Source organism: Chrysemys picta, chromosome 1 (assembly GCF_011386835.1).
Source record: "Chrysemys picta bellii isolate R12L10 chromosome 1, ASM1138683v2, whole genome shotgun sequence".
Taxonomy (NCBI): domain Eukaryota; kingdom Metazoa; phylum Chordata; order Testudines; family Emydidae; genus Chrysemys; species Chrysemys picta.
In genome coordinates, this window is record NC_088791.1 from 148,966,397 (window position 1) to 149,110,284 (window position 143,888).

The following is a 143,888-nucleotide window of genomic DNA, read 5'->3' on the forward strand; positions in this document are numbered from 1 at the left end:
TGCCCCCCGTCCGAGCCCTGGGCTCCTCACCACACCCCCTCCCACCCCAGCCCTGGGCTCTCCCCGACCACCCGCACTCCCCTGCTTCCCAGCCCTGGGCTCTCACCCCCCTGACCCACACCCCCTGCCGCCCCAGCCCTGGGCTCTCACCTCCCTCTCCCGCACCCCCTTGCTGCCCCAGCCCTCGGCTCTCCCACACACATACCCTGCTGCCCCAGCTCTGGGTTCCCCCTACCCCCCCCACCATTGTCCCACCCACCCACACACACACCTCCTGCTGCCCCAGCCCTGGGATCGCCCACTCCACCTGCACCCTCCTTCCGCCGCATACCTGGGTCACTGGTAACTCGTTCCCACGGCAGGTCATTCATCAGGAATTTTAGATGTGCACAGAACACAGACAGGATTGGTTCCCACATGGTTACAGAACTGCAGTAAAGTGGATCAATTTTCAGCTTGTGTGATTGGAGGATATCTGGATGCATATTATAAGACTGTCCTACATAAATGAGGAAAAGTTGAGGTGCCTTCATTATTCTTTTGTTCCACTCTTTCTTTCTATGGGGAATTTCCCAGTGCAATATCACTGTCTTCCTTTTAAACAAACAAACAAACAAACAAACAAAAGGCAATGGCTGTTGAAAATAGCAATTCCAGTCCTAATAACCACTGGGAAGCATTTCTTGCTCAATTTTATCCTACTTTTTCTACAGCAAGTTACAGTGGATCAGTATATTTGATTTGGGAGAAATGAAGTAACAGCTGCCCAAACTGAGCTTGAGCACTCCTGAATTTTGAGGTGTTCAAATCTGAAAGGCAGGTGCTGGGCGGGAGGGGGAGCCTGTGGCTCCGCAGGGGAGCACGGCAGCATGTATGCAGCAGCGTGTCTGCCGCTGCACAAAGCCGGACATGCTGGTCGGAGTGGCACGGTAAGGGGGTTGGGGGGTTGGAGAAGGGGTAGGGGGTTCCGGGGGGGCAGTAAAGGGGCAGGGAGCAGGGGGGGTTGGATGGGGCGGAGGTTGGAGGGGGCAGTCAGGGGCAGGGAGAAGGGGGGGTTAGATGGGTCAGAGGTTTGGGGGGGCAGTCAGGGGATAGGCAGAAGTTGGATAGGCATGGGAGTCCCAGGGAGTTGTCAGGGGACAGGTAGGGGGTGGGGTCCTAGAGGGGAAGTTGGGGGGGTCTCAGGAAGGGGGAAGTTGGGTACAAGGACCAGTGGGGCTTAGATAGGGGGTGGAGTCCTGCGGGGCAGTTGGGGCAGTGGTCCCTGGAGGGGATGATCAGGGGACAGGGAGCAGGGGGGGTTGGATGGGTTGGGGTTTCTGTGGGGGGCAGTCGGAGGGAGTGGATGGGGGCAGGGTGGGGCTACCCTCCCTCCCCGTGGAGTGTCCTATTTTTTGAATGTTAAAATATGGAATCCCTACTCACAGCGCAGCTCTCCATTCACAGCAGGCTACAGCATGAGGTCTCAGCTTCCTCACTCCCTCCCCTTCTTTCCTGTTGGTAGTGGCCAAGGGAATGCTGGGAAATGTAGTTCTTTCCCTGCTGCAGGGCTGGCTCTATAGGCAGGGAGCTAACCAACGAACTACAGCTCCCAGGGGCCCCTGTTGGTTCTCAGCTCCGATGCTGGATCCCTGCCGCTCCTGCAAATGGGCTGCCCCAAGCACGGGCTTCCTTTGCTGGTGCCTAGAGCCGCCCCTGCATACAGGCATGTGTCTGAGGACTGTAGGTATGGATGGAAGCATAGGCGGCAGGTTAGATGGGCTCATGGTGCCCGAGCACCAGGAATATTCAGGGCTGGGGGCTGTGCTCCACCAGTATCTGGAGCTGGGTTTATCAGTAGCATAGCTAGGGGGGTTATGGGGAAGCAGGCGCTTCCCCTCAGTACATTTTTCAAAAGCGGCGCCTGCCGGGCCGCCGCTGGGGTCCTGCAGGCAAGTGGGGGGACAGCACGGTCAGACTCCGGAGGAGCCATTGGAGGGGCCGGCTCCTCTGGCTGCGCCCGCCCCCCCCCCCCCCGAATGGCTCCTCCAGAGTCCGACCGTGCTGCCCCCCCCCCACTTGCCTGCAGGACCCCAGCGGCGGCCCGGCAGGTGCCGCTTTTGAAAAATGTACTGAGAGGAAGCGCCTGCTTCCCCTGAACCCCCCTAGCTACGCTACTGGTCAGACCCACACTGTAGACATACCCTGAGAGCAAAGTCAATGTGTTTAAGAAATTTGTTTGCTAAGCCTGTGTTCTCTGCTTTCCTGTCACATTGTCCTCAAAGGGTTTAAACTAGAAGCCCAGGTGCCAGCAGCCTAGGTGGAACTCTAGGGGAGCATGAGTAAGCAACTGGGGGATTTGGGAGGTCTGAGACACTAGTTTTGGCATGTAGGGTGGCTGGACTTCAGCATCTCACATCCCAAGGAAGGGTGTCAGACAAGAAATCTGAGCCTGAGAGTGCCCTAGAGTCCCAGAGCTAGAAACAGTGACTAGACTCTACATGGACCCAGTTGGTTTGGACACATGTGGGACCCAGCAGTTGGGTCCACTTGCAACAAGGTGGTGATCTTACACAATGGGGTAGTCGGTCAGTGGTGAATTTTCCATTCCTTGCTGGCTTCAGATAGAGATTGGATGCCTTTCTGGATGATGCTTTAGTCAAGCACAGGTTACTGGGTTCAATACAGTGATAGCTGGGCTTAAGGAGAAGTCTAGGAAAATATGAAACGTCAGTCAATAGAAATAGTCGAGATGTCCCGGCCTCCTGGTTCCCAGTGCTGTGCATGTTCCAGTTAGCCAAAAAAATTATTTTGAATATATATTTGAGGGGGACAGGATGGATGGGCAGAGAACCCACCATGTAATCCATCAGCAAGTCTTATTGTGTCCCATTTGGAGTTTGAGCTCCATGGGAAGTGCTAGTGCGAGCCACAAGGGCAGTACATGCACAATGCTATTGAATTGTAAAGATCTAGTGGCATGCTGCCAAGACTACAAGCTATACTCTGCAAGGCAGAGATGGGGAGTGGAGATCTTTGACATTGTGTAGTTCAGCCCAATCTGAACAGATTTTTATGAGACCACCCAAAGATACCCCCCTGCCAAATTTCAGTCTTGTTGCAAATCAGGAAGTCTCAGAGGTTTGGGGGTTGTTTTTTTAAACAACAAAAAGAGTCATAAGAATTTTTAATCAAAGGAATGTGTTAGGCAGTGACCGACTAGGTTGCCAACTCCCCTGTAGAAATAGAGGAGTTTGAAACTATCCCTGTCAATTGAGTTGTGTTCATACGCCACCAAAAAAGGGTCATATGGAAGGAGCGCACAACAGTCAGTACGTTCTGTCAGTAATCCACAATCCAAAGGGAATTGGTTTTAGTGCCAGTTAATCAAAATATAGGGGTTCGTGAAGCGCCCAGCACGTAGAGTTTCACTTCAGCCCAGATTCCAGAAGTAAATAGTCCAAATCTGCAGGCTGCTGCCCACCCTCACACTCCCAAAAGTGTGGCTTTCAGCTCAGGCTTCAGTCTCTCCTGATAGCCTCACAAAGAGACCTACCCACTCTCAGTCCATCCACCCACATGCTTCCCCTTCAACATCTGATCCCTTTTGTCTCTGCCCCATCCTGATTGTCTCTTGAGCAATGAAAGATAACTGTGGTCTTTCCCTAGAAAGAGGTGTTAACTGTTTCCCTGCCAGCCCAGACTTGGGTCTGTGCACCTCATCATGCTACTATAAGGGGAAAAATCATCAATGGTATATCTGACCACTGGGGCCTTAACTGTTGCACTAGGGTCACTTAAACTTGATCATTAAACATGTAAAGGAGAAGGAAGACAATCATTAGAATGAATTTGTACTATGGAAGCTACAGAAAAACAGTAAATGGAGCAAAATATCTATGAAAGAAAGATGCAGGAAATACATCAATTGATCAAAAATACAAAGGGAACATAATTTATTAGTTGAATATTCCTTGTGATCTCAGATGATTTATCACAAAATGTTGCTTTGTGATTGGTTACTATGAGTCAGCATTTCTATTGGAAAACTGGGATTAATTGCACAGGCAATATTCATTTTGGCATTACCTAACTTTTGAATGCTAGTCTTTTGCAGACTTAATGTTCTGTTAACACTGGTTTTTATCTCTGTTTTCCTAGGTTATTAAAATATGCAAATTATCTCATGCAACTGTAACAACCCACCACATGATTCATCAGCAGGTTTGAACAGGACCTTCCTCACTACAACACAGATCTCCTCTTCTTGACATGCTGTGATGAGCAATGAAATAGTTAACATTTCCACTTCAAGCATCATTACTGGCACCCACTGAAACGAATGAGGCAGGTTCCACCTCAGCTGTTGTTTCAGACTCTGCAAATTCAGGCAGAGGTCTCCACATCAGTTATACTCCCTTAACATTCTGATTTTTCCATCTTTACTCACATTAGTAGTCCTGAATGAGTTCAATGGGGATTAACAGGACCACTCATGTAGATACTACTCAACATGACTGAGGGGGGCAGGATCAGGGCCTTGGTTTGTTTTTATATGGACTAGTGGTTAAAATCAATTTAAAAAAATGAAAATTGCAAAGAGAAAAGCAGCACTTTGGGTAGATCATGTCCAATCTTCAACACACAGGCACTAATCTGTTAGCTACTCTCTTGGTTCACTCAATATCACATGCCTGCTTGTGGACAGATAACACCTTTTTCATCCTTCACTTCCCTTGACTTTTATTATCGTTACCCATCCAGAACAGTCTTTGATATATTCCACTATATGTGAATTGTTAGTTTATCTGCCTTAAGTCTGGCATGGTATTACTCAAACATCACAATTTCTTCTTTTGTTTTTCCTCCGCTCTTGCTTTTTCTTTGCCATGATCTAATCTCTCTCTCCCCGGGCTTCCTATATCACTGTTTAAACTTGTTTGAACTGACAACTGATCCATTGCCTCCTTAGCGGAGTATCTCATCCATTCAAAAAAGACTTCAATCAGTTGGCATTTTTAACAGCGAGGGAAAGGTCACTGCTGCTTTGTGGAAACCACCTGATCTTCATTCTGGCTTTGAACAATACAGCTAAAATGTTTTTAATTTTATTTACTGTTGCAATGTCTCGTTGCAGGGAATGGATGAACCAGATATATCCCTGGAGAGGAAAGCAAATGAGCCAGGTGAAGCACTGTAACATTATTCTTTAGATAAACAGTCAGTTTTTCCTGTCTTCAACATACCAGCGCATGAAAAAGGGCTGGGACCTGTAACCCCATTCTCTTCATACCATGCTCATTGCATGAGGAAAACAATCAGTGAGGACTTATATGTCTGGGTGTGGTGGGCTATATCTTAATCCCCTATTAATGAGACAAAACACAGTGAAGGAATTTAAATAATAAAATTAATGCAGTTATTTATGTGTTTGGAGGAAACATTTTTGGTTACTTTGAGGCTGTTTAGATTGCAGAACACTTACAGTGTCAGGGCCTTAATGTGCAATTTTAGGATCAGTTGTAAATAAACAGAGCATACTTCCTTTTATGATGTGAGCCTGTGAGCTTTCCACTGACTGTCTTAAGGGAACATAGTTGGTTTTGTTTACAGAAATTGACAAAATAGATCACATTTCATGAGCCCTTGAACTGATCTTTAGGGCCTGAAAATCCTGCATCCTTGACATACACTGTAGAGACCTGCAGGTGGAAAAGCTGATCTGCTCTTTCCCCGAAAAAATGTTTCAAGCCCTTTGTGGCAAAAGTTCCTACACTGCAAAAAAACAAACAAACAAAAAAACCAAACAAACACAACAGCAAGTCCCAGAGCCCAGATCTACAAACTCAGGCTCGTGCTACAGCACTAAAAATAACAATATAGTGTGACAGACCCAGACCAGTGGGGTACAGGAGTCTGGTCCTATTGGGATCCAGGATGTGGGCGGGCCACTGCTAAAGGATCCCCCCCAGCCTAAGGGGGGGTCCCCAGGGCCTGGAGACCAAAAAATTACGGGGGACAACTAATAAAAGAACAGGGACAGGAGTGAGGTCAAAGGGTCAAAAGAAGAGAACCAGACAGGGACACCGAGCAGAGAACCCCGGACAGCGCCCACGCCCACTGCTCCTCGAAGGCGTCAAGGGAGTCAGTGGACGCCGCCCAGAGGAACTCTGCCCGGATACGTGAACGAACGGAGGACCGGAAATAGGCCCCACAGTCACAGGAGACTCCTCCTCACTCTGGTTTTATAAATGGCCAGTTTTGCTAGGGCCAGGAGGAGGTTGACCAGGAGGTCCCGTGACTTTGTGGGGCGACGAATAGGGAGTGCATAAATAAAAAGGTGAGGGGAAAAGTGCAACCAAAATCGTAACAAAATATCCCTGAGGAGTCGGAACAGGGGCTGCAGCCTGGCGCACTCCAGGTAAACATGCGCCAGGGTTTCCCTCACGCCGCAGAAGGGGCAGGTGTCTGGGACAGGGGTAAACCGCGCCAAGTACACGCCCGTGCTCACAGCTCCGTGAAGGAGCTGCTAACTTATGTCCCCGGTGGGCTTCGGGATCAGAGTAGAATAAAGGCTGGCCCACCGGGGCTCCTCACCCTCCAGAGGTGGCAGGAGGTCCCGCCACTTCGTATCAGGGCGGGACGCGAGGGTGAGGACATGAAGAACATGGAGCACGAGCGTGTATAGATGTTTCCTTGGCGCGGTCCGGAACAGAACTGGCTGCAGATTGTGCAGCCGGCTCATGGCAAAGGGACGGGGTGGGGGCCGATTGGGTCTACGGGGCAGGGGCCTGATGAAAAGGTCTGGAGGGCTCAGAGTGGAGGGTGGGCGGGGCGTGCCCTCTCGCAGGACCCGGTCGAGATAGTCCAGAGCAGCGGGCAGCAAAGCGGCCCTCACCTCCTGAAGCACGCGCCGGGGAGTACGAGTCTGGAGAGCCCCATGCGCTGAGCGAGCGTCAGGGGATCCAGCCAGTCTCCCCGGTCGTAGTCCAGGAGGTCTCCGACTTTGGTGACTTCTGCCGGGACTAACCTCTGGCGCACCATGGGGGACTCCGCCACCTGCACACGGAGCTGGGGGTTGTGTAGCAGGGGCTCTGTGAGGAGATCTGCCCCCACGGTGGCCGCCACAGACCTGGTCACTGAGAACAGTTTCCAGGTCCGGAGGAGGTCCTGGTAGAAGACTGGCAGCCCAGAGAGGTCTTGCGGAAGACCTCTCGGATGGAGACAAAAGAGCTGCCGGTCATATCGGAGCCCTCGGAAGCGGCGCAGGAAGGCGTGCGCCAATACGCTCCATGCCGGACTACCTGCACCATAAAGGAGCCTCTGCAGGGCCTGGAGGCGGAAGACGTGACGTACTCCTCGCCCGAAGCTGACCGGTTCGGTCAGGGTCCAGTTGAGCCTGACCAAACACTCTGCGGAGGCGTACAGCACCTGGAGAAAACCCACAAACTGGGGCCCGAAGCCAAACGCTCGCAGAGTGCCCAGGAGATACCCGTGGTCCACCCTGTTGAACGCCTTCTCCTAATCCAGGGACAGGAGGGCGAACGACAGACCATCCCTACACCCGAGTTCCAAGAGGTCCCGGACCAGATACAAGTTGTCGAAGATGGTGCGGCCCGAGACAGTGTAGGTCTGGTCTGGGTGGATCACGTCCGCCAGCACGGACGCTAGCCGCAGCGAGATTGCCTTCACTACGACTTTATAGTCCGTGCTGAGGAGCGAGATGGGACGCCAATTCCGTAAATCGCGGAGGTCCCCCTTCTTCGGCAATAAGGCGAGCACGGCTCACCTGTACGAAAGAGGGAGGACCCCGCCTTGCAAGGACTCGGCCCAGACGGTGACAAGGTCCGGGCCGAGGATGTCCCAAAACACGCGGTAGAACTCCACGGTCAGCCCGTCCATGCCCGGAGATTTATTGGTGAGCATGTGGCGGATACAGGAGTCTGGTAGAGGGCAAATATACTGGTCACTGGATGAGTAGTTTTCTGTTCCCTGAGTGACCAGAGCAGGGGCTGCACTAGAGTAATCAGGAACCTGCTAGAACCAGTTAAGGCAGGCAGGCTAATTAGGACACCTGGAGCCAATTAAGAAGAAGCTTCTAGAATCAATTAAGGCAGGCTAATCAGGGCACCTGGGTTTTAAAAGGAGCTCACTTCAGTTTGTGGTGTGAGTGTGAGGAGCTGGGAGCAAGTGGTGCAAGGAGCTGAGAGGGTGTGCTGGAGGAGGACTGAGGAGCACAAGTGTTATCAGACACCAGGAGGAAGGTCCTGTGGTGAGACTAAGGAACGTGTTTGCAGGAGGCCATGGGGAAGTAGCCCAGGGAGTTGTAGCTGTCATGCAGCTGTTACAGGAGGCACTATAGACAGCTGCAATCCACAGGGCCCTGGGCTGGAACCTGGAGTAGAGGGTGGGCCTGGGTTCCTCCCAATTGACCTGGACTGTGCCTTCTTCCTGAGGGGAAGGTCTCTAGGCTGTTCCCCAACCCACATGGTGAATCTCTGAGGCAAGAAAATCTGCCAATAAGCGCAAGACCCACCAAGATAGAGGAGGAACTTTGTCACAATAGACATTCCCAGTCAGGCTGGAGTTTGGAGATTGAGACCCACCCCTCTTGCCAAGTTTCACAGCCCAGGCTCCAGCCTGTGTAGGCACATCTATACTTCTAGTGCTGCAGCTCAAGCCCCACAAGCCCGAGTCTGTAGACCTGAGCTTTGAAACTCATTACCATGGGAGTTTCTTTGCAGTGTAGACATACCTGTAGGCCCTTAAAATTATAACTCAATTGCTGGCATGGAAGGTTTAACATTGTGATTTTTTTGGGTAAAGCTGGAAAGTTACAGCCTCCTACAGATGTCCAGGACAGACTTTTGAAGCCCAGGAAATCCACAGTCACTGGCTGCTTGAATTTTGGGGGAACTGCAGACTAATTAGCAGGTGTGGAGAATAGAGTGATGCTACCTGGGTTACCACTAATGATGTCAATGGGCACTGGATCAGACCTCCAGGCAAATGTCCCCCTCAAAGTGATCCTGACCAAGAGAATCAGATTAAAAAAGGAAGCTATGAATTGTTTTTATTTCTTTCTTATTGAATTGCATATTTGAAGCAGACTGCATCTAAACATAGCCTTAACTCCAGACATACAAATTAATCCCCGGAGTATGTTTTTACTTTCAATATTTAATATGCCTGGATATTTGTTAATGCATACAGTTCACTGGTCATTAGTTTCAAGATTAAAAATACAGGCTTAAATGGGTCCAGTCAAGCCATTAGTTTAAATTGTGGATACCTGCCCTTTCTTTTTCCTTTTCAGCCAAGGGTCCCAGAGTGCTTTGCAAACATGAATTAAGGCATCACAAATTCCCTGTGAGGGGGTGTGTCTACCCCACACTGGCCCCACAGTGGTTAACTGTGCATTGCCAGCTGAGGAAGCCACACCCCTCTGTCCCTGCTGGGCATGCTTAACCTGGAGACAGAGTATAAAGGGAAGCAGCCTAGCTTAGTTGGGCTGAACCGCCAAGGATGGACTGTATTGTGAGCTCGGTCCACAGAGCTGCGGGAGCCCCAGGTCACTGAGGCCAGGCATGCCAAACCCCAGGTGGACACCAGATGGCCAGCAGAGACCTGGGAAGGGACTGAGTCACTGCAGACCTTGCAAGCAGATGACCCCAGAGAGCCAGAGGACCCATGGATTACTGCATTGGGAGACCAGGTAGGATCCTTTAATCTGCCCCACACTCATTCTGCACCTGCTGAGCCTGTTGTTGAAGTGCTCCTTGCTGCTGTCAAGGTTTCCAGTGTAAGGCTTCATGAGCCATGAGAATAAAGGATAGGCTGGGTCTCCCAAGGTCACTATGAGCATTTCAGTATCCCCTACTGGCATCTTTTGGTCTAGAAAGAAATTCCCTGAATGCAGTTTTCTATACAGGCCAGTGTTCCTGAAGATGCGTGCGTCATGCACCTTCCCTAACCACCCCACATTGATGTCAGTGAGACAACATCAATGATCCACCAGCACCTGCACTACCACAGGGAAGAAGCCCTTTCTGTTGATGTACTCCGTCATGATCTAGGGCCAAAATGGGGATATGCGTGCCATCTATTGCCCTGATGCAGTTAGGGAATCCCATTGCTGCAACACCATCCACTATTTCCCACATATTGACCAGAGGCACCATCCTTCTTGGCAGGAGATGACCCTGCACACTTGCATCACTGCAACCCCCACAGCAGACTTCCCAATTCCAAACTGATTTGCAACTGACCAGTAGCAGGCTGGAGTTTCCAGCTTCCACCCAGCGATTGCCACTCGCTTCTCCACTGTTAGGGCAGCTCTCATTCTGGTGTCCTTGCGCTGCAGGGCAGGGGCAAGCCGCACAGAGTACAAGGAAGGTGGCTTTGCGCATATGAAAGTTCTGCAGCAGCTGCTCATCATCCCATACCGGCATCACAATTGGATCCCACCACTCGGTGCTTGTTTCCTGAGCCCAATAGTGGAGGTCCACCACGTGCAGCTGCTCCTTGAATGGCATCATCAGTGTTGAATTGTTTTTTTCCATGGCTCACAGCAGGGCAGGCAGCACGAATTCCTATTCAGATTTGTAGCTCATGAAATACTGCAGGATCAGCCACCTTGTGTTTATAATGCTTGTCACAAGATTGGTGAGCATGCTTTCAGGCAGAGATGGCAGGCGCAAAGTTTACAGAGGCAGTTGAAAAATGGCACGAAACAGTCAGAAGCCCTTGGAATGATGGGATGGAGAAAACTGCATCATGGGGTGGTGATGCACTGCGATCCATTCCCTGTACTCCTAGCAGGAGAAGGTGGTGAGTAGCACAATGGGATAGCTACCCACCATGCACTGCTCTCTCTGCTAGAGCATGAACTGTGGACACACCCCATTGACACAAGGAGCGTTGGGTGAACATGCCCAAGTGATGTAATTACAGTGGGTTATTATCATTGATGTAACTTAAGTCGACTTAACTCTGTAGCATAGACGTGGCCTTAGTTTGTTATTTAAACTGATTCCTAATCAATTTAGGCTAAACTGAAATGTCCTCACAGGGGCTTGCACTGCTTTAACTAAACCGATTTAAAATCACACCTTTAGTTAAATTGGTGTAACTGTCTCATGTGCATAAATTTCCATGTGGAATCTGGGTGGGAGGTAATATAGCTGCTGCTGTGAAGTTGGGCAGGGGAGCAGCCAATGGCTGTGTGGCTTCCTTTGTAACCATGCTGCCAGTGGAAAGGGAAGGGAGCAGAGACAGATGCTCTGTAGTTTTGTTTCTAGCCCAAAGTCTGTAAGGAAGAGGGGTGGGAGGGGGCGCTCCAAAATCCATTGCACCCCAAAATAATCCCTTCAGCAGGCAGCATGTTTCAAGGAAAACTCAGAGGGGAATCTTAGAGTTGCCTTCCCCTCTCCTGCAGGTTTTCCATAAGAGAGGGCAATCTGGCCAAAAGAGCAAAGAGTCATTTGATCTCACCAATTATAAATATCTCTGAGAGCAGAACAAGGGCTCTGTTGTGGTAGATACAGCAGTGCTAAATTAATTATCAGTCACAATTGTCCCCTATCACTCTAGTGTATTTTGTGCAGTATAATTATACTGCTAAGCAGAGCTGATATGCAGTTTGAAAGAATGTACAGTATATTCATGTGAGTGCCAGCTTCCCTCGAGTAACTTTTCCAACTGTTACCTTGGAAGAAGAACTCAGCAGTTTGGGTGGTCTTGCCTACATTCTGCAGTACAAGCCTTGCGAGCAGCCTGGAAAAGGGTCTCTCTGACCAGACCACTGGCTCCTTTTCTCAGCCTGTGATCACAGAAGCCTCTGGAAAATGGATTGGAGGACAAGAGGCAGTCTTGGTAATGGGAAACATCTGAAGTATTTGAGCACTGGTTTGCAGTCCATAGACTAAATGCTACCTCATTTAGGAAAAAACAATAGAGCTACAATTTTCATTAATTTTGTTAAATGAATATACACAATTTTCTTTGTGGCAGCAGGGCCAGGTTTGCTGCTGTTATGGCTGGGTAGCCCCAGCCTGTGACATAAATGGGTTAAAGGTACATATGTTTTAAGTTTGTGACTTCCAGCTGTTGATAAATGGTCTAGTCACTTGCTTAACCACACTTTGCTTCATTATGAAATATATTCAAGAGACTAAATAAACAATATCAGTCAGGTTTATTGCAATAAGCCAATAATATAGTACAAGAAAAAGATTCTATATGATACCAGTCTCCAGGAAGCCATCTTGTTCAGCAATGTTACATTCACCTTACGCAGAACGTGAGCTCCCAAAATTCCCACAGTTCAGTTAGTTATAAGATATTTTACAAGTTATAAAACTCTTTACACATCACTAAAACACAAACCATCCGTGCATCCCAGGTCCTTGACCTGCTGCTCTGTTCCTTTCCTTAGCTTTGTTTTAGATACTAGCACTGCAGGTACTGTCTGTGAAGGTACCCCACTAGCTTGTACTAAGACAGAAAAAAATGTATCTTGATTTTTACAAGTTTCCTATTTGTTTATGCCAAATGCTGAGCTGTACTATTGCAGGGTATTGTGGGGTGTAGTTTAGTGTGAATGAACAGAACTCTAGGAAGAACATAGGCCAGTTCAGCTCTCAGAACTCCCAGACATTTGTATAATGTGTTAGGTTAGTATATAACACGTTTTGGGTAACAGGTCCCCAGTTGTCACTCTATTATTATATCAGGGTAACACCTTTGCTAAATTAATATGTGAAGCAGAGATACGAACATTTGTTTGGAAGTTATACTTTTAGCAAAATGTGTAGGAGGCTGTATGTAATTAGTACAATTACAACGAATATTTTTTGTAAGATAAGCAAAGCTTTAAATGCAACTTCTATCCCCGTGAGGTAAATTATTTTGAATTTTGGATTTATTCTGAGAAAGTGGATTAAGCATTATTATAGTCTGACCCATAATGCTTCCTAAATGAGGAGTAAAACAGAAATTAGTGATATTACAAGTGAGGTCTTTATATGTAAATTCTTGTAATTAGTAACTACACAGGTCTAACCATATTATAGGTTACCCTTACTGCTGGTTGTCACCATCTAGTAAGCTTCGCCAGACAGGAGCAGCTGGCTTCTGTGTCTCGTACTAGTCTGAGTCATGGTGGCCACACACTGGAGTCTGTGTTATAAGTATCACATTGGCATACATATCAATCAGAGGCGGCTCTGTTTTTTGCCACCCCAAGCATGGCAGGCAGGCGGCTTTCAGCGGCGCGCCTGCAGGCAGTCCCCTGGTAACGCAGATTCGGCAGCATGCCTGCGGGAAGTCCGCCGGTGCCGCGCCATCGGTGTCCCCGCCGCCAAATTGCTGCCAAAGCCACGGGACTAGCAGACCTCCTGTATTTGCGCTGCCAAAAGCCGCCTGCCTGCCGCCCTCACAGTGACCGGCAGGCCACCCCCACAGCTTGCTACCCCAGGCATGCGCTTGCTGCGCTGGTGCCTAGAGCCACCCCTGATATCAATATCCCTTAAGGGAACCTCAAACCATGTGTGGTATCCTTTAGGTTTGCAGTGTTGAGTGATACACCAGTAGTTGAGGTAGATCCCAACGTTCCTTGGAGATGCTGTCCATTTGGTAGCAATTAAACATTAATTAAATATTTGAAAGCATTAATTTTAATAACCAATACTTCTTTTTTTAAACATAGCACAAAGGAAAAGAGTATAAAATTAAAGCAAAATGAAATTTAAATGTAGGTTTATGCAAATACTTTGAGGGTAATAAACTTTCATGACATTTGCTTGTGCTTGTCAGTATTCTGGACAGCCTGTGTCCCCTGGCTGACAGTCCAAACCAATTACGGCTTCTCATCTCCTGGGAGTAGAGGACAATGGTGAATGCCAACAAAGTAAAACCTAGACTTGGGGCTGTTATCCAGGTAGATGGTTCATCTTGTACAGCAATATATGACCATTGATCTGGTCAACTAAAGTTAGGTATGAGCTTGTGCAAGGTGAAAGACTCAGACATCTGGGTCTCATCAGTGGGGAGGCAGTTTATGCCCAGCTGCAATTATGTCCTAATTTTTCTGGGCACTAAAGGGGCCTGTTACTACTAGCTAAAGGACCATCAGCCATTGTTGTAGCAGAAAATCATGATACAGACTGTGGAACAGTGTACTTATTGGAGGCACGTCTCCTCATGGCTGGGAATGGTGTAGTGACTCTCCTCCTGCTTTGGCACCCTCTGCTGACTGATGCTCCAGCCCCACAGTGGTCTGCCTCTTCCTGTGTCTTGGCCCTCCAGCCTGGTCACTCTGGATATAGCTATACAGCAAGTAGACGCCTGTGGCAGGTGACTCGGGCTAAGGGGCTGTTTAATTGCAGTGTAGACCTCCAGGACCCTGTGGGGTAGGAGCGTCCCAGAGTTCAGGCTTCAGCCCCAGCCCAGAAGTCTACACTGCAATGAAACAGCCCCGCAGCCGGAGCCCCGTGAGACTGAATCAGCTGCCATGGGCCAGCCCTGGGGTTTTCTTTACTGTGTAGTCAGACATATCCTTTTAGTCCAGCCTCTTCCAGGGAAACTTGAGTCCAACACACCACTGGCCTGGCAGCACTATAGCAGGATTTGGTCCAACCTCAGGCTTTTGGGCCTGCCAGCCACTGGCTTCAGGGTCTTCACACCCCAGCCCTAGCTGGGCCAGTAGGGGAACCCAGATCTGCCCTCTACACTGAGTTCCAGCCCAGGGACCCTGTATGAAGCAGAGGAGATCTGTTTGTTCAGACCCTCTGCTGGATCCTTGGGCTGCTTCCTACTGTGGCTGGCAGCTAGGCCTTCTTCACAGTCTCTTCCTCAGCTGACTCTTCTGCTAGTCCCAAAACAAAGGGGATCCGGACTAGTTATGAGAAACAACAAAGCGGCTGCACCCGGCCTACCTGTCCCAAGGAGGCTCTGCCCCTTAGGATCAGCTGGGGCAGAGCCTACCTAGAGACTCCTTTCTCCCAGGCAGCTTCAAGCAGTCTCTGGTTAGACTCTGGCCCCAGCCAGGCCTTCCTTCACAGGGCTCTCCACAAGGTCTCTCTCTCCCAGTCAGTCACCATTGACCTCTTTTATCTCCTCTCCCCAGGCTTGACACTTTACACATGCGTAGGGTTACCATATCTAATAAATAAAAAAAGAGGACCCTCCACGGGCCCTGGCCCCGCCCATTTCCCCACCCCTAGCCCCGCTCCAACTCCGCCCTTCCCGCCCTAACTCCGCCCCCTCCTCCCTCCCACTCCCAGCCACGGGGAAAGGGCTGCCCCAGCGCTACTGGCTTCGGGCAGCCCCCGTGCCTCCGGACCCTGCGCCCCCAGCCGGGCACTTCCCCTCCTGGGCTCCGGCGGCGCAGGGTCCGGAGGCATGGGGGCTGCCCGAAGCCAGTAGTGCTCGGGCAGCCCAGCTCTTAAACAGAGCCGAAGAGGAGCAGAGCCTCCAGCCGCGGTGGCTCTGCTCCTCCCCGACTCTTCGGCTCTGTTTAAGAGCCGGGCTGCCTGAGCGCTACTGGATTCGGGCAGCCCCCGTGCCTCCGGACCCTGCGCCGCCAGAGCCCGGGAGGAAAAGTGCCGGGCCGGCGGCTGGGGTCCGGAGGCAAGGGGGCTGCCTGAAGCCCATAGCGCTCGGGCAGCTCGGCTCTTAAACAGAGCCAAAGAGTCAGGGGAGGAGCAGAGCCGCCATTTTCCCGGACATGTTCGGCTTTTTGGCAATTCCCCCCGGACAGGGGTTTGACTGCCGAAAAGCCGGACATGTCCGGGGAAAAAGAGGACGTATGGTAACCCTACACATGCGTAATGGCGTGGGGTAGGGTTACCATTCGTCCGGATTCCCCCGGACATGTCTGGCTTTTTGAGCTAAAAATAGCATCCGGGGGGAATTTGTAAATGTCCGGACTCCCCCCCCCCCCCCCCCCCCCCCCCCCCCCCCCCCATGCAGAGTGTGTGCGGCTAACAGGGCAGCTGGCCACATGGTGCCACTTACATGGGGCTCCGACAGCCAGAGAGAGCCCCTCCTCCCCCCTGCAGCTGAGAGCACTCCCTCCCTGCATTCGCAGATCGCCTCCGGCAGTCTGGAGCTCCTCCCCCGCTCCCCAGCGTGCCAGGACGAACGGCTCAGGCAGTTCCTGAGCAAGCTCACAGAGACATTAGGCGAAGGCCAACAACAAGGGGGCCAGGGGGTCGGAGAAGGGGCAGGGAGGTTCTGGAGGGGGCAGTCAAGAGACGGGGGGGGGGGGTTGGGAGTTTGGGGGGGGCTTTCTGGGGGTGGGGGTGTGGATAAGGTTTTGGGCAGTCAGGGTACAGGTAGGGTGTAGGGTGCTGGGGGACATTTGGGGGGGATCTTAGGTGGGGGCAGTTAGGGGACAAGGAACAGGGAGGCTTAGGTAGGGGGTGGGGTTCTGGAGGGCAGTTAGGGGCAGGGGTCCCAGGAGGGCTAGTCAGGGGACAAGGAGCGGGGGGTTGGGAGTTCTGGGGGGGCTGTCAGGGGGCAGGGGTGGGGAGAGGGATCGGAGCAGACAGGGAGCAGAGGGGTTTAGATGGGTCGGGAGTTCTGGGGTGGGGGGGCGTCAGGGGGTGGAGAGTGGTTGAATGGGGCGTGGGAGTCCCAGGGGTCTGTCTGGGGGTGGGGGTGTGGATAAGGGTTGGGGCAGTCAGGGTACAGGTAGGGGGTAGAGTCCTAGGGGGCCAGTTAGGATGGGGGGAGGGTCTCAGGAGGGGGCAGTCAGGGGACAAGAGGCTGGGAGGCTTAGGTAGGGGGTGGAGTCCTGGGGGGCAGTTAGGGGCAGGGGTCCCAGGAGGGGGCAGTCAGGGGACAAGGAACGGGGGGAGGGTTGGGGGTTTCTGAGGGGGGAAGTGGGAGGGGCAGGGGTGGGGCTAAGGCAGGATGGGGCAGGGCTAGGACAGGGCGGGGCTAAGGGCGGGGCTCCTCCCGTCCTCTTTTTTGCTTGCTGAAACCCCCCCTAGCGTGGGGCTGACAGAATCTCATTAACCCCTTCTTGGTCAGTGTGGGGTCTGTATACCCCATCTCCAGACATTTCCGTAAAGACAGATACTCAAGTTCAATTAACCTTGTGTTCACTTTCTGTGCTATGGGGCTAGAACCTGTGGGTTCAGATGAAGTTCTACAGTTGGATCTAGAAAAGGGAGCGCTGCACTTCTACTGCAAATAGCTGCCCTACCTCAGCCTTCCAACAACTGTTAGGCCCCATCCCAATTTTACCTCTGTAACCTGTCTGCCCTCCTTTCCAGTTCTCCTCTTGGGAGGGCTCTTTCATTATTGCCTTTTACTCCTGTTTTCCTTCCTCCTCTCTTCCAATCTGTTTAGCTGTCAGAAACGTTACCTCTCATCTAGTTGTCATATGTAGCCCATTGGTGCTTCCTGGAGCATTGTGCTGACCCTGCATTGTGAGCGTCGTATTAGAACTCCCCTTCCTGCAATGCCTATTCTCTGATGGCAACTTGTCCAGTTTGGAACTGCAGCTCCTCATCTGTATTACGTCCTGTCACCAGTGTTTCCAATCCAAGATGCTGGCTGCACCATCTTCATTTTCTTCCACAGCTGGAAGCTGTGATCTTTTTTTCTTTTACAAATATTTGCTCTGCTCTTGGGTTTAAATGCTCAAAAAAATCTGTGACCATCCAGTCTGGTTGATCAGTCTGGCTGTAATAAACAAAGGCCACCATTTTCAAATGGGGGCCGTCTAAAGTTTGACTCTTCATCCATTCTTAGCCCCCTAAATAAGTGGCCTGATTTCCAGATGTGCTAAGCACCTATGGTTCCCAGTCACTTTAGTAGGAATTGAGGGGGATCAGCATCCCACAGGATGAGACCCTAAATAACCTTTCTGACAGCACCAAAGAAATTCCTTCAGGGATCTTAAGTTTGCAACTGTACCTCTCTATGGAAAAAGAGGAAGTGATATATAAACCTTTGGCTTTCACTGACCTACATGGTGTTGGAAGGAAACATTATGCTCTCCTAGAACTGCTAAGCAATGACGCATACTTGTCTCTTGGGTGAGCTGTGTTCACTCACACATTTCCCTGATTAGCAGTGGCCAGTTACTTGAACATTTTATAACTGTTAATGTGCTAATATGCACAGTCCTAGACTGAATTGGTTTAGACCAGTACTTGGCTGAACCCACTTTCATGTAGCTGAGCTCATTGTAGCCTGCAAAAGGCTTTGAGTTGCCTCAAAGCCTGATCTCCCAACAAACACCCTAAGCAGCACTGAGGGCTAGAGCACTATCTAGGTGTGTCTGAGCATGTCTCCAGCTAGTGGAGGGCCCACACAGAGGCTAAGAGCCTGCTAATGGCTTTTAGCTCATGTAGAGGAGTCCTTGGGTTTCAATGCTAATGGTTCTGGGTTCGGCTGATAATCCAGCAGATCCAATGGGAGGGCTGGGAACAGCTATCATACGTGCACAGTTTAAACAACAGGCAGTGGGGAGCCTAGAGTAACAGTTAGGGAAGCTGACTCTGACAGTACTGGTAGGTGTAACAGTAGCTGGGACTTGTTACAAATGTTTGATCTTTGTGTAGTTTCTTTTTTGGCTTGTTTTTCATCATTATACACAGTTCCCTCATGCAGTCAGTTTGAAAAAGTTTGGCCAAGGGAAGTTAACTATCACCATTAGACCGTGGCCCCGCCCCGCCCCTCTTCTCTGCCTATGCTCTGCTCCAAGGCCCCACCCCCAGCCCTCCATGCAGCCTCTTCCCCCCTAAGGCCCCGCCCACTGCTCCCTCCTTTTTGCCCCTCCCCACTTTGCCTCCCCGCTCGCTCCTCTCCACCCCCTTCTCCCCACCTGCTGCTTGCTTCTTTCTGCCTCCTGCCCCCCTGTGTGGGGGCAGAGCACAGGTGAAGTGGGGATGGGACCTCAGGGCAGAGCAGGGGGTGGGGCCATGGTCCAGGCGCCAGGGCCCACAAAAGGTTAACTGAGCCATGCCACTAGCATATGAGTCTCAACATGTCATTGAAGCAATAACCTCAGGAGGGTTTCTTTGCAGATCTGCAGCAGCAGCACTGGTTGAGCACCCCCTCCACAGAGCATTCAGGGCATGTCTATGCTGCAATGTAAGCCCAAGGTTAGTAGAATTTGAATGAGCAGACACTGGGTTTGTTCACCTAGGGCTTGAACATCTGTACTCATTTGTAACCCCAGGTTAGGAGTTGTTGACCCCTGGATCTCAACCTGGGGTTCCAGTGTCTTCATTGCATTTTGCAAACCGGAGTCAAATCAGCCATATCCCAGGCTTCCTAGCGCTCTTCCAAAATGTAGCTGCTCTAGCCCTTTTTTTGTGGGGCAGTATGGGAAAACCTGACTGTTCACCAAACCTGACTGGCCCGAGGACAAATAAAATTGGCCAATGGAATACTTCTGGCAGACTCCCAGAGCACAAGTCCAGTGGGGCTGCATCTACACTGCAAAGCAATAGGGCTTGAACCCTGAGGTCCTTGCATGACAAAGACTCAGACCCTCTATCCCCGCAGGATGCTGGGACACTAAATCCAAGTCCTGGGTTAGTGCAAATTGCATGTAGATGGGGAAAGGGATTTAGGCTTGAACCTGAGTTCAAAGCCTGGGGTTACGGTGCAACGTAGACATACCCTTAAATAGCACTTCAGCTGCATTCTATACAAGCAGAAATGTACAAGCCCACACTTCACCCAACTAGCTCTCTGACACAGCATCTCAGAGCCACAAGCACCAATAGCAGAGCCATTAGCAACAACCTTTGTCTGGTTAAGGGGGTTATTTTTCCCCTTGTAACACAACAGGAGGTCAGACTTTAGCATCCTGATGGGAGATGTCGGACTATTCTACTGACCATACCTTTCAAAGGGCAAATGTGACAGCAGCGGTTGGCAGGTGTGATACAGGACAGATATATGGAACATTTGTATTTTGTTGCAGATCACACCACAACTGACAGGTTATAATAGGTTTAAAATCGGTTTGAAAGGATGTTTTCTTGTTGTATGAATTAAATAAATCAGTTGTTTTAAAAGAACACTGGACAAACCAGAAATTTTATGATATGCAATCATAAGGACGGCTGCATGGGTTCACAGCAGGATTTGAACCCTCACCCCTATCACAGACCCCTTCTGCTTGTGCCAAAGGAGGAATTTTTACCATATATGAGAACCACAATTTGTCCATGTGTTATACAATTATTTGCTAGTCAGCAATAGAATGTTGGGAATAAGGATTTCTGGGATCTACTCCTGCCCCTGGAAGGGGAATGTAGTCTAGTGGTTAAAACAGTCTTTACATGCAGGCGAGCTAAGTACATCATTTTAGCATACTTACTGTGAGAGGCTCGGTGGGTCAAACTTGGGCCTGTCCTAATAGAATCTTGGAATCTAATCTACTAGAAATGACCTTATGCAACCTCTCAATTAAATTATTTGTAAAATGAGCAAGTGTGGGAAATGATACTGATCTTCTGCCTCAGGCAGGGGAATAAAGTCATGTTTAATAAAAAAATGCTATGAAGTACACAAAAATATAAACAGCAATGTGTGGAAGAGGTGAGCTTAAAGCTTCTCACAGCCAGCATAGAAAGCCTTTTGATAACCTATTTTGTGTGAGAAAGGGGAACAAATGAATACACACCCACCCCTGAAACGTGGAATGTTCCACAAAATCTGGAAGAGTTGAAGGGTTTGCTGCTGCCTATCTGTAGCAACCAGAGCAGGTAGATCTCATTAGTTCCAGCTGAGGCATAGAAAAGGCTGGGTGTCTTTCAGAGGTTAAAAGAATAAACTCTAAGAACAGTCAGCTCAGGAGAGACATTGGAGATAACGTGCCAGATTTTTAAAGGTATTTAGGTGCCTAAAGATGCAGCAAGGTGCCTAGTGGGAGTTTTGAAAGTAGCAGTGAGTCAATCAAATGTATTAACCACTAATGAATGAATTTTACATGGACCACATTACTTGTAGTGCCAGACTGGTAATAAAAGGGCAGACAATACCCCCAATAAAACCTATTAAAATGAAGACATCTGCTGTGCACAGAAAAACAATCACACAATCTTGTTGAAAAGAATAGATTGTGCATGCACTGAAATACAGCATTAGGACACCATGATCAGTACAACTGATATAGCTGGGGCAGGAGAAGGGTCTGGAGAAGACACAGTGAGGGGGAAATTAAAAGATGCTGGACATGAAGCAAAAAATTAAATTGGAAAGGAGAAAAAAATAAATTATATTTAACTAAGGAAAGCAGAGAACCACATCTTGAAAGATGACCTAACTTCAGGAAAGTGATATCAGTTACAGAAAGAAATACACTATAGAAGGGGATGTAAATAGTCTAGACTCCATGGTATGTCTTCATTGCAGAGTTAACCCAGACTCTGATCTGCTTTTACCCCTAAGTCCCCTACCATCCACACAAAAACCTCTGCCCTGGGTTTGGAAATGCTTTAAACCCAGAGTTGCTGGGGACATACATTAACACCCAGATTCCACTTAAACTCTAACACCCCCTTTGCAGAGTGGATGCAGGCTATTTAACTCAGGGGCCCTATTTTCATGCCCTTCATTTTCCTGCTGTTGCCAAAATGAGAGTTGCATTAATGCCAACACCTAGAAGAGGCCATTGTCCTGAGCTGGATCCATGCCTTAGCATCAGTTGGAACGGAGCCTGCAGACAGAACTCTAGAGTGGGAAGCCGGAAGTGCTGTACTTTACTGAGTTGGCAGGCTAGGAACACTTCCACCCTGCTGCCTAGGAAGGACAGTCAAGTTCTCTCCCAGTACACTGTGAAACAATCCCTAGAGGAGCACAGCTTAGTGCAATGTTAAGACCCATAGAATAATCCTTTTCAGGTCCTAGTGCCTCATCTGGGCTATTGTAGCACCAGTGTGGATGGGGCTACGCAGATATCATTCAAGTATGATGTAACAGGGTGGATGATCACACCCAGGCTATGCTAACACAGGTGCCCAGACCTGGGTACCCAATCCAGGTACACTCTGGAGTGAAGACATACTCCATGAGACACAGTGAGCCTCACTTACATGTCTCAGAGTCCCAGTCTGGTTCCTGCCCTGCTCCTGGGGAACCACAGCTATATGCTGACCCTTCCTCAGGATGGATTGTAGGATTATAATCCAGACCCTAAAAAATTCATTTGCTAATTCAGGATAACACAAATACCTCCACTTGCGCACAAAATGTGTCCCCTAACTACAACAACAAACATCAGCTATGGAAAAAACAATCCACAACGCCATATTTCCTCATCACATCATCTAAACAACACTATTGCAAATGTTATAAACCAGGGGTCAGCAACCTTTCAGAAGTGGTGTGCCGAGTCTTCATTTATTCACTCTAATGTAAGGTTTTGCGTGCCAGTAATACATTTTAACGTTTTTAGAAGGTCTCTTTCTATAAGTCTATAATATATAACTAAACTATTGTTGAATGTAAAGTAAATAAGGTTTTTAAAATGTTTAAGAAGCTTCATTTAAAATTAAATTAAAATGCAGAGCCCCTGGACCAGTGGCCAGGACCTGGGCAGTGTGAGTGCCACTGAAAATCAGCTCGTGTGCCGCCTTTGGCACATGTGCCATAGGTTGCCTACCCCTGTTATAAACAGTAATTTCTCAGCATGACAAACTCTTTCCATTTAAAAAACAAAGAATTCCTTTCATTACCAATCCTCCAACTAACCATCAGCCAAAAATGTGTCCCATACACACTAACCATCAGCTTCTGCACAACAGCACCCTAATGTTCCAGACAATTAGAAATCACCCATTTCTAACCACTCCACACAGCCGTGGTTAACGGGTGCACATTTTGAATGGAGGTGGAAGGCAGAGGCATATGCATGGTGGATCTGATTGAGATAATGTGGAGAAGGTGATATCATGGTTATAGGCTATAAGGGTTTGGGTGAGGACTTAACTAGTGATTTCCTGACTCTTTTATAGTTGTCTTGATAGCATATGCCCTGGCCTTGAGCAATACCAACTGATTTTTAACAATGTTAGTGCTTGGGGAAATATATACATAATTTGTGGTCCTTTGTGACTCAGATACTATAGATGTAAGAAGGAGTTTGGATTAATAGCAGCAGTGATTGGAAATACTGATGTATGTAATTTTATTTCTGTAGAGGCAATAGCTTTCCTCTCACTAGTGCTTCTGATCCAAACTCTTTGTTATATATACAATACATAAACCACAAGGATTTCTGACTGATTATAAAGCAACAGAGAGTCCTGTGGCACCTTTAAGACTAACAGATGTATTGGAGCATAAGCTTTTGTGGGTGAATGCCCACTTCATCAGACGCATGAAGTGGGTATTCACCCACAAAAGCTTATGTACCAATACATCTGTTAGTCTTAAAGGTGCCACAGGACTCTCTGTTGCTTTTTACAGATCTAGACTAACATGGCTACCCCTCTGATACTTGACTGATTATGTTCTTGAGTATTTAGCTGTTATGTGCCCCTCACCCATGGTCTGCATTGTTAAGTTTTGAATTTTCAGCTATAGAAGTGAAAGATATATCAGACAGCATGCTGTAGTCAGTTATTTGTCTGTTATGTGTTGGTTTTCTGTATACAGCAGTTTTAAATCTTTAAGGACTCTGCTGTCTATGGAGGCCATCAGCCATTTTGTGTTCTTTCTGTGCAGACTGTGACAGAGAGATGCACACTGTACTCTCAGTGAGTTTACTTTTGTTCTTTTTTGTTTGTTCTCTTAATCTAAAGCAAATGTCATTCGGACTGAATATATATGGCTGGTCTTTGTGTATAGAAAAACATGATAGTACCATTATTTATTCCTGAAACATTATTGAGAGCCACAGTAGAGTGTTGAGGGTCTTTGCATTTTTCATACACACCGCTACACTTCCAGACACTCAAGGCCCAAATCACAGCCACCATCTTTTCACTGTGTTGTCTCTGTTGAGCCAAAACATAAAGGAATCAGAGAGAAGGAGGCCCTAGCTGGCACTTACTGCACCCCAGGGGTGTAGGCAGAGGTGGGCCCGGGTAGTCCACATTCTCCCCCCAATTACCACCAAGGCCCACCCAAAGCTGAGCCTGTGAGCGTGCTCCACCACCGCCATCACAACTACTGATTCCTCCCTGGAGGAGTCACCACCTCCACTGGAAGAACACCCAGCTCCCATTGGTTCCTGTGGGCACACAGCATAAGGCAGAAGGGAGCTTGAGGGCAGCCAGGGGCTGATGCCGGGTTTGTGCCCCAGAGGCTCGAGGCCCCTGCACCACAGCAGCCCTGTTCCTGCTATGTATCAGAGTGGTGTGTGGGCTGAGCCATGCCAGCCACAGGGCCTCAGAGCCACCAGCACCACCACCTTCCTGGAGAGGTCCTGAGCAGCCATGCTGAGTCCAGTCCCTCCTCGACACATGCAGATGAGGCATGTGCTGCTCCCTGAGCCTGGCTGCTGCTGTCACGTGGAGACCTGCGCCCAGGGTGTGAGCAGCGCCAGCAGGTGAGTGGCAGCCTTTGCCTGGGGTGGGGCGTTGTAGCCGTTTGCAGCAGTGGAACCTGTGAAGCTGTTTTGCCACAGGTCGGAAAGGAGGCGAGCATGTGGCACTGGGCTGGGAGGTGGGAGGGCACTGCATCTTGGAGCTAGGGTTGCCCATTTTGGTTGGTCGTATTCCTGGAGGTTTCATCACATAATTCTTACTAAAATTTCTGGAGACTCCAGGATAAACCCTGGTGGGTTGGCAATCCTACTTAGAGCCCCCACTGCAAGACGTCCTGCACCTCTGGGTCTGGCCCCAGAGCCTCTTACTTGCAGGGGGTGTGACTGCCCCTCTGCCAACCAGGAAGCCAGCAGGTGCCTCCGTGCCTCTGGGGCGCCTCACGGTGGGTCCAGCTACCGAAGTTGGGGCCCACCCAAAATTCAACTCTTAAGCTATGTCACTGCTGCACCCCCTTCACCCTCTCCCTTTGTGCAGCTCCCACCCACCCAGATTGGAGCAGCCTTGCTTCAGTGCTGGGGAAGACACAAGATAGGACTCATCCCCGCCCACCCCCCATTTCTTCCCCCTTCCAGCTACTGGGCAACTCCCCTGTCCCCCAACCAGAGAGCACCTTCCTCTCCTTGTAGGGTTGCCAGTTGTGGCTGGACATATTCCTGGAGGTCTTATCACATGACATAATCTTTAATGAAAGAGTCATCTTTAATTCCTGGAGACTCCAGGCCAATCCTGGAGGGTTGGCAAGGCTGACTCCTTGGCACAGCCTGATGCCCCCCTGGAGGTGCTGGCAGGCTCGGCAGGACCTGTGCCTGCACGTGGTCGGGATGTATGGAAAGCCTCAGCCCCATGGCTCCTAGCCCCATAGCAGCGCTGGGTCCCTCCCACTAGGGAGCCGGAGCGGGAGGAGTCAGCGCCGGCTCACAAGCGCTGCTGGCCCTGGGTTAGCAGCAGCCGGGACTCACATCGGGGAGGGAGCCAGGGAGGAGCGGGTGAAGGGGGCCAGGGGAGGCTGGCGGGGAGGGGCGGAGCTGGAGGCAGATGGAGGGGGTGGGGGGAAGCGCTTCCCTCCCAGAGCCCTGATCAAATTTCCAGAAGAAGAAGAAGAAGGGAAAAGCAGCAAAGGTCCCTTCTCCGCTTCTCGCCCAGCCTGCCCCACTCGCGCTCCTTTTCCCGAGCCAGGAGCAACATGGTGAGCGGGGCTGCGGCTGGGGAGGGAGAGGCTGGTGCTAGGAGGGGTGGGGAAGGGGACCTCAGAAGAGGGGATCCCGAGGAAGTTTTCTGGGGCGCCTCCTTCTTTCCCTGCCCCCCTCTCACGCATCTTTCTTTCTCTTTCTTTCTTTTGCAGATTTGGAAAAGTCTGTCACTCTTTGCCCTTGTGGCCATCGCCCGGCTGCACGCTGAGGTATGTGAGGGGCTCCGGGCTCCCCTGGGCACTTTTTACCATGACTAGATTTCCAGCTCGCGCACATACCCGACATATTATTAAGTGTAGCTGCAAACCCAGACGAGAGCACGGGGATATTTGGGGTGGTTCGTGCTCGTCGTTCCACGAATCGCGAGCAGCTTTGATCTGCTGCAAAGTTCGAACCTGCAATCTAGGCAGCGGATGAGCATGAACGCAAATGTCTGCCTTTACCAGGGGAGACAAAGCATCCAAAGCAGGGGGATTGGGGGAAAGAATAGATGGCGGGGGTGGGTATTTGGAGGAAGTAATGGTTCTGGGGGGTTCAGAAAAGCGCCCTTGATTATTTACACTTTCCTTCGAGCATTTTAAACAATTAACAGTTTCTCCCTCCAAAGCTTTCAAACAGTTTCATTTGGTGAAAAATACACCCACCGTTGGGAAAAGTAATTTTTTTTCTTGGGGTAAAAGTTTCATCATATAAGTGTGAATGGAGATCCTTGTTATGTATTCCTTTGGGTAGCTAAAGTTACATCTGCCTGGTTTAATGTTAGTGCCTTTTTATATTTTAAAAAGCATAACAGAATTTTGTTCCCATGCACTATATTAGGTTTTGGCAGAAGATTTACAGATCTAAGTCCTGTTATGTGAATAGCCTGTGTTTATATTACTGCACTTTCATGCTTTAAAGTGAGACTGTACTTTCTCTGAACATTTCCTTTTTTACTGCATTGACCTTCTTCAGGAATTAAAAGCTATTAACTCCAAACTCATAAACCCCAAAGTCTGTTGATAGAAAATAAGCGGTGTCTGAATTCCTGGTGCTACAGCCTTTGTGAAAGTGAGGTCTGAAACAAACTATTTTATAATTAAGGCAGGAAAATGTGGAAGTGATTTAAAGAAAATGAACTCAAGCTGCACTAGGGCGAGAAACAGAATGTGCATTTATGAAGAAAAGAGATCTCTGGGGGGGGATCTTTCTTTCCACTTGCATTTTATCCCCCTTCACATTTGTTACAGATGGCTAGCCACACCCTGAAGCATCACAATTTGGCTCTGCCTAAAAATGTATAAACACATCTGATTTCCTACAAAACAACTCATTTTTCTGCCTCCCACCCATTGTCCTCACTACCATGGTTATGGCAGAGACAGGATTTAGACTAATACAAAAGATTAAAAAAAACCCAGAAACTAAAGCTCTCCAGTAAACTCCCCCAGATATCAGCATCTTGCTGAGGAGATGGAAAAATTCAGAGTACTGTGGCATGCCAGGAATGGAGGTGAGATGGAAAGGTGATGGGGTCACAGCTAACACTGCCAAACCGGCCTTAGTGCAGTGTCCATGAAACTGAGAGGGAGTGGATTTGAGCTATAGCATGTATTAACATCTCACATTTTTATGTGTATAATAATACAGTAATACTAGCCTTCTCTTAATGCCTGACATCTTACACAAGTACTCCTGTTCTTCTTCTTACACAGTCAGTATTTCCATACGTCAAGAAGCTGGAATTCAAACAGGAAACAGTTTTACCCATCTTCTTAGGCACGTCTACACTTGGAGCTGGGGGTGCAAGTCCCTGCTCATGTAGCCATACTTGCACTAGCTCTCATCAAGTTAGTGTGCTAAAAATAGTAGTGTAGCAGTGGCAGCACAGGCCGCAGCAATCAGCGGCATAGACTATTCGCCTTGAGTACAAACCTACCTGGATCCCATGGGTGCATACTCGGGGAAGCTAACGTGTGCCGCTACTGCGGCTGCCCTTGCTACTGCAGTTACGCTATTGTTTTTAATGCACTAAGTTGATGAGAGCTGGTACAAGTATGTCTACGTGAGCTGGGAATCACGCCCCCATCTCCCAGTGGAGATGTAGCCACAGGATAGGTCAACACTAAGGCTATGTCTACACTACTGCGGTAAGTCGACCTACGCTATGCAACTCCAGCTACGTTATTCACGTAGCTGGAGTCAACGTGCCTTAGGTCGAGTTACTGCAGGGTCTACACCCGTCAACTTACCTTACTCTTCTTGTCGGTTTGAGTTCAGGGTCGACTGGAGAGCGATCTGCTGTCGATTTGGTGGGTCTTTACTAGACCCTCTAAATTGACCACCGGTGATCGATCTCAGAGTGTCAATCCCAGTTGTAGTGTAGACATAGCCTTAGAGTGGCATGTGGAGTACAGATAATGCATGCCCAGATAGCATGGGTATAAATAGCAGGGTAGACGGTGAGTAGCATAGAGTGTTGTACACACATGACCCCCAGGGTATATATTCTACACGGTTCTCTAGAGTCTAAACACCCAAGCAGTGCTTCCCGAGTCTACACTGCCTTTTTTAGCAGTGTCTTGTCCCGCTGCTGGAGCCTTTACTCACTGCCTCCCCAGGCTGGAGCCTTCCACATGTAGGTACACACCACAGTGAGTGTGGAGTCAGCCTGCCTCTGTCAATAGCTACATGAATCCTACACACCGCCACAAGGGTAAACAAGTTTGGACAAGGCCTCAGTAATAGTAAACAAACTGTAATTAATTCTGGTCAATGTATAAGACAAAATCTCTTTGTAAGAAGGTGTGCATTGGTACAATTGCAATATAAATGTTAAATAATAACCATGATAGTGGTCTGCGCACAAGAGTAGGAGCCAGTGGATTTAGATCAGGGATGAATTTGGACCCTGATGCCAGCTGTGCTACTAGTATTCTGGGTAGCCCAGGGGTTCTCAAACTGGGGGTCAGGGCCCCTCAGGGGGTCGCAAGGTTATTATGTGGGGGGTCGTGAGCTGTCAGCCTCCACTCCAAAGCCCATTTTGCCTCCAACATTTGTAATGGTGTTAAATATATTTAAAAAGTGTTTTTAATTTATAAGGAGGGTCACACTCAGAGGCTGCCATGTGAAAGGATTTGTAGGTGCCTTAATTTTTTTGATGCCCAAATTTAGGCACAATAATATCTCTGTGCCTTAATCTTCCCATCTATAAAATTGGGATAATAAAAACTTAACGGCCAAAATTTTCAAAACCAGGTTTAAAGTTAGGCTGTTCAGTGTGGATTTAGGTATCTGAATAGATGGTTTGATTTTCAAAAGTGCCAAGCACCTTGCATTTCCATTTCAGTCTGTGGAAGCTGGTGAGTGCTCAACTCTTTTGAAAGTCAAACCTTTTAGATACCTAAATATGACCGGCACATGCTATGGGAAATTCTGGCCTACCTGTCTTATGAAGCTGGTTTCGAAGACTAACTAGTTAGTGTTTAGAAAACACTATGAAGTTTAAACCCCTTATCTAAGTGCTATGTATTATTGCTATATGTCAGTGACATGCAATAATATTGTATAAATATAAGTATGTTTTGTTCTGCAGTTAAGTACACATCATAGAAACATATTGTGTGCCTCTTTTAGATTTCAGAGATGATAACCTGTCTAGTTGTTGTCTGCTTTTGGTGGATTCGGTGTTCAGTGCCATTCAGTGTATTCAGAAAATTAACACTGGGCATTAAACCTGTAGTCCCTATGTAGGGAAAATTGCTACTAAGGTCTGCTGGAGTATCTCTCTCTCTACCTGTCTAGGTTTTTATCCTGCACTCACCCCAGTGCTATTGTTAGGCCCATTAGTAATCTTTCTTGAGAAGAAATTGCTTCAAAAAAGGTTCCTGCAGTTCTTTTGTGAAGACTGGAAAATTGTAGACTTGCCAAACCGTGGGAGCTTTTCTTGGCCAAGCTCAGTAACAATCACAAGAGCAATAGACCCTGAGCCCTACCACCCAGATGGAATCCAGCCATCACGCTCATGGAGTTCTATTTATCTTTCTCTTCTGGGGTCAGCATCTGGAATCCCCCTCCTGCCCCCTGGTCGTGTTGGATGACTCAGTTGGAGGGATCAGGATCTCAGTGCAAGATTTGTATGCTAGTGTCACAGGGGCTGCCATGAAGACGGGACTGCTTGTGTTCATAGCTGGCCTTTCTCTGGGTACAGGGGTTGATTCTTGGAAGCAGAGTTTATAGTGAGGTGATTGGATGGCATAGAAGGGAGGAAAGCAAGACTCAAAATGTCTTTTACCTTCTCCATATCCTCTCCCATGGGAAAGAAAATGAGTGTATTAAAAGTTAATCCTTAAGCCTCTAAGTCTCCTATATGGTGCATATCTCATCCCTGGGTACTGAAGGAATAGTATGTAAATACCCAGTTAACAAGAAACGAATCCAGACACTCTGTTCAGTTGTTTTTATGGGGTCAGAGGACTTGTATATATGGGAAACTTTTACCAGTTTTTAACACATAAAACCCTATTGTAGACAGGACACTTTGTATTTGAACATGTGTTAGCTGGCAGGGGTCAACCCTAGTCAGTTTACCTTGACCAGCTAAGGCGTGTCAAAACTACAGCATGCCTTTGTCTACTGGTATAGACATGGCTTCAAGCTAATGGGAATGTTGCCATTGACTTCACTGGAAGCAATATCAGACTCAACATTTCTTTGAATTTTGTCCTGTCTGATATTTGTGCTCTGACACCATCCACCGCCTTGGAATCCTGCCTTTGCGTCTCCGCTTGGCAGGTGGTTGGACCTGCATGTCCATGGTGATGGGCACGTTATAAATGCATTAGAGAAGTGACTTAGCTAGTGCCACACAGCAAGTGCTCAGGTCTGCAGGGTGTTGAATCCTTTGGCCCAATCCAGCAAAACACTTAAGCATGTGCTTAACTTTAAGTGCTGTGCTGAGCACTTGCAGGACTGAGGGCTAACTCAGTAGGTGAATCAGCACTAGAACCTCGGAGCTCTGTCCCAAGAACCCAGTGCCATGCTCTAACCCCTACACCACACTGCCTATACATAGGGATGTTACCAAGGATGAATTCAGCAGCCTGGGCTGATTGGGTGGATATTGCCAGCTTCAGAATATGACAAATGTAGGGTGTGTAATGCATGAGTGTATGTGACTTTGTGGCATCCCTCTGCAAACAAAGCTGCTGTTTACTGACAAGTCTGGGCTGTGCAAATTCACCAGCATTCAGCGAGGGCCTTCATCTGCCAGAGCACAAATTCTTTGCCTGTAATTAACAGGGAGCTGCTGGTGAGAGGCAGCGTAGTGTGCAGATCCCCTCCCCACACAAGAAGAGGGGAATGATTGAAACTCATAGTGTTGCCTACTGCATGGGCTCCAGCTGCTGTTATTGGAGCAGCTGCTTCCTCGTCAGGAGGGACTGGGGGCACCTTTGATCTTTCTTGTGTGGTGTTACATGTCGAGGAACATTTTTCTTTGTACAGATGAAAGTTTGTGACAAAACTCTGCCAGATGCATCCTTCCAAAGTAATGAGACTCCTGTTAACCAGACTTTGTTTTCACATCCCATCCCAGGAGCCAGATGAGATTCCCAGAAGTGCCTTGTTCAGCCAGATTGTGTCTGTCTCCACGGGGGCCTCTGTTATAGACGTTTCTGCTATATTCCAGAGTCTGAGCTGATCTAAGAACAAAGTGAACGTTCTTTGTAAAGGTTTATCCCTCAGGCTGGTGTCTTTGGTGTTATCAAAAGAAAAGACTAAAACTGTTAATACTCTGGTTTATTTTAGAGACGGGTCTGAACAGCAGAGTTGGACTTAGATCTAAATTTTTGCAGAGTTTGTGGGTGCTCTAAGCTGTGGGTATGGGTTCTAATGTATTCTGTGTCATCCTGTGAGTCTATCAGTTATGAGCTCTCTGGAGCTGGAACTGTCCTCTTTGTACATATCTGTACATAGCCCAGCACAATGAGACCCTGATCCTTGATTGAAGTTCCTAGGCCAGTGGTGGGCAAACTACAGCCCACGGGCCGGATCCGACCCCTCAGGGCTTTGGATCCGGCCCGTGGGATTGCCACCCAGGTGGCGCCGCGGGCCCTGCGCCGCTCCCAGAAGTGGCCGGCACCATGTCCCTGCGGCCCCTGGGGGCAGGGGCGGGGCAGAGGGCTCCGCGCACTGCCCTTGTCTGTGGGTACCTCCCCAGAAGCTCTCATTGGCAGGGAACGGGGAACCGCGTCCAATGGGAGCTTCGGAGGAGGTACCCACAGGCAAGGGCAGCGCGAGCCCTGTGCTCCCCCTCCCCCAGGGGCTGCAGGGACGTGGTCCTGGCTGCTTCTGGAAGCGGCACGGGGCCCGCGGCGCCACCTGGGTGGCAATCCCACGGGCCGGATCCAAAGCAGGCAGGGAGCCTGCCCTGGCCCCGCTGCATGCCACTGCCATCCTGGAGCCACTCCAGGTAAGCGATGCCGGGACGGAGCCCGCACCCCGAACCCTTCCTGCACCCCGCACCCCAACCCCCTGCCCTGAGCCCCCTGCTGCACCCTGTACCCCGCACCCCTCCTGCAACCAACCCCCTTCCCTGAGCCCCCTCGTACACCCTGCACCCCTCCTCTGCCCCAATCCCTTGCCCTGAGTCCCTTCCTGCACACCGCAGCCCCTCCCACACCCCGCACTCCCTCCTGCACCACAACCCTCTGCCCCAGCCCTACATTCATGGCCCTGCATTCAATTTCCCCACCCACATATGACCCTTGGGCCAAAAAGTTTTCCCACCCCTGTCCTAGGCACTACTACCATAGTATAAATAATAACTAGTAATTGAAAGCCCAGGCTGTCACAGGGGTGTAAATCATAAAGTCATGTGTAAAAAATCCCAAAATGGTTGAGAACTTAAAAATTGGATGATAACGGACCACAAATCCCAGTGATAATTGAACCTGGTGATATTCTGAACAGAGAGAGTGCTCAGCCGTGCGTGTGGCTGTTTCCATCACTTCACACTGATTCAGCAGACATAACAGTGACACACAGAGTGACAATCCTGGAATCTTTTTATGTAGATAATAAGGTGCTGGATTACCAGGCCTAGAGGCTTATGTCCTGTGTTTAAGCAAGCTTTTCCTGTCACTCCATCAATGTGTCGCAACCCTGACCTTCTTTAGTGGTCAGACGGGAGTTCCAGCCCGTGACCCATTCAATCCTTGATCTCTCTGTTGGAGCTACCAGTTCAGATACCAAGGTGCTCTGAACGCATGGTGATGGGCACCATATAAGACTGCTGATAATCATTGTCATTTATGCTGGCACTGTTGGCAACGTGAGCTCCTAACAATTCTGAAATGGGCTGAGACCAGTGATTCATCTCACCTAGGCTACTGAGCAGACATCAGATAGTAATAATTGATTATTATTTGCTTGGTCTGCAACTCAAACCACCTACTTAGAGGTCAATGTCTGTAGAGCCTATTCCCAATCCCCTGAGCCCTGTGAAGTCTGATTTCCTATTCCACTCCCTAGTTCCCTAATTCCTGCAGTAAATACTTGGAGGCCCAGATGTTGTTGCTGATTCCTGTTAGTTACTGTACAGTTAAATTAAAGAATAGCCTTTGTGACCAGTCAGTCACAGCAAAGATATTGGGACCCACTGGGCTGGGACTCAGGCTGTAGGCTCCTTTGTGATGAGCTGGCTAGGAAGGGGTAGGGGGTCAGGTGGATTTGCAGGGAAGGGGATCTCGTGTCTCCTTAGCTCAGCTGTATCTGGATCCCTCAATCCCACATTCAAGCAGCTGAGCAAATGTGGTGGTGAAGCAGACTAAAGGCTGATTTGAAAGCAGGAGCTGGCTCAATGGCTTTTATATCATTGGGGGGTGAACTACTCCTCCCTTGCTCTCTGAAACACACCCAGAAAGCAACCAGACAGCCAAGAGATAGGAGCTACAGATGGAAAAGATCTGTTAGGTCCCATCCAGTCCATCTCCTGCTGAGTAGCACAGGGTGGTTCCCCATAGTGCTCCGGGGCTGTACCCAGTCCACTTTTGTCCCAAATGGTATGATGCCCACCATTTCCTTGAAACACTATTATACTGTCTAATGTTCTCATGGGTAGCAAGCTTTTCCTGATGGTCAGCCTAAATTTTCCTTTGCTTATTTCATCCCATTATTCCGAGTAATACCACCCTAAAACTGTAAACTCTCTGGCGTGGAGATTATCTTTTGATTATGCGTGTGTACAGTGCCTAACCCAGTGAGGCCTTGATCCCTGACCTGGATCTCTAGGTAGGTGCTGCTGCAATCCTAACAGATAGAGGAATCAGTGCAGACAGAGGATTTGAAAGACTAGGTAACATGACAAGAGAAAGGGGCAGGTTTCAGAGTAGGAATGCAGGGTGACTGTGCATGCCTCATGCTCCACCGCAGCTCTCCCAAGCTAGGCTAGGGCAGGGTTTGGAGCAGGCCAGAGGAGGGGCTGAGGTGTGGCCAGGGAGTCCGTGGTCTTTAAAGCATGGGCACCTAATCTTCATCCATTGACAGGAGATCATCAGCCACCATCACCAGTGCAGTGTCTGCACAGCTCCTGGACCAGAATCCCAACTGAACAGGTCAGAGACATTTGGACTCTAACTCGGGGTGGGCAAACCTACGGCCCATGGGCCGCATCCAGCCTGACAGCCATTTTAAACTGGCCCTCGAGCTCCTGCTGGGGAGCAGGGTCTGGGGCTTGCCCCGCTCCGGCACTCCAGCCGGTGTGCAGGGTTGGGGGCTGCTCCACGTGCCTCCCATTGGAGCGACATGGCCCCCCTCCGGCTCCTACGCGCTCCAATGGCCCCCTCTGGCACTCCAATGGGAGCTGCAGGGGCAATGCCTGTGGATGGGGCAGCATGCAGAGCCCCCTGGCTGTGCCTCTATGTAGGAGCCGGAGAAGGGATATGCCGCAGTTTCCGGGAGCCGCTTGAGGTAAGCGCAGCCCGGAGCCTGCACCCCTGAGCCTCTCCCCATGCCCCAGCCCTGATCCCCCTCCCGCTCTCCGAACCCTTCCGATCCAGCCCGGAGCACCCTCCTGCATCCCAAACTCCTCATCCCCAGCCTCACCCCAGAGCCCACACCCCCAGCTGGAGCCTGCACGCCTTCCCGCACCCCAACCCCTTGCCCTGATCCCCCCCTCCCACACCCTGAACTCCTCATTTCTGGCCCCACCCCAGAGCCCTCACCCCCAACCAGAGCCCTCACCCCCTCCCATACCCCAACCCCCATTTTGTAATCATTCATGGCCCGCCATACAATTTCTAGTCCCAGATGTGGCCCTTGGGCCAAAAAGTTTGCCCACCCCTGCTCTAGATACTGCTGGAGTTATCTTGTTCTTGATGATTTCCCCCAGAAATTGGCATTTCAACATATGCTGATAGCTGGAAAGATTATCTGCAGCCAAAGGTGGTTTCTTTGTAATTTTACACTCTGGGTCACACAGAATCTTTGACAGAGCTAAGACTAGAAGCCAAAATCTTGATGATCTAGCCAGTAGGTGGGGCTTGCTCCCACCTCACTCCCTGCAGATTGCCTGTAAATTTGTGAGAATATTTCTTTAACTGGCCTTCACTGGTAAATATTGGTAAGAACTCAAAACCATAAGCCTTCATCACAAAGCTCCATTCACTGTTGATTTCATAGTTAAGTCTTCTCAGGTGCCTGTTCTGCCAAGCAGGAAAGTCAGTGGAGATTCAGAATGTCAGTTGGAGTGGGAGGTAGAGTAGCTTGATGCGTGACTGAAGCCCAGAGAGAAATGTGCCGATCTAAGAAATCTGTCCATACTTAGGACACAGTATGGGACAATAAATCTCCATCTATAGCGGTGGCCCAACCAACTGCAACCTCAGGGCCAAATCTGGCTCTCAGGATCCTGTAATACAGCCCTTGGCTAGTCCCTCCTTGTAACTTCTGCACAAGGATAAAGCTGATCAGCTCCTAAGACTTCAGGTGAAAAACGAGGCGTTCCTATGCGTCCATCAGGACAGATACAAATGAGGCAGAACCCACAAGTTGCTGGCACATTGCCAGCACGGCCCTTGGTGGTATACAGTCTGGGTGTTGCTCCAGGTGTACAGTCTGGGGCTGTTTACTTGATGACTAATCAGTCTGGAATGCAATTCCTAGAGGCCTTTCTGTGCCACTGGGACCCCTGCCATTAGAGCACGGGTAATTGTAGCCCGAAACCAACTGCTTTCCTGCTGCATGCTGTAACTCTTCGCAGATGTGCCAAGCTACCTCTGGGCTTTTGTCTTCAGCCTTGTCTTTGGCTGCTCTTTTCCTTTATGGTTGAGGAAAGGGCACTGTATATGAGGAACTGGTTTCCAGCCCTCAAAGCTCAGGGGTCATGTTAGTCACATGTGGATTGTTGTCTGTGCTTGGGAGAAGTAAAATTCTCCAGGGACAGTGGGAATGGATGATTTGAAAGGATTGTAATCCAGTTTCAAAAAAGGTAGATTCATGTTGGAGAACAGTTCATTGAATCCAGGAGTATGGACAGCTCAGGTAGTGAAACTGGACCATTCATCTTTAGGTCACTGGTCTGAATTTGGCCTGCATCAGCAGAAACTGTAGTATCTTACTGACAGGCAGACCAGTGTCAAGATGAACCTTTTATTATGAACAGGGACTATGTATAGCAATGAGGTAACAAATTTCCTACTGCCCTGTGTACTGTAGCTTGTGACTGCCCTGCCCTGGGCTGCTTTGTTTCTGACCCAGCAGGGAGTATGTCCCAGGAAACCCAAAGACTGCATGAAGAGTGTACAGGAACGCTTGTAAGTGCATTACTATACTTCCTGGAGGACGTAGGCCTTGTCTACATTGCGGGGACTCCAGTTGTATAGCTGGCTCGTGTAGCAATGCTGGCATAACTCTGTAGACATAGCCTACAGTGATGGAAGGGGTTTTTCCATCACTGTACGAACATCACTTCCTGGAGCGACAGTAGGTAGGTTGACAGAAGCATTCTTCCTTCACTCTGGCTGTATCTACATCAGGGGTCAGGTTGGCTTAACTACGGCACTCAGGGAGTGGATTTGTCACATGCTAGTGCTGTAGCCTCGCTGACCTAAGTTTTACATGTAGACCAGGCCTGACTCTATAGGAGAGAAACTGCAAGTCTGATGGCTGTTTGGTTGGTGGCTCCATGTGATGTGAGCTGGTGAGCTCATTCCTGTCCCTAGAGGTGGGGGTGCTGGTAGGAGGAATATTAAAATAACCTTCCATATAGGGTACTCATGGGGGCCGTCTCAGCAGAGAGGCCCAGGATTGAATTGCCACAGAGACTCCATTTCTCCTTTGCCCCTGCAGGTGAGGCTCCAGCTGGGGCTAAGTCACGTCAATGGGGGTGGCGTGAAGGAAGCTTGCTCTGCCACTGCCCAGGCTGCACCTATTCTGTGGCCAAAGAAAGGACTTCAGTGTTCAGGGTTGTTAGCTACAGTACGATATCCACCCAGATAAAAGCAGCTTCGCCTGGCAAGAGATCTGATTATTGTTACCTTGTGAAAACAACACTGTGGTCCACTATCACTGAGTGTCCCAGCTCACCAGGTGTGAGTGTGTGTGTGGAGGGGGGCGTCTTGCAGCCCCTTGCTAGTCTAGTAACAGTTAATAGACATTCATCCCAAAATAGCCACCTGGACTTTTAATTCCACGTAGCAGAGTGTGGCAGGGCCCCCTTGGCTTCTGCCTCTGCTAGGTTCACAAAGTCACTCAGAGACCCTGGGTTTAGTAACCACTGGTTCACTCTATTCTCAGGCTTGTTCCCACCACCGTTTCACTATGTATAAGTAACCCTTCACCATCTGCAGGGAGGGGAGAGCTACCTCCCTGCTTCCATTCCCCACCTTTTCCCTTTCATCCTGCTCTCCCTGGCTTCCTTCCCCTAAGGCTTTTAAGCAGCCCCAGGCTAATTAGGTAGCAGCTGTCTCTGCCTCCCCAGTTAGGGCCAGGTTACCTCCAGCCCCCACTAATTTGTTCCCCTAACGAGGAGTGAATGACACAGAGGGCTGAATCTGCAACCCTTTGCCCAGCACCCTGTCACACTCCACAACAGAGAAAGTTTGTCACACTTTGTAATTGAAGGAGCAGTCAGATTGTCAGGCCATGACCTGGGGCTGGGTGTTCTGGGTTAGATCCAGTGAACTTCTCTCCTGCCCCAACACCACCCAGCACCTCCTCTTAGGAGAAGCAGGCAAACCTTTTTATGTCACCTAAGGAGTCCAGATTGCTAATGCCTGATGGAAGTGCTTGGAGACCTAGGTTCACTGCCTGTCCTTCCCAGGTGACACTGTTCTTTGGGCCGGTGTGTCAGGGCGGGGGCACCTCCAGCAGGGGGCAGAGAAGAAGTATAGTATGCCTCGTCACACTGTTACACGTTCCCGACTAACTTGCGCTGTCTGTATTGTGCTTTTGAAAGAATCCCTGTGCAGGTCTCTGTGTTCACTATGCTGAAGAGTCAGAACTCAAATGTTACAAAATAAGGGTGTGTAGATGGCTGGATTTGTTGTGTTTTATCAGTCCTATTACCTACAGAGCAGCCAAGTTAACTATAGGGCAGCCTGACAATCTGGTAGTGCAGGGCTGGCTCTCATTGGCTGAGAGGCCTGTTTGGAGTATAATAAACATGGCCTCATGGTTTAGAGGCATGATGGCCTAATGCGTTCGGTCACTCAAGAAGTGTGTGTAGACGGGATAAGCACACTCCCTGTCATGCAGAATTGTTCCCTACAATGCACTTATTAAGCCAGGGTTTTCAAATGTGGCTACTGCCCAACCTGAGACACTTTAAAGGGGCCTGAGATTCAGAATGGCCAAGCACCCATCTGCTGAAAAACTGACCCTTTTACAGTCTTTCAAGTTGGTGCCAAGAATCAGTAGCCACTTTTGCAAATCCTGGTCATTAGTGTCTTAGCCAGTCTAGCTTTCTATGTCTCATATTATGCTGCCTCCTTCCTATTCTTTGCAGAGACAATGTCTACACTATGAGTTTAGGTCAAATTTAGCAGCGTTAAACCGAATTAACCCTGCACCTGCACACAACGAAGCCATTTACTTCGACATAAAGGGTTCTTAAAATCGATTTCTGTACTCCTCTCCGACAAGGGGAGTAGCGCCAAAATCGGTATTGCCATTTCAAATTAGGGTTAGTGTGGCCGCAATTTGACGGTATTGGCCTCCGAGAGCTATCCCACAGTGCACCATTGTGACCGCTGTGGACAGCAATCTGAACACGGATGCACTGGCCAGGTAGACAGGAAAAGCCCCGCCAACTTTTGAATTTCATTTCCTGTTTGCCCAGCGTGGAGAGCACAGGTGACCACACAGAGCTCATCAGCACAGGTAACCATGCAGTCGGAGAATCGAAAAAGAGCACCAGCATGGACCGTACAGGAGGTACTGGATTTGATGGCTATATAGGGAGAGGATTCAGTGCTAGCAGAAGTCTGTTCCAAAAGACAAAATGCCAAAACATTTGAAAAAATCTCCAAGGGCATGATGGAGAGAGGCCACAATAGGGACTCATATCAGTGCCATGTGAAAGTTAAGGAGCTCAGACAAGCCTACCAGAAAACCAAAGAAGCAAATGGAAGGTCCGGGTCAGAGCCGCAGACATGCCACTTCTATGCTGAGCTGCATGCAATTCTAGGGGGGGCCGCCACCACTACCCCACCTCTGACCGTGGATTCCGAGGCGGGGGTAATCTCAGCCATGCCTGAGGATTCTGCGGACGGGGAAGATGAGGAGGAGGAAGATGAGCTTGCAGAGAGCACACAGCACTCCGTTCTCCCCAACAGCCAGGATCTTTTTCTCAGCCTGACTGAAGTACCCTCCCAACCATCCCAAGGCGTTATCCCAGTCCATGAAGCCATGGAAGGGACCTCTGGTGAGTGTACTTTTGTAAATATAAAACATGGTTTAAAAGCAAGCGTTTTTTAATGATTAATTTGCCCTGAGGACTTGGGATGCATTCGCGGCCAGTACAGCTACTGGAAAAGTCTGTTAATGTGTCTGGGGATGGAGCGGAAATCCTCCAGGGACATCTCCATGAAGCTCTCCTGGAGGTACTCCAAAAGCCTTTTCAGAAGGTTTCTGGGCAGTGCAGCCTTATTCCGTCCTCCATGGTAGGACACTTGACCACACCATGCTAGTAGCAAGTAATCTGGTATCATTGCATGACAAAGCCTGGCCGCGTATGGTTCTGGTGTTTGCTGGCATTCAAGCAACATCCGTTCTTTATCTCGCTGTGTTATCCTCAGGAGAGTGATATTGTTCATGGTAACCTGGTTGAAATATGAGAATTTAATTAAGAGGACAGGGGTGGCTATTCTTACTGGGCTGTTTGCCTGTGGCTGAAAAGAAATCCTTCCCTGCAGTTAGCCAAGCGGGGTGGGGGTGGGAGTGGATCATTGGCGCTGAGCTTTTCGCGTTTGGCTAGCAGGGATCTTCCCTGAGACCAGCCGCACGGTGGGGGAAGGGATAAAGCGATCATCCCAGAGAATTGGATGGGGGGAGGGGGTTAGTTTGGTTTCTACTGCTGCACATTAACAGGAAACCGCAGTACTCAACGGGCTTTGCTTGGTATGTGGGAAAGGAGGGTGCTGCTTTTAGGAAGGTTGCAGAAACCAAAAGACAATGGCTTACCATGGCCGCATGCAGGGCCGCCCAGAGGATTCAGGGGACCTGGAAATTTTGGGGGCTCCTTCCATTAAAAAAAAGTTGCAATATTATAGAATACTATATTCTTGTGGGGGCCCCTGCAGGGCCCGGGGTAAATTGCCCCACTTGCCCCCTCCCCCCCTCCCCAGGTTGCCCTGGCTGCATGCAAGCCGAATTCTGTTGCCCGGACCTGCGTCTGTGATCTCTAACACCAAAGCCGCAGGCACTCAAGATGCAAAATGCGACCTTGTGCCAAAATCACATGTGCTATGTAATGTGAATAGTGTTTTTCACCGTGAAAGAGTATAAGCATCGTTCTGTAAAATGTATCTTTTTAAATACTTCTCTCCCTTTTTTCCCTCCCGTAGCTGCAAATTTTTCAAGCCTCCCTCCTCCGTCCCAAAGGCTATCTCAGTTAAGGCGGCGAAAAAACCGCACGCGAGATGAAATGTTCTCTGAAATCATGCAATCGACCCGCGATGAAAGAGCTCATCTGAATGAGTGGAAGGACACCCTATCCCAGTACAGGAAAGCTGCCAGTGAACGTGAGGCCATGAGGGACGAACGTGAGGAGAGGAGAGATGCTCGAGATGAGAGGTGGCGAATGCAATGCTGGGGCTGCTGCGTGATCAAACTGACATGCTCCAGCATCTGGTGGAGCTTCAGGAACGGCAGCAGGATCACAGAGTGCCACTGCAGCCCCTGTATAACCACCCTCCCCCCTCACCATGTTCCATAGCCTCTTCACCCAGACCATGTAAGAATGCGCGGGGGGTGAAGACTCCGTGCACCTTCCCACTGCACCCCAGTGGACAGCCCAAGCAAAAGGCTGTCATTATTTGGAACTTTTGAAGTGGCCTTTTCCTTCCCTCCTATCCTCCTCCCAAACCCCACCCGGGCTACCTTGTCAGTTCTCTCCCTCTTTTTCTAATCGATTAATAAAGAATACATGATTTTTAAACTATAGTGATTTTATTTCCTTTGAAAGCAAGCTGTGATCGAAGGGGGAGGGTGGGTTGCTTACAGGGAATGAGTCAATCAAGGGGGCGCGTTTTCATCAAGGAGAAACAAACAGAACTTTCACACTGTAGCCTGGCCAGTCATTAAACTGGCTTTCAAAGCTTCTCCGATGTGCAGCGCTTCCTGGTGTGCTCTTCTAATTGCCCTGGTGTCTGGCTGTGTATAATCAGCGGCCAGGCGATTTGCCTCCCACCCCGCCATAAAGGTCTCCCCCTTACTCTCACAGAGATTGTGGAGCACACAGCAAGCAGCAATAACAATGGGAATATTGGTTTGGCTGAGGTCTGAGCGAGTCAGTAACGTGCGCCAGCGACCCTTTAAACATCCAAATGCACATTCTACCACCATTCTGCACTTGCTCAGGCTGTAGTTGAACAGCTCCTGACTACTGTCCAGGCTGCCTGTGTATGGCTTCATGAGCCATGGCATTAAGGGGTAGGCTGGGTCCCCAAGGATAACTATAGGCATTTCAACATCCCCAATGGTTATTTTCTGGTCTGGGAAGTAAATCCCTTGCTGCAGCCGTTTAAACAGATTAGTGTTCCTGAAGATGCGAGCGTCATGAACCCTTCCCGCCATCCCACGTTGATGTTGGTGAAACATCCCTTGTGATCCACCAGTGCTTGCAGCACCATTGAAAAGTACCCCTCGTGGTTTATGTACTGGCTGCCCTGGTGCTCCGGTGCCAAGATAGGGATATGGGTTCCATCTGTCACCCCACCACAGTTAGGGAATCCCATGGCAACAAAGCCATCCACTATGACCTGCACATTTCCCAGAGTCACTACCTTTGGTAGCAGCAGCTCAGCAATTGCTTTGGCTACTTGCATCACAGCAGCCCCCACAGTAGATTTGCCCACTCCAAATTGATTCCCAACTGACCGGTAGCTGTCTGGCATTGCAAGCTTCCACAGGGCTATCACCACTCGCTTCTCAACTGTGAGGGCTGCTCTCATCTTGGTATTCTGGCGCTTTAGGGAAGGGGAAAGCAAGTCACAAAGTTCCATGAAAGTGCCCTTACGCATAACAAAGTTTCGCAGCCACTGGGAATCGTCCCACACCTGCAACACTATGCGGTTCCACCAGTCTGTGCTTGTTTCCCGGGCCCAAAATCGGTGTTTCACGGCTATAACCTGTCCCATTAACAGCATGATCTCCAAAGCACCGGGGCCCGCGGTTTGAGAGAATTCTGTGTCCGTGTCCATATCCTCATCACTCTTGTCGCCATGTTGCAGTCGCAGCCTCCTCCTCGCCTGGTTTTTGAGGTTCTGGTTCAGCATAAACTGCACGATAATGCGCGAGGTGTTTACAATGTTCATGACTGCTGTCTTAAGCTGAGTGGGCTCCATGCTTGCCGTGGTATAGCATCTGCACAGTTCACCCAGGAAAAAAGGCACGAAACGGTTATCTGCCATTGCTTTCACGGAGGGAGGGGTGAGGCTGTACCCAGAACCACCAGCGACAATGTTTTTTGCCCCATCAGGCATTGGGATCTCAACCCAGAATTCCAATGGGCGGGGGAGACTGCGGGAACTATGGGATAGCTACCCACAGTGCAACGCTCCTGAAGTCGACGCTAGCCTCGGTACATGGACGTACACCACCGAATTAATGTGCTTAGTGTGGCCGCATGTACTCGACTTTATACAGTCGGTTGCCCAAAATCGAATCCTGTAAATTCGGAGTAATCCCGCAGTGTAGACATACCCAAAGCCACAACCTAATATCTCTCCAAGTCAGCCAGTTTTTCTTTATATTCTTCTCAAATAAATAAGGCAAATACATATTCCCTTTCCTTATTTCATCCCATTAGTCTTAATTATAGCCCTATGTTCATGAATACATAATTCCCCTCCTTCCTTCTTATCTCCACCCTTCGACCTATGTTGCCTCCACTGCTCCATGTTTAGCTCTTTAATGTCCTCATAGCACAATCCCTGCCAAAGAATGGTCACTCTTTCAAGTGTCTCCAATTTGGCCATATCTTTTTGGTAACATGGTGCTCAGAACTGAACATTTAATGGCCTCTCCAAACACTGTGGAGGAAAGTGATTGGCGGTGCATTTAGTCATGGGGTAATGGGGGATGACATGTCAATCAGATGCCTGCATGGCAATGAAGTAAAGTGGGTTGCTACCACCTAACTCTGTTATCTAATGTTTTGCCATTGACTGAAAGATCTCAGATGCTCTTAACAGCCTAAGAGTGTATGAGACACCAGCACAGAGTCCTTGGAGAGGTGAATTAGTTGGGGTCATCATGATTTTATCAGGACAATTTTACATCCTGTGCATGATATTACATTGTATGGGGCCCCTCTGCTGAAGCCTATGGCCAGGACTTGCCCAGAGTTACAAATGCATTACTATTAGTGAAGCTCTTTGAGACCCTTGGATGGAAGGTGCTGTAGACATGCAAAGAACTATTATTGTTTTATATTATCTGTTGATATATTAATAACATTTTTCCAGCCACACTGGGCTAAATTATTGAAAAATGAACAGATGCACATGGGGAGTAGCAATGAAATTGAGTTCTAAAATGGGGACCCCCCTCATTTGGGATGGGGTACACTTGAATGCTGTCAACTGACCCAGAGATAGAGACAGACATCCATGGAGGCAGAGCTGAGGTAGTGCATAGAGGGGGGGGTTGCGTTTTTAAAGCTCGCTTCCTCTCTGAGGGGAGCAGGAAGCAGCTTTCATGGCTTATCACTTATTCATGGCTTTTGTTTGTAGCACAGAGATAACAAATGGAGACATGCTGTAGGGATGGCACTTGACATTATGATAATATAGATTCTCCATTAATTTAATGTTGTCGTTAGGCAGCAGCTCTATGCACAGGGCAGAATTGCTCACTATCCCTGACAGGTCTATCTAAGGTTGACAAGGAGAAGATGGGTTAGCGATTCCCATTAGTTGCTATGGCAACCAACGGAAATTACTTTCCTTCCTCCACTTTTTTCCTCCCCCTCTCCCCAGCAGTGAAGATGTTGTTAAAACAACAAGATAATTTTTTAAAAAATATTTCAGCTGCTGTCTTCTGATTTTAAAAAGTATGTTATTCATATTTTTATAGCAAAGTCTTTGTGAATAGAAAAGTAGCGGCTATAGACTAGTGATTAGGCAGGGGTAGGCAACCTATGGCTCCTCAGAGGGACTTAGGCATTGCAATGCTGAGCATCATGGTGCCTAACTTTTAGGCACCTAGAAAATCACAGGAACCCTGTGATCCATAAAGCATGAGTTAGACACCTAGGCTCCTATACAATGCATGGGGAGAGACAGGCGCCTTAGCTTACAATGCAATCTACAAAAACCAGCACACTAGGGAGGGAGACACCTAAACTACCCAATGAGAGATGCTGATGACAGAGGTGTGTCCTTAGCCCTGCCCTTTTCATGGAGTTCAGCCCCTATGTTCAGGCTGCAGGGAGGTACCTAGCTCTGCTAGGGATCCACAATCAGGACCCCCTCTCCTGAAGCCAGGTGACTTAGGTGTCCAAGTTGTTTCTTGTGAGAATGAGTGAGTCACCTGCCTCGCTCCACACAAAACAGCTGGAGAAGAAGGAGGTGGTCATGCTGGTAACTTTCAGCCCACTGGTTAGAGCGCTACCTGGGATCTGGGTTCAATTCACCTCTCTGCCTAAGGGAGAAAGAAGATTTGAACAGGGAGGTCTCCCCGCTGTCAGTCATTGGACTGAGAATGACTTTCCAATCCAATGGTTAGGGCACCCATGTGGGAGGTTTGAGACCCAGAGTTCAGTTCCCCTTCTCCAATGACTATTTAAGTATTTATCCACAGAGGAACAGCTTCAACAGGACAGCCTGAGGGAATCCCCCCTTAGATGAGCCCATGGCTCACTGGGTAGAGCACACTCCATGTCGGGGAGACTCCCTTGTTCAAATCCTTTCTCTCCTCAGGCAGAGGGGAGAATTGAACCTGGGTCTCCCACATCCCAGGTGAGTGTTCTAACCACTGGGATAAAACTTATTCGGTGAGTGGCAGCACCACCAGCACCTCCTCTGGCCAGATTTTGAATGTTTCCCAGTCTGCTGGTAGGTGGCCTCTGAGCACACCTACCAGGTAGGGGCCCTACTCGTGAGTTAGGCAGATGAACACTTATCTTCCGCTGGTTTGTGGATCACTCTGGGACTTATCCAGCAGGTAGGCCCCCTGATGCCTAGTAGGGCAGAAATATACATGCACCTAGGGAACTTTTACTGCAAAAACTTAGGCAGCAAGTGAGTTTGGGTGCCTACAGGGTTCGGCAGCAGCCAAGTGGGAGTTTTGTGAATTGCAGTGGAGCCTAAAACAGGGACTTAGGTGCCTAAGTCCTTTTGTGGACCTGGGCGGGGTCTGAAGTGCTATGTTACTGTGACAGCCATTTCCAAACCGTGAGACCAAAGATTCTTCTCTGACTTGTGTCCGAAACAGAACTAGGACCCAGCACCAAGAACGCTGATTCAAGCTCTGTCACTGACTGTCTGTATGACCCTGGGCAGATCACTTAACTGCTCTGTGCCTTGGTTTCTGCTTCTGTACAATGAGGATAGTATCACTTTACTACTTCACGGGGCGGTTGCAGGGCTAAATTACCTAATGCTTGTACGGTGCTTTGAGATCCGTGGAGGGAAGGTGCTTTCTCTCTGTCAGATCCAATGAATTGCGGTCTCTATCAGCCGCTCTTTTCCTTCAGAATAGAGTTTGTGTGTTGTCTGTACTGTTGTTCGTCTAATAAATGGTGCTTATAAGAAAATAAGAGCCCCAGTTCTTGTCACAGTGAACAGTCTGACCTCACAGTCTGACCCTCCCTCCTTGTCCTCTGGCAGCTGAAGCCCAGCATACAGGAAACTGTTTTAGAAATGCGTCCATTTACCTATAGAAATGACCTATTTGTGGGCGTTGAACATAGATTTAGATTGTTTTGCTGGCCCCTGCTACTCCTCCACCCTCTGTGTGTCCCAACCCTCCCCAGACTCCTTGGGGTGAGGTTAGTTAAAGTCTAGACAGTTTCTGCTGAGCCCTGCATTCCTTCCATGCAAACAGCTCAGTCCAGCCATCTGAACGCCCTTCTGTTTCCCCCATACAGTGAAACTGCAGCATAGGCATGGTTCTCCCAGAGAAGCTAGGATTGATCTTGGGTTTGCCTGTGATACTGAGGGGGGTTAGTAGTAGCTCTGCTACTGGTAAAATAAGAGAATAATCTTCCCACACACACCCGGGTAAGAATAGAGCGAGCTTGGCCTCCATTGAGTTTACAGCAACCTCTGAGGCAAGCTGACAGGCCTCATTTTCTCAGCAGGGGAAGGCTGAGGTACTAATTGAAAAACCTGGAGATTGCAGGGGGCACATTGAACCTACTGGCTTAGCCCAGCTCAAAGAGATGTAATAATCCAATGATCGATGCTCAGCCCTCTCTGTAAGGAATGACATGTAGCTGTGCCGCCTTAGGGAAAGCCCTGAGAGTTGTCACCTCCAAGACGCAGAAAAACCAGCCACCCCTCCTGACCAACAAAAAGGGTCCTTGTGCCGACTCTAGCTAATTATTCATAAAAGGTTTTAGAGAATCATTTGACACAAAAAATAACACAACCTGTGTATTTTTATGTTGGTCTATCATTTTTCTTCCCTTATCCTAACATGGCACTGCAGTCTGGACTATAGGGATGTGTACTATGGAGACCTCTGATGTGTCCCAGTGAAAAAAAAAGCCAGCATGTTAAATCTGTTCACTGGCAAGGCAGTACAGCAACCAGGCAGGCCAGTTAAAAATCAGCCAGTTGGCAACCCTAGGAGTCCTGGGATTGAGCCTCAGTTGTGACTCAGGGAGTTGCTGCCCCACAGCACATCACTAGCCTATGCTCCTCATTTCCTGATGAGGTCACAGGGCAGCAATGGTTTGCATCACCTTGGGATTTGCCGTCATGCTGTTTGTCACTGGCTTGCACTCCCCATCCCTCCCCCCCCCCCCCCCCCAGGCTGTGGAGGGTGCAGCTGCCCTGGCTACACAAGGGGCAGGGCTACAACAATCCAGAATCCTTGAATTCTCACTCAGCTGCCTGAACTAGTGAGAGTGCGACCAGGTGGGCTTTTCCCAGCCCCTTTCCAACAGTGCTCATCCTGACCCCTGGCCCATCAACACAGGACGTCACCAGAACGACACCACCAGGCTCTTGGGAAAGGGCTACAAGGGTTTCAGCAGCTTTAGCTGCCCTGCGAGCGTCCTCCCTCCCTAAGCCCGGCAAGCAGATGCTGAGTTTAATTAGGGGACATGAGAAGCATATCCAGAATAGTCTCAGGCTTTGCAGCAGCACGTCCTGGCGTTGATCCAAAGAACATTCACTCACCCACGGAGCAATTCGATCAGCACAGTGCAACATTCTGAGAACCCCCTAGAGCAGGGCTTGGGAGGGGCCATGAGAAGGTCCTTATGATGCTTTCTGAAGAATGAAACAGCAAGGAAGCCAGGGATTTCCTTCCTTCCTTCCTTCCTTCCCCTTTCACCTCTTTCTGTTTCATTCCTCTTACCATGATGTGCAAAGAATCCAGACGCATAAATAACCCTAGAGGTGGGGCCAGTCCCTCTGCACTGCACTGCCTGCAGCAAATTTATTCATCCCACACACAAACTCCACATTGTGTATTTCCCAGTCTAGGTGATCTATTCCATATTCAGGAAAACCACAAACAAAGAAAGAACAAACATAAAGGGCCTGATTCTCCAGTGCTTTGCACTTTGTCTCATCAGTTATACCTGTGCAAAATGAGTGTACGATGTTATCAGTGATGCACATGTGAGAGGAAGGATGGTCCAGTGGTTTGGGCTGTAGCCTGGGACTTGCAAGGCCTACGATTTATTCCCTGATCCATTACAGACTTCCTGTGTGACAAGTCACTTAACCTCTTTGTGCCTCAGTTCTCTATCTGTAAAATGGGATAATAGCACTTCCCTATCCTACAGGGGTGTTGTGAGGATAAGTACATTACAGCTTGTGTGTACAGCTTGTGTGGTGCACAGATATTATGGTAGTGGGGACCATATAAGTATCTAAAATCAAATTCTGATTGGGTAATACTTCATTCAAGTGTAAATGAAAAGGCATAAAACAAAAGAGTCAGGCCTTATGTCTCTAGCTGCCATGCTCCTGTTCCATATATGGACTGGTTACGCACATGGGCAGCAGGTATAATAGGCTAGAGGAGGCTAAGTCTCCCCTGGCGCAGCCGCTGCTGACCCTGCCACCGGATGCCTGTCCTGTGGTGGCCCCGCCTCTTCCCCTCCCTGCTGGGAAGGGGCTTCTGCCAGAAGTTTTTGCTTATTTATTATGTGCCATGCAGGTTCCCAGGCGGCTGAGGAGGTGGTATCTGCTACTCAGCTTCCTGGGTCCCTTGGACCCCCCCAGGGAGATTACTGATGAACCCGGGAAGGTGAGTAGCAGATACCGCCTGCGCAGCTGCCGGGAAACCTGCATGCCGCATAGAAAAGCTCAGCGTTCTCCGCCCGCTGCTGCCCAGCTGCTCCTCTCCAGCACTCGGCCCCCTGCTCCAGAGGTCCCTGGCTGCTCACCAGTTACTCCTCTCTTCCCCGCTCAGCCCCCTCCCCGCTTAGTCCTCTCACCGTGTGTGTCCCTCCTCTCCTTGCCCCTCGTCCTCACTCGCCCCCCCGCCACTCACTGCATGCGCCCCTCCTCTCCTTCCCCCTCCCCACTCAGCCGCCCAGCTGCCACTCGAGCAGGGAAGCGGGAGGAGGAGAGGAAGGACAAATGCAGTGAGTGGTGGCGGGGGGACCAAGCAGGGGAGGAGAGGAGGGATGCACGCAGCAAGCGTGGAGGGGCGGGGGAGGAGAGGAGGGACACACGGTAAGCGGCGGCGGGGGGGGGGCAGAGTGAGGAGGAAGGAGAGGAGGAGTGCACCCGGCGAGTGGGGAGGGGGCCAAGCGAGGCCTGGGGTGGAGTGTGGGCGGGGCTGCAGACAGAAGAGGCGGGATTGGGAGCTAGCCTTCCCGAGGGGAAGCTTCACCCACCGCCCATGGTTACACAGAGCTTGTTTATAGCACCAGATGTATTCATCAAGATCCTTTAATGCTCTGCCAGATATGGCTGAGGTTCCTTTAAATAAGGTATTTTACACACGGTGTTACCTAGTGGCCAAACAGTATAATACAGTTTAGCGTTCCATTACATCTCTCCCTTTAAGTTCTACATTCCTACCATTTACAATATTTACACTGTCATGCTGTTTTTGATGTTCAGTACATATCAATCTGTTAAGTGTCGCTGAATTGTACTGGTTTTCTAATTATGTAACCCGAACACATAACACTTGGTAAGCTGGCTGTCCTTTAGTTGTAACGACTGGCGGTGGTTCATCTGGAATCTTTTTTGTCTGATTTAGCTACTCTCTTCACATCTGGCCACAATGGAAATAGGTTCTTTTCCGTAGTTGGAGCAGTAGTTCTGAGTTGTCTTCCCATCAGGAGTTGTGTTGGACTATATCCAATAGCCACTATTGTTGTTGATCTGTAACTCAGAAGAGCAAGGAATGGATGTAGGATTTTCTTGCTGTCTGTACATCTCTCTCAGCCTCTCCATTCACTTGTTGGTATTGTGAGTTGCTAATAATATGACCAAAATCATATTTTTTGGGGAATGATTTAAATTCTGCTGCAATGAATTGTGGTCCGTTGTCCGTCACTAGTTGTTCTGGAATACTGAAGTGATCAAAAGTTCACTTCAGTTTCTCGATAACCTGCGATATGTTATGTCCTTCAAGTTCATTATTTCTATATACCTGTAAAAATAGTCCACTATGACCAGGTAATGATGTATTCTGAATTCACATAAATCTGCAGCTAGTCTATTCCAAGGTCTTTCTGGTAGGGGTGTTTGTACATTGTATGGTTCAGCATTGTCTCTTAAGTTGATTTGTACTGGATCTCATTTCAAAAGTCCAATGTCATCAAATTCTCCATCAAGTTCTTCCACCTTTCTCATTAAGCCCATCATGGCTGCAACATTGCGGCAGGGAACACTGTTGGGCTGTGATCCTTTGATCACATACACTCTGAATGCATAGCTTTTGTCTTTGTAAGTTATTTCTGTGATGAACTGGCCCATGCAGTTCAGAATACCTCCAGGGCTAGTCAGAGCTGTGTCAGGTGACTTCAGCTCAGGTACGGGTTTCAAGGTGATTGCAAGTCTCTTCTGAGATGACTGTGATGTCAGCTCCTGGGTCAGTTTTAAAGTCAGTAGTCTTGCCATGAATATTCAATTTCACTCTCCAGGCAGACTCTGTCTTGGTAAGTGATAGAGCCCAAAAACAATGGCTCTTGATTGTAATATGAGCCAACTCCGTGACTGCTTTGGTGCAGAAAACAGCTGCAAAATGTCCACATTTTATGCATGGATTACACTGTGTGCCTCTGGCTGGACATGCATCATCTCTTGGGATATTACTTTTTCCACACCTTGGGCATGCAGGCTGGAATTTGTCTCTCTTAGGGCTTGTCTACACTTACAGGGCTGTGCTGCTGTAACACTTAGTGAAGACACTACTTATGCCGATGGGAGAGCTTCTCCTGTTGGTGTAGGTACTCCACCTACCTGAAAGCCTTAGCTCTATTGATGGGAGAAGACCTCCCATCGCCATAGCGCTGTCTACGGCGGAAGTTAGGTCCGTATAAATGCATCGCTCAGAGGTGTGGATTTCCCACACCTAGGAGTTCTCTCTCCTTTCCTCAGGGGTTTTATGATGGTGACTTTTAACACTCATGTGTCTGTCTGTTTCTAGCTTCTAAGCTGGTTTCAGGTTTTTCAATTGCTCCTGCCTTTTGTTTTGTTGTTTGATTAATTCTGTTTCGCTATCTGTACAGCTGTGGTGAGGTTAAATCTTTCTTCAATCGTAGCTGTTATGAAAGGTTTTTATATTTTATCAATAACCAGCCCCGTCTCTGATGTTTTCATATTTTGTATTTCCAAAAATCACAGTTTTCAGCAAATATAGGCAGGGCTCTTATAAAACATTCAGCATTTTCCACTGGTTCTTGAATTCTCTGGTGAAAACATGTTCTTTCATAATCCACCTTTCTTTGAGGTATAATGTGTGCATCAAACATAGCCAGAATCCTTTCATAGTCATCTTTGTGACTGTCTTCAATAAAGTCAAATGAGTTAAAGATATGCTCTGCCTGTTTCCCCATAGCATACATTAAAAACGATACCTGTATATCTCCAGTTTCTTTGTGCAGCTTGGTAGCAATATGAAATCTTGCAAAATATTGTGTTCAATCTGCCCATTCTGAATATTGAAGTTCTCCGGGGCATTGAAGAGCGGCATGTTGATGAGACCCTGCCATGTTTGTTGCTGTTCCTTCTGTCTGCAACCTGTGCTTTGTTCCTTCTATTTCTGTTCTTGTTTACTCCTAACACCGTGTCATATACCAGAAATGGACTGGTTACACAGAGCTTGATTTACACATCAGCTGTCTTCATTGTAAGATCCTTTAATGCTCACTCAGGCATAATGTGCCTGAGGGTCATTTAAAAAAGGTGTTTTTCACACTGTGCCACCTAGTGGCTGAACTGTATAGTGCAGTTTAACATTCCATTACACCAGGGGTTCTCAAACTTCATTGCACCGCAACCCCCTTCTGACAACAAAAATTACTACATGACCCCAAAAAGGGGGACTGAAGCCTGAGCCTGCCCAAGCCCCACTGCCCCAGGTAGGGGGGCCAAATCCTGAGCCCCACCGCTCTGGGCAGAGGGGGGCCAAAGCTGAAGCTCAAGGGCTTCGGCTTTGGCCCTGGGCAGTGGGGCTCGGGCTTCAGCCCTGGGCCCCAGCAATTCTAAGCCAGCCCTGGTGACCCCATTCAAAGTGGGTCGCAACCCATTTGGGGTCCCGAACCACAGTTTGAGAATCGCTGCATTACAGTATCCCAGAGAGAGCGAGCACACTGTGATTGTCTCTGTGCTATTCTGCACTGGAACTGCAACACAAAATGACATCACAGCTGCTACGGCAGCAGACAGTGACACTTCTCTACATTTAAAGGAGCAGTACACAGAAAATAGAAAGACATTTCCTTTCAGTTACATAGCTACAGTGTAACTATACCTCCTCCTTAATTTTGTTTTATTGGTGGGTTTTCCTTGTATTTCACTTGGAGGGTTTCATACCTCTATCTTTTAGATGAAATATAAAACCAAGATCTTCAGACATTTTGTGCAATGCTAATACAGTCTTGATCACAGTACAGCTCAGTTAATTCCATGCAGTCTCCCTACATTCCTCGTCACTTCCTGTCCTAAACTTTTGTATAGTTTTGGGCAGGATGGGAGAACTTTCCAGATGGCTGCATATCAATGGTGGGTGAAATGATCCTTGGGTATTTGGTTTGTTGAGAACTTTGGAATTTCTGGAGGAGAGGGACTCTCCATATGCCAGTCATTATTATTCATGGTGTTGAGCAATAGATTGTCAGGCACCCCACATGCTGCTGGCTGCCTTCCCAGTGTTAGTGTCGCCTGATCCCTCTGCACTGTAGTGTTTCAAGAAAATGACAATGACTTGGCTCAAGTGGGGGTAGAAGACTAGGAAAAAGGCCGAGAAATATAGTACCGTAAATTCCAGCACTGAAGTGTGTAGGAGATTAGTGTCTGTTTCTTGGAGTGTTGCTTAGTACATTTGCTGGGGGATTAGGAGAGCAGAGAGGGGTTCAACTAACTGCTTATTCTGCTGTGCATTGAAAGAGCCTGCATTCTGTGGCAGAACTGCACTGATACTTTGGTTTGTCAGAGCATGTTAGGCATTTAAAGCTTGGTGGATTTTTGCTCAGGCTGGGCACTCATCTTATCCTGCAAACACTTACTGCTGAGAGTAGCCTTTACTCATGCAGCAGTCCCATAGCATCAAAGGGGCTACTTGCATGAATAAGAAATGTTTGCATGACAAGGATTTGGTGGATTGTTTACTAAATTAATATCATAGCCAACATACCAAATCGAAAGTTTTCAGCATATCCAAACAGATTCTCTGTGCTTTTCTACTGTGAAAGATATAGGACAGGGGTGGGCAACCTTTGGCACACGGCTCGCCAGGGTAAGCACCCTGGCGGGCCGGGCCAATTTATTTACCTGCCAGTTTATTTACCTAGCCCCCACTGGCCGCGGTTTGCCGTCCCAGGCCAATAGAGGCGGCGGGAAGCGGCGCGGGCGAGGGATGTGCTGGCCGTAGCTTTCCGATGCCCCCATTGGCCCGGACAGCGAACCGCGGCCAGTGGGGGCTGCAATCGGCCGAACCTGCCGCGTCAGCAGGTAAATAAACTGGCCCGGCCCGCCAGGGTATTTACCCTGGTGAACCGCATGCCAAACGTTGTCAACCCCTGATATAGGATCTGCAGTAAGGAGCTTCTTTTCTCTCTCTTTTTTTTTTTTTTTTAAGAAATAGCACAAATTATTTTAAATCACCCAGAGTTAAGGATGACTGGGCTCAAGAGGCCAAAATTAAGATAAGCTGGATTCTGGAGACTCTGATCTGAGTGAGCTGGACTTGAGAAGCCTGCTCAAGGGTAGCTAGGTTTGGAAGGTTTGAAATCAAATCACCCCAAAATGATAAAACTTACATTCTGTGTAAGTGACTGTCTTTGTTTTCTTGTGGAAAACAAGCAAACAAGGATATCGCTAGCAAAGAAGTCTATGTTACTGCCCATTCGAAAGTCAGGCAATGTCAAAAGCTACAGCTGTCCACACAACCTCAGCTCTGCCCCATTATGATTCCCTCTGTAATTACTGTAATTATACTATTTCTCAAATCACATTAAGTGTAACAGCTATATTTCCCTACAAACTTACATACACGTGTAGCAATTTGTATTACTCTGCACAACCGTGTGTATGTAACACAGAGTATGAAAATGTTTGCTGTGAAGAATGTACTTAAGCAGTGTCAAATCCTCAGTATTCAAAGGGTTACTACCGAATATCCTAGCTCTGTTGGTTCACAGCCAGCTCCAGAAACATATTTTAATAGATGCTTTGTGTGTGTGAGTTTCCGTGGGTTGTTTTTTTTTTAATTTTGGGGCGGCGGGGGGGGGACCTATTGTACCTCCTGAGTTTCCTGGCTCAGGTTCTTTAAAACTGCCTGAGCACACTAAAAACTCTCCCTCGCCCAAGAAAGCTTGACATGATGGAGTAGAGGATGTACTGAGCTAGATTTTAAAAAACACTGTTTATCTGTTCAGTTGATCAAAGAGTGTCTAAAGCCAAGTGCCAGAAATGAGAGGGCACTTTTGAAAATACAGGCCTTGTGGCCAAATTCTCCCCTTGGGTTTGTGCACTTGCACTGGAGTCCATGGAAGAAGCTCATTCACAACCAAGGGCAAAATTCGGGCCCTCAGTTTATAATTAGAACTTATAGTTACAAAGTGCTTTTCATACTAAGATCCCAAAGTGCTTTACAAACAGGGGACCCTTGTCACAGTTACTGGGCTAACAGCCTCTGGCCCTTCCTGGTCTCTTCAGGTGCATCCCCTCAGGCATTGAGCTGTCACCTCTCTTAGGGTGAAATCATGCAGTTCTCCCACTCTCAGCCCAGGCCGTAGGTTCTACTCCTTTGTTCAACTGTGATTACCTGAGCGGTTCATTTCCCTCAGGGACAATGACAGTGATACCCAGTGACCAAACAGCCTTCTTAAAGCAAAGTATTATTTATTTAGAACAAAAGCATTCAACAGAAAACAGATCTTACCACAATAAACAGACTGCGTGCACGTCTAGCTTACCAGGTGTCTGTCCATCTTCCACAGGGCATTCCTGGTAGGTCTAAGCTTGCTATAGACCTCCCAAGACAGCGAGGGTCTGGGTGATATAATCTGTTCCCTTAACTCATAAACCAGTTCTCTTGCCAGTGTTGAGAGAATGTCTTTTCAAAGCTGCTTAGTCCTTTTGATCAGCCCCAGTGTATTTCAGGTGTATGCCAAGATGTTCTTATCTGGGGAGCCATTGTGTGACCACCCTACTTGTTCTGCCAACAGCCCTCATTGAATTAAAGCGGTAAAAGTCTGTAATAAATGTCCCCCCCCCCCCATATAAGTTATACAGTCTATCTCAGTAACTACGGTACATATCAGTATGCTTAGATTATTACATAGCAGATCCATGCCTGTCAGAGTCCAATTCTCCTATTGAACACTATGGCAAAACTCCCATTGGCTTCAGTGGATGCAAGATCGGACCTTATCTTCTCACAGGAGTTCCTTCACCTGCCACTGAAATGCATCTACTTCTGTGACCGAACACAGCAGCTTTTAACAGTGTGAGGTAACACTGCACACAGTTTAGGACAGGAAGTAGAGTATCCTGATTTAGCTGAAACTGCAGAAGAGATTTAGGAAGGTAGATGTAATTATCAGAGGTGGAATGTGACCAGCTCATGCTAGCACCGCACAAAAAAGCCAGGTATTTTGTTAATGACCACAAGTGGTCAGGGCCTTAGTTATAGGTCTCATCCCACAGTACAGTAGAAGGTATGCCATAGGCATACTGCAGCCATGTGTCACTCACAGCATTGCTGCCATATTGAAAAAATAGAGTGGACTCTCTTCATAGTTATTTGTCTTGGTCATTTAATGGGAAGTTTTCTCTTCTCTGTCAAATATCAAAATTTACACTACATTAAACACTAAGAACTTGCCAAATATTTTACGCTTGTTAACTTAAAATATGTCCAAATTTTTTTTTTTAACTCTTTGATTTGATCTCAGCATGAACTATGTAAATGCTGAGTTTCAGCCTGGAGCAAATGTTTCCATGGCAGTTATAAAACTCCACAAACAGGGGATTGGAACAGAAATATTAACTAAGCCATTACTATAACCTGCTTAGGCTTTATGGAACTGAATACTCTGAAATTTAGGGGGGATTATCTAATTTTAGGTGCCACAGGTGGCCTGATTTGCAGAGATGATTGATACCCACATCTCCTATTGACATCAGTGGGAATTATAGGTGCTCAGCATCTCTGAAAATCTGGTTATTTAAGGGCAAATCCTGACCTAGCAGCAGAACCAGTATTGCTCCACTGAGTAAGGAGAGACATGATTTGTGGGGGTGTTGCAAGAACGTATACAGGGGGCTAGAAGTGAGAGGGCAGAGGACTGCCGCATTGTCAATCCTCCAGGCCATGACATGGGTACTTAAGGAGAATGGAAGGCTATTTCAGCCAATAAGCAAGGCTACGACAGTTGCTGGGAAGAATGGTACATGGTAGCTATGTTTTAACTATGTTGTGGCCACAAACCCTGGCCCTAACTGGTTATAATCTTTGTTTAAAGGAGCCTAAGACAGCTCCCATTCATTCCTGCCTACACTAGGACACTGAAAAGCCCCCACTGCCACCTTTTTCCTCCCTGTCACTAGGGAAAGTAAATTGACATGGAATAAACAATTTAAAAAAACAGAACATGAAAATAATATCTCCTGTAGTCTAAGTGAAGCTGGGTAGAGGTCAAGCTCAGTAATTCAAGAGCTGTTGTCTTTGCAGGAGCCAACTCTGTTCAAAGTGCCATTGAAAGTCCTAAGATTTCAATCCCCTGTAAGCCAGAGGCAGTGACCAGTATGGCCACCCATTCACTCTGACTGCTTGGACAATGTGAACTGCTGTGTAAATGTTGTAAACACCCATGTGAGCCAAGGATTTGTCACCATCTTACTCCATCTCCCCCACCCTGCCTAGGATGCCGCTTGTGGCACTGTGACATACTCCAGAATTCCATGACAGACATGAGCTGCAGCTGCTTTTTCATGAAAAAGGCATTTCTTCTGGGAGTTGTACACAGTTGAGGCACGGCTTGTTTGGTGGTCGCTGTTTATGTAGCTGGGGCACAGGAGTGAATTGCTTCCAACTGACAAAGCCTGACTGCCCAGATGGACCCTGAGCCCTAGAGACAGCAGTGCAGAACTGTGGGCCAGGGGAAGCTGTCATCTTACAAAGACAGAGGTGAATGGACCATCAGGAGGGCAAAGATCCCAGAGAAGAGACTCAGGGATGCTGCAATACAACTGTAGTTTGTATAGCATCCTTCATACACATGCCATCCCCAAATGCTTTAAGTGACACAATAACAGAGGCAAACAGTTGTGATTATACTTTGCCTTCCAGAGCAACCTTCCACCTCAGCGTCTCAAAGCACTTTGCAATCTAGTTAATTAAGCCTCATCCCAACCTCTATAAGGTGGGTCAGCCTTAAACCCTTTTCACCATTGAGGAACAAATAAGTGAAGTGACCTTTCCAAGGTCACAAAATAGGTTTGGTAGAAAGCTGGAATGAGAACCCAGGATTCCTGATTCTTAGTCTCTGCTCTGACTACTAAACAGCACTTCTCTTCTAGAGATGTGAACAGAACCCTACAGTCCAGACTCCCAATCTCCCCTTTTCTAACCCTGAAACAACACTTTCTTTCAAAGAAATACATGGAGAACAATAGCAGAGGGGGAGAGAGTAGCATCACAGTTACTTTGGCAGAGAGAATTGCTGGGCCAGGGATGCTGTAAAAATACCTAAGACATCCCCTGCCTCGTTCAGTACATAGCATAGATGGGGCTCACTGCATGACATGCTAGTTTGCTTTTTCCTCACTGTTCAAGGTATGGCCCAGGCCTCAGTTATTGTACACTATTCAAACCCTGCTCTGAAGACAGAATTATTAATTTCTTTGTGGATTTTTCTATAGCACTCATTGTTTTTTATGAGTAGTTGAATGCTTCATGAACAATAATTAGTTTATCTTCACCACACTCCTGCGAGGTGCAGGGTTGCATTATCCCCATTTTACAAATAGGAAACAGATACCAAGAAATTAAGGTCAAAAGTGTCCTCACCTAATCTGGGGTGCCCAATTGGAGATAGCTAAAGCCTGATTTGTCAGCGTATTTAGCGTTATATAGTACTTTACATGTTCAAAGCACAACTCCCATTGACTTAATTGCTGTGAGCACTCAGCACATCTGCAAATCAGACCCCAGAGTCATGAGTTGAGCATCAAGAAAATGAAGAACACACAGTTAGTGACCGCCTGTGGAAAGTTTGGTTTAGTCTAGGTTTTTTAAAAGGCATGCTGAAAAACAGAAATTCATGTGACATCATATTGACATCCACAAGAATCATCAGCAGGGTTTGGACCTTTAGATCCACAGCACAGACTTCTGCCACTTGAGCTGTCAGAGAGTTACTGGTAGCAGTAGTAAATTGTCATCCTCTATGTGGACCAGCACTAGAGGGGGATGAGATGCTCTGCCGGTGGGTTGCACGGCTATTTGCTGACAGCAGAGGAATGAGGAGACACAGGAATCTTGGATTCCATTCCAGACTGTGGAGAGGAATGAGCTAGGGCTACAAGCCTTATCTCTTCCGACCTGTCCCCTCCAGCCTTTCATTGTCCCAGTCCTGTCTTTTCTATCCCCTCCAACCTTGACTCCTCATCCCAAACCCAATCTCCCTGACCAGCCAGTCCCATCTTTCCCTCCTAGTTCCCTGTCAGAGATCCAGTCTCCCTGCACCCCTCCTGCTCCTTATCCAGTCTCCCACCCCTAAGTAGCTCCCAGTCCCCTACTGCTTCTGTTCCTCTCCATACCACAAGTTCTTGGCCTGGCTAGCTCCATTCTCTCCTGCCACTCCCAGCTCCTCATTCAATTTCAGTCTCTCCCATGATCCTGATTCCAGCCCCCACCTTTGGTTCCCTATCCCAGTGTTCTTGCCCAGCTGGTGCCAGTCTCCCCTGCCCCTCCAGCTCCCAGTCCCACTCTCCACCCCACGACACTGCCTGCCTTAGAACTGGACTCATCTCCTGCAGCCATGAGGATGTCTCATAAATGTTGAATATTAAGAAAATAATGATTTGGCTTTGGTTTTATGGTTTTCTCTTTTGTGAGCTTTATCAGAATTAACTCTCTCTTTTGGCAAACATGATGATTATTGGAAAATGTTAACAAAATAATTGCAGAAAAATACTTTAAAAATACCCTCTGAAAATATATTCTTTGTTACATTAAGACATGATGAGATTGTAAGTGTATGGATGTGTTTGTATTCCATTCCTCTTACTTCTGCTTATTGTCCAGGCTCGGTTTCCTGGCCTATATTTCATGGTAAAAGTGTGCAGTGTTCTTAGAAAAGGAGTCCAACTAGAAAGTGCTGGACACTGCAGTACAACCTTCCACTGCACCACTCCAGTCCATATCCCTCTGGAGGCACCACTTCTACAGCTCAAAGGGAGATTCAGTCTTCACAGCCCATTCAAGTCTTGGCTTCTCTTCTATGGTTGCCAGCCAAGGAGTCAGATGGTGCCAATGAGTTCAATGCCATGAATCAGCCTTCAGATGGATATGATTTCTGGTTTCCAGTGACCTGAGCCACATTTGAAAATTGTGACCTAAAGGGTAAAGGATGCATAACTCAATCCATTGTGACAACTACCTTTTCTATATCCTTGACCTTTTTCCATGTATTTCTAAACACTGCAGATCTATGTATAGGAGCACATCTCCTATTAGAGTTCATCTTGTCCTTCTGTCTGTTCATGCAAAATACTCACGCTCACTGTGTCAAGGACAACGTTGCCTAGCTCAGAGATTTAATATTATAGGATTTGCCCTGGGAAATCATATAAATTTTTTTTATAACAAAGCCATTATGTTGTCAAAAGTTTTCGTTTCTCTTGCATTATCCAGCAGCCAGCAGTGATGGCTAGGGAAGGAAAGTGATTAGTTTTAAATTTTCACTAGCAAGAAAAATGGGATGAAAAGAAAATGAATCTATGATTAAATGGATTTATTAGCGGGTTGGATTGATGGAGGTTTTCTGGTTGCTGCTGCTGGGTTTTTTTGTTTGTTTTTAACTTAGTGAATTTAGTGCCAGATTGGCAGCCATGGAGACGAAAGTCCATTATTTCCCCAAAGAACAGACACAAGACAGGCATCAGTAATGCAAGCTTCCCCGACACTCTTCCCAAAACATTCCTCAACTCCTGATCTGGAGGGGTCATCTCAAATGGGGAGAGGGAAATTCAGATTCCATGGTCCATTCATCCTCTCTGCTAAGGATGCCAACAAGGGCAAGTGTTTTGCACAAGGTCACACAGCAAGTCAGTGACAGAGCTGGGAATGCAACCCAAATCTTCTGACTCCCAATCCCAGGACTATAATGCCCCTCTAGATAGCAGCATTTTGTGGGGAGGGGCAGGACTTGGATCCATTTTCACTTGACCAGTTTTGTAAGTATTACCAGGGGAGCTGTTAGGGTTGAGGTCACCACGGCTGTTGTGGGAATGTAGAGAAGAATGACTATATATCTATGCTGATTTCAAATGGCAAGTAAAAAACCGTTCCTTTCTGTGGGAGTTAGGGCTAGGGAAGCAAAGTGTGAAAGCCAGATGTGAACTGGTCTGTGGCGGCTTGTACCCCTCCCCCCTCCCTCTCTTTCTAAGGAATTGTTCTGGAGTCTTGAACACATTCCATCGGTGTGGGCCTGTGAGCTTAAATATGTGAAGAAATCCCAGGCTGCAGCAGCAATTACTGCATGCAGAATGGTGATTTTAATTGCAGGATGTGTAACTCTGGTCATTAGGGAGGGGGAACAATGCTGGTAAATGCTGCTTTTCTTCTTTTGCCTACTGATTGAGATCATGGGGTGACTAACAGTGGATACCCACTTGCAAAAAGAAGGGAAATTTATTGTGGTGGAGTGCTAGTTCTTCACAGTTTATGGCTGAGGCTCGCTTCCCAGTATAAGCCCTGTTTCTAATCACTCCCATAATAAATAGTGTCATCAAAACCAAACCAATCCCCCTGAAATTTTACATGCTGCTTCTTGTTTCACGGTAGGGTTTTTTTCTTGGAAAATTTGGGCCAAATAAGAAATTTGGGGGATATGGTTGACTGCAATCTTGATTTATTCTCCACTTTTGAAATTTTGGCCAAACTTTTCGTTGTTGTTGCTTGTTGTAGGTCTAAAATGGCTTAATCTGAAAACTTCAAACCTGATTTATATTATGGTCCCTTACTAATAGCCATGCCTTTGACTGATATGGAGGGGTTTTGGATAACAATTATTTCTATATTTATTTGGATTCAGGGTTCTGATTTGGCACATTACAGAGCTGTGCCCCGGATTTGAAGTATGGACTAGTAATTGAATTTGAGCTTTGCTGGTGTTCAGGGGTGTTCATTTTCAAAGTTCTGGTGTAATCCAAGTCTTGAAGTGTAGATCCAGGTCTCAAAACTCTGTTTGGGGCTCATCCATAATTTTCATATACAAAAGGAAAAGCAGCAAGGATTTTTGGGAGTGCCAAGATTTTCAATGCCGGTTTAGTGGAGGTGGTTGGGCAGACACCTATCACAATTTGTCCCAAAAGCTGCATTTCATTGGTAGGCAAGTGATACATACACAGAGTCTGTGAAGTGCTTTGGGAACTTTGGGGACAAAAGAAATAGAAATGTAAATGACTATTAGGTAAGATTGCTTGCAATGAGCACATGCCTTGTACATTTCTGTACAGGGTCTCTTTAAGGCCATTCCAGTCCTCAGACAAAGTAGAGAACAATGTTTTCTGCTCCATTAGTTCAGCCATCAGGTCCCAGGAGATCGCTGCAGTTTTAAAGCAGGACTTTCAACTCCAGCCTTGTATAGTACCTGGCATACTCTGATTGGTCAGCCTCTCGGAGATGCTGAAGTCTGATTGGGCCGCATGGTTTCTTTTCCTCCTCCAGCTGTGCATTTGCAGCTGTTTCAGAGAAAGTATGTGAGCGAAGAATGTGTAAGGAGGATGGAATCTGCATAAGGCCTTTTATCTTTGAAACAGCGTCTGGCCAGGCCCTGGGGCAGAAAGTAAAACAGGGCAGGAAAAGTTTAAGAAACATTAGGGAATACTTTGTGCATTTGGGCCTTACTGAAACATTTGTCCAGTGATCTCCTTGCAGGGAATGAGGGGATCATGAACTACAGGAGAAGTTAGGTGGCTTGGGGCATTGGTAAGGGGACTCCGAGCCTTTTTTCTATAGGTCACTGCCTCAAATCCAGTGCAAGTGAATAGAGTAAAAATCGTTAGTGTCTGATGGCCATTCTGTGGCCAGTATGAAAAAAGAGAGGTTGGTGATCTCTTTTTGTGCAAGTATCCACATCGCAAAAATAACCATCACAGCCAGCACCAATTGGTTCCCGTGATTGGCAGTCTCAGCAGAGATATCCAGGTTTGAATGGGCCATGGAGGTACTGAGCCCAATTCTCTGGTTGACTTCAATGGGAACTGATGGGTGCTCATCTTTGCAATTCAAGCCACCTATCTAGGTGCCTACATATGGATTTAAGAGCCAAACTTTAGGCAAGAGAGAAAATTCTGGTCTGAGTAGATCACTGAAGGTCGCACAGCAGAGAATGAAAAATCTGGGAATAGAACCCAGGAGTCCTGAGACTCAGTCTCCTGACCTAACCTCTAGACAGTCTATCTCTTAGCAGACAAACTTAATGTAATCCTAAATAAATGTGAGTGTGATATCCTTGTTGCAGGACAATGCCAAACAAAGCAATTCCTCCCTTTTTTCTCGAAGCAACTAGCACAGGCTTCTAAGGGAATGGGGCATGGGAGAATGGGGGGATGAATGTTTGGGAGGAGGCTGTGATGGAGTAGAAGATGGGGGCCTTGCAGCCCAGACAGAATTATGACAGAGAGTTGCCTGGTTATAACAGCGCTGTACACTTAACTGGAGTGAGTCAGAGGAGAGCTGCTCCCACTGTAGCACAATTGAGTTTGTTTTTTAAAGAGAACCATGGGAATGTGCATCAAAATTTTTCCTAAGTGGCTAACAGACATTCCAAAGCCCATGATGAGAGAGAGATGCTAGAGTCCTAGATTATTTTTATTAGTTACACACCCACTATGGTGGAAAGGCCCAGATTGCAGGGGCAGAAGGAATGGGGAAAGAATATCTCCACTTTAAACACAAAGTGGTGATGATTTAGGTTAGGAGTTATTAGAGGTCAGTGAAGCCTAGATTTATTCCTTAAACAATCACAAAACACCTGCTCTTGAGCCCCCAGGCCTACACAGTCCCATGCTTCATGCTCTTAGTGGCACATAATCCACATAGGATGGTTCTACAGATCTTAGAGCAGAGAACTAGATGCTATTCCCAGTCCTGTGAGGGATTGTGACTGAGGGGAGAGAGCAGGGGGCTGGGAATCAGAACTCCTGGGGTTTACTGCAAAAGAACCTCCCCCCCAAACAATCCCTCTTTCTAAATAACACCCAGAACAATGTAGTTGGCATCCTTTGGGCATGTTTCTGCTCCCGCTTACATTTTCTGGTGTAAATCAGGAGTAACTCCTGGGAAATCAATAGAGATACACCAGGGTAAATCAGGGCAGAATCCAGCCCTTTATGTTTCCCTTGAGCTCATTGTTTAAAACCCCCTCCCCCCCAATAGGCTTTATTTTTAAAAATTAGCTTCATTCTGCAGGTCTTAAGAGCTGGGTCCTGAAGTTCTCATGCAAGCTCTGTTCCCACAAGGCTAAATCCTCTGATCCTTTCTCTGTTGCTACTCAGCCCTCACACTGAAGTGTGTCATCTGGGGAGTGCTTGTCTACACTTACGGAGCAACGATCGATGCAGCGGTGGTCGATTTAGCAGGTCTAGTGAATGAGTTAATACTCATAATCCTCTAGAAATCCTTTCAGTGACTGACCTTAAGCTCTTCTCATTCTTGGAAAGCAAAGTGCCCAGACCTCCCAGTGATCTGTACTGCAGATCGCTCTCCTGTCGACTCCTGTACTCCACCGGATTGAGAAGAGTAGGGGGAGTTGACGGGAGAGCATCTCCCATCGACATCGCATAGTGTGGATCCCGCGGTAAGTAGATCTAAGCTACGTCGATTTGAGTTACGCTATTCATGTAACTCAAATTGTGTAGCTTAGATCGAATTTCCCCTGTAGTGTAGACAGAGCAGTTTGCCTGAGTAATGCCCTCAGGATTTAGCCCAGTATTCAGCTTGAGAGAGTCCTGTCTGGTGCAGTCTGTGGCTGTAGAGATCAGGGTAAAAGGTGAAGGGGATCATGGGTGCCTATGTGTGGTTCGTGACCCCACCCCACTCACATATCCATAGGCATTTCCTGGGAAGACTAGAACCTTTCCCTTTGACCAGCAGTTGCCATAGTTACAGAGTGCAGGAGCACATTTCATTCCATCTGCCTTCTTCCACTGGATGTGTCCATCCGTCCCCTCCTCCCGGCAGTCATCACAGGCTCAGTGCAGGCCCCTGTCGCGCACTGTGTGCGGGCTAACTCTGAAGTACAGACCACTGGGAGGTCTGGGCACTTTGCATTGCAAGAATGAGAAGAGCTTATGGTCAGTCACTGAAAGGATTTCTAGAGGATTATGAGTATTAACTCATTCAGCTCTGCCAATTCCAGTCCTGGACTCCCCACACAGCTCTGCCAATGCCCCTCACTCCTGACCTGCAGCCTTCCTGCTGTTCCAGTCCTGGGCCTCATCTGAGCTGAGGCTGATAGTAGTTCTAAATTCTATATAGTGCTTTACACTAGAGCTGTCAAGTGATTAAAAAAAGTAATTGCAATTAATTGCACAATTAAAAAAATTAATCGCAATTAATCACTCTGTTAATAATAGAATACCATTTATTTAAATATTTGTGGATGTTTTCTACATTTTCAAATATAATTATTTCAATTACAACACAGAATTCAAAGTGTACAGTACTCATTTTATACTTACTTTTATTACAAATATTTGCACTGTAAAAAACAGAAGAAATAGTATTTTCAATTCACCTCATACACGTACTATACTGCAATCCCTTTATCACGAAAGTTGAACTTACAAATGTAGAATTATGTACAAAAAAATAACTGCATTCAAAAATAAAACAATGTAAAATTGTAGAGGCTGCAAGTCCACTCAGCCCTACTTCTTGTTCAGCCAATTGCTCAGACAAACAAGTTTGTTTACATTTGCAGGAAATAATGCCGCCAGCTTCTTACTAACAATGTCACATGAAAGTGAGAACAGGTGTTCTCATGGCATGGTTGTAGTCGGCATCACAAGATATTTATGTTCCAAATGCTCAAAAGATTCATATGTTCCTTCATGCTTTGACAACCATTCCAGAGGACACGTGTCCATGCTGATGACGGGTTCTGCTCAATAACAGTCCAAAGCAGAGTGGACCGACGCATGTTCATTTTCATCATCTGAGTCAGATGCCACCAGCAGAAGTTTGATTTTCCTTTTTGGTGGTTTGGATACTGTAGTTTCCGCATCAGAGTGTTGCTCTTTTAAGGCATCTGAAAGCATGCTCCACACCTCATCCCTCTCAGATTTTGGAAGACACTTCAGATTCTTAATCCTTGGGTCAGGTGCTGTAACTATCTTTAGAAATCTCACATTGGTACCTTCTTTGCGTTTTGTTAAATCTGCAGTGAAAGTGTTCTCAAAACAAACGACGTGTCATCATCTGAGACTGCCATAACATGAAATATATGGCAGAATGCGGGTAAAGCATAGAGCTGGAGACATACAATTCTCCCCCAAGAAGTTCAGTCACAAATGTAATTAACACAATATTTTTTTAACGAGTGTCATCAGCATGCAAGCATGTCCTCTGGAATGGTGGCCGAAGCTTGAAGGGGCATACGAATGTTTAGCATATCTAGCACATAAATACCTTGCAATGCTGGCTACAACAGTGCCATGTGAAAGCCAGTTCTCACTTTCAGGTGACATTTTAAATAAGAAGCAGGCAGCATTATCTCCCATAAATATAAACAAACTTGTTTGTCTTAGCAATTGGCTGAACAAGAAGTAGGACTGAGTGGACTTATAGGCTCTAAAGTTTTATGTTGTTTTGTTTTTGAATGCAGTTATGTAACAAAAAAAATTTACATTTGTAAGCTGTACTTTCACCATAAAGAGATTGCACTACAGTACTTGTATGAGGTGAATAGAAAAATCCAATTTATTTTATCATTTTTACAAATATTTGTAATAAAAATAGTATAAAGTGAGCACAGTACACTTAGCATTCTGTGTTTTAATTGAAATCAATATATTTGAAAATGTAGAAAAACATCCAAAATATTTCATAAATTTCAATTGGTATTTTATTGTTTAACACTTTTTTTAATTGCAATTATTATTATTTTTTAGTTAATTACATGAGTTAACTGCGATTAATTGACAGCCCTACTTTACACTGAGATCACCAATTTTCTGCTCCTCTTCCCTGCTAGATCCTTCACCCTATCACAGCGCCCCTGTTGTCAGTGTCAGCAAGGAGGCCAAGGATCAAATGGGACACAAAGATTTAACTCCCCACTCACTGGTTTGCTGTTTCTAGACCCTTTTGAGAAGAGGAAAGTGTCCCTCTCTGAAGCATTGTATCCTTGGGAAGCCCCCTCTGCTCTTCTTGTACTGATTCTTCATTGCACTGAGCTCTTATAGCTAGGTTTTAACTCCCCTCCCTCTCCCTCCCAAACCCACACATTCATTTGCTCCCCAGTCGTCAGGATTTCAGTAGAAAAAAATATCACATTGTAAAAGCCAAGAGAGCCTCCTTTACTCCTGTCGTTACACCACTGCCTACTCCTCAAAAGTTGGCCCCTTCCTCAGGGAGATTATATGACAAAGCTTTGCAGCACTGGCATTCCTGTCTGAAACCCCATATATCTGCAGACCTTTTCCCTTGCATGCCCCTTCTTAGCAAGCCCCACCTCTCAGCACAGCCCTGTCCTTCCCCAGTTCCTTGATCTTTGGCAGTCCTTCACCAGTGCCCTAACAGATCCTGTGTGTCCATAGCAGAGCTGCACTCTCCCCCAGACTCCCCCACTTTGGCAGATTCCTCTTACTCCATCCCTTTTCAGAACCTTCCCATAGGCTGTTCACACACCCCAGCCTCCAGCCTGGGCACCCACACCCCTTAAAGCGAGTGCCACCCATTGGAGACTGCGGCTGTAGAAGAGAGTTAAGACCTAATAACCACAACTCTTGGTGTTATTTCCCATATGTTTTCTTTCCTTCTGAAGGAAATATCAGAGGGGGAAGATGGGAGGAGCTAAGAATGTTCCTTGGGTCCCTTAAAGCCAGTCTGGGGGCTATTCCCTGGGCTACCACTGACTCACTCTGTGACCTTAGGCAAGTTACTTCACCTCTTTGTACTTTAGTTTCCACCTTGTAAAATGGAGATAGTGGTCCTGTCCTGTCCATCCTGTCCTGACCTCTATGCTGTGCCCCGGAGTATTGAGGGGCAGTAGTGGGCTCTCATAAGTAGTCCTAGTGCAAGGGGACTGCCTGCGTGGCAAAGAGTTGCCAGAATGTTTTTTTGCTGCCCCACTGGCAGAAGGAACATTTCAAAGCAGGGAGAGGACAAGGCAGGCAGGAGGGAGCCACTGCTGCTTCAGCTCCCTGTCCTTACCCGCCAAACCCAGAGAAATTACAGCCTCGTGGACTCCCATGAGCGTGAACGATCTAGCCCTAAGGGGAGAGTTCCTACCTCTCTCTCATGCAGCCAAGGGCTCGGTCTGGCAGCAGTCAAGGTTGTCGTTTAAGCTCTCGCCAGCTCAGGCACCCACCCATGTGCAAAAATTCCCAAGTGTCATAAGTCATGGATATTTTTTTAAAAAGTAAACAAACAGGACGTGAAAATCATAGATTCCATAACCCCAGCCATGACAACATGGGGCCTTCCTCAGAATACAATGGCTCTGGGAACTAGAATCCCCGCCCACTAAGAACAAGGAAACATGTCAGATTATTGTCCTTTGGGTATGAAAGGCAGGCGTCTGGTCTTGCCACTGGTTCAAGGCACTGAATATCTTTGTTCTGTTCCCAGCTCTGCCTAGTCACTGTGTGACATTGGGCAAGTCACTTCACCTCTGTGCCTCTGTTTCCCTATTTGTAACGGGTATAATGGCCTAATAAAAACAAGCACTGTGAGGCTAAATTCATTAATGTCTGTAAAGTGCTTTCAGAGTCTCAGATTGACATGCCAGATGTTTTTGATTAAATGCAATACAAAATAAAACATGCTACGTGTTCCTCCCCACAGTATTCAAGCACATGATTGTGGCCAGCAAAGTGACTCTGCAGCAGTGGTATCTTGCTGTCTCATAGCTCTTCCCTTCCTTTGGGATCAAATCTGCTACCTCCAAAGCTGAGACTCCAAGCTCAGCTTGGTGTCTGCAAATCAGTTTCTGCTCTTACTGTCCAATGCCTTGTCCCTAACCAGCACTGACAAGGAAGTTCCTGCAGTGAGGGTTGGCTGGCAGTTTTGTTGCATGGAGAGGCACAGTGCAGTCCATCTCCCTGCTCTATAGATGCTGCAGTGCCAGCTGGAGGAAAGGAAAAACAGCACCGTGGTTTTGGCCATTAAATCGCAGTTACTGTGGTTCAAAGAGATTCCCAGGAGAGAGATGAGCAGACCCATGGGTAGCCGGGAGAGTGAGGCCGACAGAATCATTCTCTTCCTTCCTTTCCAGATCAGTTTTTATTAGCCTAGGAATGGCCTCCTGCTCAAGAATCTCTTGTGTCCTTGTCCCATCTTCAGGGCATCACAGAATGTTGCTTTGGGATTTTAGATTTAAAATAGGAGTTCCCAAGGCTTATGGGGCATTGATCAGATATTCCTGCTAGCTTAAAAGAAAAGCCAGAATCTTGTTACTGTGGAGCCTCTGTAGGGTGACCAGACAGCAAGTGTGTGAAAAATCGGGATGGGGGTGGGGGGTAATAGGCTTCTATATAAGAAAAAGCCCCAAATATCAGGACTGTCCCTATAAAATCGGGACATCTGGTCACCCTAAGCCTCTGATAGTGACATGTCCTTCTCTATAAAACTAATTCTCTAGAAGCAGAATTTCACTATAAAGGAGAAGCTCTGCCTGGCAAAAGATTCTCTCCTCTTCACTAGGGGGTTGGGGCCTGGGCTCCGTTCACCCCTGCAGTTGGAAATGGATGCCAGGGGGAGCTGTAACAAGGCCAGCTCCTCCTCACTCCCCACTGGGAGCACATGCAGCAAGACTAGATGTGGGTGTATGCTTGTCAGAGTTTCTGTGTCTTGTAGTGCACCTGTGACATGTCTAAGGATTCTCTCTGCTGTGAGGCCCTCCATTCTGGAGATCAGTTTCACTTCAAGAGAGCAGCCGTTACAGAGTGAGTCACACGAACTGGGCCAGATTACATGCTCAATGTGAGCTGCACAGGAGTGCACCATAGAGTTACGTGTATCAGCCCTACTCTGCTCCTTCTCTGGGGGAATTCTCCCAGGGAGCACTGTGGCCTCTTTGCATTGCTGTGAGCATTACATGTTTGTTAACATGTTTTCTAACATGATACATTTCTGCAGTGTGGACATAGCCTATGTCTTGTCTCCTACTGGAAATACCACAAGGGCAGCCTTTTTTGCAGTATTACAGCACTTCTACTCCCTGGTGGAACAAAGAACTAAAGGCCAAAAATGGAGGGACGGAAACAAGAAATATTCTCCTTTGAATCCTAAGAATTTCAGGCCTGTTCTTCCCTGGCCCATCTGCCTCTACTTCTAGGCTGGGTACTTGATTCAAATGCCTTGATCTGCAGCATAATCAGAAATGCCTGCCTTTATCTTCCATTAGCAAAACCTAGCCTAGCCTCAATTAAATATTCATATTTTAAGCATTAAAAATCTTCCAGGGGGCTGCATTTTATTGTGTGATTCATTTATAACAACTGAACCAATCCCCTGGTGTTAGCTGAGAACAGGAGCTACAGGACGTGATTAAGGTGGCTCACATGCATTGTTGCAGTTGGATTGATGGATTTGGGGCACAGGCTTCTCTGCAGTTGGGGCTTCCCCAAGGAAGGGCTTCCATTCCTGGCACCGTGGCATACCGGCTGTTAGCAGCCCCTCTGCATTGCCAAGCAGACATCCACTTCTGTTGGAACTTTGCTGATCAGTGAAGAATGAAATGAAATGTTTTGACAATGGAGGTGCTGTTAGAGGCAGATTAAGTAGGGTTGCCAACTTTCTAATCACACAAAACCGAACATCCCCGCCCTTTCCCTGAGGCCCCATCCCTGTCCTGTCCGTTCGCCGAGGCCCCGCTCCTGCTCGTGCCATCCCCCCTCCCTAAGTCACTTGCTCTCCCCACCCTCACTCACTTTCACCGGGCTGGGGCAGGGGGTTGGGGTGTGGGAGGGGATGAGGGCTCTGGCTGGGGGTGTGGGCTCTGTGGTAGGGCCAGGGATGAGGGGCTTCAGGTGCGGGAGCGGGCTCCAGGCTGGGACAGGGGGTTGGGGTGCGGTGGGGTATGGGCTCTGGGCTGGGGGTGTGGGCTCTGGGTGGGGCCATGGATGAGGGGTTTGGGTTGCGGGAGTGGGCTCCGGGTAGGGGCAGGGGGTTGGGCTGCAGGGGGAGGTGAGGACTCCAGCTGGGGGTGCAGGCTGTTGGGTGGGGGGTGCAGGAGGGGGCTCCGGGCTGGGGTAGGTGGTTGGGATGCAAGGAGGTGAGGGTTCTGACTTGGGGGATGGGCTCTGGGGTGGGACCGGGGATGAGGGGTTTGGGGTATAGGAGGGGGCTCAAGGCTGGGGCAGGGTATTGGTGGGGGGTTGCGGACTCCAGGAGGGAGTTTGGGTGCAGGAGGGGACTCGAGGCTGGAACAGGGAGTTGAGGTGCGAGATGGGGTGTTGGGTCCCAACGGCGCTCACTGCGGCTCCCAGGAAGAATCAGCCAGGTTCCTACCGCCCCTAGGCAGACGCAGCCAGGCGGCTCTGTGCGGTGCATGATGTCCTCGTGCCCACAGACGCCGGCCCTGCACCTCCCATTGGTCACAGTTCCTGGCCAATGGGAGCAGCGGAGCCAGCAGTAGGGGCGGGGGCAGCACACGGAGCCTCCCTGGCTGCCATGGGGCCGCAAGGACCTGGCAGCCACTTCCGGGAGCCACCCGGGGCTAGGGCAGATAGTGAGCCTGCCTTAGCCCCTGGATCCCCGGTGCCCTGCCAACTGGACTTTTAACAACCCAGTCAGTGGTGCCAACCGGAGCCGCCAGGGTTCATTTTTGACCAGTCAAAAACCGGACGCCAGGCAACCCTAAAATTAAGGTGGGAGACTAGGGCTTCCCGGGGATGAGGGGAAAATGTGGAGGAAGGATAAGTTTGGAGTGGGTTAAAAGGGCTTTGAAAGTGCAGTTCCCTAGGGCCATCCAGCCTCCATCCAGGTATCTGCAACTCCATGTTATATATTTGCCTCTTCTCAAACTCCATAATGGGTAAAGGCCCAGGACTGAGAGTCAGGAGATCTGCATTCTTTTTCTGGATCTGTCTCTTTGATCCAATGATTCCAGCTCTAAGGATCTGTTTGGAGTGAGAGGAAACTGTTACAGAGGCATCAGTTGGAAGAAATGTTTGGTTCCCTCACATGTCCTTGAGATGGTTTAGCAACTGCACAGAGCACAGCTTACAAATGTGGATGTGCCAGTGCATTCTGGGACTCCTGATTCACCTCATTATGCTCATTGGCACTGGTAGGAGAAGAGTCTTTTGAGTACTTTCCAAACACAAAGCACTGCTTTGTGAGAAGGGGAAGGAGGACTGGCTGACCCAACATAGCTGCAATGCTTATTTTCTCCTGTCTGTCTTGGGAGAGACTGTGGTAAATTGCACCAATTACACCTAAACTACTACTTTGTCCCAGGTGTTGCAACCAACGGATGCAACCACCTGTGGACTCAAGGGGCTGCATAAACTTCGTAACCGCAGGATGTTCCAACCAACATTTTGTTGCAGCTTCCTTTTGGTCTAGCATATGCAGGGGCTTCTGTGCCTCATTTTTCCCCTTGTAAAATGGGCATAATGAACTGCTTCCCAGGCAGGCTTGATTCATTAACATCTGTAAAGCACTGTGATCTCCTTGGATTTTGAGCAGCATAGAAATGCAGTCTTGTTATTACAGTGAACAGTACAGAGCCTAGTAAAAGGGGGTCTGGGAATTTTACTAAATTCCGTAAGTAATTTTGGCAGACAGGAGAAAAAGAAAAGAGCCCGAACCTGTTTTCACTACAGTCAGTGTCACAGCTACCTGTTGATGTCAATGGCTGCAGGATTGGATCCCAATTGAATAGCATGAATTCCTTTCCCATTGCAGCCAGGACTGTAGGTAAGGGGGTAAGGAGAACAGAGAAGATTTTACAGTGTATATATCTACACCAAATGACCTGAGTGGTTTGTTTTATGGCTTGTTATTGAGGCCCCCCACCCCCAATGTAACATGTTGGTTTCCTTGCCAATTTCTCATAGCCTGTGTGCCATTGGGAATAGCTGCCTTACCACTGCACAGGTTTGCAGGGGAGCAGAGTGGACATATGGTCACCTGCACTGTATGCTTTGTAGCCACCGTTCTCCCCTCCATACAGCTGTTTTTGTTGTAGAACCTCTCACATTTCTGCCTTCCCCAGATAGTCACATTCATCTTGGGAAAGTCCCCACATCTAATTTGGAAGTTTGTAAAGTAAAAGTGGCTAATGTGGCCCAGGTCCCAGCGCAGGTGTGAGCACCAGGCAAAGCAAGGAAAGGTGCAGTGCATACAGGATTCCCTGGAAGAACATGCAAGGCTAATACTGCCTGTATCTTGAGATAGTTGCCTGTCTTCAGTATGCAACTATAGCTCCTCCTGCAGACTTATGCTCATGTACACACGCACCTATGCTCACCGACAGGCTCACGTACACACATATGTGCACCCTTGCATGCCATTCCTACACAGAGAGACACGCTCTTGTCTTGTTAGCGCACACACACAGGTATAGTGCCCCTCCCTCCGTACTTGGGAGAGAGGCCCTGAAATGCTCCCATAGAAATCCCCTGTGCTTCAGACACTTTCATCACTTATAGTTTGTGCTGAAGAAGAGAAGCCAAAATATAAACCCAGCTGCCTAATTTTAGAAATCCACCTTGAAGCCTGACATTGTCTGTTGCCATGGCGATTCCTTGTAGCAACACATGCCTGATGAGCACCATTGCCTACAGGTACCTGGTAGATGTCTCTTCCCTGCCCACTCACTCTCTGCAGCTTGGAAGCGGCTGCTGAGGAAGGAGGCATTTTATGTGTCTCGCTGCAGGCCTTCCTCTGCCCAGCACAGCACCTCCCTCCTGACTGAACCATTCTTAGACCCCCACCTTGCAAGAGTAGTTGCTAAATGCTCTTTAAATAGAGCTTTTTCCAATCCACACTGCCCAGCCTTCTTTGAAACCAGCTGGGTAGGTATGTTTCCTGGCCCAGTGTCAATAGTCTTGGATAATCTGGGCTGTGTGTGAAGCTGACCAGGACATGGCTGCTTTGGGTTTTGTCCCATCCAATCCGTATACACTGATGATAGTAGCAAGCAGCCTTCCCCATCATCTCTGAGAAAATAGCTAGTGAGTTTATGGCCATTGCAGCTTTAGCAGGGAGAGACTGAGAGTCCTGCATCCCGCTGCCCAGAAACACTGGGGACTGTACTCCGTGGAGAATGAGAATCTAGAGAGATTTCAGTCCCCGTACTGGGCTCCTTCCTGCTTCCTCCTGAGTCTGAAAAGGAAAATTGGCTTTTTACGGGTATCCTTGTAAATGTCACCACACAGCAGTTAATAACCCGCTGCCCTTTGCTTTCTCTCTATCCAAGCACTTTCTATACATGAATTAGACTTCATAAACCCACTGTGACAGATGAGGAAACTGAGGCGCAGAGAGGCTGCAGTGTCACCAATCCCAAGTGTTCAGAAATCACCAGTCAGGCCTACAAATATGAGATTAGTTTAACTATCATAACATTCCAAAAATACATTCTGGGTTCTTTTTATTTGCCTTCTGGTGTTTGTGCCTTGACTGGTCATGTTTTCAAGTTTTTTTCTGCAACCATGTGGGCTAACTTTGTACTACTGAATGAAAGCCAAGATTCTCACTTATTCACATGACTTCAGGAGTTGGGGCTTTAAGACAAACACCAAATACCACCAGATTCAAGATACAACTATGAGAATTTATATCACTGGGAAAGTACTTGCCCAGTGTCACCAGGAAGCCTGTAACAGAACCAGAGTAGAGCCCAGAAGTCCTAATTCCCATGTCTAAGCTGTAACCACTAACCCATTATTTACCTTCCCCTGAGTTGCTCCCCAGACTCCACTTAGGGGATCCATGCAGATGATAGCCCAGAATGTAGTCTGGGGTGCAACTGGCTGAGTGGAAACTGGAGGAAGAATACATCATAGTAGTGGCTGGGCAGGCAAATCAGATTTTTTCAGTCATTCAGTAATTTCTACAAAGAAACCATTCTGTTTTCATTTTCAGCCTCATGCCTGAGGGGCCCCTCAGTCAGTGCAGCCGGGATTTAAATGCTGCTCCGAACCAAGGGTGTATGGACACAGGACTGGAAAGGACCTTTTGGGTCAGGGAGTCTAGTCCCTAGCTATGAACAATACGGGTTAATTCAAAACAAAATATCTCACTTCGATTTAAAATTAAAATCAGAGCAACTGGATTTCCTATTCTGGCAACTGCATTTGAGAGGCAGGTTGTCCTTGGACAAGTTGCCTTAAAAGATCATTTCCTGCTGTGTCATCCTGCCAACATTCCTGTCCCACGCCTGGCGAGCAGCAGCCCTTCTCCTGGGGTACAAGGAAGGTGCTGCTGCCAGAGGTGGGATATTGCCAGGCCACAGCGGGGTGGTTTGAGGAGGTTTGAGAATTCCAGCTAGCTTGGCTGTGCCCCCTCCAGGCGCCTATAGCTGTTCTAATGCTCCTAAACCTCAGCTTAATGAGAACAGGAGACTGGTTTGAACTTCAGAGGAGGCACATACAGAGCACACGTGCTGCGGCCCGCGGGAGAAGTGGCTAGGGAGAGGGAGGATACTGCCACCTGTTGCTAGACACTTGAATTGCAAATCTGGTTGATTTAATTTCAAAATAACATACAACTTTATTTCTTTTTGTTCTGGAATCTGGTCTTGTGTGCTCCTTAGTATGGTGCAGTGCTTGGCACTGTATATAAAACCCTAAAATAGATTATTAAGGATCTTACAGCATATTTTAGAAGAGTAGATACCCTACCCAAATTCCAGCTTGGATAGCTCCATATTGCTCCCCTAATACATGCAGGACATGCGTCCATGCTGATGACAGATTCTGCTCGATAACGACCCAAAGCAGTGCGGACCGACGCATGTTCATTTTCACCATCTGAGTCAGAGGCCACCAGCAGAAGGTTGATTTTCTTTTTTGGTGGTTTGGATTCTGTAGTTTCCGCATCAAAGGCCTTGGCTACACTCGCGGATTCACAGCACTGCCACGGCAGCGCTGTGAAGCGCGAGTGTAGTCGCGCCTTTGTACTCCACCTCTCCGAGGGGAATAGCTTGCAGCGCTGCGAGCGAGCGTGCAGTGCTGCAGGCGCTGATTACACTGGCGCTTTACAGCGCTGCACTCGCTGCGCTCAGGGGGGGTGTTTTTTCACACCCCTGAGCGCAGCAAGTGCAGCGCTGTGAATTGCCAGTGTAGCCAAGGCCTCTGTGTTGCTCTTTTAAGAGTTCTGAAAGCTTTCTCCACACCTCGTCCCTCTCAGATTTTGGAAGGCACTTCAGATTCTTAAACCTTGGGTCGAGTGCTATAGCTGTCTTCAGAATTTTTTTTTTTTTTTTTTTTTTTTTTGCATTTTGTCAAATCTGCAGAGAAAGTGTTCTTAAAATGAACAACATGTGCTGGGTCATCATCCGAAACTGCTATCACATGAAATATATGGCAGAATGTGGGTAAAACAGAGCAGGAGACATACAGTTCTCCCCCAAGGAGTTCAGTCACAAATTTAATTAACGCAGTATATTTTTAACGAACGTCATCAGCATGGACGCATGTCCCCTGGAATGATGTTTGAAGCATCAAGGGACATATGACTCTTTAGCGCATCTGGAATGTAAATATCTTGCGACGCTGGCTACAACAGTGCCATGCGAAAGCCTGTTCTCACTTTCAGGTGACATTGTAAACAAGAAGCGGGCAGTATTATCTCCCGTAAATGTAAACAAACTTGTTTGTCTGAGCAATTGGCTGAACAAGAAGTAGAACTGAGTGGACTTGTAGGCTGTAAAGTTTTACATTGTTTTGTTTTTGAGTGCAGTTATGTAATTAAAAAAAACATCTACATTTGTAAGTTGGGAAGAGGCAGGGCGGGCTAGGGCCAGGTCACTCACTGCTGCTGGCACCAGGCCCCCCGCTAGTCCCCCAGGCCACCCTGGACCCCACGTCCTCCTGAAGCACAGGGCCTGGTGCAGTTGCCCGGTCCATCCTATGGAGGCGACGGCTCTGCTTGGACCCATTCTGGGCACCGCCAAAAATCATACAATCCTGGTGCCCCTGGATCCCATCACAGTGCCTGATAACTAAGGCTACGATTTGTCATGGATATTTTTAGTAAAGGTCAGGGACAGGTCACGGGCAAGAAACAAAACATCACGGAAGCTGTGACCTGTCCCTGACTTTTACTAAAACCATCCCTGACAAAATGGGGAGGGAGGAGGGTCCAGCACCTGCCCCTCCCCTGCCTGCAGCAGCAGGGAGCTGCAGAGTCTCCATTGCCCTGTGGAGCAGGGCGGGGGGGGGTCAGGTTCCCAACCTCCACCAGTTGGGGAGCTGTAGGGGGCTCCTTCCAGCAGCTGCTGAGCAGCTCCGGGATCCTCTGCCTGCGCGGACGGAGACCGGCTGCTCTTGGCGGGTGAGCAACTGCAGGGGTGGGCCCTGGCAGTGGTAGCAGCTGGGGAGCTCATGGGTCCCTGCTGGAGGCCGGTCAGTTGCGGGGGTTGCCCGCGGAGGCTGGGCTGCTGCAGGGGTCCCCCGCTGCTGGCTTCAGCAGATGTTACTGAGCATTTTCAGTTCGTGTGAGCATGCTCAGTACACCCTAAGTAGCACATTCAGTCAGATGGCAGTTTTTCACACTACAGGGTGGCTGGTCAGCTGTGGGGGCCCCCAATGTCACAGAGGTCGCTGGCAGTCACGGATTCCGTGACTTCTGCAACTTCCGTGACATAATCGTAGCCTTACTCATAACCTTTAATGTATTTACCCTCACAAAACCTCTTTGAAGTCAGGCTGGACTATTAAAAACCTAGAATGATATAAAATTAATATGGCACACATTGAATGGATTAAAAACTGGCTAACTGATAGTACTCTAAATGTAACTGTGAATGGGGAATCGTCATCGAGCAGGTCTGTTTCCAGTGGTGTTCCACAGGGATCAGTTCTTGGCCTTATGCTATTTAGCATTGTTATCAATGAGCTGGAAGAAAACATAAAATTACCACTGATAAAGTTTGCAGATGACACAAAACTTAAGGGTGTGATAAATAATGAAGAGGGCCAGTCACTGATTCAGAGTGAAGTGGATCACTTGGTAAACTGGATCCAAGCAAACAATATTCATTTAAATTCGGGTAAATGTATCCATCTAGGAACAAAGAACGTAAACCGTACTGACAGGATGGTGAACTCTGTCCTGGGAATTAGAGACTCTGAAAAAGATTTGGGGATGTAGGGGATAGTCATCTGAACATGAGCTCCCATTGTGGACAAAAAAGCTAATGCAATCCTGGGATGCATAAACAGGGGAATCTCGAGTAGGAGTAGAAAGATTATTTTACCTCTGTGTTTGACACTAGAATACTATGTACTGTTCTGGTGCCCACAATTCAAGAAAAATTGGAGAGAGTTCAGAGAAGAGCCACAAAAATGAGTAAAGGGTTAGAAAACCTGCCTTATAGTTAAGGTTAAGATTTTGTTACAGGTATTTTTAGTAAAAGTCATGGACAGGTCATGGGCAAAATTTCATGGAAAATTCATGGAAGCCTGTGACCTCTCTGTGACTTTTACTAAAAATGCCCGGAAGGGGCGGGGAGGACTAACAGGGGAGCCCCACCGAGGGCTGACTGCCAGCCACTGCTCCAGCCCAGCTGCTGCCAGTAGAGTAGAGCTCCCCGACCGAGCACAAGTGGCGCCTTTTTAATTTTACTCACCCGGGAGCACCCCCTCCCCACATGTCCCCGTCCCCCCCGGGCCCTCCCCCGGCATGCGGGGTCCCAGCGCCCCGGGAGCTCCAGCCACCCCCTTCCTTTCACATGCGGCCCAGCCGGGCCTGATGTTCCGCTCCTTGCTGCGGCGTCGGTGTGAACTAGGCACCACCCACTGCGGCGCTTTTACTGACGGGGCAGCGCTCCGGGTCTTTGTCGGCACTTCGGCGGCAAGACCTTCACTCGCTTTGAGTGTCTTTGGCGTCACTGAAGCTTCATCGCTGAAATGCCACCGAAGACCTGCAGAGCGAGTGAAGGTCCCGCCGCCGAAGACCCGGAGCACTGCCCCGTCAGTAAAAGCGCCGCAGCGGGTGGCGCCTTTTTTTTTTTTCTGCTCCCCCTCTTCCCTCCACCTGGCTACGCCACTGGCTGCTGCTTCTGCATTGGGGGCTGACTGCTGGTTGCTGCGCCAGTCCTGCCGCTGCTCAAGGCCTGCTGCTGCAGGAGGAGGTCCATTAAAGACACAGAATCTGAGATCTCTGTGACACAATCGTATCCTTACTTATAGTGACAGACTCAAAGCACTCAGTCTATTCAGCTTAACAAAGGGAACGTTAACGGGTGACTTGATCTCAGTCTATAGGTATCTACACAGGGAACAAATATTTAATAATGGGCTCTTCAATCTAGCAGACAAAGGTATACCATGATCCAGTGCCTGGAAGCTGAAGCTAGATGAATTTAGACTGGAAATAAGGCATAGATTTTTAACAGTGATAGTAATTAACCATTGGAACAACTTACCAAGTGTCGTGGTGGATTCTCCATCACTGACCATTTTAAAATCAAGATTGGATGTTTTTCTAAAACATCTGCTGTAGGAATTATTTTGGGGAATTTCTATGGCCTGTGTTCTACAGGATGTCAGACTAGTGATCACAATGGTCCCTTCTGGCCTTGGCATCTATGATCCCATTTTACAAATGGGGAACTGATGCACAGAGAAATTCAGTGACTTGCCCGAGGTCATTCAGGAAATCTGTGGTAGAACAGGGAGCTGAACCTGAGACACCCAAGTTCCAAGCTAGAGCCCTAACCAAGGAACCATCTTCCTCTCTCATAGCACAAGGACAAGGGGTCACTCAATGAAATTAAAAGGGAGCAAACTAAAAACTGATAAAAGCAAATACACTTTTATAGAGTGCATCACGAACCAGTGGCAACCATTGCCTCTAGTTGTCATTGAGTCCAAGAGCTTAATAGTATTCAGAAAAGGATTGGACACTTGTAATAATAACAAGAATATTTGCAGTGACATTGGATAAGATAAAAATGTATGAGGCAAATAAACCTCATGCTTCAGGTCATAGGACAACTACTACCCGTCTGGGCCTAAGAAGAAATGTCCCCCATGGGAAAGTTATTGCATAGTTATCCATTTATGGAATTTCTTCCTGTGATGCATCTGATACTGAACTACTAATGGAGGCAGGATACTGGGCTACATGTGCTGGTGTAGTATTGCAGAGAGACACTGGGACCACTAGGCCATTGGTCTTATCTATGGTGAGTTCTCTGTTTCTGTTCAGGATTGAACTCTAGAGTGTATTCTCTCCAGGGTGCTGTCCAACTTACTTTTAAGGCTCCCATACAAGAAAGCTTCCACCCCTTCCCTTGGGAGATGATTTCACAGCCTAATAAGTCTCACTACCAGGAATAGATTCCTGGCAATCAGACTAGATCTTCTGCTCAGATTCACCCCATTCCTCGTTATATCCCCTTGCATCACTCTGAGCAGATCCTTCCTTCTTGGAATTTCCACCCTCTGGAGTGGTGTCAGATTCTCACAAGCTCTCAGTCATTGGCTGGCTGAGCTGCACAGATAGATTGGTCATTTCCTTCTCATTTGCCCACCTATGAGATGCCAGTCTGGGCAATTTGGTTCAGTCTAAAATGTGCATGAACTTTGCAAAAAGCTATGACCCACTGTGAGCTGAAGGTGGGGCTGTTTTCAGTAACACTGCCTCTGTCTCTGTCTCTCACTTTGTATCCTGCAGGAAGAGCCAAAGAGCAAATCCAAAATCTGTGCCAACGTTTTCTGTGGAGCCGGGCGGGAGTGCGCAGTGACGGAGAAGGGGGAGCCCACCTGCCTCTGCATCGAGGTAGGGCATAGAGCAGCTTCCAGATGACTGGAGGTAGAGAGGAGATGGGGAGAGGGGACTTCTTGAGGTCTAAGGGATCCAGATAAAATACACTAGGGCTCAAGCACTAGCCAATATAGCTTCAATGGGAGTTGCTCTTAAGTAGTCCCAAACCAAGAGGGGCCCTTGAGTCTACAGCCCCTTTTCTTCTCAGCTCTCCCCTGCCAATTCCTCCTCCCCAGTCACACACACTCTGTCTGCCTCTGTCATCCACTCTGATACTCTCCTCCCGCACGCCCAGAACTGGCTCCTTTTTCTCCCCTCATGAGCCCCCAGTGCCCCGCCACAACCTGGTGCTCTCCTCTGGTGCATTGCAGCACAGATGCTGACCCACGCCAGGTAGTGCCAGTGTGGCTGAGCTGCCTATACCCTCGCCACTTACCCCGCAGCCCAGAGTGTCAAACTATGCAGGGGAGAGCTGGCTGGAGCACTCCTCATGTGGGGAGGGTGTGGCAGGGTGTCAGCACACAGTTGGACTGGTGGAGGGAGGGGCACATGCTCTCAGCAAGCCTGCTGTCAGCATAGCCAGTCTGAGTGAGTTAGAGAAACCAGCACTAAACACTTTTTTTTAAATAAAAAAATCTCTACAGGTATACTGAGATGGGCCTTGAAAGAAGGGACAGTTTTAGAGACATGGAACCTGCCCATTTTGCTGTTCTCTTCCCATTACAAAAAGCCATACATTCTTACACCAATGGAACACTGGTTTTTAAAGAACCCCGCCGGTCCCCACCCCCTCAGCATTTGCAACCTGGATGCTGCTGCCCTGGGAACTGGAAAGTGAAAGGAGCTGTAAGCAAACTGACTGGGTTGATTACCTTTACCCAGGCTAAGAGAAACACAAAAAGGAAACCCCCAGCCCAAACATTGGCAATGCCAAATTGGTTCTCAGCTGCGAGCCTGCCTTCAGTTCCGCAGCAGAAACCTTGAGATGGTGTCTGCAGCCCATGCAGACAGATCCACCCAAAGAAAGACTTACACACACACACACACACACACAGAGACACTCAGAGACACACAGGTTTGCACACACACACCCAGAAGCAGAGACAAACATAGCATAGATACTGAAGAACACAGAAATTAATCACTAGTAAATCTTCTTTCATTAAGTCACCTGTATGGTGGTAGTGCTGGGGAAACAAATGTTTGTGGATGTGGGGTCCCCATTTTACAGACCACTCAGCTCCTGCACAAGATCTTTCAGGTTCTGGGTGGTTAGTATCTCTCAGTCCCTACTTGCACTGAGGAAGATGTGCACAGTGCCCACGAGCTGGGCTGAGAATGGGGCTTACACACTGCCTCCCTCCAGCCATCCTGGGACCAGAGGCGTTGGGCAAAGCTCTTCTCTTTCTGGCTCTTTTTCAGCAATGCAAACCTCATAAGAGGCCTGTGTGTGGCAGCAATGGCAAGACGTACCTGAACCACTGCGAGTTGCATCGTGATGCCTGCCTTACTGGCTCCAAGATCCAGGTGGACTATGATGGCCACTGTAAAGGTAAAGCCAGCCCTGAGAGCTTTGGACCTACTGTCACTCAAACAAGACCACCCTGGGAGGAGGTGCAACGGAGGAGAAAACAACCTTGTGCCTTCTGTTCCCTCACACAGATCACAGATGAGATTAAGGGGCACCCATAATATGGCTTCCAGCTGCCTCTTCCTTCCAACAACCAATACAATCAACATACCCTTTCCATCCACCTGTCGAGGAAGGTTCAGGTCCACTAAAGGTTCGGGAGAATTGGCCAGTTCCAAAAGCCCTTCCTCAATCCTTGCTCAAGCAGAACTCTCTGGGTGCCCCTGAGCTACAAGAAATCTGTGCCCATGACATCACTTCCACCAAATAGGGACAAGAGGGGTCCTGACCTTTCAAAGGACGCACACTCTCTATGGTAACGCTGGTCTGTTAAAGGAGCAGCTCCAAAGAGGAATATGAGGGAATGTGCTAGGGAGCGCAGTCCAGAACTGCCTGATATCCTTCCTGCTGAGATAAGCCCCACCATCACCAAAGGTGCCCTGTTGCTAGGAGGTAACGGGTCTTCAGAGGCCGCAAACTCACAGAGCTGAATCCCTCCCCTCTCACTGCCATTTGTTCCGCGCGAGGGAGAGTCTCATGTCACTCTGATACACAGTATCAGAATGTAAATGTGATAGTGAAACCATTTTTTCCCTGCTCATTAACGTCCTTTCCCATGTTTCCACTAACAGAGAGGAAGTCTGAGAATCCAGCCGCAAGCCCAGGTAAGAAACCATCTCCTCCCCCGCCACACCTGAGAGCTCTGAATTCCTCCCAGCGTATGTGCATGGTGGAAGAATGGGCAGTTTGACAGGGAACTGCACAGCTCTAAGGTGGAATGAATAGAAAAACATGTCTGTTCCCAGAATGGGGACAGAATTTACCCGCAGACTTTCATATTACAGAGCCTGTGCCTGGCTAAGGGACAGGGAGATTGAGAGGTACAATGTAGTGGGCTGAGCATAGGACTGGGAACCAGGAGTTTTCACTTCTATTCCTAGCTCTAATACTGATTCCCTATATGGCCTTGATCAAGACACTTCACTTTCTTGTGCCTCAGCTTCTCTGTTTGTAAAATGGGGGTGATAATAATACTAATGGTGGTAAAGCACTTTGAGGATAGATGCACTTACATAATTGCTAATAACAGTAATAGATTGTTGTTTATTTTCAGATTGAAGATAGGTTAAAAAAATAACTATGTAAAACTGGTCCCTCCTTACTCCACAGATGGGCTGCCCGTGTGTAGCAGAGTCCAAGCTGCTGAATCTACTGACTGAAATATGATCTGACTGCTTTCTACTCCTGTTAGACATGCAGAGCTCTGTGTTGGTGAGGAAATACCTTTTAATGGGATAACTTCTGCTGGTGAGAGAGACAAGCTTTTGAGCTTACACACAGCTCTCCTTCAGGTCTGAGAAAGGTACTCACGGGGTATGTCTACATAGCAAAGAAAGACCCGTGGCTGGCACATGCCAGCCGACTCAGGCTCGCAGGACTCGGGCTGCGGGGCTCTTTCATTGTAGTGTAGACTTCTGGGCTGCGGCTGTAGCCAGAACTCTGGGACCCTCCCACCCCACTTGGTCCTAGAGTCTGGACTCCAGCCCAAGCTCAGAAATCCACACAGCAGTGAAACAGTCCCTTAGCCCGAGCCTGAGTCGACTAGCATGGGCCAGCTGTGGGTTTTTCTTTGCTGTGTAGACATACCCACAGTGTCACAACTAAATACAAGGTGGAACAAATTGTTTAGCATAAGTAGTTAACACACATTTCAAAAAAGCTAGTGGTGAGGGTTTACCATCACCCCCAGGCTTTTTTTTCCCTCCTTTCCCCCCTATGACTAGAGAGGTGTTAACTGGCCACTTCACCTTGAATGGTCCTTTGAAATATGTGTTAACTACTTACGCTAAAGTTGGGGTTCTCAAACTTCAATACACCGCAACCCCCTTCAGATAACAAAAATTATTACACGACCCCAGGAGGGGGGACCAAAGTCTGAGCCCACCCAAGCCCCGCCTCTCCAAGGGAGGAGGGGGCCAAAGCCAAAGGGCTTCAGACACAGGCAGTGGGGCTCACGCTTTGGCCCTGGGTGGTAGGGCTTGGGCTTTGGCCCTGGGCCCCAGCAAGTCTAATGCCAGCCCTGGCGACCCATTAAAATGGGGTTGCGACCCACTTTGGGGTCCCAACTCACAGTTTGAGAACCACTGTGCTAAACAATCTATTTCACCTTGTATTTAACTATGACTCTGAGTACATTTCCCAGATCTGAGGGCAAGTCTACACTACAAAATTAAGTCAACCTAAATTATGTCGACATACAGCCACTGCAGTAATTGAATTGGTTTTACACGTCCACACTACGCTCCTTGTGTCAGCGGTGCGCGGCCTCACTAGGAGCGCATGCACCGATTTAACTGTCAGCGTGGGGCATTGTGGGATGGCTTCTGAAAGGTAGGAACAGTCGATGTAAGCAACACAGTATCTACACTGACACTGCGTTGACCTAACTACATCGACCTAAGCATTATGTTTCTGGAGGAGGTATAGTTATTAAGTCGCTGTAGTGGGAGAGTTACATTGATGGCAGCTGCCTTATGTCAACCTAACTGTAGTGTAGACCAGGCCTGAGTAAGGAAGAGCTCTGTGTAAGCTTGAAAGCTTGTCTCTCTCACCAACAGCAGTTGGTCCATTAACAGCTATTACCTCACCCAATTTATCAGAGGAGTAGCCATGTTAGTCTGAATCCGTAAAAAGCAACAGAGGGTCCTGTGGCACCTTTAAGACTAACAGAAGTATTGGAGCATAAGCTTTCGTGGGTGAATGCCCACTTCATCAGACGCAAGGCGTCTTGCGTCTCTTGCATCTGATGAAGTGGGCATTCACCCACGAAAGCTTATGCTCCAATACTTCTGTTAGTCTTAAAGGTGCCACAGGACCCTCTGTTGCTCACCCAATTTGTCACTCTAATATCCTGAGACCAGCATGGCTACAACAACACTGCAAACAGAGCTCATACAGCCTTGGAAAGAGAGTTGGATTCTATTGAGGCTTGTGCAGAATTGTTAGCATCAGCAGAATTGTTAACCAAGTTCCCATTGCAGAATCTTTAGTGTGAGGGGTACAGAGGCAGACTGCTCAACTGCACTTTGATGGTCAGAGTTACTGGTGATGATGCACAAGATGAAAAGAACCCAGCTTGACTCTCAGGAACCAGGCTGAGTTGGTAGTGCTGATAGATAAAGCAGCCATCCTGTTCCCTGAGCACACTTGATGTGGAGTCATATACACAGTAAAACATGTAGTCCCATGTCCCATTTTTATGCAGACACTTTCCAGAGTATGCTTCAAGGATGGCTAGATTATTGTGCCACTAAAAGAGGGCAGCACTGTTTTGTGAATAGGGGACTGCACTGAGAGTCAGGAGACCTGGGTTCTCTTCCACCAACCTGCTGTGTGACTTTAGGGAAGTCTCTTAACCTCCCTGCACCCATTTCCCCTCCCACTCTTTGTTTTGTCTGTCTATACTGTAAGCTTTTCAAAACATGGACTGTCTTTTACTATCAGGGGGTAGCCGTGTGAGTCTGTATCTACAAAAACAACAAGGAGTCTGGTGGCACCTTAAAGACTAACAGATTTATTTGGGCATAAGCTTTCGTGGGTAAAAACCTCACTGTTGCATCTGAAGAAGTGAGGTTTTTACCCACGAAAGCTTATGCCCAAATAAATCTGTTAGTCTTTAAGGTGCCACCAGACTCCTTGTTGTTTTTGTCTTTTACTATGTGTATATACAGTGCTTAATACAATAGGGTCTTGCTTTCAGTGAAGGCCTTTAGGAGCTGTCATAATACAAATAATAAATAATAATAATTAATAATCCTTATAAGACAAATCAATTCCTGAATACAAACCTAAAGCAAAGGACCTTCTCAGGGCGTGACAATCATATCATAATGACCAAGGAGTTCATAGCTGACCTTACAGAACCCCCAGCTACTGTCTCCCTGTCTGTCTGGTTATTAGAGGTTTTCTTTTCAGCCATAAGGACTAGATCCTTAGGGCCAGATCCTCAGCTGGGGCAAACTGTCATAGCACCTTTGACTTCAATGAAGATGTGACAATTTACACAAGTTGAGGGCCTGGCCCTAAGTTTTTGGGGTTTTTAAATAAAAGATTAGTTTCTGGCACATACAACTGCAGCCACCATGGGAGAGTAGTGGCTTAGCAAACAAACCCAGTTCCATGTCTGATGAGCACTAACTCTCTTCCTTTTTGTATGCAATGGTGTCGTAGCCATGACAGACATAGTGGAGCAGCCTGGAGACTGAAATCCCCTCCCCCTGAGAGATAGGCCCCACAAGTTCAGTGCTGAAGGACACTGGCAGAGGGAGTAGTAGGGGAAGTTTGCCCAGCCCAGGCTATCCCTATACTGTGGATGGAGATCTTTATTCTCTCCATGGCTGCCAATCTGGGGCCTTTTGCCAGTGCTAAATATGTTTGCTCTCCCCATGACAGCCAGGATGGTCAGCCTCCATCCTTCCTTAGGCTGGGCGTTCTTTCAACCCATTGGAGGATAACATTGTGTGTGACCAGAGAGGACTCGGCTCTGGATTCTTTGACATCTTCCACATGCCGCATGACAAGAGGGAGAGGAAGTCACCAAAGCAAAGGGGATTGAGAGGATTAAGTCGTTACCATTCTCCTGCCTTTCCACTGGGTGTCACCCTCATCCCAAACATTGTTCACTACTCAGCACCTCCAGCTGGGTTTGGAGATTGCTGATCTCCAGTTCACACCCCTTCTGTGATAAAGGGAAACTCTGTCACTTGTAACCTGGTGTTGGTTTTTCAATTGTTTCTTTATGTACTCTCAATTGTTCTTCGCTCACCCTTTCTTTCCCTTCTTCCTGAGCAGTTGTCTGCTACCAGTCTGACAGGGACGAGCTCCGGCGCCGCATTATCCAATGGCTCGAGGCCGAGATCATCCCAGATGGCTGGTTCTCAAAGGGCAGCAACTACAGCGAAGTCCTGGACAAGTATTTCAAGGTAAAGAGGGCTGGGGCGGCCCTAGAGATGAGCTCTTGTTTCCTGCCCTACACTTTTATGCAGAGCTGCTGTCACTCTGCAGTGACATGCCCGGTGGCTATAGTAAGTGAAGCCCCTGCAGTGTGATTAGGGCCAGAGCGTCTAGGGCGGTTCTTATGTAATATAAAAAGTGACCAAGTACCGGTGCGGTGCTGCCTGCAGCAGCACCTCCCTCCCCCACCACACAGGCTGCTGCCCCCCTCCCCCCGCCTGTGCCTCTTATCCCTCAGTTGAGGTACAGGAGCGTCTTTCAAACTATGTAATGCATTAGGGGGCGGGTGGGTCCTGAATGTTGCGTGTTTGTGTCAATGTTACAAAGTGTTACAAGGGGTGGGTGGGTCTTGAAAATCACCAAAAAATGTGTTACGTAATTTATGGGCAGCCCCACAGGAGCCAGAGCAGCTGAGAGGCAGCAAGAAGCTGGTGCCTCCTCCCACCTGAGGAGGGCTCCTGGCTCCAGCTGGCAGACGTGCCCTGGAGATTCAGAGGAGGGGCGGATGACAGACCTGAGTGGGGGGGAAGAAGGGGACAGATCTCTTGGGGTAGGTGGGGCTGGGGAACTGCAGAGGGAAAACTGAGGAAAAAGGAGAAGAAGATGTAAGTGCTGAGCCTTCAGAGACAAGAAACCCAGAAGGGAGGCACAGGGAAGGATGCACAAGGAAGAGGCTGGGGATGGAGGGGAGGTTGGGGGTGGTCCTAGCCCTTTGCCCCAATTCAGATTGAGGTGGGAGGCATGTGGGGGCTTTTCCTTGGGAGCCCAATCTCAAAGGATAAAGCCCCTGATGCAGCAGAGACTCGGCTCAAATCCCCAGCCGTGAAGAGAGAGAATAACCTCTCATGCTTCCCAGCCTTTTCATTCAGCGCCTTCCTTGCAGTCAGTAAATTCCCCTTTCCCCCTCTCCTTTCCTTGTGTAACTGGCAGATTACACACTCCCTGCTTGCTTCTGCCACCCTCAGCACATCTCTCCCTCCCCATCCTGACGTGGCCCAGAGCCTGTGGGGAGTTGGGGACCAGGTGGTTTAAATAAGGAGGTGTTGACAATGAGAGATTAATGGCGCCTGACAGGAATTAGCTCTGAAATTTGCCATGGCAATGGGACCCCTGGTGGGACCCGAGAAGTCAGCCTCTTTGCCTCCCTCCCCACCCTCCCCCCAAGCTCTTGGCTTTTATAGCCATTAACACTGGTGCCTTTTATGGGAACCCTCTAGTGATTTACTGCCCCAGGCTCGCCCATGGGCACCTGCCATTGCCCCAAATGATGGGGTGACCTGCAGAGTAGAGCTACGCAATCCCTCCCCCACACAGACACACTGTCCCCAGCTCCTTCCTCACAGGCTGTGATGTATTATCCAGAGCCAGCCATGTGCTCACTCCGCTGATGTCAGCACTCTGAGGAGCACTCCCCCTGCTATGAGCCTAATGAAAACCGTGTCTGCAGCGCACAGGCAAACCAGCTCCTACTGGCTAGATTGAGCATCTCACTGTTTTCCCTTTCCTTTGTCCGCTGATTCCAGCCTCAGGCTGGGGAATACTCCTGTGACAAAGCCATAGCCTTACTCAGCACGAAAGCAAAAGCTAACACCCCTCCCCTCCAGTTTATCCTGGGCATTTAATGGCATCCACCAGGTAATGTCCATTCCCCAGGGACTTTACAGTATTTTGGGATGAAATTCAGTCCGTGTGAGAACTGGGGACTAACAAGGCTGATATGAGTCAGGCATAATGAATGGTGGCGGAGATTGTGCAAATATTCCTCCATAGCTTGACAAATGCATCTCAACCCTGACCTGTAGGAATTCTACTGTAGCCATGAGAACCTCACCCAGTATTGGCCAATGCCCCTCACTCCTACCCTGCAGCCCCTCCTCCCCCAGGCTATTCCAGTCCTGGGCTCCCCACACAGCTTTGCCAATGCCCCTCACTGCTGCTCTGCAGTTGTTCTTCCTCCCCGCCCCCCGCTCTCCCAGTATTGGGTTCTCCAAACAGCTTGGCCAATGCACCTTAATCCTGACCTGCAGCATCACCTATTCATCCACTGTGGATACTGCAACCCATTTTTGTTCAATTCGGTAGCAGGGACTATAGGAGGAAACTAGTTTCCTCTTCTCTTTGAATAGTGGTCAGCAGTTAGGGGGCTAAGCCATTTCCCTTATGAGACTCTGTCTTGTGAGATGCATTAATGTGACTCAAGTATGGGACATGAGCCACCAAAGCCGAGACCTTCAAAGGGATTTATGTCAAGTGCTATTAGGCCTCTTGATCGCATACAGGGACTCAGGGCAGCAGAGTGCTGGACAAAGCAGACTTCACTGAACCTGATTCTGTGGAAACTGTGGCCCTCCTTGTAAACAATGTTGTGGGACATGTGGTGTTCAGAGCCCATGGAGCTAGAGACACATTAGCAGGACAGTTATGCACTGGCTGCAGAGAGGATAATAATTTTCCCTGCCCTACCACTTTTCATCCATGGTCTCAAAGCAACCTACAGGAACTGATGAATGGAGCCTCAGGACACCAGAGGGAACTAAGACACAAGGAGTGGAAGTGTCTTGACCCAGCCACACAGCAAAATTTCTCCAGCACCTTTTATAGCATTCAATAAACAGGATTCTTTTCTCCCACCTAAGTTGAAACTGCCTAAGTTAGAAAGGGACACAGCAGCTACTGAAAAGTGCACTGCAACACTACGCACCAGTTTAGGATAGGAAGTGAAAAGGAATCCTGCATCTATGTGAAACTGCAGAAGGAATTTATGAAGGTAGAGTGTAATTACTCTCCTTGGAATTTAGCTAGGACACTGTGGCTAAACACTCCGCTCTTGAGAGACATGAGACCTTCATGGCCAAATGTGGCTACTGTGAAAAGATCTGTTCTTTTTCTTTAAATCTATAGCTGGAAGACAGGCATACGGGGGCTGAGGATGGTTCTAGGCAGAGGCTCTGCAGTGAAGCAGAGAGAGACAGAGCAGCTTGAGGGATAATACTCGTTTCCTTATTCTAATGAAGTCTCTTGTTCAGAGTTAGCAGAAATTGACTTCCTGTGATTCTTTGCCATTAGCACATGACAGTCAAGACTCTGGTTTTACACCTGTCTGAAAGTTTGCACCAACCCAGCACCTCTAAAACATAATTGGCCCATTTCATGCCAGAAAATGTATGGAAGCTAAGGGCCACCTGGAACAAAGGGAGGAAATGATGTGATCATGCTGCGGCCATAAAACAAGCAGCCAGAGGTGAAAGAATCAGTGCGAACTAGTGGCCAGTGCAGAGAAGTGGGAATCAGGACTCCTGCATTCTCATCCCAGCTCTAACACCAACTCTCTGGGTGGTATAGATAAGTCACTTCCTATCTATAAGCCTCGGTTTCCTGAAGAATGGGGGGAATGATATCTGCCCCACAAAAGAGTTGGGGTTTGAAGATGCAAAATGCTACACAGCACTAAAGTATTCGCAAATAGAGCTGGGTGAAAATTTTTGGACCTCTAGTTTATTTGATGAAAATTGCAGTTTGGGATGACCAAAACTATTCAGAAATTTGACCCAAATAGTTTCAGCCATTGACAAAATGGCCAGAGGAAGAGGAAGAGATGGTGCTGCAGCTGCTGGCACTTCCCCCTTCTTTTCTTCTCTCCCTTTCCATCCCTCCTCCCCCCCCCCATAACCTTTAGCCCAGTGAGAAGGGCACTTACTTGGGATGTGGGAATCCTGGCTGTAGAGCAGACCTGAAAGGGCTTTGTCAATTCACCGGAAATTCCAAACCATTTCCGATTCAGTTCAGCACACACCAAACTTTGTTTTTCCAATTTATTGGCATTGCCACTGAGCTAAAGAATCGGTCATTCACCCAGCTCCATTTGCAAGTGTGTGTGGAAAACGGAAAGGAGTGGGAACAGGACAGTGCCTCAGCCCTCTCGTGTCCATCTTCTCACCCCTACAGAGCTTTGATGGTGGGGATTCTCGCCTGGACTCCAATGAGTTCCTGAAGTTTGTGGAACAGAATGAAACTGCTATTAACATCACCACCTATGTGGACCAAGAGACCAACAAGCTTCTCAGGTAACCTGGGGCAGGGAGGCAAGCGGGAGGGGCAGCAGACGTGAAGGGAGAGCTAGCTGCCAATCATTAGTCAAACAACCATTGGGAAGTGAGACTCAAAATGGCAAGAGAATTCACACCAACCTCAAGTATCAGAGGGATAGCCGTGTTAGTCTGTATCCACAAAAACAATGAGGAATCGGGTGGCACCTTAAAGACTAACAGATTTATTTGAGCATAAGCTTTCGTGGGTAAAAAACCCACTTCTTCAGATGCATGGAGTGAAAATTACAGATACAGGCATAGATATACTGGCACATGAAGAGAAGGGAGTTACCTTACAAGTGGAGAACCAGTGTTGACAAGGCCAATTCAGTAAGGGTAGATGTGGTCCACTCTCAATAATTGATGAGGAGGTGTCAATACCAAGAGAGGGAAAATTACTTTTGTAGTGAGCCAGCCACTCCCAGTCCCTATTCAAGCCCAAATTAATGGTGTTAAGTTTGCAAATGAATTGTACCTCTGCAGTTTCTCTTTGAAGTCTGTTTTTGAAGTTTTTTTGTTGCAGGGTGGCTACTTTTAAATCTGTTATTGAATGTCCAGGGAGATTAAAGTGTTCTCCTACTGGCTTCAACCTCAGTATCTTGCAAATCCAGTCCTCCTTGCTTTCCAAAATGCCTGAAATAAAACAAAAATCACATCAGGATTAAGCATTTAACCTGACCTGAAATTTTTTCAACTTTTCGATTCACTAAAAATTGAGAAAAAAATGTGTTTTTGGTTTGACTCAAAAGGAAACACTGTTTTTGATTTTTCAGACTTGCCAGCTAAATGAAAAGTCCATTCCGGGCCCATCTCTACCTGGGGGGCGGGGGGAAGGCAGAAGTTCACAGTGATGCCTCCGTTCTGCAGTAAAACTAACAATAAAATAGCATTGATAAGGCTGAGCTGGAGATTTGCTTCTGCTACTAACTTGTTCAGAATAACTCCCCAGCAAAGCAGCAATCGGACCCGTTTCTCCTGTGCTGTATGTGGTAGATTCTGTTACAACAGTCACTTTGCTGGCCTGGCCCCGAGCTCTAGCGCTTACTGCCCTACGCTTACTTATCCAGATCCCTGCACCAGGAAGAGCAGGGGCCATAGCAGAGGCAGCACCCTGAGCCCCAGGCCCATTGTATCTGTTTCCTTTCAGAGGACTCTGTGTGGACGCCCTCATTGAGCTGTCTGATGAGAATGCCGACTGGAAACTCAGCTTCAATGAGTTCCTCAAGTGCCTCAACCCGTCCTTCAACCCACCAGAGAAAAGTATGATCTTCTCCCCTGCACCGGGGACAGACGGGGGCTCCAGAAAGGGGGGAGAGAATAGAAGGGCTTAGAGCCAGACACAGGAGGCAGGCACCCTAAAGCTCATCCAATACACCTCACTCCTGCCCTGCTATTCCAGTGCTGGTCTCCCCACACAGCTCTGCCAATGCACCTCAGTCCTGCCCTGCAGCCTCCCCTTATATTAGGGTGTATGGGACGTGAGTTTCAGAAAGGCAGGTCAATGGGGAATGTATGTTTGGGTGATCAAGTAAGGGGTTCAGCAGTGGGGAGATGAGTCATGTGAGGAGGGTGCGTGTCTGAACGATTGAGGCAGCCGGGCACTGGGCAGGTGTCAGTCCAGAGAAAAGCCTTGCCTTGCTCTGCCTTTCAATTACCAGATACCCTCCCTGACCATCTTCCTGTAGCTCATCAGCCTTCTGAACCCAATTTAGATTTGCAACTTACGTGGAAACGGCTCAGCATTCTAAGGGTTAAACATCATTTAGCAGCTGATTTAATTGTCTCACTGGGGAGTGTGCTCCCCAGTAGGCCAGGAGGGTCTGGGTTCATGTCCTACACAAAGGCTTAGTCTCAGTGGTGATGATACAGTGCAGGCCATGGTGATACTGCTGGTGGAACAGTAAACTGAACTCCCTTGTGCCCCTTCCAGTGGAAAGTCAGACATCCCACAAGCACTCCCTGAAAATGCTGTCCATGGTGCTCTGCGACAGAAGATGGGGCTTCAAGTCCCAGGGTGGGTGGGAGTGACGAATAGAGGCTGTGGCGGACCCTGCTGTATTAACTCACAAGTGCTTTGGGGAGACTTGAGGAAACAAAGAACTCCCAGAATCCAATTGCCTGTATCTGCCCTGTACATCAAAGCCAATTCCCCTTGTTCTTGCTTCTTCTAGAATGTGCCCTTGAAGATGAAACATATGAGGATGGAGCTGAGACCCAAGTGGAGTGCAACCGCTGTGTCTGTGCCTGTGGGAACTGGGTGTGCACTGCCATGACCTGTGAAGGTAGGTACAACCTGCAAAGAGCTGGGGCAAGTAGGAAGTTACAGAGGACGTTTTGTCTTCTGGTTTTTGCAAGGCACTGGGTTTCTGGGCCTGTGACTTCTATTCCCAGCTCTTCCTCGCAATCACTGTAAGACCTTGAGCAAGTCACTTCGCTCTATGTGCCTCAGTGTCCCCAGCTTCTGTAAAATAGGGATTATGATCCTGTCCTACTCCAGAGAGAGGTTAGGAGACTTAATTCATGACTGTTAGAGAAGTGCCTTGAGAGCCTTCAAATAAAAGCTCTTAAAGAAGGAAAAATAATTATTATTTGTATGAAGGGAAGTATTCTTTATAATGAAACTTGACCGATCATCCATCTCTTGTCCCTTGGGGGTGTCTCCTCACATCAGTTTCAAGCTCTGACAGCAGTGCTACAGATGGGGAAGCCCTAGTGGGTTTCTTAATTGGGCGCCTTACATCAGGAGGATCAACTCATCTCACACAGTTCATTGCGTATTTGGAAGCCAATTGGTACCCCTGTGTAAGACTTTGGGAAATGCTTTATTCTCTTGATAAACAGCTGGCCCACCCTCACAGCGCTGCTCTGCATTCTTCTGGCCTCCCTGCTTCTTATGAAGGGCCATTGCATGGAAACAGCACCTCTGTTTCTTAACACATTACCTCTTAAGAGTGTCGGTAGCATGGTAGCTCCCACTGAGAGAGACGCCAGCACCGTGAACAGATGTGGAGATAGTAAAACAGTGACAAGTGTTAACAGAATTACTTCAAAAATTCATTTGGTGATACACAGTAGAGGCCTCTGAATTGATTCACCCCAGTGAACAGTTTCCTTTTGCCCCTAGTAACAGGAATTCCTGATTCAGAGAACATGCTGTTTTAATCCTGATGCTGTTGCCTAGGGAGTTGTGGATCCCATTATGCTATTAGGCAGGCCCACGGGGTTGGGTGGCTGGGAGAGAGACTGTACCTGCTGCCTGCCCAGTGCTAGCATCAGAGGTGGCTGCAAGACACCCTGCATGGACATCTAGCATGGGTCGTTGAAGTGGAGGGAGAAAACAAGTAGCATGCAATGGGCTAACAATTCTCGCCCTTTCTGCCTGTGTCATAGCTATGGCGGGACCAAAGGCTGCCGTCAGAGGGGTAAGCAGACCAAAGTGGCATGAGAGTCAGGCAGATCTGAATATCAATAAATGAGCAAAAGGCATCTCCATTAAGTGGAATTAAATATCCTTGGGCTTCAGTATGTTCCCTGAGAGAGGTCCTAAATAAGCAGATGTGCCAATTAAATGGAGTGCGTCGTGCGTATTTCTATCTGCCCAAGATTTGTTTAGCCAGTGAAGGTGTCACAACAAACCACTGGCTTTCTTTTTCAATAATAAGCAGGGAGGGCAGAACCTAGTTCATTTCTGATGTATTTATCTTTTACTCTTGGGGGAGTTGCATGGATGCACGCCTCATGTACCCCAGGCTGAGACAGACTCCTCCCTCTTTCCTGACAGCAAAGAAGGAGGGGCCAGAACTCACCAGCTCTCATTTCTCCAGGCAAAGCAAGCCCCAGTGAGCCTGAGATCTGTTGTGGCATGACACAGGCTGAACCCACCCTGGCTCTCTCCTGGCCTCCCACCTCCGTATCACCGTCTAAGAGCTGTCCTAATACCTGAGATGGCTCTAAACTTCACTTGTGTTTGCAGGGAAGAACCAGAAGGTGCCTGTAGGGGGGCAGCAACCTGAAGAGGAGCTGACTGAGGAGGAGCTGGCCAGATACGTTCAAGAACTGCAAAAGCATCAGGTTAGGATGGAATCTCTTTGTCCAGAATCTGTGTGGAAATTTCTCCTTGCTAGAGACCTCCTTTCTCTGCATCTCAGATATTTCCTGGCAAAGAAGGGGAGTGCACTGGCTTGTGGGAGGGGGAACTCCCTATCTCCCTTTGGGATGATCTCTCCACAGCAGGGGTGAGGCACATTCGATGGAGGTAGTTTGAGGGGTGAGGGTGGAATGCCGGGCCTGCTGCTGCCTGTGTTGTACTGTCCTATGGAGAAACAGAAGCCTTCAGTCTGCTGGCACCTCTCACCAGCACTAATGTGGAACCGCAGGGCCTCAATCTAATGCTCTCTCTCTGCAGGAGACGGCTGAGAAGACCAAGCGAATGAGCACCAAAGAGATGTAAGGGACCTCCTCACTGGAGGAGTCCAGGGGACAGGCCAGATCCGCTGCCCTGTCCTTCAGCGCCGAGCTCAATATGCACAAGTGTTTGCTACAGTCGCCCAGTCACAGATATTTACGTTGTTTAGCAATGAGGCTTTTGTTTTGTTATTAAAAAAGGAAGCAGAGGAGGGGAGCACAGTCCACCTGGTTGGGGGAGTCACTGCTGGAGACTAGTGAGAACAGGAGGGAATTACAGCAGCCTCCAGGATACCCCTCACAGAGGACATCTTCTCTGCAGTCCAGGGCAAGGGTCCATTAAGGCAATGAGCAGGGAATTCTGTGCCAAAAGGAAAACCTGGGGAAGGGGGAGGTAAGTGCTGGGGGGTGGGGCGGGGGGGAGGTTAACCTCCTGGGAATCTTCCAATTTCTAGGGTTTAGCATGCACCCGCCTTGGCAGCAGGAACATTCTGTAAGGGAACGTTCTGTGGCTGAGCATACATCCTGTGGGGCACAATCAGCCAGGGATGTGGCCTCGGGTCACCATCTTCTTGTCTTCCCTGTGCCTTTCTGCCTTCCCCCAACCTCCTTCTGTCCTTTCCCCATCCTCCCTGTCCACCTGGCACTGTCCTTCCCCCTCCAGCTTCCATGGGCCTCACCTCAGGCATCTCCCCTTGGGTTAATTGACTTTACTTGACTCCTGGAGTTCCTAGTGAGATGCCCAGCTTGCTCCTCCCTGCCTGCAGCCAGCCAATCCCTAGCAACTCCTACAATGCCTGGTGGGCTCCAAAGTCACACTATTCCCTTTGACATCTTCCTAGCCCCCTATCTCTCCAGTCCCCTCACAAAGGTGCTACATTACAATATTTTCTCTTATCACACTCGCATCCTTTTTGTTTTACAACTTTATTTTCTAGGGTAGCAACTGAGCTTTTGTATTTTTAGGCAGTAGCTTTAGATATTTTGCTATTGAAAGTGCTGCAATTCCTGTGCACGGTTTGCATTTGCTTGGATCCAGCACGTACAATCAGCACAACAGCTTCTGAGCCCAAAGCTTCAGGGCACTTCTCAGCTTAGTGCTGCAGTGTCCCTCACAGAGGAGAGAGACAGGATTCAGTATAGTAAATATAAAGGGGATTCTTTATTGGGGCTACTGGACACAGACAGACCCTGTGGTTCTTTCTCTGGCTCTCTAGTTTGCAGACTATCCCATCCTGTGCTGCCAGGTTTTACTGCACGAGGTCTCCCTAAATCACTTGAATGCCTGGAAGGAAGTGCAGGCTACACTAAACCAGGGACAGAGGGACTGGCCAATATTTAGTCTGCTATCTAGCTAGCCCTTTTAATACAGTATATCTGTCAGCTGCAGCCTGCGATGTGAGTGATCATCTCTCTCCCTCTGTCCAATTTGAGGGTAAATCAGCCAGATTGTCTTTGGCCTGTATTCTGAGGTTCCACCTGAATTGGGTTAAGATCAGGGACCTGCGCCCGTCCCCTGTGGCAGCCTGCCAAGCCTGTGTGTTCAGATCAGTCCATATCTGACCGTTGTAGCTTCTCTTTCAGGATCATTTTCTTTTGGGCACTTTTTTTTTTCTCTGAGCACTGGGCCTAGTTACAACTGTGATACCCTTTGAGGGAATGGTCTTTTGTCAGCTACCCCATCCCCTCAAGCCCAATGGGTTCTCCTGTTATATTCAACTTTACTTCATATACACACACATACACGCCCATTTCCCTGTTCCAGTCATGCCTTGATGCACATTCCCAGTCGTTATGCTTAGGCTGAGTCAAGATGATTCTGGCTTCAGTCTTCTCCCTTTGAATAAGCTGAACGATCACCTCATGTCCTGCACTCCCTAATGATTACTCAAGCAAACCTCCCATTGGCCTCAGTTAGAGTTAGTTCTGCTTGAGGCAAGGTTAGCAAGGCTGAGCTGTAGCCTTCCCTTTATTCAAAGCGCTTTCCAGGCAGAGAAGGGGAAGAGCGAGTTAGTGTAGGGAAAAAAGAAAGCTTGGACTCTGGTACAGTTATCAGCTAGTCTCTTGTACTGTTGTCTTGGTCTTGATGTTGCCACTGTCTCTTCATACTGTGGACTTCAGAGAGACAGGGCCAGACTCTGATCTCAGTTACACCTGTGTAACTCTAAGGTATCTCCATTGACTTCAGTGCAGTTACTCCAGATTTACACCAGTGGGAGATCAGAATGTGCCCACAGTGCTTCGAGGCTTTGGAGTAATACGCCAGTGAGCTGATTCTGCGCTCATGTTGGTGTAAATCAGGAGCAATGTCAATGGCATTACACCAGGTTTACACTGGAGTAGGTGAGAGGTGAATTAGTCCCTAGAACTCAGGGGGACCCAGTTTGAGGAGGAAAACAATGCTACTCGGGGAATTCAGAGTGAAATGATTTTTGTTCCCTCTCCCTCATTAGTGGTATCAGAGGAATTGGTTGGTGAGATGGGAGTGCCCGATGGACATGCCCCCTATTCTTCCCACCTACTCTACAAATGGATGTATGGAGCACATTGGGTCTGGAGTCACTTGCACACTGTATTAATTCTTTGCCTTAGTCTGAAATAATGAAAGTAGCTCATACTTCCCATCTCCTTTCCTGCCACCTTCCCCAGCTGAGACCACTTGCCCCATTAAAGTGCCTTAGGGAAAATGCAACAATATGCCTTAAAAAGCAAACATTTTCATCAGTGGGAAGAACAGCTTATTTTCCAACCAGTAAGATCCCAAAGTAGGAAGGGTCAGCTGAGGAGCCAAGTATGTGCAGTGGGGGGGGACGTCAAACTGGATAAAGGCATTATGCAGTTTTCAGAGTTTTATGCAACATGGCCTGTGATAATCCTCCAATGTACTGTAGGTGTGTAGGCTGTGGAGACTACAGGTCCCAGCATGCAATGCAGTTAGGCTGCTCAGGTCAACGTAGAACATTGCATGCTGTGATCTGTAGTCTCAACAGCATGACCCTAATGAAACAGTAGCCATAATCTGCTCTGGTTTATGCAAAATATGTGGTGCCCCTTGACAAGCCACAAGAGTGACCCTTGGTGAGGCAAAGTCTGGGCATGTAAGATTTCACTGCCACACAGATCAAAGCAGGACAACTGAGGCATAGTTAATTGCCCTCTGTAGAGACAGGGCTGCTTCCTACAGAACCTTTTCGTTTCCTTTCTTTTCCCCTAAGAAGAAAAATATCATTTAAGATGTAACGTGTTGAAAACATCGCTAGTTTCAAGGGCTATTGTACCCAAATGATGCATGAACATCTCTCAAGTCGAAGGCTGTGGCCCCAGTATGTTATATAAGAAACAGCCCTACCCAGGCTGAGTGGTAGAAGACCATATTACGCAACAGGCTTTTCTATCTCTAACTCCTAGGGTGTGATCTGGCCAGTGAGTCAGGAAAATGCTGAGCTCCAAAAACAGTTCTCTGGGATAGTCGCTGTAGAGTCTGCAAGGGGCAGGAAAGGCATTTTTTACAAAAGCCAACACAAATTAACCCCTTCTCTCTATATTTCCCTTGTGTATGTGTGTGAAATGTATCAGTATTCTGTAGGTTTCATTAGTGCACTTATTTTACTTGGGTTTGTATTTTTTGTGGGGAGGGAGTTGGATATAACTGCCAAATAAACAAAACAAAATCATAATGTTTCCTTTGTTCCTTATTTTTTTTATAAGACCAAAGTAGAATCAGCTTTAGGATTTCTGAGCTCCCTCTACAGTCCTCACAATCGCTCTAACTTTCTCAGCAATAAAAATAAGAGTGTTCATTATTTGTGCTTACAGACCATAACTGCTTTCCTACAAGGCTCAAAGCACTTTACAAGGTGGGTCACTATCATTATCCTCATGTTATAAATGGGGAAGCTGAGGCATAGAAAGAGGAAGGGATTTGCCCATAGTCATGCAGAGTCAGGGAGAGAGAAGGGAACAGAACTTAGAAGTCCTGTGTCCCAGTCACATGCTCTAGTCATTAGTCGCTGCTGCTGTTGCTGCCTCCCATCCTGCTCCATGCCCCCTTCCCAATCTGCTCGTTCAGTTACTCATGCAATGTAGTCAAAAAAGGAGGCCAGCAAATTTCTCACCAGGATGTGTCTGTACAGTACCAAGCATGATGGGGCCCAGCCAGGATGTGACCACAAGATACATATTTAGTAATAATCCAAGGGCCTCCCTTCTCCGTGCGCTGTGGGTGGATGGGTCGGGCAGAACGAACACATGGCCAAACGGTGCATGATTTTTAATCCTGGCGCTGACATCGATTCACTGTTGTGTTTGGAGGACAGTACAAAAGACTCCATGCCACTACTGAGCGTTCAGTAGCTCTTTGTGGGTACCACACGTAGCACAGCTACGTGACCTTGAGCAAGTCACTGCATCGTTCTGTGCGGGGGGTGAGAAAAGTACCCTACATGCGGGTTGGCGGGATCAGTGAATGCATATTATTCTCTCCCCCCTTCTCCATTTCGTAGTAGTTCTTCCGGACCTGATATGGATCTTTACAATGAGGCATAGCTAGCAGAGTGCACATACCAGGCCCAACCACCCCATATAACACTTGTAGCTGTCCCGCACAGCAGGGTCCCCACTAGTCACAGGCTTCATAGCTCCTAAAGCAGGCTCTGACCTGTAGGGGTTTGCATCCATTCTGTGTCTTGTGCACTGAGGTACTGTTGTGAAACTACAGGCATTGTTGGTGCCTGCTGCTTGCGACGGCAGGTTTGGAGTCGGCGCCTCGTCCTTTTAGTGTTGTAAGCTGCAGGGAGTATTAGAAAGAATCCACAACAGGACAGCAGTGTCCGTAGTGTCGCGCCTTCATGGCACCCAATATAGGGCCCTGCCATCCTGCCACCCCCTCAGTTCCTTCTTACCGCCAGTGACGGCAAGCTGGAACAACTGTCGCTCTTGCATTCCAAGCACTTTGGCAGTGTCCACGTCGGTCTTTCATAGTTTTAAATAGTTTGTTAGTTATTAGTCATAGTTAGTTGTAGTTTTTGTGATTTCTTGGGGGTTCTCCCCCAACAACGTTTTCCCCGGTTCTGGGGTGGTTATGCCTCGGTCCCCAGGGTTCAAACTCTGTGAGGACTGTGGCAAGTTTATGCCAAAGAATGACTCACACTATTCTTGTCTATGGTGCCTCGAAGAGGAGAGCCACCAGAAGGACAAGTGCAGGATCTGCAAGGGATTTTGCCCTAGAACCCTTAAAGACTCAAATCCTGGTAATAGAAGAGATACTCCGATTGCAATCTGAACTGGGGTCAGCAGAACACACGCTGAGCACTTCCTCCTCGGTCAGCAGTGCTCCGGGGCCAACGGTGCACGAGCCGGTGCCGAGGAAGGACCCTAAGGACTCACGGCTCCGCCCATAAGAAACCCTCTTCTGTCTGGCACTGTTCTCAGTCCCCAGTGCCAGAGAAGAAGAAAAGGCCGGATAGGGGTCGCTCTCCCCCTCTAAAGACTGAGGGGCCTGCGGCATCGAAGCACATCTCGAGCCAGGCCACCTCGTCTCTCCCGCCCTGTCTGGGGTACAGTTGAGTCCGAACCCTCAATGGTCCCCGGACCGCCAAGGTGATCACCTCCAGCTCCCCTCAACGCCAGAGGCATTCGAGGCAGACCTTATACACCTCATGGCGCCGTCCTCCCCGCAGAGAGACAAGTCACCGGTGACCGCGCGACCCCACTTTCAATCAAGGGGCAAACTAGCGATCATGGCGTGCCGATCCCCATCTCCGGCACCCCTCTCCCTGGCCCGGCCCACCCATGCGGGGGATCCGCACCAGTCCCCGACCTCTCAGCACTGCTCTCCGGCGGCACAGAGTACCACTCCTCCATGGTCCTACTAAGAGACCTTGGAGGCAGCGGCGGAGTCCTATCTCTCAGATAGGACCAGGAGCAGGAGGTCAAGATCCCGCTGTGACCACCAGCCCTACCTGGCACCGTGGCCTCCGCAGTGGCAACCTTCAAGGCAGTGGCCCTTTCGGACACCCTGTGCATATTATCAGAGCCAGGAACAGATCCAGGGCCCAAGGTCAAGGTCGGCGTTGGTGTCCTTCGTCCCCCTTCGTCCCCCCACAAGCACCGCCAGCACCATCGGCAGCGGCACTGCCTACAGAGGTGCTGCCAACACTGCTGTTGTCCCCTGCAGCTCTGGCACCGACCCTCCCATCAGTGGCACCACTGACAGCTGCAGCCTCGGTGCCACCAGCATTGACGATATCAGCACCACCGAAATCAACAACTTTACCATCGCCTGCCTTGGCACCGATATTTCTGCCCCCAGCAGCCCCAGCACTGCACACTTCAGACCTAGGGGCTCAGCAATACCGCGTGCCGTGAGACCCACAGGGCACTGAAGGGAGTGAGCAGGGCCCGCTGCCAGGCCTCTCCTCCTCATCCTCCCCAGATGAAGCTGTGGCGGGGACGTCGACGGCCCAAGCTCTGGAGGATAACAGGGTCCTCTATTACGTCGCATTGCCCAGAACCTGGGCATAGAGGCGGAGGAGGTGCTGGAGGAATCCCACCCAGCTATCAACATCCTCGCACCCTCCGGTCCCTCTCATGTCACCTTGCCCTTAATAAGGATGATTACAGAGACAACGAAAACCCTATGGCAGACCTCTACATCTCTGGCCCCTACAGCCAAGAGGAATGAGAGGGATATGAACATTTATAAACCCACCTACCCCCCGACTTCCTAGTGGTTGATGCAACCAATCAGCGAGAGTGCCAGGGCTACCAGGACCCCTCCCCTAAGAATAGGGAGGAAAAAAACTTGACCTTTTTGGCAGGAAAGTCTATTCCACTGGGGGACTACAGCTCCGCATTGCAAACCAACAGGCCATCGTGAGCAGATACACACACAACACCTGCACTGCAATGCCCAAGTTTGCGGAGCTACTGCCACAGGACTCTTGTGCAGAGTTCTCAACATTGGTGGAGGAGGGAAAGCTGGTCTCCCAAGCATCCCTACAGGCGGCACTGGACGCAGCAGATGCAGCCTCATGTACAATGGCCACGGGAGTTGTAATGAGTAGGGGCTCCTGGTTGCAGGTCTCTGGTCTGCCCGATGTGGTCCAGAAAACAATCCAGGACCTCTGCTTTGAGGTTTCGGCCCTCTTTTCTGGTAAGACAGATAAGAGAGTCCATAGTCTGAAAGACTCAAGAGCCACCCTCAGATCTTTGGGGCTCCATATACCAGTCACTCAACGTAGGCATTTCCGGCCACAGCCTCCCTCTAGGTTCTACCAACCTCAGAACTGCCAGGACGCTCCTCGTAGGAGGAATAGGAGCGGTAGAAGGAGGCAGCACCCCTCCTCAGGCCAGGGCTCGGGCCAGCCCAAGCCACCGCCTGGCCCCAGACCAGCTTTTTGAAGGTGCAGTCCAGGACAGTGCACCAGTACTGGAACTGGATCCAACCTTACTTACCTTTTCGTCACGACTGTCCCCTTTCTACTGTGCATGGTCCTGTATCACCTCAGACCGCTGCGTGCTCAGCATGGTAGAGAGGGGATATTCCATCCAATTCTGTGCCCTCCCACCCTTCCACCTACCTTCCCTGTCCCTCTTCAGGGACCCCTCTCACAAGCAACTTCTTATATGGGAAGTGCACTTGCACCTCTCGGTAGGGGCAGTGAAAGAGGTTCCTCAGGAGCAAAGGAGCAAGGGCTTCTACTCCCGGTATTTCCTAATACCGAAAGCCAAGGGTGGCCTCAAGCCTATCCTGGACCTGTGGGAACTCAACAAGTTAGTAAAAAAAACTCAGGTTCCGCATGGTCTCTTTGGCCTCCATTATCCCCTCATTGGATCCAGGCGACTGGTATGCCGCCCTCGACTTGAAGGATGCGTACTTCCACATAGCGATAATTCCACCTCACAGATAATACCTCAGGTTTATGGTGATCAACAGCCACTATCAGTTTATTGTCTCCCCTTTTGGCCTGTCAGCGGCACCTCGGGTGTTAACCGAGTGCATGGCAGTCGTGGCAGCATTCCTGCACAAGCAGCAGGTGCAGGTACAGGTGTTCCTGTACCTCAATGACTGGCTAATCAAAGGCCTCTCCAGATCTGAAGTGGAGGCGCAGGTCGGCTTCATAAGAAGGATGTTTGATGAACTGGGTCTCCTTATAAACAAGGCCAAATCGACACTGTCCTCTCTGCAGAGGATAGAGTTTATAGGGGCAGTGCTAGACTCGACTCAAGCCAGGGCATACCTCCCGGAAGCCAGGTTTCAATCACTGGGTGACATCATACGGGACCTCAGGCAGTGCCCCACCACTACAGCAAGGAATTGCCTGAAGCTCCTAGAGCACATGGCTGCTTGTACCTACATAGTACAGCATGCCAGACTCAGGCTTCGTCCACTTCAGTCATGGCTAGCGTCAGTATATCGACCAGTTCGGGACACTTTGAACAGCATCATAACCCTGCCTCGCCCGATACTAGACTCCCTCCTGTGGTGGCTCGACCCACAGGTAGTATGTGCAGAGGTCCCCTTCACCAGCCCCCAGCCATCCCTCTCATTAGTGACAGCTGCGTAAGATCTGGGATGGGGGGCACATTTGGGAACCTCAGAACACAAGGTCTCTGGTCTCAAGCGGACCTCGCTCAGCATATCATGTCAGAGAACTGAGAGCGGTGCGCCTGCCGTGCCAGGTTTTCAGAGCCCACATATCAGGCAGATGTGTATCAGTCCTCACGGACAACACCACGGCAATGTTTTATATCAACAAACGGAGGAGGGAGGGGGGACAGGTGCATGCTCCTCTCCCCTGTGCCAGGAAGCCCTCATGCCGTGGGACTTCTGTGTAGAGCACTCAATACACCTGCAAGCATCATATCTCCCTGGGATACAGAACAAGCTGGCGGACCATCTCAGCAGGTCTTTTCACGGCCATGAGTGGTCCCTCCGGCCAGACATAGTGAGCTCAATCGACTTGTTCGCCACACAACACAACAGGAAGTGTCAGCTATTCTGTTCCTTCTTGAGTCACAGCCCAGGCTCCATCGCAGATGCATTCCTACTTCCATGGGGAGGCTGCCTCCTATATGCGTTCCCGCTGGTTCCTCTCATTCACAAGGTACTCCTCAAGATCCGCAGGGACCGAGCCCTAGTGATATTTATAGCTCCAGCCTGACCATGCCAGCACTGGTTCACATCGCTCCTTGAAATGTCCATGGCAACTCCAGTCACCCTACCACTTGTCCCAGACATAATCAAGCAGGATCACGGCCGCCTCCCGCATCCGAACCTCAAGTCGCTCCACCTCACAGCGTGGAAGCTCCATGGCTGAACGCAGTGGAGCTGTCCTGCTCTGATCAAGTCAGACAAGTTCTCCTTGGCAGTAGAAAGCCCTCCACAAGGGCGACGTACCTTGCCAAGTGAAAGAGGTTCTCCGTCTGGTCGGAGCAGCACCGTCAGTCTCTGACACTCACCTTGGTGCCATTTATACTGGACTACCTCCTCCATCTTAAGCAACAGGCATTGTCCATGTCATCAATAAGGGTTCACTTGGCAGCCATCTCTGCCTTCCATCCAGGTGCAGATGGCTACTCAGTCTTTGTGAATCCAATGGTCAGCCATTTCCTTAAAGGTCTTGACAGACTATACCCACAAGTACGACAGCCTATCCTGGCTTGGGACCTCAATCTAGTCCTTTCCAGACTTACAGGACCACCATTTGAACCACTGACGACGTGCTCCCTGCTTTATCTCTCATACAAGGTGGCGATAACCTCAGCTAGGAGAATGCTGGAGCTCAGGGCCCTTACATCAGAGCCCCCTTACACTGTATTCCATAAGGACAAGGTTCAGCTCAGCTCAAGGTTCCAGCGGCAGGGAGCAGAGGCTTCACTCATTGGATGTCTGCAGGGCGCTAGCCTTCTATCGAGAGAATGAAGCCATTCCGAAAGTCCATCCAGTTATTGGGGGACGTGGGCGATAGAACGAAAGGCCTCTTTGTCTCATTGTAACGTATCTCGTCGTGGATCACGTCATGCATTCGGGAGTGCTACAACTTGGCGAAGGTGTCAGCTCTGCCGATCACCGCACACTCCACCAGGGCTCAGGCCTCTTCAGCAGCATTCCTGGCGCAGGCCCGCACACAGGAAATCTGCAGGGCAGCAACGTGGTCCTCTATACACACTTTCACCACATAGTATGCAATCACTCAGCAGGCCAGAGACGATGCGGCCTTCGGACGAGCCGTGCTCCAATCAGTGGATGACTCCGACCCCACCTCCTGAACTTAGGCTTGTGAGTCACCTGATTGGAATGGACACGAACAAGCACTCGAAGAAGAAAAAACAGTTACTCACCTTCTCGTAACTGTTGTTCTTTGAGATGTGTTGTTCATGTGCATTCCAATACCCACCCTCCTTCCCCTCTGTCGGAGCAGCCGTCAAGAAGGAACTGAGGGGGTGGCAGGTCGGCAGAGCCCTATATTGGGTGCCATGAAGGCGCGACTCCAGGGGGCACCCAGGCCGACCCTACAGATGCTGCTAAGGGAAAAATCTTCTGGCTGGCGTGCACTATTGTAATGGACATGAACAACATATCTCGAAGAACAACAGTTACAAGAAGGTAAGTAACCGTTTTGTTTTTCCCAGTGGAATTTCCTAGGATTTTAAGGAAAAAAAGAAATTCCATTACCTGAAACAATTTGGCTAGATGGCATTAGAATACTCTGTCCTGCATAAGGTGTGCACTCAGTGAGACAAGTACCCCTTGTGTCTTTTACCCCTTTTATACCTCCACCACTGGTTCCTCCTCCTTCCCTCAGCCTTTCTCACAATCATTGGCTCCTTTCACCTTCCAACCTCCAGCTCCCATTGAGATTCCCCTTTTGTATGGAGTTCAGCAGCTACAGAGAATACTCCATCCTGTGTGCTTTCTGGGGTCCACAGGAAAAGGGATTCTTTTTGCTTTTCTGCAAAATTCCTGAGCTCTGCAGAAGAGGAGATACTTTGTACCTGATCCCCTACAAAGTTCCTGGGCATCTACTGCCAGTGAAAGAGACAGTGCACATGGGCATAGTGTAGTGCAGCTGTCTTTTCTCCACACACTGGTAAAAGTGCTAAAAATGGATCTATTTGGAAGCTGCATGCAGAATGTGGGATTTTTTTCACCAGATGCTCAAAGGGGGTTTCCCCGTAATGAGGGCTGTTATCCCAGGCAAATGTCACCGTTCTGCTCCTAATATTTTTTTCCTCCACTCTTTCTTGTCTTAAATGGATGAACCATTTTACCTCAAATTTTACAGGGAAAAAAAGTTCCCGTTAAGCAGGCTTAGAAAATTTCAACCTGCTACCTCAGACTTTTGGGAAGTTCTGTACAACCAAATATAGGGTGTTAGAATGCAACAACCCTCACTGCAGCTGTCACTACACATTATAGCTACAATACTTAATACTTCTATAGCACCTTTCAGCTGAGGACTTCAAAGCACCCTGCATACATTCATTTATTAAGCCTCCCAACCGCAGAGTGAGGTAGGTAATTAATTATTTGTTTCTTTCTTTTACGGGTGGGGAAAACAAAATCACAAAGAAGTGAAGTGACTTGTCCAGGGCCCCAAGCCTGCAAATACTCATAACTTTACTGTAATGTGACCAGATAACAAATGTGAAAAATTGGGATGAGGGTGGGGGGTAATAGGCGCCTATATAAGATAAACTCCCGAATATTGGGACTGTCCAAAATCCAGACATCTGGTCACCCTACTTTACTGTGAGGCCCATTTAATTAAGCCCATTTCTACCCTACAGGTGCTACAGTGACACAACTACGGCGCTGCAACTGTGCCACTGTAGCACCATGGTGTGTAGATGCTTCCTACAGAGATGGAAATGGGGTTTCGGTCACTGCAGTTAATCCACGTCCCTGAGTGGCAGTAGCTAGGTCGATGGACCGATTCTTCTGTTAACCTAGCTGCATCTACACTGGGGTTAGGTCAGCTTCGTTGTGGTGCTCAGAGGGTGTGAAGTTTTCACACCTGAGAGACATAGCTTGGTCAAGCTAAATTTTAAGTGTAGATCAGGGCTAAGTGTTTGCAGGATTGGAGCCTCAGGCCAGGTCTATATACAATTTTTTTGTCAGCATAGCAAAGTTGGTCAGGGATGTGAAAAAAACAACCACAAGCCAACATAGCTATGCTGACAAAATTCTTGGTGTACACGTAGCTGTGCCCACAGAAGATAACTTCTGGCAGCATAGTTAATGCCATTCAGGGAAGTGGTACTATGCTACTGGCAGAACTCCTCCTTCTTTCAGTGTATGCCACATCTATGTTTACCCACAGCACTTAAGCCAGCAGAGCCCCCTAGTGCAGACACAGCATAGACAGACAGAAGGGGTTTTTCTGCTGACATAGGAATACCACCTCCCTGAATGAGTGTATGTATCTACACTGGGGTTTTGTGGCATAACCATGTCGCCTGGATGTGTGTGTGATTTTTCTCATACCCCTTACCAACAGAGCTATGCTGGGATAAGTTTTAAGTGTAGACCAAGCCTGCATCTATACTGGGGGCTCTGCCCGAATAGATGTATTAACAGAACTTGTGTAGTGTAGACAAAGCCTAAGTCAGTGTCAGAGCCAGGAACAGAAATCAGATCATAAGAGCTGTCATACTGGGTCAGACCATGGTCCATCTTGCCCAGCATCCTGTCTCTGATAGTGGCCTCTACCAGAGCTGCAGGGGAATGAACAGAGCAGGGCAATTATGGAGTGATCCACCCGTCTTCTTGTAGTCAGAGGTTTAGGGTTATCCCAAGCATAGGGTGAATCGATGACCATCTTGGCTAATAGCCATAGATGGACCAGTCCTCCATGACCTTATCCAGTTCTTTTTTGAACCCAGTTATACTTTTAGCCTTCATATCCCATGGCAACAAGTTCCACAGATTAGTTGGGCATTGTGCTAAAAAAGCACTTACTCTGCCCATTAATCATCTAACAGGCTTTGTCTACACACAAAATTTGCACCACTTTAACTACAACTCCCCTAATGTGGACACAGTTATAATGGAACGAGAATATGCTATCGCAGTATAAGCACTTTTATTCTGGTATAACTGCATCCACACTACAGGGTGTACTGGTATAACTATTCTGGTAAAAAGTCATGCCCATAAATGACTGAGGGCATGGCTACACTTGTGAGTTAGAGCGCATTAAAGCAGCCCCGGGCACCCTAACTCACGACACATCCACACTGGCAAGGCACATAGAGCGCCCGGACTCCGCGGCTGGAGCGCTCCTGGTAATCCACCTCGACAAGAAGCAGTACGCTTGCTGCGCCCTGGCTGGAGCGCCGTGGCGCCAGTGTGGACACCCTGGTCTGTTAATGCGCTGTGATCGGCCTCATGAAGTGTCCCACAATGCTTGTTCTAGCCACTCTGGTCATCACTTTGAACTCTACTGCCCTGCCCTCAGGTGACCAACCGTCAGACCCACCCTTTAAATTCTCTGGGAATTTTGAAAATCCTCTTCCTGTTTGCTTAGCAAGGCGTGGAGCGCTCTCAGCGAATCTTTCCAGGTGATCACATCCAGTCTGCGGGACCGTCCTGCCCGGCCCCCAAGCTCCTGGCCCGGGACCTGGTCCCTCCCCCACTGTTCCCCCTCACCCGCAGCCTCAGCTCACTCACTCTGCCGCCGGCACAATGCTCTGGGCGGTGGGGCTGTGAGCACCTGGGGCAGTGCAGCTGCAGAGCCCAGCCTGACCTGGTGCTCTGGGCTGCATGGTGGCAGTGGCGGCAGCAGCGTGGCCTGGCTCCAGCCAGACAGTGTGGCTGTAGCGCTGGCAGCCACCAGTGCTCCAGGCAGTGCGGTAAGAGGGCATGGAGCCGGGGGGGTTGGATAGAGGGCAGGGGAGTTCAGGGTAGTGGTCAGGGGGTGGGGATGTGGATAGGGATCGGGGGAGGAACAGGGGGTTGAATGGGGGCAGGAGACCTGGGGAGCAGTCAGGAAGGAGGGGGGGTTGGATGGGGCTGCAGGGGGAAGTCAGGGGACAGGGAGAAGGGGTGGTTGGATGGGGCAGGGGTCCTGGGGGACCGTCAGGAATGAGAGGAGGGGTTGGATGGGGCAGCAGGGGTCTGGGGGCAGTCAGGGGACGGGGGGGTTGGATGGGGCAGGAGTCCTGGAGGGGAGATAGAAGGTGGGGGCCAGGCCACAACCCCCTCCCCTAACCGGCCCTCCATACAATTTACGAAACCCGATGCGGTCCTCAGGCCAAAAAGTTTGCCCGCCCCTGCTGTAAATACACTGCAGCGCTTTCCCTAATGTTCTCTCCGAGGGCTGGTTTAACTCACAGCGCTCTACATGTGCAAGTGTAGCCATGCCCTGAGTTAGGTCAGGCACATCTATACTAAACATTTTTGTTGGCTTAGCTATGTCAGTAAGGGGTGTAAAAGAACCACGCATCCTGGCTGACGTAGCTATGCTGGAGAAACCACTGGTGAAGACACCACTATGCAGACAGAATAGTGTTCCTCTCAGCATAGATAATGTTATTTGTGGAGGTGAACTCCTCATTCTGTTAGTGTATGCTCTGTCTATGCTAGGGGTTCTGCAGCTTTAGGGTATATAACAGCAAGTAGTAGTAGCGTAGACAAGGGCTTATATTGGTACAAAAATCTATATGAAGATCAGTCCCATTCTCTAGTCACTAGTGCACACTTTCCTCCTAAAGCTAGCACATGCACTGGCAACTTTCCCATATTCAGTGCCAGTAGCTGCTATTAAAGATAATAATATAGGGTGAAATCCTGACTCCGTTGATGTTAATGGGGAGACTCCCATTGACTTTAACGGGGCCAGGATTTCACTGAGTATTTCATACATCTTTGTGAGAATCTCTGCTATTTCACACTGGATTTTATTTTACTTTTTTGCTCCTTTCTGACTTTATGATGTATAAAGCCTGAAAGGGTTGGTTGGTTGGTATTTCCCAACAACAACCACCACAAAAGTGCTTAAAGTGCTTTGGGCTGGGTTGGGTTTGCTGTTTACATTAGAAATTTGGGTGTTATCTACCCTGGAAAACTCTATGGACAACAGAAGAACTAGTCAGCTTATGACATCACAGATAATAAGGAAGTGAAGCTTGATCAAGTGAAATGGGAAGTGATTTTTTGTATTCAGACTGTTTATAGGTGACCTGCAAAGAAAAAAATAAATACAAAACATTAAGCTACCGCCCTTGTCATTGATGAGGGAAGATGGAAAGATTTATTTTACATTGAGGATTTTTTTCTGCATGTTTTCTCCATTAGACATTTGATTGTTAATTTTTTTTCAAACCTGGAAGACTTTATGGTGACCAAAGAACTAAATAACATAAAAAAGGCCATACTGGGACAAACCAAAGGTCCACCTAGCCCAGTATCCTGTCTTCCGACAATAGCCAATGCCTGGTGCCCCAGAGGGAATGAACAGAACAGGTAATCATCCAGTGATCCATTCCCTGTTGTCCATTCCCCGCTTCTGGCAAACAGAGGCTAGGGACACCATCCCTGTCCGTTCTGGTTAATAGTCATTGATGGACCTATCCTCCATGAACTTATCTAGTTCTTTTTTGAACCCTGTTATAGTCTTGGCCTTCACAACATCCTCTGGCAAGGAGTTCCACGGGTTGACTGTGTGTTGTGTGAAAAAATACTTCCTTTTGTTTGTTTTAAACCTACTGCCTATTAATTTCATTTGGTGGCCCCTAGTTCTTGTGTTATGAGAAGGAGTAAATAACACTTCCTTATTTACTTTCTCCACATCAGTCATGATTTTATAGACCTCTATCAGATTCCCCCTTAGTCGTCTCTTTCCAAGCTGAAAAGTACAAGTCTTACTAATTTCTCCTCATATGGCAGCCATCCCATACCCCTCATAATTTTTGTTGCCCTTTTCTGAACCTTTTCCAATTCCAATATATCTTTTTTGAGATGGGGCAACTACATCTGCGCGCAGTATTTAAGATGTGGGCATACCATGGATTTATATAGAGGCAATATGATATTTTCTGTCTTATTATCTATCCCTTTCTTAATGATTCCCAACATTCTGTTAGCTTTTTTGACTGCCGCACATTGAGTGGATGTTTTCAGGAAACTATCCACAATGACTCCAAGATCTCTTTCTTGAGTGGTAACAGCTAAATTAGACCCCATCATTTTATATGTATAGTTGGGATTATGTTTTCCAATGTGTATTACTTTGCATTTGTCAACATTGAATTTCATCTGCCATTGTGTTGCCCAGTCACTCAGTTTTGAGAGATCCTTTGGTAGCTCTTCACAGTCTGCTTGGGACTTAACTATCTTGAGTAGTTTTGTATCATCTGCAAATTTTGCCACCTCACTGTTTAGCCCTTTTTCCAGATCATTTATGAATATGTTGACTAGGACTGGTCCCAGTACAGACCCATGGGGGACACCACTATTTACCTCTCTCCATTCTGAAAACCAACCTTTTATTCCTAGCCTTTGTTTCCTATCTTTTAACCAGTTACCAATCCATACGGGGACCTTCCATCTTATCCCATGACTGCTTACTTTGCTTAAGAGCCTTTGGTGAGGGACCTTGTCAAAGGCTTTCTGAAAATCTAAGTACACTATATCCACTGGATCATCTTGTCCACATGCTTGCTGATCCCCTCAAAGAATTCCAGTAGTGGTGAGGCATGATTTCCCTTTACAAAAACCATGTTGACTCTTCCCCAACAATCATGTTCATCTACGTGTGTGACAATTTTGTTCTTTACTATAGTTTCAATCAGTTTGCTGGGTACTGAAGTCAGGCTTACCAGCTTGTAATTGCCGGGATCACCTCTGGCACCCTTTTTAAAAATTGGCGCCACATTAGCTATCCTCCAATCATATGGTACAGAAGCTGATTTAAATGATAGGTTACAGATTACAGTTAGTAGTTCTGCAATTTCACATTTGAGTTCCTTCAGAACTCTTGGGTGAATACTATCTGGTCCTGGTGACTTATTACTGTTTAGTTTATAAATTTGTTCCAAAACCTCCTCTATTGACACCTCAATCTGGAACAGTTCCTCAAATTTGTCACCTAAAAAGAATGGCTCATGTTTTGGAATCTCCCTCACGTCTTCAGCCATGAAGACCTATGCAAAGAATTCATTTAGTTTCTCTGAAATGGCCTTATTGACCTTGAGTGCTCCTTTAGTATCTCAATTGTCCAGTAGCCCCAAATGGTTGTTTAGCAGGCTTCCTGCTTCTGATGTACTTAAAATTTTTTTTATTACTTTTGAGTCTTTGGCTAGCTGTTATGACATCACAAGAATCAAGAGAGTGAAACTTTACCAACTGAGTGCAGAAGAGCCTTTTAGTCTAATCTTTTAAAAGCTTGTGCTAAATATTAGGAGACCACCAGTGAATCCTGCAGTACAATGAAATTTGATATTTCTGAGATTTCTCAGGTAAAAACCAAGAAAAAAAACGATGAAAACCCTTTCATTGTGGCTTTATGCATCATAAAGATGCATAAAAGAGCACAGCCCCTCCTATTTTGTTATTAAGCTCAGTCTCTGTTAGGGCTAAAGGTTGATTTCTCAGGAAAAGTGCTCGGGAATGTCAATTTACCCATTGTGAAAACACTTTGCTGCTTATGCAGATAAGTAATAACTGATTACACAGCTTTTAACCTGTGTCCAAAGGGCCACAAATTGAAATCAAGGAGCTCAAATGCCCTGCTAAAGTAATGCCCAGTCATCAAGCGCTTACCTGCCAAATAACAATGTTCCTTTGGAACATTTCAGTCTAAGGCTGACTGCTCTTCCTCAAGCAAGCATCAGATTCAGGCAGTTTTAATGGGAGCTATTTACAGCAGATAGCCAATGAATCATTGAGGAACTCCATTTTTTACAAACAATGGGAAAAATTCCAGGGAAGTCTAAGGCAGTGGTTCTCAACCAGGGGTGTGTGTGCTCCTGGGGGGTACACAGAGGTCTTTCAGGGGGTATATCAGTTCATCTAGATATTTGCCTAGTTTTACAACAGGTTACATAAAAAACACTAGTGAAAGTCAGTACAAACTAAAATTTCACACAACGACTTGTTTACACTGCTCTATAGACTATACACTGAAAAGTAAGTACAGTAAAAGCTTTTTTTACCCAGCAATCAGTGGTGTCAGCGCAGCCCCTCTGTGACATCTGCAACCCCTTTCAATAAGTTCCATATGCACGGCTGTGCACGGACTGACTCAGGAGCAAACTCATGCCACCATGGGTCTAGAAACCAGGTAAAGCCTTAGGCTGGAGTCTGAGCTTATCTACAGTCCGGTAAATCTTGGTCTTCCCAACAAAAAGTGTGAGGTGGTGATACACATGCAACGTGCAAGTGATATAAACGGGGAGGGGGCAGAGAATCACCCACAGAAAGGGTCTAAAAATTAGTGGAAAAATAAAAAGCGGTGCAAGGCTCACTAGCTTGGCAGGGGCCCCCTATTGCCAGCTACAGACAGCCCGGCCCGGCTGCACCCCCAGCCCCAGGGAACCCCGCACCAGGCATAATACATAAGGCCATGTTTATGTCACAGAGGTCATGGAATTCAGATCCCTGACTTCCAGAGACCCCTGTGACAGTCTCTGCTTCAACCTCAGGGACTCTGGGGCTGGCAGCCAGCGGGGCCCTGGCAGGCTCCAGCGAAAGGTGACAGACTCCTGAGGGGCCTCAGCCTCGGGCGGCGGGGATGGGGGGCGCCTCGGGCAAAGGGGGGGTGCCCCGTTTTCTCGTTGGGAAATCTGGTCCCCCTGCAGCTGCAGCCAGGGCGAGCACGTCAGCGGCGGGGTGACGCAGGAGGCGACGCGCGGGAACCCGCCTAGCGCATAACGAGCCGTAGCGCGGCGGTGCGGCTGCAGCTGCAGCGCGCGTGCAGGTTGCGGGGCCCGGGGCAGAGCCGCCCCGCGCGCCTCATGGCGCACCACGTGCCGCGAGCGGGCGGGGCTATACAGCGGGCGGGGCCCGGCAGCGCGGCTCGGGCCTAGCGGGGCGGCGGGATGGAGCCGCAGGAGGCGGCCGGGGCTGCGGGCGGCGGCGCGGGGCTGCTGGAGCTGCCGCGGCGCGGGACGGGTGAGGCGGGCGCGGTGGCGGCCGAGCTGGAGGCGCGGCGCAGCGGCGAGACGCGGCGGCTGGTGCTGTCACGGCGGCTGTCGGGCCCGCTGCCGCCGGGGCTGGCGCGCTGGTTCCCGGCGCTGGAGGTGCTGGACGTGAGCGGCACCGGGCTGGCGGCGCTGGGGGCCGAGCTGCTGGAGCTGCCGCGGCTCCGCACCCTGCTGGCCAAGAACAACCGGCTGGGCGGGCCCGGCGCGCTGCCCAAGGGGCTGGGGCAGGCCCCGCTCGCCCGCTCCCTGCGCGTCCTCAACCTCAGCGGCAACCGCTTCGCCGAGCTGCCCGCCGCGCTGCTGGGCCTGCGGGGGCTGCAGAGCCTCAGCCTGGGCGGCAACCGGCTACACAGCATCCCGCCCGAGATCCAGGCCCTCAACAGGTGAGAGCCGGGCCACGGGGGCTGGGGGCGCTGCCAGCGAGGCGGGACCCCCTGAGAGGCCTGGGCCGCTTTGGCTGTGCCAGGCAGCCCCCCGAGGGGCAGCGAGGATCCTCGGCCCCGTTTCGGCTGGGGAATCTCAAGCACAGGGAGGAGAACCCAGGTGCGCTGGTTCCCTTCCTGCGCCGGTCCCTGTGCCACGCTGCCACTGCGAGCTGCTGCCCCTGAGGACGTGATGAGGCTAGGGCAGAAGGTGCCCCTAAAAAGCGTGAGCTGCCCGGCCTTAGCGCCTTTTTCAAACTCCCCTGTTGGCAGCATGGGTTGCCTTTAACACGTCAGCCTGGCCAAGGTGTGCCATTGGGCCTGTCAACTGTTGGGAATAGGCCACGTCCACCTTGATTGAATTGGCCTCGTTAGCACTGACACCCCCCCACACACACACACATACACACTCACATACTTGCTAAGGCAACTCCCATCTTTTCGTGTGCTGTATATTTATATACCTGCCTACTGTATTTATGTATGCCCAAATAAATTTGTTAGTTTGTAAGGTGCCATAAGGACTCCTCCTTGTTTTTGTTGATACAGACTAACATGGTTACCGCTCTGAATCCTGTCGTGAAGGCAAGGCCGTTTGTGGTTTTCATATGAGTTAGCAGGGTCAGGGTAAACCCCTATGTGCCCCAGAGTCTCTACCTTCTGTGATAGCGACAAACAGCCTTACTGGCTTCACTTGGATTTTACCTCCTGTTAGGTAATTTAAGAACACATCTATTTTTTTCCAGTGAAGCTGTGTCCTGAGAGTATGTCTAGGCTAAGGGAAAAGATGTGGTTTTAAATGATTGCCCCACCCCATTTGAAACACTGGTAACGTAATCTAATTGCATCAGACAATTTAACATTCCTACACCCCTGTTATCTGGTAAATGCTGAATCTAGGGGCACGTCTTCACTACCCGCCGGATCGGCAGGTAGCAATCAATCTATTGGGGATCGACTTATCGCGTCTAGTGAAGACGCAATAAAATCGATCCCTGATCGCTCTGCCGTTGACTCCGGAAATCCACCACGGCAAGAGGCGGAAGCGGAGTCTACAGCGGCGCGGCAGCGGTCGACTCACCGCCGTCCTCGCAGCCAGGTAAGTCGACCTAAAATACGCATTTTCAGCTACGCTATTCACGTAGCTGAAGTTGTGTATCTTAGGTCGGCACACTCCCTCCCCCTGCCCCCCCTCCCCCCGTAGTGTAGCCTGAGAGACAGCTTGAGGTAGCTAACTCAATTTAAAAATGCACTTCTTTTGCTTCTATAGCGTATTCTAACTAGGTAGACAAAATCACTTGTGTGTTTTTTGGTGCTGTATCAGGTTACATGGTACAGTTGTCCAGTCTTGGATGTTAAACGTTATGGGTTTCCACTTAATACTTCAGGTCATTTTTCCAGTTTTAATCCAACCTCTGATGATTTAGCCAGTCTAGTGCTGTTTCTTGGACTGAGAAAATAGTGAGTGATTGTGTAATGATTAAGTTTATTTGGGGGAAAAGAGGTTATCCCATTGAAAATAGAGTTGGAGAATGGTGTGGAAATATCCATCTGACATGCAATGTCTCCCTCACTAACATACCACATTTTCACTTTAATATAGAACTTTAAGTAGCATATTTTTTTTCTTCTCCTTTCCTCCCATCTTGTCTGACTTTAGGCTATAATAATAGTTTCATATGTGCAGCCAAAGAACATAAGAACGGCCGTACTGGGTCAGGTCAATGGTCCCTCTAGCCCAGTATCCTGTCTTCCGACAGTGGCCAATGCCAGGTGCTTCAGAGGAAATGAACAGGCAATCCTCAAGTGATCCATCCGCATCAGGGAAGTGAGTGTTTATTTTTTGCAACATCCACTAACCTCCAAAGAAGAGAAGCAGACCTTAAGCATAGCTTGGTATAAGGGAAAGAATTTCTGAGCTCTGCTCTTGGCTAAGCTACTCAGAGGGATCTAGATCTTCTGTCAGAAACTTGAGCTGTTTACCTTATGCTGGGTAGGCTGCTGATGTCCCTGGGCAAGGTTCAGGAAGATGTGATGTAAGTATGGTGAATCATGTGGAAACCCTGTGTCCTCTTACTGAAGTCTTCAATGTGCTTCAGAGTTTGAACCTATGTACACCTGAGCAATGACCTCCTATGCAAAAACAAGAACCCAGATGTCTGAGAAGAGTGTATGTGTGGGAGAGTGGGGAGAGAAGTGTCAAATCGCCTGTAGGTCTTGTCTGTCTAAATTGGTACAGAAACTGATTTAGTTAAATCAGTGCAACTCCCTTGTGTGGTATTTTGGTTTTAAGAATGCCTTATACTGATTTTGTATAAATAAATTCTTTAAGGCACTCTTAAACCAAACAACCACACAAGGGAGTTGCACTGATTTAATTAAACTGATTTCTGTACTAACTTAGGGCTTGACTACACTGGCACTTTACAGCGCTGCAAATTTCTCGCTCAGGAGTGTGAAAAAACACACACACACACCCCCCCCAAGTGCTGTTTCGGCACTATGAAGTGCCAGTGTAGACGGTGTACCAGCGCTGGGAGCCATTGCCCTCGTGGAGGTGGGGTTTTTTATAGCTCTGGGAGGGCCGTGACTACACAGGCATGTTAAAGCGCTGCCGCGGCAGCACTTTAATGTTGCTAGTGAAGACGTGCCCTTAGGTTAAATGGGTACAACTTTCTTACATTGACAAGGCCTAAATTCTCCCCCATGTCTCTAGTCCTCTGTATACTCACCCCTAATTTTCATTTGGTGAACTGCTGTATAATTTGGCCATTGAGGTGACTAGGTGCCTGTTCCCAACCTATTCAAGCTCCTGTGCTCGTTTCAGACTACAATCTCAGTTGTGCCTACACTGCGCAATGGAGCTTGGGTTGCTGCAGATTTTAGTTTAACAGTCAAGAGTAGCTTATGCTTTGTTAGTGGTGATACAGTGGGGCCCAGCACAGAAGCTCACTAGAAGCCTAGAATATCAGGCTCCAGTTCGAAATGCCAGTGCTGGTCCGTGTGCCAATAAGTGAAAATACTGTTCTGTAGCTGTAGAGTTTCACTATCAACAAATACCTGAGTGGTTTTTTGCCTTAGAAAAACTGCCTATTGGTCACAATACAGCAGAAGGTTACTTTCTCTAGTGTAGAACAAGCCGAATAAATATACCCTCAGCTTCCCAAGCTATCTGTAAAGTTAAAAGTAATCAGGCATGTGCCCTCTCTTGCTACTTCAGTGTCTAAAGAGAACCTGAATGATAGTATGCACCCCCCCCCAAAAGCATTTCTGACTGTTTACATTAGAAATAAAGTATGTTCTCAGAGAGTCTTTGAAGAACTAATAAGGGCATAACACAGATACCAAGAAAGTAAACGTCTAGTGCATGCCAGCAAGGTCCATACTGGCCAGTTAGTGTGTGACACACAGGTATGGATTAGTACAGGGATCTGCAACCTTTGGCACGCAGCTCGCCAGGGTAAGCACCCTGGTGGGCTGGGCCAGTTTGTTTACCTGCCGCATCTGCAGGTTCGGCCAATTGTGGCTCCCTATGGCTGCGGTTCGCTGCTCCAGGCCAATGGCTGCGGGAAGCGGTGTGGGCTGAGGGATGTGCACTTATGTACACTAATGTACTGTGTGGGCAGCCTGCGCAAAGTTTTAAGTTTCTGCACCGTGACTTGTTCAGTTGTTATGAAAATGTTCCCAATCCACTTTAAGTCCTCTGTCAAAAACAACAAAAGCAAGACTTGACATCAGTAGTGCTGAGAGAGAAATAAGCAGACGAACTTTTTTGTTTCATTTCAAATCAAACACTGAATTATTTTGTTTTTTTCCTTGCTAAAATGAGAAGCAAAACAAAAACTCTCTTTGGGTCAAACAAAGTGACATTTCATTTCTAAACACAATGTCAAAACAAAATATTTCAGCATTTAAAAAAAAAGTTTTTTTCAGCTGAAACCACTTGATGTGAATTGGTGAATAATTTTGGTGATGTGTTACTATTTGCTGGAAAAAAATTCACCCAGCTCTACTCAGCAGCCTGCTCTGTAGGACCCAGCAACATTCGAGCCTTTCGTGCACTCTCACTGCTTTCAACAGTTGGGTGTTAATCAGGAGTATGAAAGACAACAATAACTGCTACATGAAAAGAGTGAAGTTAAGAAAGTGGATGAGAACCAGTTTAATTTAAGTGTTCTTGATATCCAATTGGTTTGAAACATGATGATTCCCCTTTCATTTGCACTGATGTAGATCTGGAGTAACTCCACTGAAGAGGAATTAAACTACCCAAAGACTCCTGCAACTGCAAGTATAGAATACTCAAATTCCCAACAGCAAAAATCAAGATGCTAACTGCTATGCTTACTTAAGCTGTTAACAGTTTCCACTGAGATCCTTTTATGTAATGACTTTGAGGCAAGTCTGAGTAGCATTACAAAGATTGAGCCCCATTCTTTTGAAACCCATCTGTGAAGAATCTTACTCCGACTGCAGGTGTATATATCAGAACCACAGTAGCACCGCCTCACACTAAGGGTTACTATACAAAGGCAGTTAGTCAGGAATAGCTATTTTGGAGTAACTGCGTATGTGGGTACTCTTATTCCAGAATAAAATTGCCTTATTTTGAATTAGCTTAAACCATTCCAAAGTGGTTTAAGCTAATTTGGAATAAGACACTTTTATTGTGGAATAAGAGCATCCACGTATGTTATTTTTCAGAAATATTTAATGCACTCTAAATTCTTATCCTACCTTGTTCCAGGTGAATTTTCACGTGTATACAAGCCCCAAATATTATCTCTGCCTCCACTAGAATAGAGGCACTGCTAAGTTATATTACACATGCAGGTTTGCAAATAATTGCTCCTCCAGGGCGCATCAAATTAGCAATATAAAGAACCATGAATCACTAGCAGCAAGAGAGCATGTTTCTTTTATTTTACTCCCATATAATGGTTTGTGGAAAGAAGTTAAACAGCAAAATTGGGCAATACATATCAGAAACAGCTGACACATTTTAAAATGACCTGTGAGGAAAAGAACAGTGAAATTTGTCTGGATTTTTCAGTTTGGATGCCAAACTGAAAAATCAATTATTCATTTAGCTCTGCTATAGAGTCTTCTGTGATGTTAGAGAGCTGTGTGCATACCCTTTGATGCAATGAGCGCCAAAGTATGTGCTCTCTTACATATTTAATACCAAATGTACACTTAAAAAAAAAAAAAAAGCCAGGTGCTGTGTGTGTGGATAGACTTGTAACTGGAGCTGTGGTAAAGATATGATGTTAGAGGCAACCCACTAGAATTCCTTTCTTCAAACATTTTACCAATAGTTTCAGGAGACTGATCTTAAATTTGTTGCGTCTCAGCAGCAGCTGTGTTGTTCTCTGTAGAAATGGCAAATCCTAGAACGTGGTGGGCATAAGTGTATTGTTTGATTAAACTCTTACTTCCTCACTCCACTTGCAGAACAGATGGGGAAACTTCTTATTAAAGTTTGTTTAGGGAAATTTTGATCTCATATCTGAATTTAGAGTTCTGGGCGGATCTCTCTACTTCCAGCTGTTAAGTTTTATGCTAGCCAGCATCTTTGGGCAGTGGGGACAGGCATCATTAGTTGTAAAGAAAGGATAGATCCAAATGTTGGAGCGCTTCTAGGCTGGGAAACTAAATGTTAGAGCATGGTCCTGAGGTATCATAGTAACTAACAGGATGCTAAACATGAGTTAGTACTCAGCAGAGAAAGGAACTGTTGTGTTTAACATAAATCGGTCTGTCTCCACTGAATGTTTTATGTGGCATCCGTTATCATTATTTCTCCAGGTCATATTCTAACACATGTGGACAAACTTGTACCTTGGAATCTTAGTTCATTGAGGTGGGAAGCATTGTGGCCTAGTGGATAGAACAGTGGCTAGGGACTTGAGAGCTCTAAATTCTGTTCCTGGCTCAGCCACTGGCCTCTAGGATGACCTTGGGCAAATCATGTCACCTATCTATGCTTTAGTTAACCCATCAAAAAGGGGATAATGAGACTAACTTCCTTTTTAAAGCACTTTAGATCTAACCATGAAAGTGCTATGTCAGAAGTAGTCCTTTATTTCTCTGAGTAAATACATCATTATTGAGCTCAGCTGAGCATCCCTTTATTCCCTTTCTAAATGCAAAAGCCCTGACATGGTAAAATAAAGCATATACTCTGACACCCCAAGAAGAGTCTTAACACAGCTATACGCGAATATCGCACCATACACATAAATATAGTTACACTTATCTAAGCTCAGGTCAGGTTCAATGACCACAGCATATCACCTTGAGCTATCCAGTTACTGGGACAACAGACTGGAAACCATCTGGCTTTTCAACAGAGCCATACTCTTGCTGCATATTCTCATTTCATTCCATTAGGTTCATCAGTTCAGCTTGTGCTGACCTGGTGTTACAAACTTTATTCTTAATAAACCCTTAAGACCTCTAGTTCTCATAACAAGAACTAGGGGTCACCAAATGAAATTAATAGGCAGCAGGTTTAAAACAAACAAAAGGAAATAGTTCTTCACACAATGTGCAGTTAACCTGTGAAACTCTTTGCCAGAGGATGTTGTGAAGGCCAAGACTATAACAGGGTTAAAAAAAGAACTAGATAAGTTGATGGAGGATAGGTCCATCAATGGGCTATTAGCCAGGATGGGCAGGGATAGTGTCCCTAGCCTCTGTTTGCCAGAAGCTGGGACTGGACGATGGGATGGATCACTGGATGATTACCTGTTCTGTTCATTCCCTCTGGCTCACCTGGCATTGGCCATTGTCGGAAGACAGGATACTGGGCTAGATGGATCTTTGGTCTGACCCAGTATGGCCATTCTTATGTTCTTAATAACTCTTTCAGTAGTGTATCTCTAAAAGGGTGATGAATCCCATGCTGTAGCTGAGATCAGTGTGGGGAGGGTTAGAGCAATAATTTGAGCCCAAGGTGTACATGGAAAAAAATTAGAAGATCCATGTGATTTTGTAAATAGCTGATTATTTTTGAGATGTAGCTCAGGAACCTCTCGGTCAAATGACCCCAAATTTGGATGCTAATCCTATTCCACACAGCAGATTTCAACACCATCTAAGCTGCGATGTGGATTTTGGTGCACTTAGAGAGTCAACTACTAAGCTGAAAGTGACACTCAACATTAACTATAGCAGAGCTGCTCCACTATCATTTTATTATGGTCGTTGATAATATGTCAACTTTCTCTTCATATGGTATGTCTTACGAAAATTGTTTTACCTGCAGTGCAAGCTGTAAATCTCTCATAAACTAAATGAGACCCAGCACTAAGTGAAACTGCAGAAATAAGATTAACGAAGTAATGCAGTCTTCTTCTCTTTCAGTTTAGAGTTTTTGTACCTTGGAGGGAATTTCATTACTTCTATCCCACCTGAGTTAGCAAACCTGCCTTCTCTAAGTTACCTAGTGCTGTCTGACAACAAGATCCAGAGTATTCCTCCTCAGCTGGCACAGTGAGTATATCCAACTAATTTGCTGTCTTCAGCCACCCAATGCTCAAACCTCTTTATTCTGCAAGTGTGGATGACAGTACCTGGGAAGATCTGGTTGGTCTTTAGTTCTTAATCACAGGTTAGGTCTGCAGGGGGGAGAGTCTCAGCACCAGACAATGCAAGGAGGACTTGTAAATTCAAAATATTGTGAAAGTGAATGTCCATTTTAGGATTTGTTATAGGAGCCATCACCATAGCATCTAAACACAGACACAGGAAATGTGAAGTTCACATGCCAATAGCAAAAATAAATGCCACGCTATACGTTTTTCATCATATTGTGCTCAGCCTCCTTTGCCTTGTACCCAAAATCTTTTCCTGGTCTTATTTGCATGATACTCTTTTATAGCATCTCATTCAAGGATATCAGAATGTTTTAAACATTCACTAGGGCTCACAACACACCTCTGAATGTAAGATTGTTTTATCTACTACAAAATAGAAAAAAATCTACATAGTAGTTCAAGACAAAAAATAAAGAATACCCTGTGCAATTGAAACTCCAAACTAAGGTGATAAAAGCAGGGGGGGTTTCCAAGTTGGAATTTGATCAGGATAGCAGGGTTTAGCATTACTACTCTTGACATGGGATCTCTGATGTCAAGTGTTCATAACCTTAGTTTTGTTTCATTTGAAAGATGACTCTTCCGGCAGTACGATGTCCTTATGCAGTATGAGGAATATTGGTTTGGTGCTGACAGATGGGAGAGCTCTAGATACAAAAATTCAACATGTGTCTCCCAGTCACACTCACTTGGTCTGACCTTGCTTAGTTCTTGAGCTCTGACAGGATCTGAGCATGCGGTGATGCAGGTGCAGACAATGAAAGCATGGAGTTTGCCAGAGTTGGCTAACTGCTAGTCTGCTCATCTTTAATACATGAGTGAGAACAGGTGACCTATTCAGAGCATTGTGTGGAGGCTTTTGAATACATACCCTTGGTACAAGGAAACATCCCTCTAAAAAGCGTTATTTTTGTGTAGCACTATTTAGTTCTATACTAGTTTTTTAGGGTGGGTTGGCAGACACATTTAAGACCCTGCTTATTTCTTTAATATGCATTGAGGAGCTGAGCCAAGTTCTGCATAGGCTAGTCTGTGTGCTAGACCAGGAACTCTGTTAGCATAGCTTTGTGCTTAAAGGAAAAAAGCCAAAGGAAACAAGCTAGTGAGAAAGGTAGTAAATGGGTGGTGCTTTGTAATGCTTGTTCCTCTTGACTGTCTTCCTCTTGATTTTTCAGGTTGCATTCCCTACGTTCCCTTAGCCTTCACAACAACCTACTGACATACCTCCCCCGGGAGATCCTCAACCTGGTTCACCTGGAAGAGCTGAGTTTGCGAGGGAACCCACTGGTTGTTCGCTTTGTCCGTGATCTGACTTACAATCCCCCAAGTCTCCTGGAACTAGCTGGACGCACCATGAAAACCCGCAACATTCCCTATGCTCCCAGTGATCTCCCAGGGAATCTTGTCAGATATTTGAGCCTGGCCAGCAACTGCCCCAATCCTAAGTGTGGAGGTAAGTTAGCTGCTCTCTGCTTCCTGTTCTCACCTGACGGCTCATCTATTTCTTTCTAATCTAGCTCTCCTTTTAGTAGCTTAATTGCATGTGTTGTCACACCAGTCAGTTCCTGCTGTGAGCATTTCAGTAGCCCCAGGTGTGTTGTCTTATCCTCTTCCTCAAGGGACTGTGTCACTGCATCTAAGGGTTGGTGGGTAGTAATCGATCTATCGGGGATCGATTTATCGCGTCTTGTCTAGACCCCATGCCTTGAGGACCCGAGGTAAATCGATCTAAGATACGTCGACTTCAGCTATGCTGTTCTCGTAGTTGAAGTTTCGTATCTTAGATCTAACCCCACTCCCCCCCCAGTGTAGACCAGACCTTAACTTGGGCTGTCTCTACCCTAAGCAAGAAAGTCCCTGCAGGGTCATTGCTAAAAATCTTAGCACTGGTTTGCAACCTCTGCACAGGAGCACTGTTTTTGATAGAACTGTTTTAGTTGGTACACAAAATGCACTTTTAGAACTATGCGGCTGTACCATCATGTTCTGGGATTCCTGAAGCACCTATCCCATAGTGTTCAGCACAACTGTCACATGCAACCTGTATGCAAGGGATTTCACAGGCATTGTACAAGACTGGGGAGTTCCAAGTAATGCTTTTTTTGCAAGGGATTTATTCTAATTCAAATGGTCTATTTCTTAGTCTGTTCCTTAACTACCACTTCTTTGGTCATGGTTCTGTCCGCTTCTTACCACTTAATATGATAGCTTCAAAACAGGGAGTGGATGGAGGATGGAGAGGCCAGAGATTGGGTTGCGTTGAGTGGGAGAGGAATTTGTTTCCTTGCATTTCACACAGCTTGGACAATGAAAATAGATGGATTGGTTTCACTTTATCGTGAACTAGCAGTGTGCTGCTACAAATGTGCAGAGGCATAGTTAACTCAAAGGCAGCTACAATTAAAACAAAAACCCACAAACACCTCTAAAAACATTTCTGAAAATGCCTGCATCTGAATAAGAATCATCTCTCTGCAGTAGGAGAACATAACTGTGTGTTATGGCATCGTTCTGTTCTGTTCTCGTGGAAAATAGCATCCAAGTTCATCATGGTAACTTCACTCAAGCAGAAGAGAAAATGGGGTTATGAGGGAGAGAGCTTTTATTTATATACACACACTATTGATAACTGTTAGAAGGAGCCTGGTAGACTGGAAAATACAGCGGGTAAATGGATTTAACATTTAAAGACATGTTTGACAATCCCCAGCATGACGTTCCCTCTTAATTCTTAGAGAAATTTCCTTTCTGTGGAATGAATTGGCCATTGTTTCTCTCTTCAAATAGTACTTTGCCCTCTGTAACTCTTTCACCTGGATGTATCAAGTGCTTTAGAAACATGAATTCTCTCAAACCCCTGGGAGGTAACTGCTAACTATTATCTCCATTTTACAGGTGGGAAAACTAAGAATTTAAGTTGCAAGGCCACACAATGAATCAGTGGCAGAGCTGGGAATAGAACACAGATGTCCTGACTTTTGGTGCCCCACTTCCAGCCACTTTAGCAACTACTTAGCAAACACTATCCTAGGGTGAGAAAATCGTTGGCAAAATTAGGCAGTGGGGCTACTGTATAAAATGCATGGGATGCAGGTACCTGGCAAACTGCTACTTTCTCTGAAAAAATCTGATAAATGTGTTACTAGAAGCTGCTCATAAACTGATCCTTTCAGTTTCCACTTCAGCACACAGATACGCTCCTCCCCACCAAAAATTTCTTATTTCCCCAACATTTGCTGTTTGAATTCATCCCTAAGATGAGGCAGGTGCATTAGAAATCATGGCTGGCTTGCTCATTTCTGTGGAGCATGCAGGTTTCACAGCAAACCATTGAGTCATTGTTCTAAAAACTGCCTTGCTTTCCTTTCCCTTGCAGGTGTCTACTTCGACAGCTGTGTCCGACAAATCAAGTTTGTTGACTTCTGTGGGAAGTACCGCCTGCCGCTGATGCACTATCTGTGCTCCCCAGAATGCTCCTCCCCCTGCAGCTCCGCCTCTCAGAGCTCCACTTCCCAAAGCGAGTCTGACTCAGAGGATGAAGCCATTGTTGCTGCACACAGGATGCAGAAAGTTCTTCTTGGATAAAGGGGAGTGGTGGACTAGAAGAAAAACATGTCACTAAAGCAATAGTGGAAATGCAGAGCCGGAGGCTCTTCCCTGAGGGGCTCATTAGAAACAGTCCTGTAAGCAGCAGCACATCTGAGCAAATCTAGAATTGCTTGGTATGATGCTGCTTAGAAGAACTAACTCAATGCCTTGCCTACATGGGGATGTTGTGGGGCTAGAGTTATCACTAAACTACCATAAAGATCTGTGTAAAGGGGATCGGGGAGAGCAGACCTGCCATGTCTGGGAAACCTGTCTAAAGGGGTTTTTGATAGCATGACACTTCGCTACTGTGATTGGCTTAGCACCATATGAAGCAAAGAAGACTGTTCTTGTTCTGGGATATTACACTACGGTAAATCAGCGAGAATGTAACTGTGCTATTCTGGGTATATGCTGTATTTATCATGTATCATGTTTCAACACTCTGCTCTCTCCCTTGATTTCCGCTTACATATTTACATACTCCCCCAAAAAATTAAATTTCTTTTTGTTGGGGATGGATTTTTTGAAGATCTGAGTACTGTCTTCCTTTGTTCCAGACTTAGGGTCTTCATCTACTGTAGATGTTAGTTTATTACAGCCCTAGAATTGAGCCGGTTTGATATTTATCTCCCTTTTTATACTAGGCTGCTGTTAGTGTCTCCTTCTGACTCATCCTTATCTCCTCTTTGCAACTGGTGCATCGGTGTTCTCATGTTGATTGAGAATACATGCAAAGCATCTCACTGAGCCTTGCCACCAGTACAGATATACAGCCATATGCCCCTGTCTAAAGGACGAAGTGCATTGCCCTCCACTGTACTTTAAACTCATCTGGCCCCAGTGGAGCAAATGTGCACCTAAACTTGTGTAAATTCCATAGTGCCTCTCACTTGATCTTTCTGTTGTGTCCTCTTATTGAGGATAGCTTCTTTTCACTTTTTACAATATAACTTTGCATATTGGAGGCCACGCACTAAGGCTGTCATTGCCTACATTAGGCGTTAAGCAAAATCTCTGTGTGAGAATCTTATTCCATGGTTTCAGCAACTTGTGCCTTGAAAAAGCTTACTACTTTCCTTCAGCTGAAATACAGAGTAAGGAACATTGCAGAGCACTATTCTTCCTTACCCCCCATCCCAGTATGAAAAGAGAAGCTGGTAGGTGGAAGTGGAAGGCAAGCTACTTTGAGCATGTTGTGTGGGAGACAAGTTGGTGTTGAAGGCTGTTGTATATTTATTAATTTTGCATTCACTCTTGTTCATGCAATCCTTTGCATTGTTCAGATAATGTATTCACGTACCTTAAACTGTATTTAAAGGAAAACTGCAGTGATTAGATATAATTCTGTAGCTAAATATTTAATACACATCTTTTAAAGAGTTAATGAAATTGACAGGTACTTCCATCTCTTTGCCAAGGAGAGCTGATGGTGAGTTTCTGAGTGCAGGTAGTTAATGTGAACAGTGGGATCATGGTTTTTAAAAAAAAAAAAAAAAAATCTACTTGATGCGAAGCAGTTTATACAGTTGCCAATTCTTTTATGTATCTCTCCGTTCAGTAAGAGGCTAGACTTTCAGAAGTCAATAACGAATATCTGAATGAGTTTTGCAGTGGCCAAATTCAATTTCTCATGGACTTCTGTCCTGCTCACTGTCTGCTTTTAAAATCTTAGATTGAATTGTATGGGGAGGAATTGGCCTCTTTTTGTTCCTTACTCCTGTTGGCAGTAATGAATGGAAAGGTTTTAATCCACTGAGTAATGAAATTTAATCCCCACAATGCATCTTTGTTACCCAGTTCAAAGAACTGTTTTTAATGCATTTTATTCACACCAGGGAGATTTTTTTTTCTTCTTCTGCTTGAATAGTTTCAAGATACTTCAAATAGACTTCTTCAGGGTGCACTCTAATACAGGAATAACTCCATCTTGGAAACCTCTCTGATTGTTTTGTTTTTCTGACAAGAGCATTGGTGATCTTGTATTGAACACTAAAGGATTAAGGGGCTTTAATTTAGCCCTCTTGTGGAATTTTATCATGAGCAGTGTGTTGCTTTACAAAGTCTAAAAGGTGCCTTATGGTTTATAAAAGTATATTTTGCTAGAAATGTATGAATATAGAATATTTCTAACAGTATTTCATTATGAGCTGTAAACTGATTGTAACACTAAGCAAAAAATGTTATTTCTGAAAACTGTCTCTGTCCATTATTTGGTAATATCTTGACTCTAGTGTGGTGAGAAATGGAGGGTTCCATCACCAGAGTCATAGAAATTAGAGATTTTTCTCTTTCCCCATTCTATATAGGATTAGAAAGTAGAACAGTCTCCTGGGGGAAAGTAGTAACACTCTTGCCCCTTGGGTCAAGTCAAATTAGACTGTAGGCAGGATTGTGTGTATTTTATGAAAATCATTGTAGAATTTTGCTGCAGAATCTTAGATTTTAAAAAAATCTTGACTTAATGGTTCTACAGATAAATGTGAAAACACAACCTGATTGTAAACTGAGTGGGTAGTGTTCCTGAGTCTGCCAGCAGCCTGAAACAATAGTGCTAAGAGGTGTGAACTGCCCCATTTATCTCAATGGGGCACTAATGCTGAAACCAAAAGGTGACAATTTAAATATCAACGTAGCTTTCTGCTTCACTGTTGATCATGTTAGAAACAGTCAGTAAACCTGCTTATCCTACAATCCCAAACTGCCTCCTAGGTGCCAATAGCTTTAGCTACCTCCCTCTTCCCACAACCTCCAGCTTTTGCACTGCAGTTAGCAATTGTCAGTACAAAAAACTGCCCCATATTGGAAAATGGGACAGTGTAAAACACGAGATTCTTTTCTGAGTGTATTCAATTTCATGTTTAATTATAAACCTCAGTATTTTAATTTAAATGGAGCTGCTGCAGCCTATCTCAAGTGCTGCAGATTCTACAAAACTTGTCCACTGCCCATAGGTCCAGATTACTGTAGTCTGTGGGGCTTTGGGCTGTCTTCTGCTACCAGCAGTCTTCTGCTATGGTAGAAGAAAGAATAAATCTAGCTTCATGCTGTACCTGATTACCAGGCAGCGGGCATATCTCCCTGACCCCCTTGCTTGTCTTTCTGGGAGCATGAGCCATAGCCCTCTTACCTTTTATCCTGGCTATCACCACTAATGCTTTGAGGGCTTTGTATGTGATCCTTAAGTGAAATGAGTTAGATGACTGCCTGAAGCTGATAAATGTTGAGCAAACCGAATGACAATTTACCTGCTATTACAGAATTGCCAAGACTACATGGCATTTCTCATGTAGGTGAACTGGAAACACTTCCCATACAGACAGGGATTTTCCCCCATCCCCCCACCCCGAACTTCCCCAACACCCCCCAGTTATGTGTTGCCAATTTAGTCAATTGGAAATTTGAATTGAAATTGAAACATTAATACACATTTTAAAAGCATATACAGTATATGCAGGGCCCTACCAAATTCAGTCCATTTTGGTCTATTTCATGGTCACAGGATTTAAAAAGTTGTAAATTTCATGACTTCAGCTATTTAAATCTGAAATTTCACAGTGTTGTAATTGTAAGTCCTGACCCAAAAAGGAGTGTGTGGGGCGGGTGTCACAAGGCTACTGTACTGGAGTTGTGGTACTGCTACCCTTACTTCTGCACTGCTGCTGGTGGGAGGCTGCCTTCAGAGCTGGCCGCATGGCCACCAGCTGCTGCTCTGCGGTCGCCCAGCCCTAAGAGCAGTGCAGGAGTAAAGATGGCAATACCGTGACCCTCCTAAATAACCTTGTGACCCAACCCACCCTGCAACTCCCTTTTGGGACAAGACCCCCAATTTCATACAAATATGAAATCTGTAATAGTATAAGGTAAAAGCACACCAAACACTAGATTTCACAGGCAGAGACCAGATTTCATGGCTGTGAATTTGGTAGGGCCCTAAGTATATGAGAAAATACTTGTACCTGAGAAAGCATAATGGGTTTGAAAAGTATGAGCAAAGACTAGCTTCTTCACATAGCTGTTATTTCTCACTATATCAGTGCATTTGTTTTGGCTGTATTTGCCTACCTAATTTCAAATTATTCTTTATAAGCAAGGTCTGAATGAACTCTCCCCTGACACTTAGTGATGAGCCAGAGGTGGGTGGAAAGGTGTCAGGACCAGACTACATGAACATACCTACTCTCCCTAGGTATCCAGCAGACAGAGCTATGCTGCCCAAGTGAACAATTTTGGCTGGTGTTGGGTTACAAATCACTTTAGAACAGATTTAAATTTTATTAGAGAATATTTAAAAATAAAGACGGTACAAACGATTCAAGGAGTCAGGTGTCAGTCATTGGGGGGAACATACAGAGTATGGGGGGATGTTGTTATGTTGGGGTTGGCAGCTCACATAATATATACGGACTGTAGTGTCCCCAATGGGGGGGTGGGTGGTGGGCGAGATCAAGACCTAGTTGATAATCGGTGAGGGTCAATCATCCATACATGGGGTACAAGTAGCCATGGGCACAAGTAGGTGGGTTGGGTGATGGTGATGGGGCGACCCTCACGGGGTGGGATCCAGGGGATCCAGGGGAAAGAAGCCCTGCAGGGTGGGGGGGGGTTGATAGGTCCCATCCCCCTTGCGGGCGGGTGAGGTCTCCCCGGCTCACTCCTGAGCATTGACGGTGGCCGGTGAGGTTGGGTGGGTTCAGGGCTCGAGAGACAAGGCCCATCGGGGGGGGGGGGGGGAATATAGGCCACTTCCCCCTTGTCGGTGGGCAGGGTCCCCTTGGCACACTCTCGTTATCGGCGGTGGCCGGGTTCAGGGCTGGGGCGGGGGGGGGGAAGGATGGGACCCCTCCCCCTTCCAAGTGGGCAAGGTCTTCCTGGTTCGCCCTCAGCACTGGAAGCGGCTGGTGGGGTTGGGTGGGAAGGGGCTCAGGGGGGTAGGATCTCTGCCCCCTTGTCGGTGGGCGAGGGCTCCCCGGCTCGCTCTTGGCATTGGCGGCGGCCAGTGAGGTTGGGTGGGCGGATTTGGGGCTCAGGCCTAGCGGGGTTGGAAGGGTGGTAGGTCCCTTGTGGGTGGGCGAGGTTTCCCTGGCTCGCTCCCGGAGTTGGCGGTGGCCGGTGAGGTTGGGTGGGTTAGGGGCTCAGGGGGTAAGGTCCAGTGGGGGGAGGAGGGGGGAGTTAGCGAGTCCCTCCTCCCTTGCAGGTGGGCGAGGTCTAATCTATACGCCATCCAATCTTAAACCAAACTTTGCACCCCTTGATAATCTGTACGTTATTCCTGGATCACCAGAAACTTCTACGCTTAAACTCTGTACCGTTCACGTTCTTTTTTTTGTTAAACATAATCTTAATTAAATGTGAGGGTCATGAAACGTTACCATCCCTATTGTATGAATAACGGACAGCAGAACTGTACTTAGCCTGCCTGAAGGAGGGCGGGTCTCTGTCAGTGCTTAATTTGTGCTAGGGCTTGCCAGGGCTGAGGCTTGCCACCGCTAGCCTTGGCAGTTCATAGCTCTGGGACCTCTGGGTTTATCAGATCAGTTACAAAAGAAACAAACTTGCTTGAGCCTTGGCACCTCTTTCTTTACAAATAAAGCACTGGTCATTCTCAAGTGCACTCTCTAAACAGGAGGTTTGGATGCCATACCCTAGTGAAGAGAGAGTGGGTGGGGGCACAAGTAGAATCACAGGCACTTATTTGACTTGCCCCTCTCCCCTGTTTAAAGACAGAGCTGATTAGGCTCCATAGAGAGCCTTTTGGTTGGTTAAGTGATCACTAGAGCTGAGATCACTCATAATCATCAGGTCTGAGTACTTAGATCTGCTGGGGGACAGTGTTTCTGTGGAAGAGAGACCAGCCTGCACTAGTAGCAAGGTTCTGCCTCTGAGAGCTGAAATCACTGAGAGCTGCAGTATCCTAGGGTTACCATATCTAATAAATAAAAAAAGAGGACCCTCCACGGGCCCTGGCCCCACCCATTTCCCCACCCCTAGCCCCACCCCAACTCTGTCCCTTCCCCGCCCTAACTCTGCCCCCTCCTCCCTCCCACTCCCAGCCACGGGGAAAGGGCTGCCCAAGCGCTACCGGCTTCACGGTTTGCCGGGCAGCCCCCAAACCCTGCGCCCCCGGCCGGCGCTTCCCCAGCGCAGCTGGAGCCCAGGAGGGGAAGTGCCCAGCCGGGGGCGCAGGGTCTGTGGGCTGCCCGGCAAACCGTGAAGCCGGTAGCGCTCGGGCTTTGGGCAGCCCCCTTGCCTCCGGACCCTGCGCCCCCGGCCGGTCACTTCCCCTCCCGGGCTCCGGCGGCGCAGGGTCCGGAGGCACGGGGGCTGCCCGAAGCCAGTAGCGCTCGGGCAGCCCGGCTCTTAAACAGAGCCGAAGAGGAGCAGAGCCTCCCTCCAGCCGCGGCGGCTCTGCTCCTCCCCAACTCTTCGGCTCTGTTTAAGAGCCAGGCTGCCCGAGCGCTACCGGCTTCGGGCAGCCCCCGTGCCTCCAGACCCTGCGCCCCAAGCCGGGCACTTCCCCGCCCGTGGGGACACGTTTCAGAGTCGCAAAGGGAAATACGCCGGCCAGGGGCATGAGGACAATCACCGAGCGAAACGGGGTGGCAGCTGATCAAGGGGTGAGGAAGAGAGAAAAGCGGACAGGCAGCAGGCTGGCTTCCTTTTTTCCTTTTGTGATGATTTTAACTGTGACAGTATTGGGGAGACTTGAGAAATACCTGTGGCTGTAGGTGAGGTAGGTGGCCGCCCCGAGAGCACAGAGCTGAGCATTTTCCACGCTACTGCTGGGTCGCCCTATGGCTGGCTGTGATCATATAGTGGTTAGTACTCTGCCCCGTGGCCGCAGCCTACTCGGTTCAACTCTGAGTCACAGCATCGCTTTTTCATGGGGGATCTCCTGACACATACCTAGTGGCTCAGCCTGATTGAGTCCATTTGCAAAGAGAGCCAGCAGCTGGTGCCTAATTTCCACTCGGTAAAGTAAAGTAAATCAGGTAAATCCAAGGAGCTAATAAAGGAGGTATCTGAGCCTCTAGCTATTATCTTTGGAAAATCATGGGAGACGGGAGAGATTCCAGAAGACTGGAAAAGGGCAAATATAGTGCCCATCTATAAAAAGGGAAATAAAAACAACCCAGGAAACTACAGACCAGTTAGTTTAACTTCTGTGCCAGGGAAGATAATGGAGCAAGTAATTAAGGAAATCATCTGCAAACACTTGGAAGGTGGTAAGGTGATAGGGAACAGCCAGCATGGATTTGTGAAGAACAAATCATGTCAAACCAATCTGATAGCTTTCTTTGATAGGATAACGAGCCTTGTGGATAAGGGTGAAGCTGTGGATGTGGTATACCTAGACTTTAGTAAGGCATTTGATACGGTCTTGCATGATATTCTTATCGATAAACTAGGCAAATACAATTTAGATGGGGCTACTATAAGGTGGGTGCATAACTGGCTGGATAACCGTACTCAGAGAGTTGTTATTAATGGCTCCCAATCCTGCTGGAAAGGCATAACGAGTGGGGTACCGCAGGGGTCTGTTTTGGGACCGGCTCTGTTCAATATCTTCATCAACGACTTAGATATTGGCATAGAAAGTACGCTTATTAAGTTTGCGGATGATACCAAACTGGGAGGGATTGCAACTGCTTTGGAGGACAGGGTCATAATTCAAAATGATCTGGACAAATTGGAGAAATGGTCTGAGTTAAACAAGATGAAGTTTAACAAAGACAAATGCAAAGTGCTCCACTTAGGAAGGAAAAATCAGTTTCACACATACAGAATGGGAAGAGACTGTCTAGGAAGGAGTATGGCAGAAAGGGATCTAGGGGTTATAGTGGACCACAAGCTAAATATGAGTCAACAGTGTGATGCTGTTGCAAAAAAAGCAAACATGATTCTGGGATGTATTAACAGGAGTGTTGTGAGCAAGACACGAGAAGTCATCCTTCCGCTCTACTCTGCTCTGGTTAGGCCTCAGCTGGAGTATTGTGTCCAGTTCTGGGCACCGCATTTTAAAAAAGATGTGGAGAAACTGGAAAGGGTCCAGAGAAGAGCAACAAGAATGATTAAAGGTCTTGAGAACATGACCTATGAAGGAAGGCTGAAAGAATTGGGTTTGTTTAGTTTGGAAAAGAGAAGACTGAGGGGGGACATGATAGCAGTTTTCAGGTATTTAAAAGGGTGTCATAAGGAGGAGGGAGAAAACTTGTTCACCTTAGCCTCTAAGGATAGAACCAGAAGCAATGGGTTTAAACTGCAGCAAGGGAGGTCTAGGTTGGACATTAGGGAAAAGTTCCTAACTGTCAGGGTGGTTAAACACTAGAATAAATTGCCTAGGGAGGTTGTGGAATCTCCATCTCTGGAGATATTTAAGAGTAGGTTAGATAAATGTCTATCAGGGATGGTCTAGACAGTATTTGGTCCTGCCATGCGGGCAGGGGACTGGACTTGATGACCTCTCGAGGTCCCTTCCAGTCCTAGAATCTATGAATCTATGAATCAGGAAAAGAGTAACAGGGAAGAGTAACAGGAATTGATTCATAAGTAGCAGGCACAAGGTGTGGTGCTAGGTGTTTTGTAGAATCAATTAAGACCTTATTTGCAAGCTCTTTGAAGCAGAGATTTGTCTGCAAACTCCATAGCCATGTGTTTATGTGCTCCGGGGCTTCTACTCCGAATTTTTGAGCCAGTGACACACACACAATGTGAAACCAGAAGAACTTTGATTCTTTCTAAAAGGCTCTGTTGCACTTGCAGTGTGGGTCCTCCTAAACACTCATTTAAAATACCCATAACCAACCATGTGATGTTTTACTTCCCTTCATATTTTCAGTGTTGTCACCTGTTTGTTTGTGGTTTTATTTGCTGTCTGTGTCGCTTTATCACTTATTTTTACTGTTCTATGTGTGTCCAGTATTAAATTAAGAGTTGACATCCCAGAGAAATTGTATAAGCCTGAGTGAATGCTTTTTACTCTCCTTTCCAGTATCAGAAAATATTGTATTAATATTTGCAATGAAAGCATGACTATTTCTAGTTGACTCATAGATTTGTTTAGCATCTTAAAGCTGAGCTATGTGTGAAGATAATATGCATGCAACAGGGATAGTATTGTGAACTGCAAAAGTCCGCAGCATGGTAGTGTTTTGGTAGATGCTTCATTTTTTGAGATCAGCTTTCCCTGAAGATTTAGTGGTCTATGGTAGGAGTAGGTTATTAAATTGGGCCTCTGATGCATATTTTTTATGCCTTTGCTTAATGCCCATGACTTTGTTTTATTTATATAGCTGTTTTCAGTATGCCACATTTGGTATGTTTACTAGCTTGAGTTGTTACAAAGGATGATAAAATACATGTACTCCAAAGGCAGTGTTAATTTTCTTTTTCATAGAATCATAGGGTTGGAAGGGACCTCAGGAGGTCATCTAGTCCAACCCCCTGCTCAAAGCAGGACCAATCCCCACACAGATTTTTATCCCAGTTCCCTAGATGGCCCCCTCAAGGATTGAACTCACAATCCTAGGTTTAGCAGGCCAATGCTCAAATCACTGAACTACCCCTCCCCTTATTTGATTTGATATTAAATAAACATCTTAAGCAGTGCACCTTGTTTTAATATTCTTTCTTCTTCTTCCATATCTATGAACTGTTTAAAATATATATTATTTCTAGGTTTTTTTGTCTGTACTGGTGGCGCACATCCGCACATACCTTGATATTGGTGCTGCACATAACATTCATTCAGCACATGGATGGAAAAAATTATAGGGTACATTGCTCACCACTATACTAATGAGGAACAGGACAGGGCCTCGCACTACACAGAGCTCCAAGAGACCATCTATGGTCAGCTTACACCACACCAGGGGCCCCATCAGGTAACAACACCCCTTGCTCTCTTCTCCTTCCTGAAGGCTTTGGCTGCAGCAACAGCCCTGGGAAAACCCTGGCCCTCCTCACATGCCCTTGCCCAGCAGGCCACCTTTGGGGGCTACACAGCTCCTCCCACAACACCTGCCTAGGACCTTGTCCTCACTGACGAGCTGCTCAGCACCTTCTTCCTCTCACAACCCTTTCTTTCTACCCTCCCCCTTCTGCACTTCAGACGCTCCTCAAAGTCACACCATCACAAACTCACCCAAAACTCCTTTCACTTTAGAAGCACCTCTTGAGGGCTGCAGCTTCTCAGGCCTGCACAACCTTCCTCTTACTGCACAGTGGCTGGACATTCAAAACACAGCGGTTTCCAGGATGAGCTACGCTGCTTCTGGACCTTGGTGCCCAGGAAGAATTCCTGTTACTCTTCCCCATTACTCTTTTCCTGATGAATTGGCATAGAGATGGGACTAAGCCCTTCATTGCTAGTGTCTTTCCTACCCTGGCCCCCAAATGAATGTAATGGAACTCTCTAATTTGCCAAGGTCATTTTTATTCTAATCCTGTCCTCCAAAGTACTAGCAACCCCTTCCAGCTTGCAGTCATCTGCAAGTTGTATAATAGAAGGCATGATTATAAAAGTCATTAATGCTATTAATACTATTAAAGGAATAGTACTGGACCCAGGATAGACCCTGTGGGGCCCCAGTAGATACATCCCACCAATTTGACATGAACCATTGATAGCTACTCTTTGAGTATTGTGTTTCAGCCAGTTTTGCACCCAACATATAATAATTTAATCTAGACCACATCTCCCTAGTTTGCTTATGAGAATGTCAGGTGGCAGTGTGTCAAAACCCTTACTAAAACCAAGAGATAGTATGACTACAGCTCCCCTCCCATATCGACTAAGCCAGTGATACTCAGCTCTCAGTGGTTCAGTAGCCAAATTAGCCAGCAACATTATCCAAAAGAGCCACAGTAGTGTGACTTCATTGTTTCATTTACAATGTATATATAATTCTCACAACAAAATGACTGACCGAGTATTATTTGATCAACTACAATTGGTTAATAATATAGTAAAAGCATCCTAATTGGTTAATAACTTAGAATGGTTAATAATTAAATCACACAGTGTTTTAATATCATGTGCTGGAAAGAGTCGCAGGAGACACATTAAAAAGGCACTTGTTGCTTGCGAGGCTCAGTCTGATTATCACTGCACTAAGCCAATAACCGTGTCAAAAAAGGAAATGGGTTGGTTTGGCATAATTGGTTCTTGACAAATTAATTTTGACTATTACTTATAATTCTATTATCCTGTAGGGGATTACAAACATTGTTTTAATAATTTGTTCCAGTATCTTTCCAGGTGTCAAAGTTAGGCTGACTGGTCTATAATTCCCCAGGTCCTCTTTGTTCCCCTTTTTAAAGGTAGGTACTATGTTTGTCCTTCTTCAGTCATCTGGACCTCACCCATCCTCCATGAGTTTTCAAAGATAATCACTAACAATTTAACAAAAACAACAAGGAGTCCTTGTGGTACCTTAGAGACTAACACATTTATTTGGCCCTAAGTTTTCATGGGCCCACGAAAGCTTATGCCCAAATAAATTTGTTAGTCTCTAAGGGTACGTCCAGACTACCCGCCGTATCGGCGGGTAGCGATCGATTTATCGGGATCGATATATCGCGTCTCGTTAAGATGCGATATATCAATCCCCGAATGCGCTCCCCGTCAACTCCGGAACTCCACCGGAGCGAGCAGCGGAGTCGACGGGGGAGCCGCGGCCGTCGATCCCGCGCTGTAAGACCCAAGGTAAATCGATCTAAGATACTTCAACTTCAGCTACGCTATTCACGTAGCTGAAGTTGCGTATCTTAGATCAATTCCCCCCCCCCCTCAGTGTAGACCAGCCCTAAGGTGCCACAAGGACTCCTCCTTGTTTTTGCTGATACAGACTAACATGGCTACCCCTCTGAAACTAACAATTCAAAGATTCAACTAGTTCCTTAAGTACTCTGGGGTGAACTTTGTCAGGCCCGGTTGACTTAAGTTAGATGTATTTATCTAAATAGTCTTTAACCTGTTCTTTCTCTGTTTTGTCTTGTATTCCTTCCCCTTTGTTGTTAATATTAATTGTGTTGAGTATCTGGTCACTATTAGTGAGGACTCAAGCAAAATAGGCATTAAACACTTCAGTGTTCTTGATGCCATCTGTAATTATTTCTCCTTCCCCATTCATCTGTCTCTTACTCCTAATGTATATAAAGAACCTCTTCTTATTGCCTTTTATGTCCCTTGCTAGGAGTAACTCATTTTGTGCCTTAGCCTTTCTGATTTGTCCCTGTATGCTTGTGCTATTCTCTTGTCCTCCTCTGTAGCAATTTGTCCATGTTACATTCAGAGGAATCCTCTCCTAAAGTTCTTCTCAATGCTGCAATTTACATATAAGACTCGTGTTTAAGCTTAAGGAAGAGTGAAAGGAACTCCTCTTTTCCTTAACAGGTCTCATGGTGGAGTGTGGTATTCCATTATATTTAAGTTTTTACACTACTTTCAAGTCTGTATTCTCTTATGCCATGTGCTCAAAAGGAGATTTCATTTTCATATTATTCAGAGTCAGGAGACTTGGGGAAAATCAGCCATTGAATTTATAAACACAAGTCCTTTTCAACCCTCAAATTTCATTTTTTTAAAGAGTGTTCTACATAAGAACGGCCATACTGGGCAGGACCAACAGTCCATCTAGCCCAGTATCCTGTCTTCCAACAGTGGCCAATGCCAGGTGCCCCAGATGGAATGAACAGAACAGGTAATCATCAAGTGATCCATTCCCTGTCACTCATTCCCAGCTTCTGGCAAACAGAGGCTAGGGACACCATCCCTGCCCATCCTGGCTAATAGTCATTGATGGACCTATCAATGGTGACACCTCACTGCTGACCAAGCCTTCTTGTTCTCCTATCTCCCCACTTCAACTATGACATCTTCAGAGACCTTAAAGTAACTGCACCTGTGTTGGAAGGACAGCCTGGGCTTCTACCGGGAAGAGGAAAGGAGGAGAGAAAAAGCCTACTAGACTGGCATGAACACACTGAAAGAGAGTCAGCCTTAAAGGAAGAAAGGGGGTACTCACCAACTATAATTCTTGCTCTCTGAATGTGGATCTGGCCGCCGGGGAGATCGGAGAGCCCCGGCCGGGCTCTCCGCCCTCCTCCCGGCGCTCTGGCTGGTCGGGGATTGCGGGCCCGCGGCCGGGCTCAGCACCCTCCCCTGCCGCGCTGGGGGGGGGGGGAGGGGCGCGGCGGTTGGTCTTTACTGGCAAAATGTTCTGAAAAGGCTCATTACCATTGTGAGAATGCTTGCTACCCAAAACCTAGCACTGCATGGCACTTCAGATCAGCTGTATGTGCCAAACAATGGAAACTTCCTTAAAATTGTGGCACTGATGGCTGAGTTTCATGCTGTACTTCAGGAGCATATAAGACGAGTCACCACACAAGAAATGTACACACACCACTACCTTGGAAAAACAATTCAAAATGAGATCATACAGTTACTGGCAACAAAAGTCAAACAGAAGATTGTGGCAGATCTGAAGTCAGCAAGATATTACTGTTATTCTGGACTGCACACCTGACATCAGCCATACGGAACAAATGACTTTAATGGTGCGTTTTGTAACAACAACAGAATCTAGTGAAAATGTCCCTGCAATGGTGACTGTCAGAGAGCATTTTCTAGAATTTATTGGCATTGATGATACTACATGAGCTGGTATGACAAATGTGCTTCTTAAAAAACTGGAAGATATGGGGATTGTGATAGCTGACGTGAGAGGTGATGCAGCATCAGCTTCTAGTGAGGCGGCTGTATTTTTAAATGTAATTCAAAGCATCTATGTATTTTTCTCTGCATCAACTCATTGATGGCAATTTTTGAAGCAACATCTGGGAACATCCTCTCTGACACTGAAACCACTGAGTGTCACACAATGGGAAAGTCGAGTGGAGGCGATAAAGCCTATCAAACACCAAATTGGGAAGATAGATGATGCTATAGTTTCCATTATGGAGGATAATGCTATGACAGGAACTGTTTGTGGGAGAACAGTGGCAGAGGGAAATGGAATCACCAGAAACATACATAACTTCAAATTTCTGTGTGGCTTAGTGTTGTGGCATGACATACTGTTTGAAATAAATGTTGTAAGCAAGAGACTCCAAGGTGTTGACCTTGATATATCTGAAGCAATGGAACAACTGGACAAAGCAAAGTCATACCTACAGTCTTATCGGTCAGATGAGGGATTTCAAAACGTTCTGAAGAGTGCACAGAAGTTGGCAGAGGAACTTCACACTTAAGCTATTTTCCCACCCATTCAAGAAAACAAGAGTCACTGAAGAAGAAGATATTTTGATTACGAGGCATGGGATAATCCCATAAGAGACCCCAAACAACAATTAAAAGTTGAATTCTTTAACCAGGTTCTGGTACAGAGTCTTACAGTCCCTTTAGGCCCTTCTAGAAAATGCTTATCACAGCCGTTAGCTGGGGGGCCTTCCCCAAGGCATGAGAGACACTTGTCATGTCTATCTGAACCAGAGACCATCCAGGGTTAAGAGGAACACCTCCTAAACCCCATCTCATTCCCTCCCAGATAGGTTCACCATCTTGTGGAGGACACCAGCAACTTAGGAACACCCAAAGTTTGGCAAGCTCATTGCAAAATTAAAACATTTTTTTTCAGACACAATACAACTATATTTAAAGCTGTTTTAAATAACATGATAAAAGAGAGAGTTGTTTTTTTGCTTCCTCCATCTATCCAAGAACAAAGAAGGGAGCCAGATATTTATACTTCAATCTATGGAATATTGTAATCAGGTACTCCTTGAGAACTACTGCTCAAAAATGGTCCCAGGGCTAGGCAAGCAACTACCGCAGTGCGGTTCTGTAGAGGCCATATCATGAAGGAGATTCTTTTTTATAAAATAAGCTTCAGATCATTGACAGAGAGACCCTGGATCCAAATCCCCACCACCACCTCCTGTTTTCGAAGGTAGATTCAGGCTGGCTGGTTCTAATTAGAATCAAGACTGCTGACAACGCAGTTTCTATGGATATTTTCCACGCTACACCACCCTGCAGCTCACACTGAAAATTGCCAGCCAAAGGAATTCCTGCAACTGTGGATTTCATGGAAGTTTAGCTTCAGTGTTTAAATAAGCTTTAAAATCACAAGCCTCCGTTCCCCCTTTCCTAGAAAAAGCGAATAATTAACTCTGCATCCTCAGTGACCTCCAAGATAATAATGCTAATGAGGTTACAGAGTAAATCTTCAGAGCACAGGACATATTTGCACTGTGGTATCTGGACAGAAGATTAAATGTCTGCAATACATTTCAGAAGAGCCCAGGCTACATACACCCACCACTAAGACTCAGGGCAAGAAGGCTGCATTGTACAAATTAGATGCAGAAAGACACTTCCAACAAACTATATGCAACTCTGAGAGGATCTGACATGGATATGGATAATGAGAACATTCACAGTTACATTAGCTAGGATTTAAACAATTAGAAGGAATATAAAACCCTGGTGTATAGGGGATGAGCTCACCTCCAACTAAAAAAAAATACAAAAGAATCTCCACCAAACTTCAGTGAGCTGGATATTCCATTGTCCATCATGGTGTTTCTTGCACGTCTCTGAATCATGTGGTGTCAGAGAGGTTACCGAATGAGCTGGCCACTGGTGTGACAATTCCTATGTCAACTAATATTAAGCCCCATAAGCTGCATTTAAAAAGGGGAGTGTAGCAGAGTTCACTTGGGGCCAGTAGGCCTAGTGGGCAGGCCACATCTCAACAGTCTCCCAGTCTTGGGATGGCCTTGCCAGGCAATCTGAGGACCTGGTGGCCAAGTTATAGTCTCCCATCTGCTGGTGTTTCCTGGGTTCCCCCAGTCGGCCGGGGAAGGGCGGGGGCAGGGGGGAGGAGGGAAGGGTAGTCTTAGCCTTACCATTGGGGTCTGTAAACCCAGTCACAGGGAGTGAGTTACAAAGCCTAATATGAAGAGAATTTCTGTTTAATCCAGGGAAGACACATTTTTAGGGAAGGTGTAAATATTTCCCAACAACATCAGGAACCCAAACATTGTATCAAGTTGTCTTCTTTTGTATGCATCACACATCGATATCTAGATTGTTCAGCCATCTAACTGCTGCATCATTGAGCACAGCAAGGTGGTGCAGTCCACCCACCAATTGTCTAATTCTGCACTCCTCCACCACGTGTCTGACCGTCTGCATTGCAGCCCCACAGTCACACTGTGAAGATTGGACTTACCCATATTTCTGCATTGTGGCAGCCAGTCTGGATGTTCCAGTCAGCAGCCTGTTAAAGCATAGTCCAGGAACTGCATCCCAGGTTGCAAACAGGTGGATTAAGTTAGGGCTTCAAAATTGGTCAGCGTGCCTGTCTCTCTATCCCAGAGTTGCTGCCACTCTGCGAGGACATAAATGTCAGCCCTGAAATGCTGTTGTTCATCCAAGATAGGCAGGAGCAATACTGTATGTGCAACCCTTCCTGCCAACACTGCATTGTAATTTTCACTTAACTGACACTCATTCAGGAAGCAATTAAAGGTGGGAGGGCGTATTTTGGAGGCAAGTATCTGCCCACATTTTTGCCGCAGTGAATGTTTGGCTGGGGTGAAGGTCAATAGGGGGAAGTAGTTTTAAGGATTCTAATCTCAAAGAGAAGTGGACAGCAAGAGCAAGACACACTGAATTGGTTACAATTCATATTGGTTTGTGGCCTCAAAGACTTCCTATGAACTATACCGAAGGCACTCTGGCCCCATTGCTGAAATCGCCTCCACCACAGCAGTTCTGAAGGCAGTGGAAATACTCACAGAAACTCCAAGTACCGTAAGACAGGTTGACTTGTACACAATGGTCTTGTTGAGCTGCTAGAGCACAGAACTTGGGTACAAGTATCTAAATCACTTTTGAAAAGAGGACTGATGTTCCCAAGTCATTTAGGTGTTTAAACAAATTACCCGTGGTAACTATAAGAAGCCAGAGACCGTGGTTTAACTTTACTTACCGCCAAAACAAGATGTTCTCTTTTAATAAGTATAGTGGACTAAATTTGGCCCTTGCTTACACCCTTGTTACCCCACTGACATCAGTGAGGTGCCATGGATGGAACGCAGGGCAACATTTGAGGTCATGTGTTCTCTGTGAGTGTGAGATATAGTGGTACAGGGGGTGGGGCTGTTGAGGTGGGGGGTGTTCAGTTTTGGGGTCTCCACAATAGGCTTTTGCTCTGCTTGGGAGGGCTTATTTGATGCTATCCTGACTTTTATCTTTTCCAGGTTGAGCTGTAGGGACTGTGTTAATTCTTAATTGCATATGATTATTTAACACAGGATGTCTCTAGCATGCGTATGTCTTCTACAGACTATCTTGCAGGGATGATAACATGGAAG

At 47.6% G+C, this 143,888-nt stretch overlaps 2 protein-coding genes and 1 long non-coding RNA gene across 3 annotated transcripts; all 3 read left to right on the forward strand.

Annotated features, from left to right (window-relative positions):
- The first annotated feature begins 25,451 nt into the window (after positions 1–25,451).
- Positions 25,452–99,417, forward strand: FSTL1 (follistatin like 1). The gene is made up of 11 exons (XM_005292690.5): positions 25,452–25,689; positions 25,846–25,902; positions 80,516–80,620; positions 82,028–82,157; positions 82,868–82,900; positions 87,087–87,217; positions 91,194–91,312; positions 92,484–92,596; positions 93,508–93,618; positions 95,310–95,407; positions 95,742–99,417. The coding sequence occupies exons 1-11, from the start codon at positions 25,687–25,689 to the stop codon at positions 95,784–95,786; spliced, it is 945 nt and encodes a 314-aa protein (XP_005292747.1). The 5' UTR covers positions 25,452–25,686; the 3' UTR covers positions 95,787–99,417.
- Positions 39,012–41,330, forward strand: LOC135981938 (uncharacterized). Its single transcript, XR_010599144.1, has 2 exons — positions 39,012–39,596; positions 40,738–41,330. It is a non-coding gene; the product is annotated as an uncharacterized LOC135981938 (long non-coding RNA).
- Positions 99,418–114,660: 15,243 nt separating the features above from the next.
- Positions 114,661–128,696, forward strand: LRRC58 (leucine rich repeat containing 58). The gene is made up of 4 exons (XM_005292749.4): positions 114,661–115,272; positions 122,680–122,808; positions 124,088–124,365; positions 126,289–128,696. Exons 1-4 carry the CDS (start codon positions 114,785–114,787, stop codon positions 126,495–126,497), a joined length of 1,104 nt encoding a protein of 367 aa, XP_005292806.4. The 5' UTR covers positions 114,661–114,784; the 3' UTR covers positions 126,498–128,696.
- Positions 128,697–143,888: the final 15,192 nt, after the last annotated feature.

What these genes read in the sequence shown, in the direction of transcription:
- FSTL1 (XM_005292690.5), top strand. An exon ending in TCCTGGACAAGTATTTCAAG is followed by an intron (nt 87,218 to 91,193) that starts GTAAAGAGGGCT and finishes TCACCCCTACAG; the next exon opens with AGCTTTGATGGTGGGGATTC. An exon ending in AAGAACTGCAAAAGCATCAG is followed by an intron (nt 95,408 to 95,741) that starts GTTAGGATGGAA and finishes CTCTCTCTGCAG; the next exon opens with GAGACGGCTGAGAAGACCAA.
- LRRC58 (XM_005292749.4), top strand. Translation starts at nt 114,785, where the DNA reads ATGGAGCCGCAGGAGGCGGCCGGGGCTGCGGGCGGCGGCGCGGGGCTG. An exon ending in ATTCCTCCTCAGCTGGCACA is followed by an intron (nt 122,809 to 124,087) that starts GTGAGTATATCC and finishes TTGATTTTTCAG; the next exon opens with GTTGCATTCCCTACGTTCCC. An exon ending in CCCCAATCCTAAGTGTGGAG is followed by an intron (nt 124,366 to 126,288) that starts GTAAGTTAGCTG and finishes TTTCCCTTGCAG; the next exon opens with GTGTCTACTTCGACAGCTGT.